Genomic DNA, 144,179 nt, shown 5'->3' on the forward strand with positions numbered 1-144,179 from the left:
ACCGAGCTCGTCACATACAGTGACGTCATCTTTCTTCATTTCCCACTTATCGCACCTGTGATTGTTCTGCAGCTCATTGTTGTTCTTTTTCCTGCAGCATAAATAATGTACATTTCGTTAATGCTGTAGGTGCTTTTCTTAAGTCCTATCAAAAACTGAACATAAAAAAATTATACCATCAAAATAATTCCCTTTAACTTCGTAGCTTTTATGGTGGCTCGTAATAGTTTAGTCAGAATTAGATAGGCCCATCTTTGATATTCTATCGAAGCTAAACTTATTTTGTTTAGGAAAATCTTTTAGTACAAACTTATGCAAGTTTTACAAATAAACATGTCAAGGCCACTGAAACGTCAAAATTTGTTGCCAGGGCAACGTCATAAGAGGTCAAAGATACCCTATTTTGGACCTTTTGAGATAACTAAAAAAACTACTCGGTGGAAGTTCTTGTTTTAAATATATTTTTATCTATCCGACAAAAGAACATTTTCGTAATTTTTTAATAAAATCTGTTTGCAGGATTCGGAGCTACGTTATTTTTCACATATTTAAGGTGGCTCTGAACTCCCTACATACAGAAATTTTAATAGATTGTTCGCTTTTTTGTTTTGTCCATTAGACAAAAATAAATATATGTAAAACAAAAACTTTCACCGTCTAGTTCTAAAGTTTTTTAAAAGCCTCAAACAGTCCAAAATAAGTTATCTTTGACTACTTTGGTAGCTGTTATGTCAATGAATTTTGACGTAACGGTGACTTCAATTTGTTCATTGGTAAAACCTACACAAAGCTTTACTAAAAATTTAACATCAACATTATTGGTGTTTCTGCAATGCAATGCCAAAGAGGGAATGCATATAAGCCATCATAAGCCACCTTCAAAAATGTTTTACGAAAATTAAAGTCACTGTGAAATTCCATTTAAAAGCACCTATCAGAACGATAAAAGGGAAATGCTACCAATATTTGATCGCAGACACAGTGTTTATCGAAGCTGCTAACAGTCACTTTAAAACATAAAGAATTTATGTGTGTCTTGTGGCGAAATATAATTGAAAGTAATTGTTATATCGTTAGTAGCGTATTAATTAGCCACTTTTTATTCTTTCACATGAACGTGCAAATGTTTGCTGCTTGTAAATAGCCTGAGGTAATTAATTTGGTTAACTGCTGTCAGTATGTTTCTGTGTGTTTAATTAACAGTTTACCAAAACCTGGACGTATATGTACCAGTACGATGAAGGCGTTTTCGATCAAACAGACACTCTTATAATTATTGTTGACATAACTTTGTTTAAATTACGCCTACAGGCTCAACTTGAACTTGAGAGAGAATCAGAGGATATGTCAACGGTTAAACAAAACAAAACAAAACAAAACATTTCAGTCGAGGGAACAAGTGCCAGTTGATGGCGACATGACATCTCTCGAGAAGTGACTAAGCCCGCAGGTTTTGGTCTCAGAAGTTGCTTGGCAACTTGACGTATTTTCACGGGCGATTGCTTTCGGAGTACTCGTTAGCGCTCGCGCAAGTTTTTAATTGGATGAAATAGTTCGGAAATTCTTCGAGTGCTTCAACGAAGATTTGCCAAAACTGGCACTTTTTTCCCCGACTGATTTTACTTTGAAACGTGTTAAACTGAATGAATAATAAAAACCTTCTATTTCTTCGTTTCCTCCAAATATAACAAGAAACAGCTACTCCAATGATCACAGCCGTCACACCACTTCCAACAGCTATCATCATGATTACCAACGTAGATAACCTGTTCGCATCCGTGCTGCCAGAGGTATTTGATTGACTGGAACTTTTTGATTCGGTTAAAAAGGTCGGTACCAACGACGACTTGGATGTTTGAAGGGCTTCACATGGTAAGTCCTTCGGAATTTGGAAGAGAGGTTCTAAATTAAAGAGACAATTTTTTTTTCCCTAAAAATCGCCTTTTCTTGACTTAGAAAGGTTTGTCTATAATTCCATGCATACAAAAAGAGTAACAGTACCAATATGACTTTACTATATAACTAGCTGTTATTTGTTGCATGGCCAGATATTACGTTTTCTGCCAAACTTATTCAAAATCGTTGACTTACAGTACGATTTTAAACATTATGACAAATTAGGAAAATTGGCTAAGTAAATTTAATTCCTTAGAACAAGCAGTAGGGTCGTTTACCACGTTGTTTGCTTCCTTACTGGTTTTAGTTTGTCGGAATAAATTTAAAATTTACCCTTAAAAAAATATTGATCGTCAGACTTGTCTTGGCAGCTATAATCATACATTGCTTTGTTTTGATCTTAGTCTGGGGTATGGCATGTACAATTTATTTCCTTACTCATGGTGGTGTTTCGCCGACAGTAGATTTTATTACTTTCGATTCCATATCCAATCCACTTGGCATCTGACGCTATAAAAGGTGCACCAGTGTTATCTTTAACAACGTATGCTATTGGCCACGAGGAGTCGTCATAACTGCGAAGAAACCAGCCCTCGTGGTAAACGTTTGTACATCTCCACCATCCGTCGGTTCTCACGCCATTGCTGGACGATGCCAGTAAGAAAACATCGCGAGCAGAACTTTCTCCTACTTGTACCGCTTGAAGGTGGTGCTGATCCTTGACAAGCGTCAAGCTTTCGACTGCTTCTGCTGTGAAATCTCCATCAAGATAGAGCTTGATAGTTTCGTTTGGGGCGAGGATGGATATCAAAACTATCAAATGAATTTTTTTAGCAAAACTGTTAAATTTCTCTTGTGTAAAGGGCTTTTAAAATACAGCAAAAGTGTAAATAACTAACAATAAATAGTATGCTCCTAGTTGACCCACCCAATCGACCCAATCGGCCGCAGACAGTATGGGAAGCTAGCTGCGCGTGCGTAAGCGCGTTACTTCTGTTTCGCAAACGCGCTCCGGGTCGGGCCGCTTTAAGAACGACCAGCACTAAAATTGCACTTATGCGCTGCTTGAAGAGCAACTGAAGGGGAAAAAGCAAAAACGCGCAGTCAAGGAGTATACCGAGAATACCAATACAAAATACAAGTCTGACTCAGGGGACATAAGAGGGGAGCATAAGCTAAGCGTGCAAAGGAGTTTCTCAAGGGAACTCCTCCTATTTATGGTCTCTGTGGAAAACCCAACAGGTCAGGGCCAGGTTGCATAAAACGACGTAGCTCTTACGGGTATACGTAGGTGTATTCTTAACTTAAGAGAGTTGCATTAAATGACTTTTAAGTGGTCCACTTACGGAGTACACGTAAGCGACTGCACTTACGATTTTCGCAGGTGCGCACGTAAGTGTCGTTTACGAAAACTGAAAATCAAAGATTTTTAATGAGGCTTACCGCTATTACTTTTTCCCTCATCCTTAATAAAGCGGCGTCTACAGATGAATCTCTTTGCCAAATGATTTGCCGGACTAATCCAGTGAACATTTGATGGAATTCCATACACTTGTGTTACACTGTTATTGTCTCTAATGTAAGCATGTGGCCATGCGTCGTCGTTAAAATCAGTTTGCTCCCATCCATTTTCAGGACTGTGGGTCTCTTTGCACTTCCAGCTGCTATCTGTGACCACTCCGTTACTGAAAATGCCGAGGAATCTACCCTTGTTCTTTGGGTTGTTGTTAACGGACACTGCAATAAGTCTCGTTTTGCTAGAAAAAGAAAACCATTTCGAGTCATCCCAGGAATCACGGTCGTGGCCGATAAGACATCCGTTTGCGAAAACAGTGAGGTTGTCGTCACCAGTTAAAATTCCAACAAAACCTGTTGTAAAATAGAAAGCAAAAAAAGCAAGCGCAAACTCACAGGATTGTCTTTGGAAAACAGTTTTGTGTCCAGGACAACGTTGTCTGCGGTAGATCAAAGTAAAGTGCAAAAATTCGAAATGTGTAAGGGTGCTTGATGAAACATTTTAAATGAATCTAAACTTATTAGCCTACAGAGAGCCAAAGTACCCTGAGTATACCCTGAGCATAAATCAAAAGGAATATTTCTTAAGGAGCTCGAAAGGTCCCAACTAGAAAGTCAAGTTAGTGGCTAATGCTTGCAGTTTTTGTTAATGTCATACAAGCATCATAGAATCGGGTGAGATGATGATGATGATGATGATTCAGCCTGGTCGTGTACATATGTAACTAACTTTTTTTATTTACAAAAACGCGTAGGGATGTGCGAGCTGTTACCATCTCAGACTGTCGAGAACATAAATATATAATAAAATTCTCACTAAATGAGTTTAAAGTGCCTATACTGCCCCCTCATTTTCTTAATATAATTAGATTTTTTCCAAGTCAATGCATTTCAAAAAGCCAAATTTAATTTATTTTATTATCATAACCAATTATTGCCTTCGATGTTTCTCAGTTTGTTTCCTACAAGTATTCATATATATTTACCGTTATGACACATGAATGGCCAAGTGTCATCGACCACATCACTGTCGTACAATACTTTACCGGGGTCCTTAAATTTGGACTTCTCTCCTAATATCGATCACTGGTTAGACTAGCTTTTCTACTTTTAAGAAAAAAAATGATTTAATTCTTAATGAGATTAGTCTGAATTGAGCCGCACATCCACAACTATAAATTACTAACATATAGCTAACCGATGTGGCCTTCTCTATTAGCCTTGCGTTTTCGATTTTCTTGGAGATCTCCTCGCCCTACCTGCCATAGTTATTACTATAAATTTGTCAATTCTGAAGTGGCTAATAAATGAATGAATGCATGATGATGATGATGATGAGGAGGAGGGAGGAGGAGGAGGAGGAGGAGGAGGATGATACACACCATAAAGACGAATATTGAGCAGAAAGGCATATTTTCATGAATATAATTGCCTTTACCTTTTTCCTTTACTTTTGTATCTGTTTGGCGTGACATAATAAACTGTGTACACAGCCATAACTGGATACCGAGGAAAACAACGAACATTCTGTTTTCAGTGCCCTAATGCCGTTACCATAAGCTGAAATTAGAAAAGATTAACAAACAGTTTGATTACATCTTTCTGCTTGTCATTTATTAATTCACTGAAGATTTATTGCAATATATGAAAATTATAGGTGAAAAAGTAGTCAATAATACTGACTGCTCTTCAGGGTGAACCGATTTTTAGTTTAGGCGGCATTTGTTAGATTTGCTCTTTGTACTCGTCGAAGGCCTGTCTGTTCGTATCGAACTCTCGAGAAAGTCATTTGTGGCTGTCCAAGTTAAGGTGATCGAGAGAGAATCCGACTCCATAACCCAGCTGACGGAAAGACCAAATAAAGCTTACTTTATAACACCGTCATGTTACTTGTTAGTCACTGAGTGCACATCATAACTTCGCTTTTTAGGGAAGCTGCTATGTTCCGGTGATGACTTTTCCACGAAATAGTTTTTAAAACAACATTCATGAAAAATACGAGTTTTTTTTGAAATGGACAGTCTTACTTCATTACCATATGGGGCCCAGTTTTTCAATGAGTAATACATGGTAAGCAATAAATTGGTCGCTAACAGCCTTTCTAAAAGTATAATAAACTAACATTTGTTTACCTTGATCTGACTTCTTGTTATCTCGCCCTGTTATAAACATCTACGTTCTCAATGCAATACGCTTGAAGGGTCAATATAGACTTGCCACAAGTCGACTCTTTTGAAGTCGCAATGACCTAACTACCGGAAACTGGCTTTGAGAAAGTATAGGGTAAATAATGAATTTATTTTACGACTAAGACAGCTGAGAATGCATAATTACTAAAATTCTGCAGTAAGAATAATTTATTGCTGGTCCAACATTGTGTCAGTATTGGACCGGTATAGCGTCAAAAGCTCTTTCTCGATCATCACGCCACGTGAACTTTCTTAAAAAACCAAGCAACTCTGTATGGACCACGCTGCCCTCTTTCAGTAGCGTCAAGTGCTCTTTCACAATCATCACGGAGCGTTATAAATTTCTTATAAACCAAGCAGCTGTGTACGTACCACGCTGCCTTCTTTCAATACCGCCCTCGCGCTTTCTGTAGGATTGAACCAGCTGCGTTAGGAACACACTTTGCGCATGCTAATATGGAAAACGTTACAACTCGCAACGTAGTTCGAGTCATATCATCTAATTGTATTTTGTTCTTTTAGTATATCCAGTTAGTATCATTATACGTGCTCTTCCGTATGGCCGCAGGGACACTTAATGAGAATTTCCAGCCCAATATGTCAAAAGAGGTATTAAATTAAATACAACGTTAAGTTGATTAGTAAATCTGAGATCAATTCACAGTGAGGATAACATATAATCTATCAATTACAGTAGTAGAAAAGTAGGAAATTCAAATTTTACTGAGTTTTCAATCCTTAATTATACCAAAGTAATTAATCGCAATGATGACTACATCGTGTACGTGATAAGCCGAAAATCAATTAGCGTCAAATAAACTCCTAAATAAGCTATAACATTCTGTTGTTTTACTGCCCGAGGGTCATGACTACCCAAAATTGATTAATATCAATTTTACTTTGTTGTGATTGGTGGACCTGAAATATGGCTTGGAGGAAAATAGGTCTGCAAAAAAAAAAATAATAAAAAGCACATCTTAAAGCACCACTATATACTTTTATCATAATCTCGAGCCTTAAAAATTTAAATTAATCAATCTGCCACAAGTCCCACATGCACGCGAACATCAGTATTGTTTAATTTATCAATATTGTTTTGATAAAGCTTCCTTGAGGTGAAATGCATTGCGTTTCACTCTCGTCGTGTCAACTTAATTCATTTCCCATCATTTTTTTATGTCCTGTTTTCCTAACACAATGTGTGTGTACGCAAATAATCACTTCTATATAAATAGTTATTTTATGTTTTTTTCTTGCTGTTAGAAGAACTTGGGATAGATTAGAGTCATAAAAGCATTAAATTCAATTTGTATGGCCATGACATGCAAGGGACAGTATAACACTGCAAAGCGGCCAAGCAGGCTCAGTTGATTAAGCCACGTAACTTCATTAACATTCATCCATGTACATCTTTTCTATATATGTACAACTACGTCTGGATAGAATCTAGGATTGGGGTAATAGTAATGGAAATTAATGTCGAGGAAACTAACGCTTCACTTAATAAATGTCGCGTAAATTCACGCCGACAAACTTTAATGCGAATTTTTAAAATTTGTGTTTATTCCCTAGAATGAGGTTTATCGCGTTTTTCTATTTTGTCCCTCCTTTTTGTCTCCTTTTTTTTCTCTTTTAAGGCTACTTTTTTGTGTTTGCCCACTTTTTGTCGACTTTTATGTTGACTTTTTTTTGCGTTTTCGGTGAATTTTGGTCGACTCTTGTACTCTCTCCTGATATGCACCTTCTTCGGCTTTTTGAGATGCCAAGCATCGCCAATCGATTCTTGCTGTCCCGCACCTTACTTTTAAGCCAAAAAGGGGTAGATATTAATCTCCCGGTTCTAAGCTTTGCTAGTCTCTTTGTTTGTTTAATCATTAAACTGATCGATGCATACAATCTTGGAGCCAAATTACATACAATGTATTACTCACTTTGTATGAAAAGATTGCTTTGAATTCTCTCATAGTCTTCTTAAGCGAGCTAAAAGAAACGGAGTTTAACACTTTAGTTTCTGAGATGTATTAGGACACGAGCATGTTTGCGTTAGATCTCGTTGAGAATATATAAACATGTTCGCTTCGAATCTTGTTTAAACACATGTATTTTCCAGTTGAAAGTCCTCTTTAGCACGAAGCAAATTCCCAGCGGTGGCATTTGAGTCAGTAGTCTCTGATTCATGTTCCTCGCAGGACGATCCGCTGGATGCTGATACTGCAGACGCTTCATAGTAAGGTTGATATTCGTTAACTTGGTTTATGTCCAAATAAGGATTATCCCTTGTCATCCAGTCCTCCAGATCTTGGCACAACCAGGTGAAGGTTGGCCGCGCATCAGGATTGTCTGCCCAGCAACTCGTCATCAGTTGGTAGCTGCGTTGAAGAAGAAAAGGGAAGTCTATAATAATCTACGCCGCAAATTTACACCCCACCTCCCACTTCATCTTAGAATTCATATCGTCCTACGTTCAGCCGGTGAGCCCATCGGTTTACGTTTAGATTTAGTTCGTTGTGACTCAGGAGGCAGCGTGGCCGAGTGGTTATAGCGCCGGAATTGAAAACCGGTGGTCATGGGTTTAAGTCCTGTTCTGACCACTAGTTGGTGTTGTTCTCGGTAGTCCCGAGTTCAACTCCCCGGCTACGCTTGTAAATACCTTATTATAGGAATATAATGAAGCATTTTAACAACGCGAACAAAATGTACGCGTAATAAAATTAACGCGAATTTAAGAAAAGTTCTGGTCAAATCCTTATAGCAAAAAAAGTTAACATCAATAAAATTAACGCGAATTTTTGAAATTCGCGTTAATAACATGTATCGTTAATTTCCTATAATAAGGTAGCCAACTGGTCTGTCCCCTGCCAGTTGGGAGTCTAACCATGACAGTCCCCTCTTGGACTGTCTACTAAAAGAAACATAACGTCTTAGACATTATAAGCTTGTCCTCGTTTTCGATGAGAGAAAGTCAATCGGATCTGTCTTGTTAAACGTTCGGTAAAAATGTTTCCATCCCCCTTTTTTTTTAAAGGCAAATTCTCAATGCCTCCCTCCTAAGCATTAAGCTTCTTATTTCTCATTTAATACTAAAAGTTTTTGCCTGCAAAAATCTAGACGTAAAATTTCCTAAGTTAGTAACAACCACCCTGACCTAAGACCAAAGAAATGCTACTCACAACTCCTCTGAGCAGGTATCTGGTTTTTCCATTCTGTATCCTCTTTTTAACAGTTTCGTAAGTTCTCTGTTTCTGATACCAGGGTAAGGAATCCCTCCTGAAAAAAGGTTCACTTTTCTTGTTAGCATTTAGTTTTGACTGCCACAAAGGCAGAACTTGAAAAATAAGCCCGGCTGACTTTTTCAGGTTGAGATCTAAAGTTCCTAATGACATCAGAATATTTTCATTGTTTATAGCTTCAGTATACTGGCATTGTAATTAGTAACAAAAAAGAACCACTATTCGTAGGTTTCCATATGTCTTTACCCTCTTGAGTTTTTGGAGTAAAGATGGTGACTAATCAGTTTGGACTAATTTGGTTGCCTGTTTGAAAACTTTAAAAAACGCACCATAACTTTACATAGTAAGGAAGTTCTGAGTTTTATTTGTAAATTCCCGAAGTTAAGCCATGACGTGTTTTCTCAGTTAAAATACCACAGTATGTCATTATGTATCCACCTGTAGTACAACTTTTTCAATTTTTCTTATTGTGGTTAAGTATATATGTTATTGTAGAGCACAGACAGAAATAAATATAAGTAATATGACAAAAATGTAAAGAAGGAACATAAAACTTACCAAGAGTTGCAATCTCCCAGAGGAGGATGCCATATGACCACCTTATTAAATAAAAAAATATTGACATTAGCACGTCCTTTTTACAATTATTTCTGACCTCTGATGTTACTGAAATCTTATGACAAATCACTTTCTTGACTTTGCTGTTATATTACAAGAAAATAATACTACAAAATTAAACCGGTCAGCTTTAAAGAGGTTGATGATCACTAATGACTGTACGTTGTAAAACCAAAACAAAAACCAAACTAAAGTAACACATCTGGCAAATCACGAGCAACGCAGAAAACCAAAAGAATCAATTAGAGTTCGAAGCAAAAACACATGGCCGGTGCCAAGCGTGGGCCATCGTGGGTAAGCGAAGAAACACTGCTATTCCATGTGCACATGCGACTTAGCTGCCAGGGGCATACGTGTAGACTTACAAACAGTAATCCCACAAGAAGAATAACACTAACTACAGGCGATTTAAACAGGGAATTTAAGTCACTTACACGTCACTTTTTGAGGTGAAAACACCGTACTTTATGGCTTCAGGCGACATCCACTTGACGGGAAGCTTATTATGTTTACCGGTGGTGCGATAAACTTCGTCTCCGGATCCCAGTGTTAACGTTTTTCGCGCCAAACCAAAATCAGCGACTTTGACAAGTTTGTTGTCACAGACTAACACATTGCGAGCAGCGAGGTCCCGATGAACGATACCCTTTCCTGATAAGTATTCCTATGAAAGCATGTCAAAACGAAACTAATTTGAGCCTTGAAGCGTTGGTGCTAGCTATTTTTGTTTAATAATCAGTGCTAGCGCTGTGACGTGATGAAGCAAAATGTCGGACCGCCTGGGTGCTTTTTGCCCGCTAACTTGACAGATTATAAATGTTCTCGGAACGTATATCCCCAGGCGTCTAACTGTCTTTTTTTTTATCTGCATTTGAACCACTGACGAAGAACCACAACAATCGAACCACACCTTTCAAACACCTGCCACTCTCTTTTTCGGACAGTTCACTTGGTCCAAAAAAGAGATTAAAAGTCATATAACCTCTAACTCTGTAATATGGGCACCTCCTTAATACAGACGCCATTCCCGGTCCCTTTGAGGTTGGACTGTAGACTCTTTACCTCTTTTGGAGCGTTTTTTTAGGCGTATATTGAAACAAACCGTGAAGGTATTACTCTAGCATTTGCCCTACCCAGAGCTTAAAGAAACGTTTTGCTATTTTCGTGGTCCACAAAACCTGCGCCGTTTTCAGTTTAAAAGGATCTGGTAGCAGGAGAAGAATGCAAACGAAAACTCTCGGGGGGGGGGGGGGGGTAGAAAGAGTAAAACCTCAGGATGGGCACCAAAAGGAGGGTCAGGGATGAAAAGCACAATTGTAGAGTACAGACTCTTGAAGATTAACCCGATCGATAGATTAATAAGTAAATTTTAATTGTATAAAGGGACTGTTTCACGGCTCAATTAAGTTTAGTTTATTCAGCTTGCCAATACTCGATATGAAACTTAATGTTTGCCAAGAAATTACTTCTGTGGATCTAAATGACAAAACCACATATAGCTTCATTGCAACCAAATGTGTCTTTTGAGCGTTATAATTGAAAAATTTAAAGTTACAAACAAACAAGATTAACTTTAAAAACTAAACTGTTCAGCCCAACAATATTTCAAAACCCACATCGCAATCTATTTCAACTTATCGCCTTTGGCCATCCGTACCTACTTTTGTATTTGGTGTGTTATTGAAATGTTCCTTCACTGTTTAAAGAGGTTATATTTTTTATATTTCAATGAATTTGATGGTCATTTCGTATGCCTAAGTTTAGCTGAAATCCGTGACACAGTCCCTTTAAGTTACACTGGGTAAAGGACAAAACTTTTCTCACTCACCATTCCCTGTGCTGTTTGCCAAGAAAAGGACATCATGTCCTTGCTTGTTAAATATTCTTCTTGTTCTTGATCTTGTTGTTGTTCTTCGTCCTTTAAGGATCGACAGCTGTCAATTCGTACGTCAATGCTGCTGTCCGTCTTAGAGAAAGCAACGTTGACTTCACCGATGTCTTTAATAGCATGCTCATACAGCTATAGGAATTATAAGAACATACAAAGTTATTCAGCTGCTTGCAATTGGTAGATACTAATGAAGCAATGTCTTGCCTGGGAGGGTATATAAATTAATTAACGCAATGGGAGCGGGGACGGGGAAAGCGACTGTCATCTTTTTCAAATTAAACCAAGCAGATTATTACTTACACTGTCTGGACTTTTCTGTTGGTTTGATCTTGGTGGGATCGGCGGCGGGCTTTTTCGTAGTTTTTCATATGCGGTGTTCCTGTTGTTTCTTATCTGGAAACAGACCAGAAAAAAACAAGGGCTAGAATTATACACTTAATCATATCAAGCCATGGTCGTCAGATCTCCGAGGTTTCTACTGGAAACCATGATACATACATATATGAAACGACTTCTTTTGGAAACAGGGGGCACCAAAATGTAATAACCCTTTGAATAGGGATGATAACAGTTCCCTAAATACCCAAGGGATGATTTATCTTGCGTTAAAGGCCCAATAACCGTGAATTCACACTAATTTGCATTGTAGTAGTGGTGTATGTTACAACTTTTACCTTTTTTCTCCGTTCTATAAGATAAGAGAGCAAGTCTCCTTTCGAAGCAAACTCCACTACAAGGAAAATGGGAGAAGACTTGATACAACAGCCGATCAAACTCACGATGTTCTTGTGTGAACCAACAGCTTTCATCAGGTTGATTTCGCCTAGGAAATCATTCATCTGATCTTGGATAGCATTTGCTGAAATGTGAGAAAAAAAAAGCATGCTATGACATAGTAGTAGGAGATAATCCTAAGACTACTTAACAAACCCTACATGGAAATTGATCGAAATGTCATTAGTCTGCAGTAGTATTTGGTAGTGGTAGTGGTAGTGGTAGTGGTAGTGGTAGTGGTAGAAGTAGAAGTAGTAGTAGCAGGAGTAGTAGCAGCAGTAGTAGCAGCAGCAGCAGCAGCAGCAGCAGCAGCAGCAGCAGCAGCAGCAGCAGCAGCAGCAGCAGCAGTGGTAGTAGTAGTAGTTACCTTCTAACATCTTCACCGCAACAGTTACCATCCATTTCACCCGCTTTTTTCCTGTTTTTTGAACAGATAGGCTTGGTGTCATGCGTGAAGGCGCTTTCATGATTCCTTTGCACACTAATCCGAAGGCGCCACGACCAAGCTCTTCACAAATAGTGACATCATCGCACTTCATCTCCCATTTATCGCTCTTCTGACTTTTCTTTTGCAACTCATTGGTGCTTTCTTCCCTGCAACAGCAATTTCAAATAAATCAATCTTGGCTGTGATTGGCCTTAATTCTTACAAAATTTACATATACAAATGACACAACATCATGGAATGGGACTTTGAGCCTAATCCTTCACAAAATAGGCACACAATGCCTTTAAGCTATAAAAATAGAAACTCGTTGCCTTAAAGCTATAACACACTTCATAAACGAGACAGTAAGCAAAAACTGAGCCAATACTAGATTACATAAGTACTATTATAGTCAAGATTACCTGAATATTCTATAAATATTAAACATACAACAAACGGAAAGTCGCCTAATACCTAGCACTCAACATTGTTTAAAGCTTACATTCATGCATGTCAAATAAGAACAAATACGTCAAGAACGGCACTGAAATAATAAATCACAAAAACCTTCCATTTCTCCGTTTCCTACAAATGTAACAAGGAACAGCGAGTCCAATGATCAAAGCCGTCACACCACCACTGACAGCTATCACCACGATTACCAACGTAGATAAGCTGTTTGTGTTTATGTTGCTAGGTTCACTAGTACTGGGAAACCTTGAGGGACTGGTAGCATTTTGTGAAGAGTTTGTAGCCGCAGTTGTTGAGATACTCGTTGTATCTAGAGGATATGAAAGACCGGTGCTAAGAAATGTAAACTGAAATGACTATTTTTTTAGTGAAAGAAAGTTATCCGTCTGAAACGTTCTATGTTACTTTACGTATCGCAACAATTTTATAAAGTAAAGTTTGTAAAGTATAAAGAGCACTGACGCGAAAGACACATCTACCTGTACCCAAGGTGGTGTTTCGTCGACAGTAGGTTTTGTTGGTGCCGAATATATACCCGACCCACTCGGCATCTGGTGCTATGAAAGGTGCCTTAGTATAATTGTAAGCAACATTGGCTGTTGGCCACGAAGAGTCGTTAAAACTGGGAAGAAACCAGTCCTTGTGGTAATCAGTTGAACATCTCCACCATTTGTCGCTTGCGACGTCGTTGCTAGAAGAAGCCATAAAAAGAAGTTCAACGTTGGTAGAACTATCGTCCACTTGAACCGCTTGAAGTCTGTGGTGGCCGTTTAAAAGCGTCAAGCTTCCGACTCCTCTTGCTATGAAAAATCCATCAAGATAAAGCCTGATAATGTGGGTTGGTCGAAAGCCAACGATGGATATCAAAGCTATAAAGAGAATCGTTTAAAATAACTGTCAATTACTGTGTTGGAAGTTTATTTTCGATAGAAAACTAACTGTTGTGAAGAATATTATTCTACATGACACGAGCGTGGGACAAAGAAAAAAATCTGAATCCCCGACGGGAATCGACGGATTTTTTCTTTGTCCCACGCTCGTGTCATGTAGAATAATATTCTTCACTATTTATCACCGAGCTTAAAATCTACCATCTTTATTATTTAAAACTAACTGTTGTTTGCACGTTCTTCTTATGAGACCACCAAATTGGAGAAAGCAATTAGATAAACGTTTACCAGAAACCCTTATGTGTTTCTTCTTGTACCTGTTTATGTTATTTGCCAAGGCAGATAGCAGAAACGCAAAAAAAATTCCTACGAAGTGCCTTTTAAGTGCCGCTTATAGTAATGCAAATGTTTTTTAGCCTTGAATAAGAGACGAGGAATCAGACAAAACATTCAATGAACTATGAGATGTTATGAGCGAAGGATAAAGGGAGTAAAGACTCGAGCTCCTTTGAGGGGAAAGAGGGAAGGTGTAGGTGGAGTAGTCAAAACTTACACTGAAGGTGGAAGTCTATCAGAGATACTTACTGCTATTATTAGTTTCCATTTTCTCACTGAAGCGACGTCTACATATGAATGCGTTTGCCAAATGATTTGCTGGACTAATCCAGTGAACATTCCAAGGAATTCCTATCACTTTAGAACCAGTGTTATTATATCTAATGTAAGCGTATGGCCATGAATCGTCGACGAAATTGACTTTCTCCCATCCATTGTCTAGACTTTGTGTCTCTATGCATTTCCAGCTGTTATCCGTGACTACTACGTTACTGAAAACTCCAAGAAAGCCAGTGTATCCCCCTGGAGTGTTGGTAACGTACACAGCAATGACTTTCGTTTCACCGGGGAAGGAAAACCACCTTGCAACTCGCCAGGTGTCGCCGTTTTGCCCTACAAGATCTCCATCCGCGAATACAGTAAGTTTGTCGTCCCCATTTAAAACCCCAACAAAATCTGTTATAAAAGGACGAAAAAGAAAACAGAAACAAAGGCAATTTCACAGAAATTGTAGAAAAATTCACGCCTCTTATAGAAGGTCTGAATACCAACGAAAGTACGGAGTTATAAAAAGTCTCTCGACCAAGCAAAAGAGGGTAGAAATAGCAATGCTTAATGCTATCATTAATGCTAGAGTTTCTGTACAAGCATTGAAATTTATATGCGATTTACCACTCTTTCTTTGGATTGGTCGAGAGACTACTACGTCACCTTCAAAAACTGCGTGCGCTTTTGATAAACTCTCGACTTTTGCGAACTTTAAGACAAAACAAAGGCAGAGCGCTCTTCGTCCCGCACTTAAATTATATTTAGGTGGAGAAGGGGAACAAAGTGCCTGCACTGATTTGAAACATATCGTAGTCAAGAAGCATTCATTAATGGCCAAACTTCGTGACTTTTTCTAACAATATCGGGAAACATTTTAGTGTGTACAAGAGATCCTGATTTTCCAGTTTCTTGAAGATCAATAGTTGGCCCTCCCTTTGAGCATAGTAGTAACTCATTAAATAAAAGTTTGCTCACCATATTGGCAAATTACGATTTTAAGCTTAAAGTCGTGCGGTAATTAATTCCTTATAAATTTACCTTTATTTACATTTGCTTGGTGTAAAAAAGGGAACCACGTACATAGCCATAACATAACGATGAAAAGTGTGAACATTCTGCTTTCAGTGCCTGGATGCCGTTGCTAAAAGCTTAAACTGGAATAGATAAGAAATCAGTTCTGAATAAGAACTTCGTTCACCATTAAATTAAAAATCTTTTTTAGAATAAAACTAACAGACAAAAACGAGATAAAACAACACGTATTTTCAAATCTTCCCTGGCGTTTGCCAGAATATAAAAGGTCAATTACGACTTTTAATCCGTTTTTATCAAGGTTCTCAGCCATCACAAGAGATAAAATCACATAGAGATAAAAGGAGACCATCCATACTGTGGGAAAGGTGGCCAAATGGAGCGCGCCGACTCCGGATCGAGCGAACGGCCCGGGTTCGGCCCGGCCGGGGGCGCGTGGCCGGAAGACACTTTACTCTCACAGTGCCCCTCCACCCAGGTGAAAATGGGACCGGCGAATACTGCGGGGGCCCGCGAGGACGCACCCACCAGGGGGAGCCCCAGCGCAAGCTACGGAAACCGGGAAAGCTCCGGCGGGGCCACTGGCTCGGACACAGATTTACCTTTTTATCCTTTATTTGCCTTAAAAGTTTGGGATTGAGGATAAAACTTTAATATAATCGTGCTTGTTACTTGTTGATCGAGGTAAGCACTTTGAGAAAGCTGATGTATTCGGTTGACAATATTTGTGAAAAGACGTATCTATCAAAACCAAACGCGTAAATTAAATAAGTACCGAAAATAATATTTCAAATGGTAAAAGGAGAAAAGGTTTTGCATGCAAAACATAAGGCACCAAAACAGAAAGTATAATCGTAACTATATAAGCATGTTTATCCTTTTGAATCAGCCTCCAGTAACGACTATCAGCTTCATCAGCTTAAAGCATTATGTTTGTAAAGACAAAAAACGGTAAGTAAATTGACTTCGTTTTACCTGAGTTTGTAAGTTCCTATTTGGCAATTCCTTGCTATATTTCTCGTTGCCTTCAAGTTTGTACATGCATGAGAGACTTGACGAATTTATTGGTCTCCCCATTTTTCAAGAAAGATCTAATAGACAATGAATGTCAATGAATTGACCAATTGTGAACCACAAACGGGGGAAATATTTGACTCTAGGTCGTGACATCAACAAGAGCGTGTTCTGACGTCTTCCTTGCACCATAAACGAACGGCCAAATATATTACCGTCCGCGCATTGATTAATGACTACTTTTTAGCTTTTTATAGAACATGGACGTTTTTACCAATTAACGTAACTTATTTAAGTATCTTAAATTAACGCGAATAAAAGGGAAAATAATGCAAATAGAGAAGTCCTATGTGCGAACTGAGGTTATATTTCCTTGGGATAAAAATTAGGGCGAATATAAATGACAAAAAGAAAACACTTGCGGTGATGAAAACTGAGGAATGACGTTTTAACTAAACAGAACCGAGAACCAGAATATTCTATGTACGAGAAACAAAAATCGTTTTGGCTTTGCTAAAATAACCTTGAAGTAATTGTAAAAGGCCCAATTAAAACTTTATTATTTAACTTTTTTTACTTTTCCCCCTTAAATCGACATCTTTTTACCAGGGTTCGCAAGTTAATATTTTTATTAATAACAATTTCCTCGTTATTTTCACTTTCCATCTTATGTGTTACAAGAATGACACAAACGGATATGAGCATATTTATCTATCTTCCATTGATTACTTTTATAAACGTTTTCCGACTGGCAAGCCTGAACGAAAAAAATATTAGAAGACAAAGTGTCAACGTTTGCATAAAGTGTAGTGAAGAAATCGGACTCTACCGACAAGACGATGTAACGCCAACATCAAGCAAAAATGAACATGATTCTTAAGCAATATTATTCTGCTTATTTCTTGTTTGCTTATTGTTACAAAGAAGTAAGACCCTGTATGACATGAAAAGCTGACAAAATGAAACGGAATAACAAATTTCTATCAGAAACTGTTGGCGGTTCAGCAATTTATACGTTTGCAGAACAACAGAAGCCATTGTGTTAGAACAAGGCACTTATCGTCTATCAAACAAACTTCAAGGTCGCACCGTCATCTGTTCTTATAATTATGACAGAAGACGCAGGATGTAATTGAAGTGTGCCTGACCTACATTTCCCAGCTTACAGTTGATTTGATTTGACACCAAGAAATTATGTTTTTCAAGTCCTATTTCATGTGCTTCCTTTTGGAAAGGCAGTCACTATAATTTATTTTCATCTTCATGATCTATTTAGCAGTTATAATTAATTTTTTCTTGAGTTTTGCTCACCGGTGTGAAATAAACGTTGCTGTGGCCGTGAAAAAGAGAATGACTTTAAATGATCTCCTTGAAGTGAATATTGTAAAAATTTTGATGAGGCCCAGAATTACGTTCTTTGCTACGGTGAGAACGTTTTTAAATAATCTGCAATCTGAATTAACTTTAAAAAAGGGGCAAAAACATGTAATTGCTTTGTCTTGAATCGACGAGATTCTGGTAATTGAGACCATAAAAAGAATATTCGTTCACGAGACTATGTGAAGACTATTTCGTGTATGAGAGAAGTTATTGCCTGATAAGGATAACAGGATACAGGACTGTTTAGCTCTGTCGAGAACTATCACGAAATGTTAAAGTGAATTTTGTTCTCTAAAGTATTCCGGACAAAATGATCTGCTTTATAACAGCGATTTATTACGGCTCTAAAAAAAGCACAACGCGATCGAGTAGTTGTTTTGCTTTGTTTTAAATGCAGTCTTTAAATCCTTTAGTAGAGGTACAAGGGATAATTCACTCCAATTAAGGTAACTATAACTGGCTCGATGCTAGTATCAATTTAACTAGCCTGCATTTCACGCAGTCTTGTCTGGTCGCATCCTCCACGAGAAATTCAGGTTAGCTCGAGACTGGCATCGAGCTTGTGGACAAAAACAAGAAATTCGGAAAGTGACTACAGAAGCGAAGAAAGCCATCAACTGTAAACCTACTGGCTGTCCATTTTGCATAAGGCCATACGTGCATGTTAACTTAAAATTACAAGGTACTTTTCATTCGACCAAAAACGATGACTGACGAAATGAAATAAACGAAGAAGTGTTCTCAAGTCGAATAATTTAGTTCATTTTCTTAATTTTCTGAGTAATTTTCCTTCACGTTGAAGAGGTAAGAGAATCGAAGCTTACTTGAGCAACACCGTTTTAATTTTGCCGGACCTAGAACACTTCTTCATTTGGTCAGTCCATTTCCTCCAAGTCACCATTCCACTTATCATAAGACAATGTCGGGAGCCTCCTGTGTCGAGGTGGTGAAAGCTAAGATGGTAAATTTTAACCTCGTTGAAATGAAAAACGTTATTTCCTTTTTGTATATCAAACCTGGACAGACAGGAACGTTGAGAGATACAACGGTCAGTTTATCTGTCGCTCTTACGTCCAATACATGTAAAAGTTGACTTATTCAGTTGCAGCGCTAGCACGCAATTTTTGGGTTCCTTTATTTTCATATATCCTTATTATTTGTAAAACATAAGCTTGAAGGAACAATCTGGTATAGAAAAATGCTAAGCCGTTTACGAAGGTAAAAGTTCGGGTAAAAACGCCTTTCCTTCCACGCCACCTGCTGTTACTAGAATTTTTATTAAAAAGGTATGTTAAAACTTCTAGGCTTTAAAAGCCAATATCAACATGTGCTTTGCATTGAATTCGCTCGGGGATGTTGGTTGAAGTGGTTGACAAACAGGAGATACAGCTATCTTGAAATTGCAAAAGCACGAGGTAAAAAAAACCCTACATTTCAAAGTACACTTGTAGTGTTGCAAAGTGAGATAACAAGGTCCCTGAACCTGCTTTTGATTTGTCCGTCCAATCACAATAAAGTGCAATTTTCCTCCCGTTAACAATTCTGTCTAGCTGCGACTCCCGGGCAGAAAACAAGAAGCGCGGCACACCTAATCAGACTGAAACTCCTACTTTTCCATTACTTGGATAACAAAGAAAAAGCACTGGTGGTGTAATATTTAGAACAAGTCAAATAACCTTATTAAAAGACCCTTCAGGCACATGTATTATAAGGTTTAGTTTTATCCCAGTGGCTGGCTATTGACAGTATTGCGAGCTGACTAACTACATAGACACCTTTTATCGATTGATAGAAACATCTTGCTCGCTTTTTAATTGCAGTAGTATGATTAAGTCGACAAAAGTACAACGTAACATTCAAGTTTACCAAGTTCCTCTTTGTTTTTATTTGTTAATGTTATGTTTCCATATGCTTTGCCATTTCACATTCGTGCCTATATCTAACAAAAACTAATCACTAAGCTAATATATTATTCAACCTACCAAATATCGTTGGTATGTTTTCATGCAAACGCGTAAAAGGCCCCTGGGGCTATAGGAAAAACTACATTTAGCCCGATCTCAATATGTTTTGTTTCGTATCGGCCAATAATTACCCGATGCATTTCCTGCTTTCTTTAAGAACATAATAAAAAAATGACTGACATCTAAAACTCTCTCGTAATCGTCTTCGGGCACCTTTTAAAATATTACATTTTAGTGCCAGTATACGTTAAACTTTGAACCAGGCTACTGCGTGTTTCGATTCATTTTTGCGAAAATCAAGAACGATGGTATGATAAACAACTTCCCACGAAACTTTGGTAGAAGATTCTCGATATTACAGTATCAGTAGCGAGTTGGATTAGGTCTGAGACGAAGAAATTAATATTTAAGGCTTTTATTAGTTCGTTAATTTATGGTGCCATTAACAACAGCCATTAATTATAAGTGCACCGTCATTGTCAATTACCAAAACAGGAACATCCTAGAATAGCGAGGACATTAACAAATACGTTTAGTTATTTTTTTTAACATCATGTAAGAACGAAGTTGAATATAAGGAAAAAAATATCAAACATCAACTTGCAAATTTAGGTAAAAATATGTCAGTTCAGTTTATTACGGCGTTAGTCGTATTCACAAATTCTTTGTTTTTGCTGGTTATTGAGAACATTTTTGTCAGATAATATTTATTAACACACAGGTGTTATCTTATTTTCTCTGTTTGAAGAATTATTCACACATTTAACTTTTAGAAGCTGCTCAAGAGACAAGTCGTCATCAGAACACAGCAGTGTCCCTAAAGAGTGCGTGACTTGATTTACAAGTAGTGAAAACGGTGTTGCTAAAGTAAGCTTCGATGCTCCTTCACTTCAATTTGAAGGCAAATATGAGCCTGATTTCCAGGCGATCGCTAACTATCGCTTTCTCGAAAACAAAAGTTAAAATGACTCTATAGAGAGATTTGATGCGCCCGGCAAGCTTGTTTAACAGACAAACATAATACAAAAAAAACAAAAGCACTATCGATCGTGAGCGGTAATTTCGAAACCAGCTTTGCTGCAAAGGGTTTTACTGACTTGACGTATTAATTTGTTGACGAACAGACCACCCTGCTTCATTATCTATTCTAGTTGTAAGAAGAAGCATCAGCACCTGAGAGCAGAAAGCAGAATGTTGCCAGTTTTCCTTGGTATCTTATGGCTGTGTCCGCAGTTCACTATGCCAAGCCATGCAAAAGGTAAATGAAAGTTATACTCATGGAAAATCGAAAGTAACTCAGGTATCTGTAAATCAATACCTTGGGTACCATTCCTGTATGGCGTATGACATAGTTTTAAGTTGTTCCAAAGCAGGGCTTGGATTCAAAAGCAGGAGGGCATTTTGCGTGCGCATGCGTCGATATGGGCTAGTGCGCACGACAGAGAAGTTCTGCTATCAATTGTTTACATATTTTTCACAATTTATGGCCTAATTTTCAGCTCAAAATAAAAGGTGTTTTAAGTTTTATTTGCTGTATACGACACTAAGAGTCTTGCTTTATCTTCTGACAACAACAAGCATACTTTGGTGTCGGCGTGCCGTTTATCTGATCGACTTTGGCTATGTGTATTAAACATTGCGCGTGGACAAAATGGCGACCAAATGTCGAGAACCGTAATACCTTGCCCATGTTTTTAATAGCTGGGAGATCTAAACGGACAAAGCGCTACGGCTACTTAGTACTAAAATATAAAACAGCAGTTTTAACTATACGATGTTATAATCAAGTATCCCGGGTTTGAACGAGTGGTCACGATTTTGTTCAGATTTTTCATAAAACTGCAATTTCATCGTTCTCACGATGCAAAAATCTCAAAATCTAACCTTGATCTCCAGCGTCTACCGATGATATATGGAGCCTGAAGTACTTGAACTGTCGTCTAATGCTGCGAAGGTAGCGTTAAAAAATGGTCTGATGTGGTAATTTTTAGCTTTCTTTAACGTACGTTCTCGCAGGTTTATTCTTACAGAGAAACTATCGTTTGTGATTATTTCTTTAAACATAAGCATTGGTAAAAATTACTTCACATTTCGATGTACCACAATTATTCCGTTGAACAAGAAAAGAATTACTGAGATCGGTCTTAATTTTAAAGTGTTATGGTAATTCTTTGCTGGTAGACTATTTGTTTACATTTTACTATGTTAATTAGTACATTTTTGGCTCCTTTATCAAAATCTAGCCTTGATCACTAGTCAAAAAATAGCATGAAACGAACAAGCGATATATATATTTTTCAGAAACGTTCTAATAACTGCTGCATAAAATGTCTTAAGAAATAATTTTTAACTATAAACAATGTTATTTTCAAATTTTCATTCAACGTTTGTTTCTTTAAGATTGATGTTCGTTCCGTTATAACGACCGTTTTACTTCTGTGTCGCCTAAGTGTGATTTAAGACTGCAGTTCTTGTTCCAGGAAACCCTGTTTGCCAGTCGAGGGCAAGTTGGCTTTGCTTTAGAGTCATCAGTGAGATGCATTATCATGTGCAGAACACCCAAACATGTCTTTCCCCTCAGGGAAAACCCTTTTCTTTGGTGGCCATCCCTTTAGGCAAAAAATCTCCCGACAAGCTATAATATTGCTCGCACTCTGCTTGTATTACAGCAATTGATTTGATGTGAATAAATAACGAATAAATGTTTTCCTCTTTTTACGGCCTGTTTGATTTTTGTCGGTAAAGGCTTTTCTACCTGTCCCACATATTTTCCCATTATTTGCAACAACGATCCCGAAGCAGGCCAGAAAATCTGCTTTATACTGAAGAGCCTTGCCTCACACAAAACACTTTTTCTTAGCGAAATTTACGTCTATATTAAATTATGTGACGATAAACAGTACAAAAAACAAAGTTTGAATCTTCCGCGCCATTTTTATTCCCAAGATCACGCGGTCTTTGTACAGCGGCTGCACGCATGCGCCCGCAAAATGCCCTCCTGCTGGATTCAAATAATAGGCAAATTCTTTTTACGTGAGAACCTTCAATACCTATTTCATGCCGAAATTGTTCCAAGTCCGGCGTCAGTGAAAAAGAATGGAATTTGAACACGAGATTGAAAACCTTACAACTTTTCGTTTATTCAGTTATTCCTTGGCAATTTTTTTAAAATACTTCAGTATTTTTTTGCAGATTTTGTTGGCGTTTTAACTGCTATCGAAAACCTCACTGTATATGCAGACGGCTCTCTTGTAGGACACAACGGCGGCGTCTGGCACGCCACAAGATTGTATTCCTTCTCTAGCAAAACAAAAGTCATTGCTGTGTACGTTACTAACGGACCAAGGTATCTCAGTGGATTCCTTGGCGTGTTCAGTAACGGAGTGGTCACGGACAGTAGCTGGAAATGCAAAGAGACGGATAGTCCAGAAGATGGATGGGAGCAAGCAAATTTTACCGACGATGCATGGCCATCCGCTTACATCAGATTCAATAACAGTGGAACAAGAGCGCATGGAATCCCTTTAGATGTTCACTGGATTACTCCAGCAAATAATGTTGCTAGCAAATTCTTCTGTAGACGTCGCTTTAGTACAGAGAAGAAGAATAGTAACAGCAGTAAGTAGCATTAAAAATCTTTCAGATTCAGTTTTTAGCTCCAATTTTACAAATCAATTTCTCCTTCAGCTACTCAACGATGATACTTTTTTCTACATCTTCTCACTCGAATTTAGCTAGATTCCTCAAATGTCATTCTCATTTTAAGTTACGACGTTCAAATAGCGACCTCGCTGACGAAGTTTCTATCCCAAAAATAACTACTTTCTTTTGCTCTTTTAACCTATTTGCTCGGCTTTATAAACTGCGAACCACTCTTTTCTTTCTCTTATTTTCCATTGCACGAGAAGGAAAGCGAAATCAAGCCGCGAAATCAAGCCTGAGCGAGGAATGATTAATAACGGTCGAAAAGAAGGTATTTCTGAGATCTTAAGATAAAAGCTTTACCGGTTCATAGTAAAGGCTGATTCATACACTGTACGCGTCACTTAACTCATGGACCAAAATCTTTAGACTGCAAATTAATCTGTTTTTTTTTTCTAATTTTGAGCGAGACGAACTCGAAATAAGCGGCTAGGGAGAGGCACGACACCCGCGCTTTGTTTGCCAATTTGCGCTTTTGTAGAAGAAATGAAAGCCATGCAAACAAGGTTTTTTTGGAATCAATTCTCTGTTTTTACTTATTGTGAAAATAAGCCATGTATACTTATTTGACAGTAACAGTAAACAACTCCTTTGATAGCTTTGATATCCATCCTCGGCAATGAGGCAACTCTCGAAATCACCCTCTATCTTGATGGAGTTTTCACAACAAAAGCAGTCGGCAGTCTGACACTTGTCAAAGATCAGCACGACCTTCAAGCCGTACAGGTGGAGGACAGTTCTGCTAGCGATGCCCTATTTCTCGCCTCGACCAGCAATGGCATTATCACAGACGAACGGTGGAGATGTACAAACGTTTACCACGATGGCTGGTTTCTTCCCTGTTATGACGATTCATTGTGGCCAAATGCTTTTGTTGTTTACAATAACACTGGTGCTCATTTTATAGCGCCAGATGCCAAGTGGATCGGATATGTAACCATAAGTAATAAAATCTACTGCAGGCGAAACAGCACAAATGGTAAGCAGAATCGAAACGTGTACACACAATACTTTATATCACCAATACGAAGAAGAAGAAGAAGAAGAAGAAGATGATGATGATGATGATGATGATGATGATGATGATGATGATGATGATGATGATGGCAAATTATTTACTTGCCAAGTCAAGTTTGAAGTTTGAATTTTAAGGCTGTGTTTTTGCAGTGGTTCTTCTTATTTAACATTATGTTGAAATGTTACTCTGCTGTTTCTTTAATGTAGAACTTGCCACACCATGCGCAGGCCTTCAAACGTCAGTTTCATATCTGGAATCGCCAACACCAACAGTGGTAATCAGGCCCTCCCAAGCAACCGCGCATGCAACAACAACAACAACAACAACAACAACAACAACAGCACTTCCAGCACCACCACCAGCAGACGCTCCACCACCACCAACAACAACAACAATAACAATAACTACTTCATCTGCGAGAGAATCACAAAATGTTCCTAATCTTTCCAAAGTTCCCAATAACAGTCAGCGCCAGGATTCTAGCAGCACGGATACAAATGGTCTATCTACGTTACTGATCGTGGTGATAGCTGTTAGTGGTGGTGTGACGGCTGTGGTCATTGCACTCGCTGTTCCCTGTTATGTTTGGAGAAAACGGAAAAATGAAAGGTGTTTATTATTTTTAGATATTTTTTAAGTGTACTAATTCTTCATGAACGGGACCCCGGCCTGTTTGCAAGCACACCTACGTGCTTTGTTCTGTGGGTTTAAGTCTGTGAACTTATATTTCTTACATGGACCATGCAACTTCATTCTTTAAACTTGAGCTGGCTTTCTTTTTAATGTTTTACTGCATGTTCAGGGACGTTTGATGTTCTTTTGAGTACTGCATATGTTCAGGTTATGTGGTGTTTGTTTCATATCATTGTATTTAAGGAGTTTTACCGCAAGATATGCATCTATTATGTCATATGCAGATCGTTTTGTTTTTTGTATGGTTGTATTCAGTCACAGCATGGATTGATTCATTAATGAAAATTAATGTTGCAGGGAATATAGCATGAACGATTTAAAAAGGAAACATCAGACGAATGGTCAATGGGAAGTGAAGAGCGATGACGTCACTGTCTGCGAGGAACTCGGTCATGGCGCCTTTGGTAAGGTGTGCAAAGGAATTATGAAAACCCCTTCGTGTGTGTCACATGGTTCGTTTGCTCAACGAAGATTTAAGGTTGAAGCAAAATCGACAATAACTGTAGCGGTGAAAATGCTACAAGGTATGTTAAATCAGTTTGACATGCATGGTATGGGTGCAACTAATTAACTATGTCTTTCATATTAGCTATGTTTTTTCAACATACACTGGCCCGCAAGCCAGCCTGCAAGCTATAAACACAAAATTGGAGGCTTACCAAATGAGGGTGCAAGCGAAGGAGTAATAGGGAATTAGGGGATTGATGTGATACTGAAGCATTAATTTCGTCAGACTGTTTGTCACTCCGTAGGAATCAACAGAGGTAAAATTACTGTACTGTGCTCTTGGGCGAGCCATAAATATCTAACTGGGACCTCACGAAAAATGCGGGATATGGAGGCGGGGAGAGGCTGCAATGGACAAGCATCCCATCCAGGCGGAGTAACCTTACTCCTAGTCACTTTATACTTAGGAATACAAAGTGCGCTTGGGTTGCTACGTCTTAACAGGACTTTTATGCTCTCATATTTCAGAGAATGCCACTCCTGATCAAAAGAAGGCTTTCTTAAATGAGATTACACTAATGAAAGCGGTTGGTCCACACGAGAACATCGTGAGTTTAATTGGCTGTTGTATCAAGTCCTCGCCAAAGTTCCTCATAGTGGAGTTTGCGTCGAAAGGACACTTACTTTCCTACCTGAGGGAACAATGTAAAAAGGTAAAAGTTAAAACATTCAACTGAGTACGACCGTTGTCAAAGGATCTATATAGGGGCGGTGGAATCTCAGCAATCCTTTAAACTTTCAGGCGAATGACTTGTCAGCTGCCAATGAATTTTGCTGACCTCAGATTTGCAAAATTTTTTTTTTTTTTTTTTTTCAGCCATCAGGTAAACCCTTCCTAAACTCGAACCTAGACCCCTATCGTTGAAATAATCGAAGTTTAAGGCTCAAAAGAGTGTATTAATTTGATTGAAATTTGATCCGGCTCGTCGTTGTCTAAAAGCCTGTTGCTAAGCAGTAGAGCCATTTTTGGAATTCTGGTACTCAGCTGTTTAAATTCGAAAAAAAATATGGTTTCGGAAGCACTCGCCCGGGTCGCAACAAGAAATTGTCCGAGACTGGATTATGCTGCGTTGAATTCTAAAACACTCAAGAATCGAAAAACATTTATAAAATGCACGATAAATTTTACAAGACTCCTGATAAACTTGCCTGTCCCAAAGCTCTTATAATTAGTAGAATGTTGTATGTCGAATTGGCTGCGTTGTTTGTTTTCTCGTTCGAGCAAATAGGTAAAATACATGTAAAATACTTTATTTAGAAAATGATTTCATGTACGAATTATTACTTAAATAAAGACTGACACTAATTTCTATATATCTTCAGCAATTCAAAGGCAGCAATACGGCAAACGTACAGACACGAGAAAGCCCGTCTTACCCACCACGATCACAGTTCGTAAGTATCGCAAGTAATGTTTAAGTTGCTAAATCGATTTACCAACTAAAATTCAGCCGTGCTCGTGTACGCTTGTGAAAGCCCGCTGCCGATCCCACGAGGATCAAAACCAGAAAAGAGTAAGTGTGAGACTGTTAGTTATGATCTAATTGGTGTTACGGTAAGTAAACGTCTGTAAGAATTTAGCTCTTTGAATTGATGCATGGCGGTCTCCTCTCTCCTAAGTTAATACTTTGCCTCACAACAATACGACATTGGGCAAATGGGATGTTATCTTAAATGACTTTAGATGTAAAGTTAAAAGCAGGTATACGCTAAAAAGTGGAACTTTTGAACAACTGCACAACAACACGAATGCCTAACGCCTCACTAATAAGTTCACTTCCTGCCTTGCGTGCTTAAATATTTTCATGTTTAATTAATTCTTGTCTATCATTTTCTTGGTAGTATGAGCTTGGTTTTAACGACATTGGCCAGGTTAACGTAGCGTTCTCTAATGAAGATAGCAGCATTGACATAAGAATTAACAGTGCTCGGTTCTTGAAAGGCGAAGAGCAAGGTGAAGATCGAGAAGAAGATTTTTTGACGTCCCAGGACATGATGTCCTTCTCCTGGCAGATAGCAAAGGGGATGGTAAGCGTCATTTGTATCTGTTTTCGTGTAATCGACTGAAGTGTGGGAAAGCCAAGCATCGTTACGCTTACCAATACGATTGCGCCTCTCGCTTGCGATGGCAGCCTCTCGCCTATTCCAACACTCCTAGGCCTCTCGCCGTCACTGCTCGAAAGACTTAAATGTTTATCCTAGGTATCTAGCCTACTTTCCTTGGGAGTCTCATATTTTCGAAACTGCAATCGTCTTTCTTTGGTTAAAACGAATCCTGGAAATATCCCTCTCATTGCAAGTTTCTGTTTTTGTTAGTGCTAAGCGCCTTTTTTAGCTCGGTTGGTTAATTGTTAATGGTTAATGAATTTGGAAATACCCGTATCTCTTTTCAAATAGAGTGATTAACAGTTTTTTTCTGTGTGTGTTAGCAATACTTATCAGGAAAGGGTATTGTTCACCGAAACCTGGCCGCTCGCAATGTCTTAGTGTGTAACAACAAACTTGTCAAAGTCGCAAATTTCGGTGTGGCGCGGAGCACGTTGGGACAGAATGTATATCACGTGACAGGTCAACACAAACTTCCTGTGAAGTGGATGTCACCTGAAGCCATAAATGATGGTGTTTTCACCACAAAAAGTGACGTGTAAGTGCATGAATTATTTTTTTCATTTTTAAATACAATTTTAAACTTGGGACTGAGTAGTTATTGGGGCTGCGTGTTTATACATTAATACTTACAAGGAGCTACAAGGATCCTTGCGCTACATATAGCCTTAGAGAGATGGTCATGACAGTTTTTCTGTTCCGATTAAAAATTCTAAGCTGGATGTTTTCCTTTTGTTAGTCTGTTTGTATAAACTTGATTGGTGTTCAAAAGAATAGTCTTCTTTCGAGTTGACCAAGACGACTTAAAAGAATGAAGACGAATCCATCTGTACCGAGTGCTATTCAATTAAATGCGTAAAAATATGTTAAAAAAGTTGAAAAAGTTGAAACATAAACTAAAACGATTCGTAAAGTTAAATTGTCCATATGCCTACGCATAACTAAGACCAACATGGCTGCTATGACGTCAGTTTATTACGTATTAGGGCCTTGGTGAATACAAAGATTATTTTGTTAAAAGAAAAATTCACTACAATTTTGGTTAACATTTTGTTTTCAGGTGGTCATATGGCGTCGTTCTCTGGGAGATTGCGACTCTTGGTAAGGTTTTACGTTTTCTAGAACAGTTAATAAAAACATCCCTCGCAGACATGTACGTTTGGCTGTGGTTTATTGTAACAGATAAATATGCTTAGTAAACTTGTATAAAGTTTATGAATACTGCTATTAACTACGTTGTTTTTATTATGAATTAGCATAGTTCGACTGGATTAAACGTTCTTGTCTATTAGTTTGAAAATGTGCTTGACTCGCTCGATTGGAGATCAAAGATAAGTTTTTTGGAAAAAAAAAAACTAGCATAGAGATTGGATTAAACTATCCCTCTACTAACATGATTTAACAGCTAAATAGTAACTTTTGCACAGTCAAAGATGAAGGGTAAAAAGTTGGATGGATTTATTTTTCAGGTGGTTTTCCTTACCCTGGCGTCACAAAAAAAGAACTTACCAGACTGCTAAAAAGAGGATATAGAATGGAAAAACCAGATACATGCTCAGAGGAGTTGTGAGTAGAATCAATATACAGGGAGGGGCTGGAGACGAACACTTTTTGTTCGGTGGAAATTTGCGTCATGATTCCACATCTAAACAAACCATTGTACAATAAGGGAGCAGGAGGGCATTTTGCGGGCGCATGCGTGCAGCCGCTGTACAAAGACCGCGTGATCTTGGGAATAAAAATGGCGCGGAAGATTCAAACTTTGTTTTTTGTACTGTTTATCGTCACATAATTTAATATAGACGTAAATTTCGCTAAGAAAAAGTGTTTTGTGTGAGGCAAGGCTCTTCAGTATAAAGCAGATTTTCTGGCCTGCTTCGGGATCGTTGTTGCAAATAATGGGAAAATATGTGGGACAGGTAGAAAAGCCTTTACCGACAAAAATCAAACAGGCCGTAAAAAGAGGAAAACATTTATTCGTTATTTATTCACATCAAATCAATTGCTGTAATACAAGCAGAGTGCGAGCAATATTATAGCTTGTCGGGAGATTTTTTGCCTAAAGGGATGGCCACCAAAGAAAAGGGTTTTCCCTGAGGGGAAAGACATGTTTGGGTGTTCTGCACATGATAATGCATCTCACTGATGACTCTAAAGCAAAGCCAACTTGCCCTCGACTGGCAAACAGGGTTTCCTGGAACAAGAACTGCAGTTCTTTAAATCACACTTAGGCGACACAGAAGTAAAACGGTCGTTATAACGGAACGAACATCAATCTTAAAGAAACAAACGTTGAATGAAAATTTGAAAATAACATTGTTTATAGTTAAAAATTATTTCTTAAGACATTTTATGCAGCAGTTATTAGAACGTTTCTGAAAAATATATATATCGCTTGTTCGTTTCATGCTATTTTTTGACTGGTGATCAAGGCTAGATTTTGATAAAGGAGCCAAAAATGTACTAATTAACATAGTAAAATGTAAACAAATAGTCTACCAGCAAAGAATTACCATAACACTTTAAAATTAAGACCGATCTCAGTAATTCTTTTCTTGTTCAACGGAATAATTGTGGTACATCGAAATGTGAAGTAATTTTTACCAATGCTTATGTTTAAAGAAATAATCACAAATGATAGTTTCTCTGTAAGAATAAACCTGCGAGAACGTACGTTAAAGGAAGCTAAAAATTACCACAATAGACCATTTTTTAACGCTACCTTCGCAGCATTAGACGATAGTTCAAGTACTTCAGGCTCCATATATCATCGGTAGACGCTGGAGATCAAGGTTAGATTTTGAGATTTTTGCATCGTGAGAACGATGAAATTGCAGTTTTATGAAAAATCTGAACAAAATCGTGACCACTCGTTCAAACCCGGGATACTTGATTATAACATCGTATAGTTAAAACTGCTGTTTTATATTTTAGTACTAAGTAGCCGTAGCGCTTTGTCCGTTTAGATCTCCCAGCTATTAAAAACATGGGCAAGGTATTACGGTTCTCGACATTTGGTCGCCATTTTGTCCACGCGCAATGTTTAATACACATAGCCAAAGTCGATCAGATAAACGGCACGCCGACACCAAAGTATGCTTGTTGTTGTCAGAAGATAAAGCAAGACTCTTAGTGTCGTATACAGCAAATAAAACTTAAAACACCTTTTATTTTGAGCTGAAAATTAGGCCATAAATTGTGAAAAATATGTAAACAATTGATAGCAGAACTTCTCTGTCGTGCGCACTAGCCCATATCGACGCATGCGCACGCAAAATGCCCTCCTGCTCAATAAGGGATATCATTCCCCTTTTAGTACAATTCTACTTTCAGGACTGATTATAGTGACTGATTAAGTGTTTTCCGGAGGACACTTCTAAAGAAAAAAAAGATACCTCCGGGTGCGTTTGAAAGAGAATGCAAAAGCAGCCTCCGTAGGAAAGAGGCACTAAAATATATCAGACGTATGTACGTACGTTTTGAAATAACTATTTTAATTTGTCCTTAACATATATAGTTATCAGTTGATGACGCGCTGCTGGGCAGATAGTCCTAACGCTCGGCCAAACTTCACCGAGTTGTGTCAAGACCTGGGGGACTGGATGCAACAAGGCATTCCTCATTTGTTCGTGAGCCAAATGAGCCATCTTGACTCAAACATCACCGCAGACATCGATGACAAGGACGATGGAGTATAAAGATAAAACCAAACTTCAAAGTATAAATAGTATTAGGGCCGAATGAGGTCAAAATAAATAAACAAACTAAAAAATAAATATATTTATTTACCACTCCTAAAATCCCAACTGGCAGGAGGCAGGCCGGTTGACAATTTACAAGCGTAGCCGAGGAGTTGCACTCGGGACTAAAGAAAACAACACCCGCTGGGTTCGTGGTCAGAACGGGATTTAAACCCGCGGCCTCCAGATTTTAAGTCCAGCGCTCTAACCACTTCTGCCACTCTGCCTCCCATGCTTGATCGAGCCTAGATCAATCTGATTATACATTTTTGTGGGTAAAAACAGTAAATCGACCAAAGGAACTTCATATTTTAATTCATTTTAGCGTGTTTTGCTGTTTCAGTACTTGTTGATAATAGTGATAATGTTCCAGGAAGCAGATATACTCCTGAGTAGCTGTATAGAACTGTGTCGGAACAAATTCGTTCTTTGAAAGCGTTTCTTTTAGGAATAGACTACTTGCAGCCTCAGTGAAACTCAATTTTGTCTTTTTCTTACAAAAATACTCGGATCAATTTAGGTTTCTGGGAAACTGCTCACCTACCCCTTCCCAAACCTAACATTAACCCTTACTTATCGCTTTGGGCAAAATGTTAGGTTTGGGGAGGGGTAGGTGAGCAGTTTCCCAGAAACCTAAATTGATCCAAATAGTCTAGATTCCATTCTAGAATATTTCATGGCATTCTTAAGAACATTATAGAATGTTTAAGATCGCTCATTTATCTGCTGTAAATCCATGTCATTTTTTTTACCGCAATGATGTAAAACTTCTAAAAGAAAGTGCCTAATATTTCGAAAAATTGTACATTAAAAGTATATAAGTGAGGAGCTCTGAGCTATACAAGTAGCTGTGTGACGGCAGAAGGAATGCAGTCTATGCAGCTAAGACACGTTCCTATGAACTTAAGTTATGATCTGCTTGAATTGGATAATAAATCTGCTTGTTGCTGGTACTAACGGTTTCATTTATGTCTGCAAACTACCTGGTCCCCTAGTTACGAACCGCGTAACACGTTGTGTATACACTTGGTCGTTTGATAAGGAAAATCTGAATCATCATGTTTATCCCATTGCTAACCATAGGAGTTTTCGAGACAAATCGGATTAGAGCAATATACAACGGCAACGTAATATAACTCTAAACGAAATGTTTAATGAACAGTAGTACAATGGCTCTGAGCGTCCGTTAAAAATCCTTACACATTTCTTTGCCGTTCTTTTCAAAATAACAAAGCGAAATAACCAAATTCTGCGTCGTTTTAGAACGAGATCTACAGCCGGGCAAAGTTTTCAAGTTTCTATTTGGAAACTCAAAAATCTAACGCCATTTCCGGATTTCGCCGCCTCGAACTTTTCCACGAATTTGATGCGAAAATGTGCAAGACTTTTGTAGGAAAACGTTATAAAAATAGCACCGTGAAAGAAAATTTCTACCTTGGAAACTCGGTGGATAACAGTTATCAAATTTCTAATGCATAAGCGGCGTATAAACCTTTACTTTTCAGTAACGGAGTAAGCTTTTGGCTTTAAAGCAGTTAAATCGAAAGATTTTGGAAATTAGAGACGTTTGTAGGGCGCAGTTTGGAGCGGTTTTGGTGGGGACTGCGCACGCGCGCAACATTTGACCGCTGTGTGGGGCTAGAGATTGTTTATATACGTTATTTCCTTTTTGTATATTAAACTTGGACAGACAGAATAGTTGAGAGATATAGCAGTCAGTTTATCTGTCGGTTACGTCCAATAAATGTAAATTACCTTGTTCACTCTTATTTAGTTGCAGCGCTAGCACGAAATTTTTGCGTCCCTTTATTTTACACATAATTTGTCATCGTTATAAAAAATTTTAAGTAACAATCTGGTATGAAGAAAAGGCGAAGTCGTTTACGAAGGGAAAAGTTAAGGAAAAACGCCTTTCCTTTCACCTGCGGTTATGAGATTTTTTTTAAAAGGTATGTTAAAATTTCAAGGCTTTTAAAGCCAATATCAATATTTGCTTTGCATTGAATTCGCTCGGGGATGTTGGTTGAATGGTTAACAAACAGGAGATACAGCCATCTTGAAATTGTAAAAGCACGAGGTAAAAAAACCCTACATTTCAAAGTACACTTGTTGTAGTGTTGCTCAGTTAGTTGGCAGATTAATATCCCCACAGGCATATTTCAGTCCGTCCAATCATAATAAAGTGATCAATTTTCTTCCCGTTAACAATCCTGCCTAGCTGGGACTCCCGGGCAGAAAACAAGAAGTGTGGCACCCCTAATTTAGACTGAATTTGTTACTTTTCCATAATTAATAAAAAAATAACTAGCACTAGTGGTTTAATATTGGAACAAGTCAAATAACTGTTTCAATAAACCCTTCGGGCAGATGTATTTTAAGGTTTAAGTTCAACCCAGTGGCTAGCTATTGACAGTCTTGCGAGCTGATGGACTACAAAGGCACCTTCTATTGATCGATAGAAACCTCTTGTTGGCAATCGTATTGCTAACACAGGGTGAAATAAAGCGTTTCCGTTTCCGTTTTTACAACGGTTACTTAACGGAAACGTGAATTTCCGCAAAAGGAAATTTAAGTAACCGTTGCGGGAAACACGTGTATACGTCACGTTTCCGCAGTTGCGGCGTCGCTTAAACGCATCACTTAAACGCGTGTATCCGTTAAGTTTACGTTTTGCGTAATCTCGTGCAACAGACGCGTTTCCGCAGTTCGTAAGTATGGCGGACACGCAATAATCATGTTTCCGCAGCTCGTAAATTCGGCGGACACGCAATATTCCGCTAGGTTTCCGACATACGGAAAGTGAAAAATAATAAGAACCGTCAAGTTTCCGCAGCTCGTAAATCAGGAGTATATACATAATGACCCAGATGGTTTAGATCAAAATGCTCTTGTCCTAATCTTGGAAGGCCGACAACTACGAAAACTTTATTATTTGTGAAATATTGCGTAAATTAAACGTGGCCGCCAAATAAAGCGAGCTGATTTCCACGTGTTCTTTTCTTTCGGATTGGAGAATTACAAGTATGTATACAAGTAACACTCATTTTAAGTGGTAATTCATTTTATTTCGTAAGTAAGAGAATGTCTAAGTAAATCTACGAACTACAGCATAATCCTTTCTTGAAACAAACGTGTTGCTTGCTGACTATTACATTTGAAAGCATTCAAACTAAGTATTGTTCTTTAAATGCAGCAATGCCTTGTGATTGAACTAAAATTTCCGTTGCTGTCCGTTAAATGTGATTCGTTTGAGGAAACTTAGTTGTCAATCCTCGTCTTTCCTCTCTCTTGCTTTCTTTGACGTTCGTGAATTATTCTTGTCCTGTGGTAATGGATTTGACTTCTTGACGATTATTTCAGGTCTAAAGACAAGATTAAATAGGATTATAAACAGAGATATTTTGCTTAACTCAATAACTCATACTACTTTTTCATTTGATGGGAGGATCTGTTTTGTAACATGGAAATACAGACATGGTTTTAAGGAGGCTAACAACGGTTTCCAGCACTTGTTAGCTCTTGAACTTTGATAGGTCAGTACAACAAAACTTCAACAGTTGCTGCTACAGTAATGATATCAAACCAATGTCCAATCATCGCTGAACAAGTTACGGCAATTTTCTTGACATCACTGGTTACCATAACAACAGTATTACCAGTAAAAACACCCTTTATTTTCCCTTTAAGCGCTTATAACTCAAAAACGAGTCCAGTGACCCCCATTTTTATCACTGAATAATGATCAGCATATTTGGATACAACTTTTTGCAAAGTTAAAAAAATTCTCTGGAGCCGTTTCAGAGCCACCTTAATAATTTAAGGTGGCTCTGAAACGGCTCCAGAGAATTTTTTGTGTTGAAAAAAAAAACTGTGTTTTTAACAGGTTATACATGTACCATTGCTATGGTTACAGTGATGTCAAGAAAAAATCACAATTTATTTTTTGATACAATTTTTGTAGCAGTAACCGATAAATGTGTTGTAGCACTGACCCATCAAATTATGAGAGCTGGAAAGTGCTGAAAGCTGTTGTGAGCCTCCCTAAATTTTTGCGCTGTCTAGGTAATCATTTGACTCTGATAAATAGGTGCTTCGTTTATACATTCCAAGATATTGCTCATCTTAACACGCAAGGAACTGATCATTATTTTGGAGGGGTGTAGGATGGATATGATTGAGTAGGGATTTGATAGATTCACTGAAGACCTTGTAACAATCATAAATACCAAGCTTTCTGACTTACAACCACCCATACCATCCCCTGGAAATTATAAGTGCTGCAAAAGACCACATACCTTTTAACTACACATAAAAATGGCTGGAAGGAAGTTGAACATACAATGTATCTATGGTTGTTATTGAAGGTATATCGGTTTTTGAAACCAAAACACTGCTACAATGTAGGGGTGACTTGATGCAGCATATATATATTATTGGAAGTGTTGTTTTACATGTACCGTCTCAGTTGAAACTCTATACTTTAGGTACGAATACACAGAAACAGGAGTACCCCAGTAACTCGAACTGGGATAACTCGAACAACCCCGCTAACTCGAACTAACTTCCATTTCCCTTGGATTTGACCCCACTTTTCAGTCATTTTTACTCGGTTAACTCGAACTTGGATAACTCGAACCCCCCCCCCCCCCCCTAACTCGAACTAAATTTTGTTTCCCTTAACAAAATTTGGGTCAAATTTACCCTGATAACTCGAATTCTGGTTCTTGCAACTCACCACAGTTGCCCATTGATTAGAGCAGCCAATTTTCCACTTTTATCATAACAATGTATGGTTGTGCAATTTGCACTGTACTGTATACTGAAGTGCTAAAAAATCAGTAAACTGTCAATTATTAACTTGAAAAAATAAATATTCAATCGACCCTGCTGCGACTGCAGTAGGGGATGGGCTGGTAGGGCTACAAAATGTAGCTGCATATGATATGAAAAATGTATTAATTTTACCACTCAAAAGTATAAATTTGTAATTAAACGTGTTTGTTTGACTTGAAGTTGACGAGATTTATAAGCCATACATGTACCACTTTAAAATGGTCTTTGCAGTCCATGAGCAAACATCCTTAAAAATTTTGAATGTTTAGAGACTCCTTGTAGACGATCTTTATCCTGATTATTATAAAGTCTTATGACTTTTACATGTAGGTACCTACCTTAACATTTTCCTTCCAGAAACTCCTCCAGTTTCTTATACTTGAGTAATTTCCTTGACTTCTTCATGCTCACTATACTCCAAAATGGCTCACAGCAATAAAGCATAATAAAGACAAAAAAAAAGTGTCAGACAATTACATGTACAAAATAATATGAAATGATTGTGCCATTTTTCCATTCGGAGATATCTATATTCATATACAATGTTACTTTTATATATGTACTATGGGTGGCCCTATTTGTACAATTGGGCATTGTTTGGATAATGCAAATTCAGTTTCCAGCTCAGTTGCAGATAGCACTGTACACATTGTACAGTACATGAAAGGCTGTCATAATTTGTGACTTTCCTATAAATTACATGTACAGTGTATGTGCATGTACATTGGAACAAGTAAACTTTTCACACACTCAAAAGTAAAGGCACATCCCACTGAAACCATGGGCGGCACACTTGAGTCAATGAATCATGTTCGCAAAAGTAAAAAATCTATCAAAAGCTGTTAATAATTCGAAAACTCAAAAACATATAGTTGTGGAAAACTATCATTGTTCTTTTCCTGTCCTATGACAATTCTGCCTCCCATAAAATGTTGTAATAAAAATCTAATATCATTAAAACAAGTAATTTTTTCACCCACTCAGAAATGGGTAAAAGGCCTTCCCACTGAAACCATGGGCGGCACACTTGAGTCAATGAATCATGCTCGCGAAAGTCAAAAATCTATTAAAAGCTGTAAATAATTCGCAACTCAAAAACATATACATGTAGTTGTGGAAAACTATCATTGATCCTTTCCTGTGCTATGACAATTCTGCCTCCCATAAAATGTTGTAATAAAAATCTAATATCATTAAAACAAGTGATTTTTTCACCCACTCAGAAATGGGTAAAAGGCCTTCCCACTGAAACCATGAGCGGCACACTTGAGTCAATGAATCATGCTCGCGAAAGTCAAAAATCTATTAAAAGCTGTAAATAATTTGCAACTCAAAAACATATAGTTGTGGAAAACTATCATTGATCCTTTCTTGTGCTATGACAATTCTGCCTCTTATAAAATGTTGTATTAAAAATCTAATATCATTGAAACAAGTGATTTTTTCACCCACTCAGAAATGGGTAAAAGGCCTTCCCACTGAAACCATGGGCGGCACACTTGAGTCAATGAATCATGCTCGCGAAAGTTAAAAATCTATTAAAAGCTGTTAATAATTCGCAACTCAAAAACATATAGTTGTGGAAAACTATCATTGATCCTTTCCTGTGCTATGACAATTCTGCCTCCCATAAAATGTTGTAATAAAAATCTAATATCATTAAAACAAGTGATTTTTTCACCCACTCAGAAATGGGTAAAAGGCCTTCCCACTGAAACCATGAGCGGCACACTTGAGTCAATGAATCATGCTCGCGAAAGTCAAAAATCTATTAAAAGCTGTAAATAATTTGCAACTCAAAAACATATAGTTGTGGAAAACTATCATTGATCCTTTCTTGTGCTATGACAATTCTGCCTCTTATAAAATGTTGTATTAAAAATCTAATATCATTGAAACAAGTGATTTTTTCACCCACTCAGAAATGGGTAAAAGGCCTTCCCACTGAAACCATGGGCGGCACACTTGAGTCAATGAATCATGCTCACGAAAGTTAAAAATCTATTAAAAGCTGTTAATAATTCGCAACTCAAAAACATATAGTTGTGGAAAACTATCATTGATCCTTTCTTGTGCTATGACAATTCTGCCTCCCATAAAATGTTGTAATAAAAATCTAATATCATTAAAACAAGTGATTTTTTCACCCACTCAGAAATGGGTAAAAGGCCTTCCCACTGAAACCATGGGCGGCACACTTGAGTCAATGAATCATGCTCGCGAAAGTCAAAAATCTATTAAAAGCTGTAAATAATTTGCAACTCAAAAACATATAGTTGTGGAAAACTATCATTGATCCTTTCCTGTGCTATGGCAATTCTGCCTCTTATAAAATGTTGTATTAAAAATCTAATATCATTGAAACAAGTGATTTTTTCACCCACTCAGAAATGGGTAAAAGGCCTTCCCACTGAAACCATGGGCGGCACACTTGAGTCAATGAATCATGCTCGCGAAAGTTAAAAATCTATTAAAAGCTGTTAATAATTCGCAACTCAAAAACATATAGTTGTGGAAAACTATCATTGATCCTTTCCTGTGCTATGACAATTCTGCCTCCCATAAAATGTAATAAAAATCTAATATCATTAAAACAAGTGATTTTTTCACCCACTCAGAAATGGGTAAAAGGCCTTCCCACTGAAACCATGAGCGGCACACTTGAGTCAATGAATCATGCTCGCGAAAGTCAAAAATCTATTAAAAGCTGTAAATAATTTGCAACTCAAAAACATATAGTTGTGGAAAACTATCATTGATGATCCTTTCTTGTGCTATGACAATTCTGCCTCTTATAAAATGTTGTATTAAAAATCTAATAACATTGAAACAAGTAATTTTTTCACCCACTCAGAAATGGGTAAAAGGCCTTCCCACTGAAACCATGGGCGGCACACTTGAGTCAATGAATCATGCTCACGAAAGTCAAAAATCTATTAAAAGCTGTTAATAATTCGCAACTCAAAAACATATAGTTGTGGAAAACTATCATTGATCCTTTCTTGTACTATGACAATTCTGCCTCTTATAAAATGTTGTATTAAAAATCTAATATCATTGAAACAAGTGATTTTTTCACCCACTCAGAAATGGGTAAAAGGCCTTCCCACTGAAACCATGGGCGGCACACTTGAGTCAATGAATCATGCTCGCGAAAGTTAAAAATCTATTAAAAGCTGTTAATAATTCGCAACTCAAAAACATATAGTTGTGGAAAACTATCATTGTTCCTTTCCTGTGCTATGACAATTCTGCTCTCATAAAATGTTGTGATAAAAATCTAATATCATACCACTGAAACCATGGGCGGCACACTTGAGTCAATGAATCGTGTTCGCGAAAGTCAAACAAGTGTCAAAAGCTGTTAATACTTGTAGTTCGCAACTCAACAACATAAAATTATAGTTGTGGAAAACTACATGTATCATTGTTCCTTTCCTGTGCTGTGACAATTCTGCATCTTTCATTGTAATTAATGCTGTAAAATGTTGTGTCCGCACATCCCACATAACCAGTAGGCAGCCAACTTGTGTTGTCCATTTGGTATGTTTATGACACATGTACAAAGTAAGCTTACAATGTAACAATTTACTGACTTCAAAACATTATGATAAAAACTTAATATCATCGAAACAATCATTAACCAGAAATGTAGCTCACGTGGCCATGAACTTTGGCCATAACATAAATTTAAAGTCTAATTTTAAAACACAAGCACAGAATTATGAAACTTAAGCTTAAATAGCTCATACACCAAAAAGGCAACGCAAATGTAAAGCTTCTATGAAACCCAGGGATGAAACACGAGTCACCCGTGCAAATAGGTTTTTAAAAGCTTACCTTAATAAGAAACTTGGCCTTTACAGCAGTGTTGATCTGAAATCCGGTAGAAGACAACTCCATACAGCTACCTTGGAAACAAAGTGATCTTTACGTGAAGAAAACTGCCCTTTAGGCGACTGAAAATGTCGATTCTTCGTTAGGCGAACTTCGAAACCGACCGCCAAAACTCATCTAAATCAAAGAGAACGCCGGGAATGATCTTTGTTGCGCATGATCGGTTAGTAACCAGTCCCTGACTCGATTGTCACTCGGCCAGTTCAGTGAATCGACATTTGTACGGCGGCCGTCGTACAACAACAACAAAAAGAAATAAATAAACCGAAGAAGTAAACCGAAATCAAAATATTTAAATCGGCAAATTATCGTCAAAGCGTTCAGCTATTGACTTATTTTTCCTCTGGAATGTTTTGAACTTTATTTGACGAAGTAGCAATCGTCCGTGTGAGGTCGTGTGACTGACACTCGTTTTGACACTGGGGTAAATTAAAAGCAGCTCTGGGCCTCTGAACTGTCCTTGATCCCTCTAAGCCGGCTGAGCGAGCTGGCCCTTATGAAAAGAGTATCAACAGGCTTCAGTAACGTTTCAGTCGAGTAAACGTCACGGAAACAGAATCAAAAGGTGTCCGCAAACGGAAACGTTGCGGAAATGTACAATCAGGCAGGAATATTGTGCTGTCGCGTATCCGTTGTATCCGTTCTGCGGAAATGCAACGGAAATGCACACGTTCAAGATTCCGTAGTGTTTCCGCGATACGGAAACGTCTTATTTCACCCTGTGCACAGGGTGAAATAAAGCGTTTCCGTTTCCGTTTTTACAACGGTTACTTAACGGAAACGTGAATTTCCGCAAAAGGAAATTTAAGTAACCGTTGCGGGAAACACGTGTATACGTCACGTTTCCGCAGTTGCGGCGTCGCTTAAACGCATCACTTAAACGCGTGTATCCGTTAAGTTTACGTTTTGCGTAATCTCGTGCAACAGACGCGTTTCCGCAGTTCGTAAGTATGGCGGACACGCAATAATCATGTTTCCGCAGCTCGTAAATTCGGCGGACACGCAATATTCCGCTAGGTTTCCGACATACGGAAAGTGAAAAATAATAAGAACCGTCAAGTTTCCGCAGCTCGTAAATCAGGAGTATATACATAATGACCCAGATGGTTTAGATCAAAATGCTCTTGTCCTAATCTTGGAAGGCCGACAACTACGAAAACTTTATTATTTGTGAAATATTGCGTAAATTAAACGTGGCCGCCAAATAAAGCGAGCTGATTTCCACGTGTTCTTTTCTTTCGGATTGGAGAATTACAAGTATGTATACAAGTAACACTCATTTTAAGTGGTAATTCATTTTATTTCGTAAGTAAGAGAATGTCTAAGTAAATCTACGAACTACAGCATAATCCTTTCTTGAAACAAACGTGTTGCTTGCTGACTATTACATTTGAAAGCATTCAAACTAAGTATTGTTCTTTAAATGCAGCAATGCCTTGTGATTGAACTAAAATTTCCGTTGCTGTCCGTTAAATGTGATTCGTTTGAGGAAACTTAGTTGTCAATCCTCGTCTTTCCTCTCTCTTGCTTTCTTTGACGTTCGTGAATTATTCTTGTCCTGTGGTAATGGATTTGACTTCTTGACGATTATTTCAGGTCTAAAGACAAGATTAAATAGGATTATAAACAGAGATATTTTGCTTAACTCAATAACTCATACTACTTTTTCATTTGATGGGAGGATCTGTTTTGTAACATGGAAATACAGACATGGTTTTAAGGAGGCTAACAACGGTTTCCAGCACTTGTTAGCTCTTGAACTTTGATAGGTCAGTACAACAAAACTTCAACAGTTGCTGCTACAGTAATGATATCAAACCAATGTCCAATCATCGCTGAACAAGTTACGGCAATTTTCTTGACATCACTGGTTACCATAACAACAGTATTACCAGTAAAAACACCCTTTATTTTCCCTTTAAGCGCTTATAACTCAAAAACGAGTCCAGTGACCCCCATTTTTATCACTGAATAATGATCAGCATATTTGGATACAACTTTTTGCAAAGTTAAAAAAATTCTCTGGAGCCGTTTCAGAGCCACCTTAATAATTTAAGGTGGCTCTGAAACGGCTCCAGAGAATTTTTTGTGTTGAAAAAAAAAAACTGTGTTTTTAACAGGTTATACATGTACCATTGCTATGGTTACAGTGATGTCAAGAAAAAATCACAATTTATTTTTTGATACAATTTTTGTAGCAGTAACCGATAAATGTGTTGTAGCACTGACCCATCAAATTATGAGAGCTGGAAAGTGCTGAAAGCTGTTGTGAGCCTCCCTAAATTTTTGCGCTGTCTAGGTAATCATTTGACTCTGATAAATAGGTGCTTCGTTTATACATTCCAAGATATTGCTCATCTTAACACGCAAGGAACTGATCATTATTTTGGAGGGGTGTAGGATGGATATGATTGAGTAGGGATTTGATAGATTCACTGAAGACCTTGTAACAATCATAAATACCAAGCTTTCTGACTTACAACCACCCATACCATCCCCTGGAAATTATAAGTGCTGCAAAAGACCACATACCTTTTAACTACACATAAAAATGGCTGGAAGGAAGTTGAACATACAATGTATCTATGGTTGTTATTGAAGGTATATCGGTTTTTGAAACCAAAACACTGCTACAATGTAGGGGTGACTTGATGCAGCATATATATATTATTGGAAGTGTTGTTTTACATGTACCGTCTCAGTTGAAACTCTATACTTTAGGTACGAATACACAGAAACAGGAGTACCCCAGTAACTCGAACTGGGATAACTCGAACAACCCCGCTAACTCGAACTAACTTCCATTTCCCTTGGATTTGACCCCACTTTTCAGTCATTTTTACTCGGTTAACTCGAACTTGGATAACTCGAACCCCCCCCCCCCCCCCTAACTCGAACTAAATTTTGTTTCCCTTAACAAAATTTGGGTCAAATTTACCCTGATAACTCGAATTCTGGTTCTTGCAACTCACCACAGTTGCCCATTGATTAGAGCAGCCAATTTTCCACTTTTATCATAACAATGTATGGTTGTGCAATTTGCACTGTACTGTATACTGAAGTGCTAAAAAATCAGTAAACTGTCAATTATTAACTTGAAAAAATAAATATTCAATCGACCCTGCTGCGACTGCAGTAGGGGATGGGCTGGTAGGGCTACAAAATGTAGCTGCATATGATATGAAAAATGTATTAATTTTACCACTCAAAAGTATAAATTTGTAATTAAACGTGTTTGTTTGACTTGAAGTTGACGAGATTTATAAGCCATACATGTACCACTTTAAAATGGTCTTTGCAGTCCATGAGCAAACATCCTTAAAAATTTTGAATGTTTAGAGACTCCTTGTAGACGATCTTTATCCTGATTATTATAAAGTCTTATGACTTTTACATGTAGGTACCTACCTTAACATTTTCCTTCCAGAAACTCCTCCAGTTTCTTATACTTGAGTAATTTCCTTGACTTCTTCATGCTCACTATACTCCAAAATGGCTCACAGCAATAAAGCATAATAAAGACAAAAAAAAAGTGTCAGACAATTACATGTACAAAATAATATGAAATGATTGTGCCATTTTTCCATTCGGAGATATCTATATTCATATACAATGTTACTTTTATATATGTACTATGGGTGGCCCTATTTGTACAATTGGGCATTGTTTGGATAATGCAAATTCAGTTTCCAGCTCAGTTGCAGATAGCACTGTACACATTGTACAGTACATGAAAGGCTGTCATAATTTGTGACTTTCCTATAAATTACATGTACAGTGTATGTGCATGTACATTGGAACAAGTAAACTTTTCACACACTCAAAAGTAAAGGCACATCCCACTGAAACCATGGGCGGCACACTTGAGTCAATGAATCATGTTCGCAAAAGTAAAAAATCTATCAAAAGCTGTTAATAATTCGAAAACTCAAAAACATATAGTTGTGGAAAACTATCATTGTTCTTTTCCTGTCCTATGACAATTCTGCCTCCCATAAAATGTTGTAATAAAAATCTAATATCATTAAAACAAGTAATTTTTTCACCCACTCAGAAATGGGTAAAAGGCCTTCCCACTGAAACCATGGGCGGCACACTTGAGTCAATGAATCATGCTCGCGAAAGTCAAAAATCTATTAAAAGCTGTAAATAATTCGCAACTCAAAAACATATACATGTAGTTGTGGAAAACTATCATTGATCCTTTCCTGTGCTATGACAATTCTGCCTCCCATAAAATGTTGTAATAAAAATCTAATATCATTAAAACAAGTGATTTTTTCACCCACTCAGAAATGGGTAAAAGGCCTTCCCACTGAAACCATGAGCGGCACACTTGAGTCAATGAATCATGCTCGCGAAAGTCAAAAATCTATTAAAAGCTGTAAATAATTTGCAACTCAAAAACATATAGTTGTGGAAAACTATCATTGATCCTTTCTTGTGCTATGACAATTCTGCCTCTTATAAAATGTTGTATTAAAAATCTAATATCATTGAAACAAGTGATTTTTTCACCCACTCAGAAATGGGTAAAAGGCCTTCCCACTGAAACCATGGGCGGCACACTTGAGTCAATGAATCATGCTCGCGAAAGTTAAAAATCTATTAAAAGCTGTTAATAATTCGCAACTCAAAAACATATAGTTGTGGAAAACTATCATTGATCCTTTCCTGTGCTATGACAATTCTGCCTCCCATAAAATGTTGTAATAAAAATCTAATATCATTAAAACAAGTGATTTTTTCACCCACTCAGAAATGGGTAAAAGGCCTTCCCACTGAAACCATGAGCGGCACACTTGAGTCAATGAATCATGCTCGCGAAAGTCAAAAATCTATTAAAAGCTGTAAATAATTTGCAACTCAAAAACATATAGTTGTGGAAAACTATCATTGATCCTTTCTTGTGCTATGACAATTCTGCCTCTTATAAAATGTTGTATTAAAAATCTAATATCATTGAAACAAGTGATTTTTTCACCCACTCAGAAATGGGTAAAAGGCCTTCCCACTGAAACCATGGGCGGCACACTTGAGTCAATGAATCATGCTCACGAAAGTTAAAAATCTATTAAAAGCTGTTAATAATTCGCAACTCAAAAACATATAGTTGTGGAAAACTATCATTGATCCTTTCTTGTGCTATGACAATTCTGCCTCCCATAAAATGTTGTAATAAAAATCTAATATCATTAAAACAAGTGATTTTTTCACCCACTCAGAAATGGGTAAAAGGCCTTCCCACTGAAACCATGGGCGGCACACTTGAGTCAATGAATCATGCTCGCGAAAGTCAAAAATCTATTAAAAGCTGTAAATAATTTGCAACTCAAAAACATATAGTTGTGGAAAACTATCATTGATCCTTTCCTGTGCTATGGCAATTCTGCCTCTTATAAAATGTTGTATTAAAAATCTAATATCATTGAAACAAGTGATTTTTTCACCCACTCAGAAATGGGTAAAAGGCCTTCCCACTGAAACCATGGGCGGCACACTTGAGTCAATGAATCATGCTCGCGAAAGTTAAAAATCTATTAAAAGCTGTTAATAATTCGCAACTCAAAAACATATAGTTGTGGAAAACTATCATTGATCCTTTCCTGTGCTATGACAATTCTGCCTCCCATAAAATGTAATAAAAATCTAATATCATTAAAACAAGTGATTTTTTCACCCACTCAGAAATGGGTAAAAGGCCTTCCCACTGAAACCATGAGCGGCACACTTGAGTCAATGAATCATGCTCGCGAAAGTCAAAAATCTATTAAAAGCTGTAAATAATTTGCAACTCAAAAACATATAGTTGTGGAAAACTATCATTGATGATCCTTTCTTGTGCTATGACAATTCTGCCTCTTATAAAATGTTGTATTAAAAATCTAATAACATTGAAACAAGTAATTTTTTCACCCACTCAGAAATGGGTAAAAGGCCTTCCCACTGAAACCATGGGCGGCACACTTGAGTCAATGAATCATGCTCACGAAAGTCAAAAATCTATTAAAAGCTGTTAATAATTCGCAACTCAAAAACATATAGTTGTGGAAAACTATCATTGATCCTTTCTTGTACTATGACAATTCTGCCTCTTATAAAATGTTGTATTAAAAATCTAATATCATTGAAACAAGTGATTTTTTCACCCACTCAGAAATGGGTAAAAGGCCTTCCCACTGAAACCATGGGCGGCACACTTGAGTCAATGAATCATGCTCGCGAAAGTTAAAAATCTATTAAAAGCTGTTAATAATTCGCAACTCAAAAACATATAGTTGTGGAAAACTATCATTGTTCCTTTCCTGTGCTATGACAATTCTGCTCTCATAAAATGTTGTGATAAAAATCTAATATCATACCACTGAAACCATGGGCGGCACACTTGAGTCAATGAATCGTGTTCGCGAAAGTCAAACAAGTGTCAAAAGCTGTTAATACTTGTAGTTCGCAACTCAACAACATAAAATTATAGTTGTGGAAAACTACATGTATCATTGTTCCTTTCCTGTGCTGTGACAATTCTGCATCTTTCATTGTAATTAATGCTGTAAAATGTTGTGTCCGCACATCCCACATAACCAGTAGGCAGCCAACTTGTGTTGTCCATTTGGTATGTTTATGACACATGTACAAAGTAAGCTTACAATGTAACAATTTACTGACTTCAAAACATTATGATAAAAACTTAATATCATCGAAACAATCATTAACCAGAAATGTAGCTCACGTGGCCATGAACTTTGGCCATAACATAAATTTAAAGTCTAATTTTAAAACACAAGCACAGAATTATGAAACTTAAGCTTAAATAGCTCATACACCAAAAAGGCAACGCAAATGTAAAGCTTCTATGAAACCCAGGGATGAAACACGAGTCACCCGTGCAAATAGGTTTTTAAAAGCTTACCTTAATAAGAAACTTGGCCTTTACAGCAGTGTTGATCTGAAATCCGGTAGAAGACAACTCCATACAGCTACCTTGGAAACAAAGTGATCTTTACGTGAAGAAAACTGCCCTTTAGGCGACTGAAAATGTCGATTCTTCGTTAGGCGAACTTCGAAACCGACCGCCAAAACTCATCTAAATCAAAGAGAACGCCGGGAATGATCTTTGTTGCGCATGATCGGTTAGTAACCAGTCCCTGACTCGATTGTCACTCGGCCAGTTCAGTGAATCGACATTTGTACGGCGGCCGTCGTACAACAACAACAAAAAGAAATAAATAAACCGAAGAAGTAAACCGAAATCAAAATATTTAAATCGGCAAATTATCGTCAAAGCGTTCAGCTATTGACTTATTTTTCCTCTGGAATGTTTTGAACTTTATTTGACGAAGTAGCAATCGTCCGTGTGAGGTCGTGTGACTGACACTCGTTTTGACACTGGGGTAAATTAAAAGCAGCTCTGGGCCTCTGAACTGTCCTTGATCCCTCTAAGCCGGCTGAGCGAGCTGGCCCTTATGAAAAGAGTATCAACAGGCTTCAGTAACGTTTCAGTCGAGTAAACGTCACGGAAACAGAATCAAAAGGTGTCCGCAAACGGAAACGTTGCGGAAATGTACAATCAGGCAGGAATATTGTGCTGTCGCGTATCCGTTGTATCCGTTCTGCGGAAATGCAACGGAAATGCACACGTTCAAGATTCCGTAGTGTTTCCGCGATACGGAAACGTCTTATTTCACCCTGTGTAAGTAGTATGTTAAAGTCGACGGCAGCTAATAGTAACATTCAAGTTTACCAAGTTCCTCTTTGTTTTTATGCGTTATTGCTATGTTTCCATATGCTTTGCCGTTTCACATCCGTGCCTATAGCTGCCAAAAAACTAATCATAAAGTCAATATATAATTCAACCAACCAAATATCGTTGGTAACTTTTCATTCAAACACATAAAAAGCCCCTGAGGCTATAGGAAAAATGCATTAGGCCGATCCCAAATTGTTTTGTTTCGTATCGGCCTATATAGTTACCCGATGCATTTCCTACTTCCTTTAATTAAGTACATAAGAAAAAAATATGACTGACATCTAAAACTCTCTTGTAATCTTCTTTAGTGCTGGTATACGTAAAACGTTGAATCAACCAACTGCGTTATGTTTCGACTCATTTATTGCAAAAATGAAGAAGGATGGTATGATAAATAACTTACCACGAACGTTAAGTAGAAGATTCTCTATGTAGTCTCTTAAGTCACTGGCGAGTTGGTTCAGTTCTGAGAAGAAAATTAATATTTAAGGCTCTCATTAGTTCGTTAATTCATGGGGCCATTAACAAGAGCCATTATTGCACCCTCACTGTCAATTAACACAGCAGGAACATACTGCAATAACGAGGACATTGACAAATACGTTAAAAAAAATAAATATAAAGAAAATATAAGAAAAAAAATCAAACATCAACTTGCAAATTTAGGTATAAAAATATGTCAGTTCAGTTTATTACGGCGTTAGTCGTATTCACAAATTCTTTGTTTTTGCTGGTTATTGAGAACATTTTTGTCAGATAATATTTATTAACACACAGGTGTTATCTTGTTTTCTCTGTTTGAAGAATTATTCACACATTTAATTTTTAGAAGCTGCACAAGAGACAAGTCGTCACCAGAACACAGCAGTTTCCCTAAAGAGAGAGCGTGACTTGATTTTTTGTCACCGCGTTGCTCAAGTAAGCTTCGATTCTCCTATCTCTTCAACTTGAAGACAAGTATGAGCCTGATTTCCAGGCGATCGTTAACTATTCGCTTTCTCGAAAACAAGAGTTAAAATGACTCTATAGAGAGATTTGATGCGTACAGCAAGACAAATTCAACAGAAAAACAGTAAGACTAATAACAAAAGTGCTATTGTTCGCGAGCGATAATTTCGAAACCAGCTTTGCTGAAAAGGGTAGTATTACTGAATTGACACATTATCTCTATTGACTTTATTATCTCTTTTAGTATTACGTAGTGACATCGGAACCCGCAGGCAGGAAACAGAATGTTGCCCGTTCTCCTCAGTATCTTATGGCTGTGCCCGCAGCTCACTATGTCAAGTCAAGAGCATAAAAAAGGTGAAGGTTACAGTCATTGAATTGAACTTAACAATGATATCTGTAATTCTGTGGTGCATGACCATTCCCGTATGGCTTATGACATAACTATCAAGCTTAGTTTTGAGTTGTGATTTTTAATTCGCACTTGAAACTTTTCACCATCAGTTCAAAAGCAGAACTTGGGTTCAAAATATTGAAAATGCCCATGCTTGAGAAACTTGAACACACATCTCATGCAAAAATCTTTTCAAAGAACGGCGCCAGTAAAAAAAAGAATGGAATTTTAAAAAAGAAGATTGTCCGAAAGCCTAACAGTTTTGCAAATTGTGTTTGTATTTATTCAGTTTTTTCTTGCAATTGGTTTATTTCTTTAATAACCTTTTTAGCAGAATTTGTTGGCGTTTTAACTGCCGACCAAAACCTCACTATTTATGCAGACGGCTCCCTTGTTGGCCACAACTTCTTATACGCCACAAGATGGTATTCCTTCTCTAGCCAAACAAAAGTCATTGCCGTATCCGTTACCGAAGACCCTGGGTGGCTCAGTGGATTCCTTGGCGTGTTCAGTAACGGAGTGGTCACGGACAGTAGCTGGAAATGCAAAGAGACGGATAGTCCAGAAGATGGGTGGGAGCAAGCCAACTTTACCGACGATACATGGCCATCCGCGTACATTAGATTCAATAACAGCGCAACAGGAGTGTATGGAATCCCATTAGATGTTCACTGGATTAGTCCGGCAAATCATGTGGCCAGCAAATTCTTCTGCAGACGTCGCTTTAGTACGAAGAAAGAGAATAGAAATAGCAGTAAGTAACATTACAAATCTTTTATATTCAGTTTAAAGCTTCAAATTCAGCCTTCACTCGATTTCCCTTCAGAAACTCAACAGTGACATTCATCTTTGCATCGTCTCATTTGCCGGATGATTTTCAATAGCGACCTCTCTGACGAAGGTTCTATCTCGAACATAACTCCTTTCTTTAATTTTGCTCGTTATCCCATTTGTTCCCGTAGATGCTCTTTCTCGGTACGAGACGAAAAGCGATATAATCAAGCCGTGTAAGTGTGGCATATTTAAAACGGTCAAACATAAGATATGTTTTAGCTCTTTTCACGTTACTATGGCAAAGAATTTTACGTGATGTGGATATGACTGTCTTTACAGATAAACGCTTTACTGATTTACAGAAAAGGTTTTTCCTTACACTGCATGTCCCCTTAACTTATGTACCGAAATTTCTAGACCTCTAAATTCTGTGGGGGTTTCTTCTAATTGCGAGCGAGACGAACTCAAAATTAGAGGCTGGGAAGACTTTCAACTTCCGATACTCCCGCTACGCCCACGATACCCGTGCTTCGCTTGCTAATTCGCGTTTTTGTAGAAAAAAAGAAGCCCTTTATACCTGTACCCAGTTTGAATAGTCTTAAGGAAAGCCGTGTGAACAGGTGTTATTCATTCGTTAAGAAAGAGAGGCCATGTGCTGTTTCATAACAGTTACATAAACAATTCCTTTTATAGCATTGATATCGATCCTCGGCTATGAGACGACCCACGAAATAAGCCTCTATCTTGATGGCGTTTTCATAACAAAAGCAGTCGACAGCTTGACGCTTTTTCAAGATCACCACACGCTTCAAGCGGTAGAGGTAGAAGACGATTCTCTTGACGATGTTTTTCTTTTGGCCTCGTCCAGCAATGGCATTATGACAGACGAACGGTGGAGATGTACAAATGTTTACCACGAGGGCTGGTTTCTTCCCTGTTTTGACGACTCCTTCTGGCCAAACGCTTTTGTTCATAGCAATAACACTGGTGTTCCTTATATAGCGCGAGATGCTAAGTGGATCGGATTCAAAACCATCAGTAATAAAATCTACTGCCGGAGAAATACCACTAATGGTAAGCAGATGCGTGTACACACAATACTTCAAATTACCAATACGATCATGGTGATGATGATGATGATGATGATGATGATGATGATGATGATGATGATGATGATGATAATGATGATGATGTATGGTGTTAAATTATTTACTTACCAAGTCAAGTTTGAAGTTTAATTTGTAATGCTGTGTTGCGACTCACAGCCATCCGATCTGTTAGTTTTTAACTTTGAGGAAGTTTGATCGTTTATGTTTTTCTTCAGTGGTTCTTCTTATTTAACATTATGTTGAAATGTTTCTTTGCTGTTTCTAAAAAGTAGAACCTGTCACACCATGCAGAGGCCTTCAAACATTAGTTTCATCTTTGGTAGCAACTGGCTCAACAAAACTGGAATCGCCAGCACCAACAGCGGCAATCAGACCCTCCCAAGCAACCACGCATGCAACAACAATAACACCAAAAACAATAATAACAACCCCAGCACCACCAGCAGACGCACCACCACCACCACCATCAACAACCATAACAACGCCAGCACCATCAGCAGACGTTCCACCACCACCACCAACAACAACAACAACCATAACAATAACTACTTCATCTGCAAGAGAATCACAAAATGTTCGTAATCCTTCCAATGTTCCCAATAACAGTCGACGTCAGGATTTTAGCAGCACGGATACAAATGGGTTATCTACGTTAGTGATCGTGGTGATAGCTGTCAGTGGTGGTGTAACGGCTGTGATCATTGGACTAGCTGTTTCCTGTTATGTTTGGAGAAAACGGAGAAATGAAAGGTTTTTTTTTATTATTTTCAGATATTTTTTTCTAAGTGTATTCATTCTTCATGAACGGGACTCCGGCCTGTGTACAAGCACACCCACGTGCTTTGTTCTATGGGTTTAAGTCTGTGAAATTTATTTCTTATATTCAATTTTGAGTCTGTAAGGACCATGCAACTTCTCTCCTAAATCTTGAGCTTGCTTTGTTTTTAATGTGTTACTGCATTTTCAGAGACGTTTGATGTTCTTTTGAGAACTGCATATGTTCAGGTTATGTGGTGTTTGTTTCATATCGTTGTATTTAATGAGTTTTTACCACAAGATATTTTCGTATGCATCTATTACGTCATTTGCAGATCGTGGTATTTAATGTATGGTTGTATTCAGTCACATCCAGGATTAATCGGTTAATGAAAATTAATGTTGCAGGAAATATAACATGAACGACATAAAAAGGAAAAATCAGACGAATGGTCAATGGGAAGTGAAGAGCGATGACGTCACTGTATGCGAAGAACTCGGTCATGGCGCCTTTGGTAAGGTGTGCAAAGGAATTATGAAAACCCCTTCATGTATGACACATGGTTCGCTTGTTCAACAAAGATTTAAGGTTGAAGCAAAATCGACAATAACTGTTGCGTTGAAAATGCTACAAGGTACGTTGTGACAATTTGATATGTATGGTTTGGGTGAATCTAGTAAGCTATGTTTTTCATTTTAGCTATGTTTTTTCAACATATACTGCCCTGCAAGCCACCCTACAAGCTATAAACACAAAATTGGAGGCTTACTAAAGGAGGGTGCAAGTTAAGGAGCAATAAGGGAAAAGGGGATTAATGTGATAGTGTAGCATTAATTCCGTCAGACTGTTTGCCATTCCGTAGGAATCAACAGAGGTAAAACTACTGTACTGTTCTCTTGGTCGAGTCATAAATATTTAACTCGGTCCTCGCGAACTGTTAAGGTTAATCTAACAAAACGCGGGGTATGGAGGCGGGGAGAGGCTGCGATGGACAAGCATCCCATCCTGGCGGAGTAGAAACACTCCTAGCCACTTTATTCTTTGAAACGCACGTGTTGCTACGTCATCACAAGCCTTTTATCTTTTCATATTTCAGATAATGCCACTCCTGATCAAAAGAAGGATTTCTTAAATGAGATAACACTAATGAAAGCGGTTGGTTCACACGAGAACATCGTGAGTTTGATTGGCTGTTGTATCAAGTCCTCACCAAAGTTCCTCATAGTGGAGTTTGCGTCGAAAGGAGACTTGCTTTCCTATCTGAGAAAACAATGTAAAAAGGTAAAAGTTCAAACATTTAACTGGGTACGACCCAAATAAAAGGATTTATATAGGGGCGGTGGAATCTCGGCAATCCTTTAAACTTTCAGGCGAATGACTTGTCAGCTGCAAATAAATTTTGCTGACCTCAGATTTCCAATTTTTGACCAATTAAAATAATCGAAGCGTAAGGCTCAAAAGACCAATTCTCAGCCATCCGTTAAACCCTACCTAGGCTCGAACTTAGACCCCTATAGTTGAAATAATCGAAGTGTGTGTAAGGCCCAAAACAGTGTATTAATTTGATTGAAATTTGATTTGGTTCGTTGTTGTCTAAAATCCTGTTGCTAAGCAGTAGAAGTGACAATTTTGGAATTCTCGCACTCAGCTGTTTAAATTCGAAAAAATATGGTTTTCGAAGCACTCGCACAAAGAAATTGCCCGCGGCCGGATTATGTTGCGTTGAATTCTATAACACTCGAGAACCGAAACACATTTATAAAATGCATGATTCCTGATACACTTGCCTGTCCCAAAGCTCTTGTAATTAGGAGAATGTTGAATGTCGAAGTGGCTGCTGTATTCTGTCAAATCCGCCAGAACGTAAAAAATGGGTAAAATACTTTATTTAGAAAATGATTTTATGTTCGAATGAATTATTACTTAAATAACGACTGACACTTATTCCCATTCATCTTTAGCAATTCAAAGGCAGCAATAGGGCAAACGTACAAACACGAGAAAACCCGCCTTACCCACCACGATCACAGATCGTAAGTATTGTAAGTGATGTTTAAGTTGCTATTAAAATCGAATCGGAATTGCCAACTAAAATTCAGCCGTGCTCGTGTAGGCTCGTGAAAGCCCGCCGCTGATCCCACGAGGATCAAAACGAGGAAAGTGTAAGTGTGAGAGTGTCTATGATCTAATTGTTACGGTAAGTAATTAAACGTCTCTTAGAATTTAGCACTTTGAATTGATGCATAGCGGTTTCCTCTCTCCTAAGTTAACAATTTTCCTTACAACAATACAAAATTGGGCAAATCGGATAATATTCTAAATGGCTTTGGATGTAAAGTATAAAGTAGGTTTACGCTTAAAAGCGGAACTTTTAAACAACTGGTGTAGAACAACTACACAGCAACACGAACGCCCATCGCCTCACTAATAAGGTCACGTGCTAGGGTGACAGTATATACTTCCTGCCTTGCGTACTTTAATTTTTCATGTTTAATTAATTCTTGTCTATCATATTCTTGGTAGTATGAGCTTGGTTTTAACGACATTGGCCAGGTCGACGTGGCTTTCTCTAATGCGGATAGCAGCATTGACATAAGAATCAACAGTGCTCGGTTCTTGAAAGGCGAAGAGAAAGGTAAAGATCGAGAAGGAGATTTTTTGACGTCCCAGGACATGATGTCCTTCTCCAGGCAGATAGCAAAGGGGATGGTAAGTGTCCTTTGCAACTGTTATAGTGTAATCGACTGAAGTGTGGGAAAGCCAAGCATCCATACTCTTGCCACTACGATTGCGCCCCCAGCCTCTCGCCTATTCCAACACTCCTAGGCCTCTCGCCGTCACTGCTCGAAAGACTTAAATGTTTATCCTAGGTATCTAGCCTATTTTCCTTGGCAGTCTCATATTTTCGAAACTGCAATCGTGTTTCTTTGGTTTCAACGGATCCTGGAAATATCCCTGCCATTGCAAGTTTTTGTTTTTTATTAGTGCTAAGCGCCTTTTTTTTTTTTTTTAGCTCGGTTGGTTAATTGTTAATGGGTAATGAATTTGGAAAAAAAAAACATAAAAATAGAGTTCAAATAGTTTTTTTTCTGTGTCTGTCAGCAATACTTATCAGGAAAGGGTATTGTTCACCGGAACCTCGCCGCTCGCAATGTCTTAGTGTGCAACAACAAACTTGTCAAAGTTGCAAATTTTGGTGTGGCGCGTAGCACGTTGGGACAGAATGTATATCACGTGACAGGTCAACACAAACTTCCTGTGAAGTGGATGTCACCTGAAGCCATAAATGATGGGGCTTTCACCACAAAAAGTGACGTGTAAGTGCATGAATTAATTTTTCCTTTTTTAAATACAAGTTTAAACTTGGAACTGATTAGTTAGTGGGGCTGCGAGTTTATACATTAACACTCACAAGGGTCCTCGCGCTACAAATAACCTTAGAGAGATCGATAGTCATGACAGTTTTTCTGTTCAGATTAATAAATTCTAAGCTGAATGTTTTCCTTTTGTTAGTCTGTTTGTATAAACTTGATTGGTGTTCTTCCTTAAGAAAAGAACACTTTACTTTCGAGTTTAGAATGAAGACGAATCAATCTGTACCGAGTGCTAGTCCGTGTCAATTAAATGTGTAAAAATATGTAAAAATATTCAGAAATAAAGCAGAGTTAAATTGCTCATTATGCCTACTGATAACAAAGACCAACATGGCTGCTATGACGTCAGTTTATAACAGGGCCTTGGTGAATACAAAGATTTTTTTTGTAAATGGAAAAATTCAGTACAATTGTGGTTAACATTTTGTTTTTAGGTGGTCATATGGCGTCGTTCTGTGGGAGATTGCAACTCTTGGTAAGGTTTTACGTTTTCAAGTGCACTTAATAAAAACATCCCTCGCAAACATGTTTGGCTGTGGTTAGTTGTAACAGACAAATATGCTTAGTATACTTGTATAATGTTTATGAATACTGCCATTAACAACGTTGTTTTTATTATAAATTACAATACTTCGGCTTAGTAACACGTTCTTGTCTATTAGTTTGAAAATGTGCTTGTGTAACTCACTGATTTATTCGCTCGATTGGAGATCATAGGTAGTTTTGGGGAAAAAACAAGCATAGAGATAGAGCCTTGGAGAATGATTAAATAGTAACTTTTTCACAGTCAAAGATGAAGGGTAAAAAGTTGGATGGATTTATTTTCAGGTGGTTTCCCTTACCCTGGCGTCACAAAGAAAGAACTTATCAGACTGCTAAAAAGTGGATATAGAATGGAAAAACCAGATACATGCTCAGAGGAGTTGTGAGTAGAATCAATATACAGGGGGTGCTGGGGACGAACACTTTTTATTCGGTGGAAATTTGCGTAATGATTCCACATCTAAACAAACCATTTTACAATAAGGGATATCACTCGCCTTTTAGTACAATTCTACTTTCAGGACTGATTATACAAGAACTCCGGCTATCAAAGTGTTTTCCAGAGAACACCTTTAAAGAAAAAAAGATATCTCCGGGTGCGTTTGGAAGAGAATTTAAAAGCAGCCTCTGTTGGAAAGAGGCACTTATATATGCTAGACTTTAACTGTATCTTTTTTAGTGAATAACTATTTTTTATTTGTCCTTTAACATAGTTATCAGTTGCTGACGCGATGCTGGACAGACAGTCCTAACGCGCGGCCAAACTTCACCGAGCTGCGCCAAGACCTGGAGGACTGGATGCAACAAGGCACTCCTCATTTGCTCATGAGCCAAATGAGGCCTCCTGACTCAAACATCGCCAAAGATCTCGATGACAAAGACATTGGAGTATAAAGTTAAAACCAAACTTTATAGCGTAAATAGTAGTAGGGCCGAAAGAGGTCAATAAATAAATAAACAAATAATATCTTAATTTTCCACTCCTAAAACCCAACTGATAGGAGGCAGATCAGTCGGATCAGTATTACAAGCGTAGCCGAAGAGTTGAACTCGGGACTGCCGAAAATAATATATACGCAGAACGGGTTTTGAACCCACGGCATCCGGATTTTAAGTCCAGCGCTCTAACCACTTCTGCCACTCTGCCTCCCATGCTTGATCGAGCCTAGATCAATCTCATTATACATTTTTATTGGGTTAAAACAGTAAATCGACCAAGGGACTTCATATCTTAATTCATTTTAGCGTGTTGCTGTTTTAGTACTTGTGTGATGATTTTCTGGGAAGCAAATAATTTATACTCCTGTGTAGCTGTATAGAAGTGCGTCGGAAAAAATTTCGTTCTTTGACAGCGTTTCTTTTACGAATAGAATACTTGTTGCCTGAAACTCAAATTCAGTCTTTGTCTTTTTATTTCAAAAATAGTCTAGATTTCCATTTAGATTATTTCATGGCATTCTAAAGAACATTCTAGAACATTTAAGACCGCTTAGTTAATATCGGCTGTTAATTAATTCATGTATTTTTTTTAATGCATTGATATAATGCTTCTAAAAAGGTAGTATTATTGAGGGTTTTGGAATATTGTACATTAAAAGTATATAAGTGAGGAACTCTGAGCTCATTTTATTGAAAATAGAGCATTCAGTGTTAGCAGTGTGTTTTAACTTCTTAAAAGAAGTGTATACTGAACAGCAAAATAAATCTGCTTGTTGCTGGTACAAACGGTTGTGCTCAAACTACCTGATCCTCTAGTTACGAGCCGCGTAACACGTTGTATATATACGCTTGGTCGTTTGATAAGGAAAACTTTATTTATTTATGTTGATCTCATTGCCCCAGGGGGGGGGGGGTACTCCGGCTTGTAAACGACGGGGATGATCGAATGGAGGCAAAACTCAGGACCCAAAAAAATCCCTAAGTCTTCCGACGTTACCCAAAAAAATCCCTGGACCAAAAATAACCCCCCCAAAAAATCCCTTTTCAAATTACCCCTAAATTGCCAGGAGGGGTAATAATATAACACAAAGAAAACCATAAAAAATTGAACGCTCGTATTTGTTTATTCATCATACCATAAATACGCCAAGGCCGCGCCAAGGCACTTTACTTCGTTTTTAATACCCGAAAAATCCCCTATTTAAATCAAGTCACCCAAAAAAATTCTTGCCAAATTTTCCAACCCAAAAATATCCCGGAATCGAAAATTTCAAACCCAAAAAACATCCTTCGATCACCCCCGTCATTTACATCTGGAGTACCCCCCCCCCCCCCCCCCCTGGGCTCATTGCTAACCATAGGAGTTTTCGAGGCAAAATGGATTAAAGCAAAATACAACGGCAACGCAATATACCCCTAAACGAAATGTTCGATAAGCAGTAGTAAAATTTGTCTGCACGTCCGTTATAAATCCTTATTACATTTTTACCGTCCTTTTCAAAATAAGAAAGCGAAATAACAAAATCCTGAGTTAATTTAGAACGGGATATACAGCCGGGAAAATTTTTCAAGTTTCTATTTGGAAACGCAAAAATCTAAAGTCACTTCCAGTTTTTGCCGCCTCGAACTTTTCAAAGAATTTGACGCGAAAGTGTGCAAGACTCTTGTAGGAAAACGTTATAAAAATAGTACTGTGAAAGTAAATTAAGCTGAGAGACTCAGTGGATAACAGTTGTCAAATTTCTAATGCATAATCGTGGTATAAACCTTTACTTTTCAGTGACGGAGTTAACTTTTGGCTTTAAAGAGAAAGATTTCGGAAATTTAAGACGTTTGTTAATGGCGGAGCTGTTTGGAGCAGTTTTGGCGGGTACTGCGCACGCGCGCAACGTTTGACCGCTGTGTGGGGTTAAAGATTGTTTATATACGTGTGAGAAACAAGAAACGATTAAATAACATATGGTCAGCACGATAATTACACAAAAGATTCTTCTTTAGTTCGCGTTTCTATTTAGTAACGAGTTGTGATTAGTATCCGTCCAGAATTAGTTCAAAACATCTTGCCAATCTTCGCACAAACTAAGCTTAGAGGTCTTTTATGTTGATTGTTTGTGGCGCACCTTGTTTTCATCATATTGAACTGATGAACGTGCCTGGTAAGTACATTTCTCACAGATGATGTTTTATATCCGGTTAATAGAGTTTTAGTTTTATACTGTAAACACTGATAAAATTTGTTGACCAATCTTGCTGCAACTAAAAATAAAACACAAATAATCTTTATCGTCGCATTTAATCTTCTACAAGAAGGCGGAGAAACCTGGGATTGTTGTTTAACGCATGAGAGCATGAATAAAGCAAAAACAACGGTTATAATATGTATCGATTTATTTTTACACAAAACCCTTTTACAGAGCGTGGGCGTCCTCAGAGCACTAGTGATAATGAAACTTATTCAGTTTGTCACTGAATTGCCAACTTAATCGAAAAAAGTAATCACCTGCGCAGAAAGTAAACTGTTCAGCCACTACAAAACGCAGGCTTTAACTCATTTAAGTAAGGGGGAAAAATACACTGTATTCTAGGAGTGCCAAGCCATGTATACGCAGCTGGCATTTGGTTTGAACTTTGGCGAATCACGTCTCACAGCCAAACATGTACAGTCAGTTGGAGTAAAAAAAAAAACAAAAGCTTTACAAAAGGTTTTCCTTAATTTTTTTTAGAAAAACGAGTTTATACGATTTTGAGTCAGATTGCCTAGATCGACCAAAAAGCACAGGGTAATGCATCTCTCTGTTAAATGCATTAGTAACAATCACAAAAAGTGGCAGAAAAATTCATTTCCTTGTTTTAGAATGTACACCAAAATGGCTGTTGTGTCATAACAGTCATTTAATCTGTCCCAGTCCTACAATGTATGTCACTCATCATATACATCAAGCCTCTATCACTCTTTCTTAGTTACACCACGCAATCTTCGTTGCTTTTTTATTTTTTTTATACAACTTTGGGCGAATCATGCCAGGAATAAACAAAGTAAAATTCTCGAGGGGAAAATCGAAAATCTATGAAGACGTTCACAAGGAAAAAAGTAAAGTAAAAACGCATTTGATTTCACCTGCTCTTATTTAGAAATTTGTTTAAAGTTTGTACAATTTAACGCTTTTAAAAAGCCAATATCGCAACGCGTACGTGCTTTATTTGCATTGAATTTACACGAAAACGTTTTGTAGCTGTCATACAGGCAGGAAAGCTTGAAAAGGATTCATTTAAAAAAGTACGCTTGTTTAAGTAGCAGAGCAGTTACTATATAAAATATAAACACGATCTCAGAATTTGGTCTTGATATTGGCGGACGTTGAATTTGAAATTACCCACAGCCATTTTTCAAGTCGACCAAATTAAAGTAAAACCTTTCATGAACTCTGAATTGTCATTGCCAGAGAAATAGCAGGTTGATTTATTTAACGAATGCTTTGTTTTAAGCTGATAATTAACTCAGTTACATTATTGTTCTCCAGATATAATTCATTGAAAGATGTTATTTCCGACATGGTAATAAATTGATATTTTTGCAGGTTTTCCGGCTGTTTCAAGCATCATAAAAAAAGGTATTATTCATGGATTTAATTAATTTTCGGAAGCTGTTTACGGTGCAGCGCGCGTTACCGTAACCGCGCAACTAACTTTCAGAAGCTCCTTTAATAGACAAGAAAGAAGTTTCCCAAAAGAACTTACTTTGACTGAATTAACAGGTATGATGTTATTTAATTCAATTATAGTTCATTTTGCCTATGCCATTGGATTTAGTCGAATTAAGACTAACTTTGCGACGATCGGACTGTGACTCTGTAGAGAGATTCAGTGCACACAATAGGGCGAGCTCAAAACACGAATCTGAGAAATGACGCCAAACGTTGGTCATAAACCAAGACTTGACATTTATTTATTATTTTTATGCATTTAAGCGACTGTGTCGCGGCTGGGTCAAGTCCACTTTGTTAAATGTTGCCAAATTTTAGCTACGAAACTTCATGCAAGCAAAGAAATAACTTCTATGGTCTAATGGGAAAACCATAGCTTCGTTGCAAGGAAATATGTCTCCGGGCGTCATAATTAAAAGTTTCAAACAAACGAAACACACTTTGACAAATGTTTTTTTTCATAAACCCATATCGCAATCGTCTTTTAATCCTCCTTAACTTTTGTCTACCCGTACTCTCTTTTGTTTTATTGATTGGAGGGAAATGTTCTTTCACTGTTCTAAATGATTATTTCTATATTTCACTCAATTTGATGGCCATTTTCTCATGACTCAATTTGGTTGAGGCACCCCTTTCCAATTCTCTAGATCCCCTAGTAGATCCTCGTAGGCCTGATCCAAGGCTCTTCAACTTTTGAGCAACTTAAATTTTCATCTTTCGAGCAACATTTTGCAATTTCTAGACCGGAGATTTCCGAAGATTGTCCGGGTGTTGTTCGTAAGGCCATACGAACGTTTCCGAGCATTTTTCGAACTTTTCCGAAGACTAACGAAATTTGCTGAAATTTTAGAGAAAAATTAGAAGATCCTTTAAGTGCCACTGTCAGAGAAAGTGTTCCAGACCTTGGAAGTCGGGGTCAACCGATTTTCCTGAAACTTACTGCAGAAGTTGGCCTTGATGAGATATTCTAAAAGCCATTTGGGTTTGGTTTTCTGACTTTTACTTTCAAAGTTTCAGGGGTGGTCCCATATTGAGCCTTCAAATCATGAAAAATCCTGCTTTTGAAGGAGTAAGTTTGCACTTGTATAAAATCAAACACACAAAACCTTTTGACTAAATACTTGTAGGCTGTGATTCTACTATAAATGCTCTTTCATTTCATATATGTTGATTTGGCATAGAGGGTTCTGACAGTGTGAGGCATAACACGAAATTTGGCCAACTTTTGATGAGAAAACCACTACCCAAAATTGCCAAAATTTAGATGTTCATATTTTTTAACTGCCTAACTAGAAAAAAAGGACACTTATATCAGGAGTTATCCCAATGCATGTAGAACAAAATTCAGTTGAGAAAAATTTGGGCCGTGTAGTGTTTTAGTTCTTTAATGACCCATTTTGAAGCACACCCTGATCTAATTTGCATATTGTCAAAACCAAAAGTTTAACATCCATACTTATTTTATTTATTTTTTAACACTTTAATTTGCCTTGGCGAGGCTTAAAGTTCTTAGGAAAGCTGTTGTTAGCAGTAATAAGACGAGTAAACATAAATTTTGACTGTTAAAATTATCAAAAATTAGAAAATTAACACTGATGAAATCAGTTTGGTTTTCTCAAAAGCATGTTCCTTAAAATATAATGTGCATACAATAAATGGAGTCCGTATAAGGTCTACGTGATAGTTTACTATACTAATACACTTCTTTTAAACATATCCATGCTTAACTTGCCAAAACGTAACTTACCAAAGCGTATTAAACGCTCTTCAAGTAAAGTAAGTTTCCATATTTTTGAAAATCGTGCGGGTACAAACATCCTACGGCGTAATCGTACTTCCTGATGATCGTTACATTCTGCATTTGTTGACAGAATTCCTTTATAGTCCCTTACAATCAAATAACATTTCTGAAGCCGCTCAGTTCTTTGCCATTGCTGTTTCGGCTGCACACTGTCCATCCGCCATTTTGGATGTGGTCGCAAGAGAACTGGGTCGAGAGTCGCCTGACTAAAAACGTGTGGACTCAACCTACGCGTTTTACATTATGAAGTTTTCCTGTTCAGAGGTTTTTTTTCCAACAAAAGTCCTTTGCCTAATTTTAAAGACAGAAATGATCGTGACACTCTTTCATTTTGGTCACATTTTATTAGACCTGGGTGGAACTTGACTGTTAAGCATATGACACGGGCCCCAAAATCAACTAGGTGGCCAACAGTGGCTCAAGATTTTTTTGTTTTTAGATTTATGTTGAATCGTATTCCTGGAACTTCCGCCTGTCATATCGTTAAAATTTCTACTGTTTTTTTTTTCGAGTTTAAAACTGACTTTATACACGTAATGATCATAATGGTGTGCCTCACCAAGCTAAGACAGCTAAATAAATTAACGATCGGCCAGAAGAACTAGTAAAAAAAAGCTAAACGTCTGATTTTAGGGACAGTTTTAACTCTGGAAATTCGCAAAAAGCAGTACTGATTTGAATTTTTATTATATTGAAATGACAATCATGCTCATATAATGATGAAAAACAAGTAACAGCATGTATATTGTATATGGTGTAGATAAGAACCATCAATCGACATCAAAATGTTGTCACAACTCTACAATGATGCACAAGACCAAAAACCAGTCCTAGTTGCAGTTGGCAAGAATAGCCACATTCGTATATATGCATGTCAATGGTGCGCTCACCATTTCCTTCAGCTTAGCAGGCAAAGTGACCTGGCTGGTGAATTACAACAGAAAAACGACAACTCAGGTTAGATTTAGGAAACTACTGCAACCTTTTCTTCCAGACGAGTGCTTACCTTAAACGGAATTAACCTTCAACCATTGTTACCCAAAAAAATCCCTGGACCAAAAATAACCCCCCCAAAAAATCCCTTTTCAAATTACCCTAAATTGCCAGGTGGGGCAATAATATAACACAAAGAAAACCATAAAAAATTGAACGCTCGTATTTGTTTATTCATCATACCATAAATACGCCAAGGCCTCGCCAAGGCACTTTACTTCGTTTTTAATACCCAAAAAATCCCCTATTTAAATCAAGTCACCCAAAAAAATTCTTGCCAAATTTTCCAACCCAAAAAAATTCCGGAATCGAAAATTTCAAACCCAAAAAACATCCTTCGATCACCCCCGTCATTTACATCTGGACATCTGGAGTACCCCCCCCCCCCCCCCCCCCTGGGCTCATTGCTAACCCTAGGAGTTTTCGAGGCAAAATGCATTAAAGCAAAATACAACGGCAACGCAATATACCCCTAAACGAAATGTTCGATAAGCAGTAGTAAAATTTGTCTGCACGTCCGTTATAAATCCTTATTACATTTTTTACCGTCCTTTTCAAAATAAGAAAGCGAAATAACAAAATCCTGAGTTAATTTAGAACGGGATATACAGCCGGGAAAATTTTTCAAGTTTCTATTTGGAAACACAAAAATCTAAAGTCACTTCCAGTTTTTGCCGCCTCGAACTTTTCAAAGAATTTGACGCGAAAGTGTGCAAGACTCTTGTAGGAAAACGTTATAAAAATAGTACTGTGAAAGTAAATTAAGCTGAGAGACTCAGTGGATAACAGTTGTCAAATTTCTAATGCATAATCGGGGTATAAACCTTTACTTTTCAGTGGACGTTGACTTTGAAATTACCCGCAACCATATTCAGTTCAAGTCGACAAAATTAAAGTAAAACCTTTCATGAACTCTGAATTGTCATTGTCAGAGAAATAGCAAGTAGATTTATTTAACGAATGCTTTGTTTTAAGCTGATAATTAACTCAGTTACATTATTGTTCTCCAGATATAATTCATTGAAAGATGTTATTTCCGACATGGTGATAAATTGATATTTTTGCAGGTTTTCCGGCTGTTTCAAGCATCATAAAAAAGGTATTATTCATGGATTTAATTAATTTTCGGAAGCTGTTTACGGTGCAGCGCGCGTTACCGTAACCGCGCAACTAACTTTCAGAAGCTCCTTTAATAGACTAGAAAGAAGTTTCCCAAAAGAACTTACTTTGACTGAATTAACAGGTATGATGTTATTTAATTCAATTATAGTTCATTTTGCCTATGCCATTGGATTTAGTCGAATTAAGACTAACTTTGCGACGATCAGACTGTGACTCTGTAGAGAGATTAAGTGCACACAATAGGGCGAGCTCAAAACACGAATCTGAGAAATGACGCCAAACGTTGGTCATAAACCAAGACTTGACATTTATTTATTATTTTTTATGCATTTAAGAGACTGTGTCGCGGCTGGGTCAAGTCCACTTTGTTAAATGTTGCCAAATTTTAGCTACGAAACTTCATGCAAGCAAATAAATAACTTCTATGGTCTAATGGGAAAACCATAGCTTCGTTGCAAGGAAATATGTCTCCGGGCGTCATAATTAAAAGTTTCAAACAAACGAAACACACTTTGACAAATGTTTTTTTCATAAACCCATATCGCAATCAATTTTTAATCCTCCTTAACTTTTGTCTACCCGTACTCTCTTTTGTTTTATTGATTGGAGGGAAATGTTCTTTCACTGTTCTAAATGATTATTTCTATATTTCACTCAATTTGATGGCCATTTTCTCATGACTCAATTTGGTTGAGGCACCCCTTTCCAATTCTCTAGATCCCCTAGTAGATCCTCGTAGGCCTGATCCAAGGCTCTTCAACTTTTGAGCAACTTAAATTTTCATCTTTCGAGCAACATTTTGCAATTTCTAGACCGGAGATTTCCGAAGATTGTCCGGGTGTTGTTCGTAAGGCCATACGAACGTTTCCGAGCATTTTTCGAACTTTTCCGAAGACTAACGAAATTTGCTGAAGATTTTAGAGAAAAATTAGAAGATCCTTTTTAAAGGATCTTCTTCGAATCATTCAGCATTAAAAAGTCGTCAGGAAACATGAAGTCCTCGGTATCTTCACGATTGTTCTTAATGAAAGAATTTTTTTATAATTCAATAAACTTTGGCCTCAAAATGTTATTTAGATATTTCTGTTGCAGTTAAATTGCATGAAAATGCTTAGAAATCTTACTTTTAAAGGGGAATTGCGCGCTGTAGGATTCAAGTATGCACTATTTTCTTTCATTATATGGTTGGCTCCGCGAGCGGGCAAGATGAGATAAACAACGCGTTGTGATTGGCTACCCGAGCGGGCAATATGGCTTATATCTTGCCAGCTCGGGGGTGTCCGCAATTTTGCCGCAAATTAGTTGTTGTTGACGTCGGTCATTGCGCTGAAATTTTGCGTGAAGAAAAATTGTTTCGTTCTTTAACCTGGTCAATCAACAAAATCGATCTCTTTTTTCGTTTAATCGAATCGCGGCATGCAAAGAAGTTCATGTAGTCGTTGGTGTCTTGACTGGCTTCCTTCAGGTTACTATAAAGAAAGTCATTAAATTCATAATTCAATTTTGCCGCAAATTAGTTGTTGTTGACGTCGGTCATTGCGCTGAAATTTTGCGTGAAGAAAAATTGTTTCGTTCTTTAACCTGGTCAATCAACAAAATCGATCTCTTTTTTCGTTTAATCGAATCGCGGCATGCAAAGAAGCTCATGCAGTCGTTGGTGTCTTGACTGGCTTCCTTCAGGTTACTATAAAGAAAGTCATTCAATTCATAATTCATGACTTTATTTCCCAAATAATAAATCATTCAATGATCAAACTTGTAAGTAAGTGAGGCGGGCTATTGGCCTCGATTTTTTTTTTTTGGCGTGTTAATGGAACCTTGATTTCTTCTCGGCCCATCATAAACACACACACAAAAAAGAACATGGGCAATATCCCGCCGTCTTGACCTCACCCTTGTATTGGTCAATAAGTTAACCCATATATAGACGGACGTCTTGAATTATGATCAATACTGTGGCGTCATATCTGTTTATTAGGGTCAAAATACAAATAACAAGGTAATATTTGGGAAATAAACGACATCACTGATACAAAGAATCTATTTCTTTTATCAAACGAAAATGTTCGAAAATATTCGGAAGCCTTAAAATGTTCGGAAATCATTAGATCATCTGAAAATGTCTTCGGTAATCTTCGGACGACTATTGTTTTTCTATTGTTCTTTAGTTCCGGGGGTGTTTCGTGGTGTTCCGGATTTCTAGAGACTCTAGATACCAGGTTTAAGGTACAAAGTTAAGTTTTTCATTGTCGACAAGCTCAAAACACAAGTCCTGTCACGTGAATGACTTGAATAATAGAAGTCGGAGGTTCATTTTCTAAACAGCAATTACAAACCGTGAGTAGACCAAAGAGGTCTTTCGTATTAATAGGTCCAGTAACTGACGAGATATGATCTAGAAGAATAAACACGTACGAGTTGATGATGCGAGATGAATTTTACAAACACACATGTAATAGCATGTCAAATGGGTTATATTCGGAAACTGCCTAGAATACTTGACTTAAAAACGTAAAAGCCACTTCAGTGCAACCCAAAAAATATTGTTTTGCAACATGCCAATAACAAGTGGACCAAAAATAGACAAGTGTACTATTACTTAAAGCACGTACAACCGAATCGTTTATGTACATGTGTCGCAAAATAGTTTCATTGAAACTATACAGGGTCGGCCAGGGTGTTTAGGTTTACAGTATACAGGGGCATCTTAAATAGGGTATCCAGTTTTATTACGCTAAAATTGAGCCTTTTATGGGTATAAAATATACTGTTTCTCTTTGGGTGTACTGGGTATACCACTTTTAACCACTTGAATGCCACTTACCTCTTCCATACCACTTACCCCCTGGCCGACCCTAAATATAGGGATGTGTACAAAAAAAACCTACTGATCACTTGAACAAAAAAAACAATAACTGAGTATGCACATATTAATCCTCCTAGCTGTTTTTGTTTAATATGTGCTACTTTACCTTTTGTACTTTTTCACGTGGCATAGTAACGTCAATAATAGTTTTATTAGCGTGACTATATTTATCACAGTAATGCAAAAGTTAGCTTTTAAACTGATAACAAAAAAAGAAATGTTGAAACATTGATACAATAAAGTTACAGCAATTTGATTTGATAATATTAAGCGATCACGTAATACAAAACACGAAGAGGTCAACTTCATTAATAGTATATTAACTAAATAATTGGAAAAGTTCATCAATTCTTTGATAGTTTCTGTTGTGGATGTATGTCGAATATTCAATAGGCAGGTGTGAACCATGTACACAGCCACAACACACTAAGGAAGACTGAAAACATTTTGCTTTCAGTGTTTGGTTGTTGTTGTTATTGACTTAAACAATAATAGATAACAACCAATACTGTTTTCCAGATATTATTCACTGAGAAAATATAACTTCCGACATGGTGATAAAGGCTGTTTAAAGTATTATTCATGCAGTTAATTTTTGGAAGCTGTCAGACAGTGCGATACGCGTTCCTGGATATTACTGCCCAGCAAACTATCAGAAGCTCGTTTCATAGACAAGCCATCAACAGAAAAAAGATGTGCTTTGACTGATTAAAACAGGTACGGTTAATCTTAGCTTCATTTCGCCTATGCCATCAAATGTAAGGTCGAATTAAGTCTGACGATCAGAATGTGAATGTTACTAAAAAGAGATTCAGTGCGCACAATATATACGGCGAATTCAATAACACAAAACAGAGAAATCACAAACTAAGACTTGACATTTATATATTTGTTTTATCCATTAACAGGATTGTGTTACGGCTGAATTTAGTCTATTTTTTAAAGGTTTGCAAAAATACACGCTATGAAAATTTGTGATAGCGAATAATTTACTTCTATTTATATACTGACATTGACATTGCTTCATTGCAAGCAATTATGTCTCCAGAGTGTTGTTCTAATTAAAAATTACAAGCAAACGATCTTAGTTTTGACAACTTTTCAGCCTTACAGTTTTTAATAAACCCATGTCCTAATCTGTGTTATATTTACTGTGTTATTGATTGGAGGAAATATTCCTTCAGTGTTTTTAAGTGGTTATTTTTTATATATAACTCATTTATTGGCGTTTTCTCAATATCTTAATGTGGTTTAAATCCGGATCCGTGACACAGTTCCTTTTACGTATTGACGAACATAAAGCTAATCATGTAATCTGCTTTATTATCTATTCTTGTCAGTTTATGGTGGTGACTGGGGACACCAAAACCCAGAACAGGAAAAAAAAAAAGAATGTTGCCAGTTTTTCTAGGTATCTTATGGCTGTGCACAAAGATCACAATGTCAAGTCAAGAAAATACAAAAGGTGAGTTTTTTTGGTAAACGTACATATTTTATCAAAGCTCCTCATAGGGGCGTTTCAGAAACAATAATAAATTAAATTAACGAATTATTAAATTATTTAGTTTTAGTATGTTATATCCTGTTTGTGTAATTATTTAGTTGGTTAGTTATAGTTTGTTTTTTTGATATACTTTTATTTATTATATTTATATTAATTAGTTCCTTTTTTTGCAGATTTTGTTGGCGTTTTAACTGGTGACAATAACCTTACTGTTTATGCAGATGGCCTACTTGTCGGCCACAACGGCGGCATTTGGAACGCTGCAAGGTGGTTTTCCATCTCTGGCAAAACGAAAATCATAGCCGTTTCCGTTTACAACGTACCAGGGTCGTTCGGTGGATTTCTCGGCGTTTTCAGTAATGAAGTGGTCACGGACAGTAGCTGGAAATGCAAAGAGAACGATAATCCAGAAAATGGGTGGGAGCAAACCAATTTCACCGACGATGCTTGGCCACACGCTTCCATGAGACGCAATAACAGCAAAAATAAAGTGTTAGGAATCCCTAGAAATGTTTACTGGATTAGTCCGGCAAATTATTTAGTAAACAGATTCGTCTGCAGACGCCGCTTTAGTATCGAGGAGAGAAATAGAAACAGCAGTAAGTAGCACTGAAGAATTTTTCATTTTTATTTTTGTTCCCAATTCAGGTCAATTCAGCTTGTCTCAATTCAGTTTCCCCGATGCCATCTTATACATTCGCAAAAGCGTGTTTAATTAGTAAGTTTAGTCTAGCAACTAATCCTCTAGGCTGCTTTTAGGTGCATTTTTTCATTAGGATTTCACCTGCCATAGCGACTAGTCTCTGACGAAGATTCACTTCCTAAAAACATGTTTTCATTGTGCGTTAATCATATTTGCTTCCGCTTGCGAGACGCATCTATCTTAGGTTAGATTAACAATGACGTAATATCTTTTTCTCTCATTTATCATAAACCAAGTCATGAACAGGCAAGTAATTTGACGGCAACTTTAAACAATTCTTTTGATAGCTTTAATATCCATTCTCGGAAGGCACCAAACCAACGTTATCAGCTTGTATCTTGATGGAGTTTTAAAAGCAAAAGTTTTCGACGCCTTGACGCTTGTGAAAGGTCAGCACAAACTTCAAGCAGTTCAAGTGGAAGACAGTTTTCAAAACTATGTTTCCTTTCTGTCCTCTTCGAGCAATGGCGTTAAAACGGACGAATGGTGGAGATGTTCAAACGTTTACTACGAGGGTTGGTTTCTTCCTTGTTACAACGACATCTCGTGGCCAAGAGTAACTATTGTTAGCAAGAATACTAAATTTCATTTTATAGCGCCAGATGCCAAGTGGATCACTTATAATAACAAGAGCAAAAAAATCTACTGTCGGCGAAAAACTACTGTGGGTAAGCAAATGTCTCTTTTATGCCTTTTTGACAAGTAAAAGTCAGGTCTGTGGAAGTACGGATTATCTCATTTTCAATCCCTTTTATTTATTTATTGCTTTTCAATGTTGTGTAAACTGAAAAGAAAAACCCGGTCCTCCAATTGCTGCCTATAAATTATTGCCTATATTGCAACATTGTAAAAGAGGGAAGGGGGTCGGATCTTTATTTCATAGTATTCGTAACGAAGTAAGGGGTGTCTCAACTACTTTTGTCTGGGATTTTAGTCAGCCCTCTCTAATGTGCCAACATTCATTTGCCGAAGTAAAAATAATGTGCCTCTAGAAACTCTACTACTATAAGACAATCGGAAGGGGGTAATAAGCAAATAAACCTATGGTCGGTATACTGATTCACATGCATCGATTTCTTTCTGTAACACAAATATTACTTCCACATCGCATCTACCGTATTTACTCGAATAAGCGCCGCCCCCGAATAAGCGCCGCCCTCGAATAAGCGCCGCATTTGGGACAAAAAAGTTAATAAGCGCCGCCCCCGAATAAGCGCCGCAGTCCCGATGCGGTGCTTATTCGAAAAATTCCGTTTTACTAAAAACTGCAAAACAAAAGCAACTCTAAAACAAAATTGGGCATTTCTTTTCATCAAGAGCGATGCTTTGCAGTTCACAGTAATCGTTTTACTGCTCGCCCATTAGTTTTCTATCCAACATTGTTACAATACGTAGCTCTGTAAAGCCAGGACAGCCAGCGCTACTTCTCTCTTCAGCAAGAGGCGAATACTGACAATCAGAAGACGCTAGTTTCGATAACTGCAAAATATTTGATTCTTTGTGGCGTCCAAATTTTAAATAAGCGCCGCCCTCAAATAAGCGCGCCCTCGAATAAGCGCTGCACTTGTGGCGCGAATAATTTAATAAGCGCCGCGGCGCTTATTCGAGTAAATACGGTATTCTATTCGTCTCTCTGATTTTTTTTCACTGTAAAACTACCTTTTTTAGTGTCCATTGTCCGTTTAAGAGTCATGTCCTTCTAAAGGAGGATTTTGCTTCATAAAAACGCCTGATGAACTGAACAACAGGGACCAATTGAAGCTTTCGATCTTACAGGGTTACTCGTTAACAGAGAGTTGAATGTATGCAACAAGTAACAGACACTACCGTATGATCAACTGATAACAAAGTCTTTTTGATACAAATACTAGGTGACATGACAAAAAATCTTTATTAGTAAAAGTATCTTTTTCTTTGATTCAGAACCTGTTTCGAATAATTCGTACGACACATCATGTACCGGCCTTCAAACTTCCGTTCCTCCTTTGGTACCAACTACTTCAACTGGATTGCTAACTGTTTCAAGAAGATTACCAACTTTTTCAACTGGATTGCCAACTGTTTCCAATCGATCAAATGCCCCTAGCAGTAGACGTGAACCTAACAGCACAGCGAGGTTATCTATGTTAGTAATCGTGGTGATAGCTGTCAGTGGTGGTGTGACGGCTGTGATCATTGGACTAGCTGTTCCTTGTTACATTTGGAGGAAACGAAGAAATAGAAGGTTTTTATTATTCGTTCAGTTTAACGCGTTCCAACATGAAACTGGGTTTCTCAAAGCTTGAATTTTCCACAAAAACCGTGATAGATCTTTTGGGTGTATAACTCAAAACCTTGTTATTGAGAATATCAAATGTTCAACTGAGCCTGCCAGGCTCAGTTGAACATTTGATATTCTCAATAACAAGGTTGTCGATTTGGTCAAAAATGCCCTCAATTTACTTGCTGTAAATTTTATTGGTCAATAGTTGGTCAATTTACTTCATGCCACTTGAAACAAAATTTCACTCTTCTTTTAAAAACTCATGATTTATTTTGGAACGAGTTATTTTCAAGTTGTATTCTGATTAAACATGTAACCTACATGCGTTTGTGTAAAGAACAAGGCCTGACACTGGCAGTAATGGCTGCAGTTATGAGTCGATGGGTATTTCGGAACCATACATTTTCTTTGACCTAAGATTGTTTTTTTCTGTCTCAAATCGTTATGTTTGAAGAGCTGTACCAAAAGATAATATTCTCGTATGCACCATAAGGTTTGAGGCAAAAACTTATTTTGAGAAACACTGTGATTAGATCTACCGTTTTTAAAACAAAATCCTTCTACTTGAAATAATCAACACAATTCTCCTGAAAGTTAAAGTCCACTACAATAGTTTTAAATAATGGCTGCGGTCACATCTAGACTGCTAACTATAGTTAAGACGGCGTTATCTATAGTTAGCTAGTTTGGGAATGTGACCGCTTCTCTGTTCATCCTAACTATAGTTAGAAAATTTACGCCTCGCTGATCCAAAACAATGCAGACTAACTATAGTTATACCCAAGAAGGGTTCATGGGTTAGTCTTTATTAGATTGCGACAATTCTTTTCGCAAAGGCAAGATAACATAAATATGCAAAACAAAGCGTGAAGGGAAGGAAAAAAGAAAAACAACAGGCCAAGAAATTACATATCACCAATGTTAGCAAAAATAAAGCTTAAATTCTTCGGCTTGTAGCATCCGTAATTCATTTTATTTTCTTCAACGCTGAGATGCCGTTCAAAAATAGAAAAAAATAGAGGAACAACTAGACAGATCAATAACAAGGGCTGTCCCCCAGTGCTTGTAGACTTTATCTTTCACAACGCTATATGTTTCTTTTCATGCAGCTTATGCATTTCAATAGAATTATCGCCGATCACAGCCGGCATTGATTGATTCAAAATTGATGTTGCAGGGAAAACAACAGCCACAAGCTGCAAGTTAATAATCAAATAAATGATGAATGGGAAGTGAAAAACGAAGACGTCACTGTATGTGAAGAACTCGGTCATGGAGCCTTTGGTAAAGTGTTCAAAGGAATCATGAAAGTCCCTTCCTGTATGACACAAGGTTCATCTGTTCAGAAAACGTCAAAGAAGAAAGCAATATCAATAACTGTAGCAGTGAAAATGCTTCAAGGTTTGTTAGAGTTTTAAAAAATAATTTTTTGTAAGTTCATCTTTGACCTAGTGTCGCTTAAAAATTCATCGCGATTTTGAGTTAAGAATTTTATGACGTTACATGCAATTCAACATATTACAATTTATTTCATAAACGTTACTGTAAATAGGCCATTGATAAATTTTATGCAACTACATCCGGGACCGTAGTAGTGACTCTCTAATAATGCGTATGGGCGAGCTGTTAGGTAGGGTGACCTTGCAACACGTTGGTGCTTATAAGGGATAGCAACACATTGCTAGTCACTTTATTCTATAGAAATCGTCGGAATTATAAGTCCCAGCTGTTATGCTGTTATATCATAGCAAGTTTTTAAACTTTATTTCAGAATATGCCGCTCCTGAACAGAAGAAAGATTTCTTAGATGAGATTAATCTGATGAAAGCGGTTGGTTCACACAAGAACATCGTGAGTTTGATTGGTTGTTGTATCAAGTCCTCTCCAAATTTCCTTATTGTGGAGTTTGCGTCGCAAGGAGACTTGCTCTCTTATCTGAGAGAACAGAGAAAGAAGGTAAAAGTTGCTATCGTTAGCTATAGTAACGTATATACACCAATTCTTAGTCCATGAGGGGTCGTTAAGCGATATACATAATGGAGTATATGCCAATAGTAACAAGTTGATGTAACCGTGTTTGGAGTTTTCGTGCTTTGTTGTGATTGGACAATAATTCGTTACAATAGCTCGGGTTGTGCCAAGAAGTTTCCAAAACTTTCCAGCATTTACTATTGAACATACAAACAGCTGAACTCTAAAAAGCTCAAGAGCCCAAAATACAGATTGGACGTTTCCACACGAACTCATAAACATGCTCAACTTGTCCAGGTCCTTTGAATTGTGGAGAACTATAGAAATGTGGATTTAAAATTTGTCAAAAAAAATTATATTCCGGTTTTTTGATTTTTGTTTCGATAATTTTGCCAGATCTGCCTTTTTATATTAATCATATTTTATTTTTTAATCCAAAGTAAATTGTAAATTACTTAATTAATATTTTACTTTTTAAAATTATCAAGTCTTAGAGAGGCCTTTTTATATTAATCATATTTTATTTTTTAAATTCAAAGTAAATTGTAATTTATTAAATTAATATTTTACTTTTTAACATTGTCAAGCGCCCTTGAACGTATGGACAGGGCGCTATACAAATTATTATTATTATTATTATTATTATTAGTATTATTATTATTATTATTATTATTATCTGCTAGAATCGGAGAACTTGGAAAAAGATACACGAAAGAATTTCCACACTTGCAAACTTATGACAATTTGAAAAAGGACTTCTTGCATTGTTAATTCCGCGACGTCTGATTTTCAGGTAAAAGACACCAACACAGCGTACCTGCACGTACGAGAAAGCCCGCCAAACACACCAAACTCACTGAACTCGAAAAGCGCAGGCACTGTAAGTTATGTTTCACTTAATCTTTAATATTCTGAATAAAACGTTGTCCTTTTTGATGATAACGGTGTAAGCAAGACTTGACTGCCTATCCTTTTCTATAATTTCTTGTTAGTATGAGTTTGGTGTTAGTGACCTTGGCGAAGTTAACGTCGCTTTTTCAAATGCGGACAGCAGCATTGACCTAAGAATTAACAGCGCACAGTCCTTGGAGGATAATGAACAAAATCCAGATCAACAAAATTCTTTTACGTCCCAGGACATGATGTCCTTCTCCTGGCAAATAGCACAGGGAATGGTAAGGGAGAATTTGATTTTAATCCTTTTTAAATCACCCCTACGTCGATCGTAAGAATAAAAAGCCTTCCTCAATACCCTACCATTTCACTTTTTTTTTCTCTAAAGCATAACAGTCCTATGCGGCCAATCTTAAGGGGGATCGAATGTTTCGCCAGTTTTTCGGGCTTGTTTTCTTTAGGAACTTTATTTCCAGAGGTTTTTTTTTCTTTTGTCCGGCCGTTGCAAATTTCTGTGCCATTTGCACGTTTCAGTTCCCTTCCTACAGCCTTTTTTGAAGACAAACGCACTTGTCTTGTGGTGGTCGCCTTCCCTTATGGTCGGTTGGTTAATGATTTCCGAGAAAAAAACCTAACATATACCTATTGCTTCTACAATAGGCACACTTTCAGTAAATAACAATATTTATCGTGTTTTAGAAATATTTATCAGGAAAAGGTATTATCCATCGGGACCTCGCCGCTCGCAATGTGTTAGTCTGTGACGACAAACTCGTCAAAATCGCTGATTTTGGTTTGGCGCGAAATACGCTGGGTGACGACGTTTATCACACAACCGGTCAACACTGTAAACTTCCAGTCAAGTGGATGTCACCCGAAGCCATAAATGACGGTGTTTTTACTGCAAAAAGTGACGTGTAAGCGAATTAACTTGACATTCATTTAGCTGTTGTTGTACCATGCTTGTATAGGCCTTGACTCTCAACATTTTGGGTCAAAACAGTGTTAAAACGTATACTCGAAATGCACCAAGCTAAAACACAACGATGAAGATTGAAGTGAATTGCTGAATATGGAGCAAATTGTAATTAGTTTTAAGAGAATTTTCAAGAGTAAAGAACAAAGTTTGAAAAAGTCTGCGCGACATTTTCAATTTGATAACAAATATTTGGGCTTCCGTAAGTACTCGTAACACCCCTTTTGTAATAGTTTTATACCCCATTGACACCAGCAAAACATGTTTAGTTGAATCAGGTTTAACAAAATAAAAAAATTAACAACAGAAAGCTAAAAGACTGAATTACACAGGGTTTAAGTAAGTTCTAGCTTTTGATTTCATTTTGCTAAATTTAAAGTCGAGAAATATCAGTTAGCACCTTCATTTATTGAAGAAAACAATTTTAAATTGTAGCTGAAGTGCGTTTTACTTCAGGGGCGGATACAGGGGGGGGGGGTGGATAGGGTGGATATCCACCCCCCCCATTTTTCAGTAAAAAAAAAATACGAAATGTCACTTTATTTGAAATAGAAAATAAAGAAAGAAAGAAAAATTAGCTCTCGCTCATGTCTGGTTGCTGTTACGCTACGTTTCGCCGTCTGCCGCCACTTAGGGTTCAGCCCTAATGGTCTGCCATCCACCCCCCCCCCCTTTTAAAATCCCGGATCCGCCCCTGTACTTTAAACGACGATGTTTTAGCGCTGCTGTGAATTACCGGGTGTTAGTGTATGAGTAAAGTAGTTTTAGAAATTTCTGAACCATTTCATTTTGATGTTAAAATATCCTTGGGTCTTTGAAGTCATGCTCGTGATAGTGTCTTTTTTGTTTTTAAGGTGGTCATATGGCGTCGTGCTCTGGGAGATCGCAACCCTTGGTAAGTTTTTTCTTTACGGTGTACTTTTTAAATAATATATATTGCAGATTTCTTAGCTATGATTTATCATAAAGGCCTATCAAAATTTAACGAAAAGTAGATAACCACTTATGTTTGTGTTTGCTATTATATACCTTGCTAAGTACTTTGCTACGAAATCATTATTAGATATATTCAGAGGAATGGAATATAGGATTTAAAAACTCAGTTGTAAGAATTGTCAAAAGTAAAAGGTTGTTTGGTTTTCAGGAGGTGTACCATATCCTGGCGTCAAAAACAGAGAACTAAAGAGACTCCTAAAAAGAGGATATAGAATGGAAAAACCAGATACATGCTCAGAGGAGTTGTGAGTAACAACAATTATTTATAGTGTGCTAAGGCCGATGGTGAGGGCTTTTTATTATCCTTGATAAGGAAAGAAACAAAAAGTAATAGTGTATGGTGTTAATAGAAACTTCCTAATATACCGTAACTGGTATGAGCTTTGGCATCCGTTTTTCCTTCCTAATTTATTTGCAAAATGATGCAACTGAAGCCGCTGAGAAAGGCTCGATAATTTTTTGAGAGAGATAACATGTTGGCGAAGTTTATTGTAGGAACAGGGGAATTCGTTCAAAATTATTGAAGAGAGCTTTTTCTCACTGACTTAACAGTTTGTTTTAAGGCACTGTTTTTCATTTAACACAGTTATCAAATGATGACTCGTTGCTGGGCAGACATTCCTGAAACGCGGCCAACCTTCACGGAGCTGTGTCGTGATTTGGAGGACTGGATGCAAGCATACGCTTATTATTTGGACGTGAACCAACTGGACGAAAATCAACCTTACTACGATACGTCCGTGGTATCAGCGTCCAGCGGATCTTTTAGCGAGGAACATGAGTCAGACAGTCCTGAATCAAACAACACCGCAGGGAATTTGGCTGACCGCGATAACGAGGACGCTAAATTTATATTCTTGGCCGACGTTTAGCCTTCCTATCCACCGATTTGCCTCAGGGATGACTAAGTTAGCGTGCGTTGGATATGAGGTGATAATAACGAAAAAGGCGGGAAGCGCCAAGATGCATGGTTAAACATGGTTATAATCACCTCATATCAAAAGAGCGAATAAAATAATTATCACCTCGGATATTCTGTCTTCTGTGGTGATTCGCGTTAGTTGTTTTTTTATTTATTTATTTTCAGGCATTTTTGTTTCAAATTTTGTGCATCACTAAGTAGAGTACCGTATTTATTCGATTAAGCGCCCTGGGCGCTTATTAAATTTTTGGACCTCGAGGGTGGGCGCTTATTCGAGGTGGGCGCTTAATCGAGGCTGGGCGCTTATTAAATTTTCGCCATTTGTAGCAAGTAGTACGTTTATTTTGCAAGAAAACAATGTATAGTAACTAAACGTGAAGGTGTACGAAAGCTGAATTTAAAAAGTTTATAGAAAGTTTCAGTAAAAAACTTAAAAAACTCGGTCTTCGGGATCGTCTCTAAGGCAATTTTAATCTCAACTTCAACAATAATCAAAATTCCTCTTGGGGGGTGGGCGCTTATTCGAGGCTGGGCGCTTATTAACTTTTCCTACCTACAGGGTGGGCGCTTATTCGAGGTGGGCGCTTATTCGAGGTTGGGCGCTTAATCGAATAAATACGGTATATTGTAAGATTTAGTTGACTGAATTTCCCTCAAAGTCCCCTTTTGCAGTTCTTGTCGGGACGAACAAACGTTTTTTTAAACTGAGCACACGTAACAGAAACAGAAACACAGAAACAGTAGAAAAGCTATAAATTCAACGTGTATTTACAGTTTTTACCTGGTGATGAATAAAACTGCAGCTATTTCAGTTCATGGTTAATGCTTTATTAAGGCACCGTTCTTCGATTCTTTGTTTACCATCAGTATATTTGGAAGTGAAATGGCGGCAAGCAATTTCGTCCTGGATTGATTGATTTCCATTAGGGTTTTTATTATTGAAAATGGAAGAGTAACCAGGATTCATAAATAAGTAAAATGTTTTTAGAAAACGTTCTCTGGCTAAAAATTTGTTAAAATATAAGCTTTCGGCTGCCAAACTGCAGCCTTAAACGAATGATAAAAATGACGCGAATGAATAAATATATAGGGTAAAAATGTGTGAAAAAAATCACAGAATAGAAATGCGTAAAAAGGTGACAAGAAAAATAGTGAAAATTTGATAATAAAAGAGAACTATTTTAAAAGAATAGAATATTGTGGAGGTAATGACCTAGCATTGTTGTCCGCTTCAGTTGTCATGGCAGTGTGCCATGACTCAAGAGTTTTTCGCACGCGATAGTCTCCTTTGTCGATGACTCTTGCATTTTTGAAATCAATTTGATGGTCATTCATCCATGCATGGTTTGCAATGTTCGATCTTTTGTTACAATGTTTGATGTTTTTTTGAGGGTTTTTATTGTTATGAGAATATGGAACTCTGTAGCATAAGCGCATGTTACTGTTTCAACTTGCGTCGATCGGTGATGTTAACGAAATAAATCACACTCAGTTATAGGAGGTTATATTGAGAATTTGGCGAACGAGATCATTTTGTAAAATAAGACTATTTTAAATTAAAAACGCTTTCCTACATGTAAATCACATTCAGAATGCCTTACAAACGTCGGGCAAAATTTAAAATGTTAAGCCGCCTACAAGGCCAGATCAATTCTGGTCTTGGACTTCCTTCGATCGTATGCAAGTTGTTTTTCCTGCCGTAAAACCGAGCGAGGGCGTAGACTTACGATCTATAGTCTAAGAATCAGATTTACTGCATTCTTTTCGTGAAACATAATTTGTACATAGTTCGGTCGGTGGGAGGTGTTTTTGTCTACCATGTATTTACAGATTTTGCCTGGTGATGAATACAACTTCAGCTATGTCAGTTCATGGTTAATGCTTTATTGAGACACCGTTCTTCGATCCTTCGTTCACCATCAGTAGATTTGGAAGTGAAATGGCTGCGAGCAATTATATCCTGAATTGATTGATTTTCACTGGGGTTTTTATTGTTATAAGACACAATAAACATTATGCATTTAGTTGATAATTTGCAGCTTGAACTGCAAAAAAAGCTTCGAGCTGTTGATCTTCGTCGCCGGACTTTCTTGATATTAAAATGCCAAACAGCTTTCATGTCTCAGGCCTCGGCGTTAAATTCCCATCAAAGAAATTTTTTTGTAAGGAAACAATCACTCTACCAGCTGGTTAGGGTTTGCTGGGAATCGCCATTCAGTGTCGCCAAATAATGAACTTTGTCTTGAAAAAAAGTCGGCATGATACTTCTCTATAGTCGAATAACCTTCGATATATGGCCCTTAGCTGTCTAAAGAAACATGCTTGTAACTTTTTTTTGGAGTAAAGCATATTTCAGTTTTCTGGATTTGTTACTGACATTAATTATATTAAAACTGAGGTTAAAAGTGTAGAAATTAATGATTTGTGGTCGAAAGGTCGCTTTTCTCGAACTTATTGCCACAGAGCTTTCTCATGCTGTACCTAAATGTTTTAACAATATCTCAAAATGAAAAACCCCTACATGGGGTGATAATTTTTTCGTTAACTTCTGTCTCACCCAAGTCAAAACACCTGCAATTCCACAGTGGTGAGCAAATAAATAATCAGCCAAAAATTAATCAAAATTATTTTTAAAAAAAGTTATGTAAATTTAACAGTCAACATTTCCAAAGGGAAGTTGCTCTATAACCCAAAAAACTTAAATCAAGACTTTTTGATGTCCAATCAAAACAATTCTTAATTGCGTAATGTAGCTGGGAATTCATTTTCTCCAAAATTAATAGAATTTTTCTGACAATAAGTTACGTAGATTTAACATTCGGCCTTCCCAAAGAGAAACTCTGTACCCAAAATGAGTTAATTCAAGACTTCTTGATGTCCAATCAGATCAATTGTTAATTGCGCAATGTAGCTGGGAATTTGTTGTGTTATAACCTAGGGGACTGGGGAGGAGCACATGGTCTAGCTATCCAACATGGCGTAGTCGACATCGAGTTGTGCGGCCATTTTTCAATCTGCTCGCCGATCGCTATCGATCATAGACGTTAGAAGCTTCATTTCTTCGCTCTAGGGGCGACGTTTGTCTCAACTATAAAGGAAATGCCACCCAAGCCAATTCCAAAACCCTCCGAGGGGGCCAGTGCGAGTCCAACAACAACATCTGGACCAAACCTTCAATTTATTTCTTCTGAAATTGCACGAGTGCCGAAGCTTGATATTGCAACCTCTACTCCAGACGGATTCCAAATTTGGAAGCAGCGATGGAACTCTGCAGTGACAATTACAGCTTTCTCCGATCTTCCTAGAGAAACCCAACAAGCTCTATTTACAAACGTCCTGAGCGATGACACCGTTAAAAGAATGAACATCTTAGGGCTACAAGATGTCAATGCTATCATTGAGTCTTTCCAAACCCAGGTATGTGGAAGTACAAGTATCTTTGTTCATGAATACGAGTTTCACAACAGGTCCCAAGGGACAAATGAGTCTTTTGAAGAGTTTTACATTGATTTACAGTCCCTGTTGAATAAATGCCAGTATGAAGATTGTTGCAAGACTGAAACTAGAATGTCATGTAAAGAGCGTGTTCTTCTTGCAAGATTAGTGGCTGGCATAAGGTCCAATGAGGTTCGTAAGAGTCTTCTGTGTATTAAAGATCTAACCCTCGAGAAAGCTGTTCAACATGTTCAAGTTGATGAAGCCACTTCATTTCAAGCAAACCAATTTTCTTCTCAAATAAACAAAACTGGTGCTTCTGCCTACAGAAAAGGCAAATCAAGCAATAACTCTGACAACAGCAATGCACCTCCTTCTGACATGTCAGAAGACAGCCCTAGGAAATGCAAATTCTGTATGAGGTTCCATGTATTCCGAAAGGAATTATGCCCTGCAAAAGATTCTATTTGCAAAGCCTGCAACACCAAAGGCCACTGGGCCAAATCCCTCATGTGTCCCAATAATTCTAAGACTGGTCCAAAGCGACCCAGCGAGGATAGGAAATCAGATGCTCATGCAGCACAGCCTGGCTCCTCTGGAAATCCTTCTCTTCAATTGATTTCAGCTGATGGAAAGTCTCAAATAAGCCACACTGCATCTGTTAAAACTATCAACCTTTCTGCTATTCCTAGTGTTGGAACTCACTGCTATGCTGACTTTGTTATTGGCAATCACAACTGGATTCAGCAGTGCATGGTTGATCCTGGTGCCAATATAAACTGTGTTGGTTATGACTGGATCACTCGTTTTGAAACTCCTGAATGGAACTATAACCTAGAGTGTGGTTCCGTTAAAGCTGCTGGTGGTCACAACCTTAAAGTTGAAGCACGCGTACTTCTGAAGATTTCCTGGCCCCCAGAAGACCCAGTTCTCTCAGCTAGCCAATGGTTCCACATTATCCACGGTGAGGATGGAGTTGTCCTTGGCACTCCTGCTTGTCGAGCTCTTGGTGTCATAGATGACCAGTGGCCATTGTCTACTTTGGAAGAAAAAGTCAACCCCTCTTCCTCAACTGTAAAAACACTGCAGGCAGACCCTGCCCAGTCTTTACCTGGCAGCACATTACAGGACCAACTACACTCTGACGCCAACAATTTTGAGTCTCTACCTCCGCCTCCAGATGATGACCTGTTGTCTCACTTGAACTGGATGCACCATGCAGCAGATGACGTACAAGTAAATGTGATTGGAACCTCTTCAGAGCCAACCATCGCCGAGAGTTCAGAAGACTCTGATTTTTCATCCCTCTTACACGATTATGAAGACATCTTTGATGAGACTTTTCTTCCTGCCATGTCAGGTGAACCATTTAAGATCAATCTCAAGCCCAATGCTACACCCTATGCTCAGTTAAAGGCAAGAAAAGTTCCAATCCCTTACTTGGAGCAACTGAAGAAACAACTTCAGGAGATGGAGCAACTTGGAGTAATCTCACCATGCGAAGAACCCAGCCCATGGTGTCACCCAATCGTAATAGCCCCGAAGAAGGGCACTGATGAACTCAGAATTTGCATTGATTTCACTCGCTTGAATAAATTTATTCAGCGTGAATATCATCTCAGTAACTCTCCTTTTGAAGCTGTAACCAGCATTCCTCAAGAGGAGCTTGCATACTTCTGCAAGTTTGATGCTCGCCATGGTTACTGGCAAGTTCCACTTCATGCTGAATCACGTCCTCTCACCTGCTTTATTACACCATTTGGTCGATTTGTGTGTAATCGAGCTGCATTTGGAATTAACAGCATCTCTGAATGGTACAACCGCCGCATGGACAAGGTCGTTGCTGGCCTGGAAGGAGTTCGCAAAATCGTTGATGACATTCTGATCTATGCACCAAGTCTGTCTATTCTGAAGATGCGCACCTGTGCCTTCCTTGATCACTGTCGTCAGCATGGTGTCACGCTCAAACAAACAAAGTCGCAGCTTGCCGTTACAGAAGTCGAGTTTGGTGGATTTCGTCTGACGAAAACTGGCATCCAGACCAGTCCTGACCTACTAAAATCTATCAGGGATTTTCCTCGCCCACAAAACCTCACCGATCTCCGCTCATGGTTTGGGTTAGTAAACCAGCTTGGCAATTTCTCCAAGGAACTCACTGCAATTATGGCACCCTTCCGCCCTCTTCTTGCAAAGGATACAGTGTTCCAATGGTTGCCTGAACATGAACATGCCTTCCTGGAAGCGAAATCTCGCCTGAGTTCCACTCCTGTGCTAACATACTTCGCTGTTAACCAACCAACTATTCTTGCTACTGATGCATCTCGTCTCAAGGGACTGGGTTTCGTCCTCCTACAATTGGTAGATGATGTCTGGAAACCAATACAAGCAGGTTCACGCTTCTTGACTCCTGCAGAAAGCCGCTATGCTATGATAGAACTTGAGGCTCTTGCTGCCTGCTGGGCAATGAAGAAATGCAACATGTTTGTTCAGGGTTTACCACACTTCACCCTTCTTACTGACCATCAGCCTCTCATCCCAATACTGAATTCTAAGGGAATTGCAGATGTCGAGAATCCCAGACTCCAGCGACTTATGATGAAGATGCTGCCATATTCGTTCACTGCAGAATGGGTGAAAGGCAAGGATCATTTGGCTGCAGACGCTCTTTCTCGTTTCCCAGTGGATGAGCCATCACTCGATGATGAGCTATGTAACATTCATGCTGAAGCAGCTGTAAAGATCCAATTTGCTGATAAGTCAACTGAAGACCTACAACTTCATGAAGTTTTTCAAGCTCAGCAGACAGACCCTCAGATTTCTCAAGTTACAGAGTACATCAATTGTGGATGGCCTAAATCACTAGAAGAAGTAGCAACAGTTGCAAAACCTTTCTGGCCTATCCGTCACAACCTTTACCTCGTTGCACCAACCACTGGCAGATCTATTCTTGTAATGAATGGACGAACTGTTATTCCATCCTCTCTACAAAAGAAGATGCTTTTGGTTCTGCATGAAGGGCATCAAGGTGTTGATAAAACTCGCCGCCGTGCCCGTGCTTCCATCTATTGGCCTGGCATAGATCGCGAAATCGAAGACATGGTGAAACGATGCCACCAGTGTCTGACACATCTTCCAGTAAATTCTAAAGAACCACTGGAGCAGCCACCAATACCAACAAGACCTTGGGAGAAGCTAGGTGTTGACCTATTTAGCCTCGATGGAAATGAGTACCTCATTACCACCGACTATTTCTCCTTTTTCACTGAAGTGCATGATCTAAAGAAGAACAGTAAGGCGCCATTAGTGATCAAGGAACTGAAGAAGACTTTTTCGCGCTTTGGAACACCTGTGGAAGTAGTCTCTGACGGTGGCTCTCAGTTCACGTGTAAGGCCTTTGAAGATTTCTCACAAGAGTGGGGTTTCCAACACACTGTGTCATCACCTACACATGCGCAGTCAAATGGCAAAGCTGAGGCAGCCGTAAAAAATGTCAAAAAGCTACTCAAGAAGTGTGGATCAATGAATCATGATGAATTTTGGAAAGGTATGTTAGCAATCCGCAACACTCCACTTGCCTGTGGGAAGAGTCCAGCTGAGTTGTTATTTGGCAGAGCACTGCATGACTTTCTTCCTCGAGTCCCAAACCCTAAGGAAGAATTTCTAACTCCCACCACAAGGAAGAAAATCCTACATGCCAAGAGTAAGGAGAAACTCTACTATGATAAACATACCAAAGTACTACCTCCTCTAGAACTAGGATCCCGTGTCGCAATTCGCTCTCGCAATGACACTGACTGGTCCCTTCTTGGGACTGTTATTGAAATTAGACCAAACCGTACCTTTGCTGTCGAAACTGACCGTGGTTCGGTGCTCATCCGCAACAGAAAGTACCTGAAGCTCACAATCTGACAATGTGCCTTTTCTACATGTTTGCGTTCCTTTTTTATTATCTCCTAAAGAGGGAGGGAGATGTTGTACGTTCTCTGATCTCCTCCTGTCGGGGGAGGGAGATGTTGTGTTATAACCTAGGGGACTGGGGAGGAGCACATGGTCTAGCTATCCAACAGAATTTATTTTCTCCGAAACGTATAAAAGTCACACGCTCTTGAAAATTTTTTGGGAAAAAAATTAGATGATGCGCGTGTGGAAAATTCGAAGCAGTAGAGCGTTCTTGAGTCACGATGTCAGTAGCTCATAAAGCTGCAAGAATTTTGAGGTAAGATTGTAAAGAAGGTGAATTTCCGTGCGAGTTTGCGTTTGGGAGACGTAACAGAGCATCCATTTCTACTCAGTCTTGTTTAGCGCATTACTGTGACTCGGTCAGTCAAAAGCCATCCGTGTTCCAGCCCTGGTCGAGTTAGTTTGACCGTGGTCTTGGGCAAGATGCTTTCTTTCCCGCCTTTCTCACTCCCAGAGTCGTTTCATATGGTGGGCAACTGAAGGGTAACTTGCGATGTACTAGCATCCCATACAGGGGGAGAAGCAATTCTACTAATCGTCTCATGCTATTAAAGCCGAAATAAACTTCAAGGACAGACATCACTTTTTAGCAGTGCCATATTCTGGAAAAGGGATATTTCAGTAGGAAATATTTCGAACAAGTCACAATTCGCAAATCACTAAGAAGAGAAAATGTTTAAGTGCGTTTAAGGATACAGTACATACACTGTATTATTGACCTTTTGCACTTACACTCTTTTTTATATAAGAACCTTTTTATATCAATATAATATATATATATATATATATATATATATATATATATATATATATATATATATATATATATATATAATTATATATATCGTAGCTGAAAAAAGGTAAAAGGCTTGTTAAGATCAAAGATTATTTCTTCCTTTCAGTTAGGAATGGATTTACTCCAATGTCACTTTGTTTTTTTTTTTTAATTATAAAAAAATAAGAACATTTTAAGAACATTTTTGGGGTAAAATATTTGATTAAGAAAAGTTAAGAACGATAAGCGTCGGCCAAAAATTGGCCGTTCTTATATATATCATTTGCCATCTGGTAAAGCTGAATATCACGAAATTAAATATCATGTTTTGTACACACGAAATAAGTATACACGGAGGTAATTCAGTGTAAAGTGCCTTTGCATTGAAAGAAGCAACACACAACTTTCGCAAACAAATTATCTGTCAAGATAACAAAATAAGGATCAATTTCGTTTTTCTTAAGCGTATTCTCTAAAGCAAAAATTTGAAAACTACAAGCTTTAATACCCAAGTGCCTCGTATCATTCAATTGCACTGACCCCTTTGCTATGCCTTAAAAATGCATCAATATTTTTTCAATGGTATTATTAAGGAAACATGACAACGGGAAATGTCTTGCTGCAGTTGTGTCCCTAGCTGTGGCTATATCCGTTGAAGATTAACGGATAAACCATCTCTTAGTGGTCTTTTGACCGCCAAAATAATTCAGTAACATTTAGTATATGACCGATATGACCATCTCAATGTACCGCTGACTTAGGGAAAAAAGAAAAATGCATGCACTGATTCCCAAACTCAAATTCTTCACTCACAGTTAAGTTTATTGCAAAGTACTAGAGAGACAATTTCTTTTTACATATTCATATTATCTCACATGATGGATTCATTTGCGTTTTAGTATTAATTATTAATAGCAACCGTTTATTGATTGTATGAAAAAAAACCGTTTAAATTATTTTAATTTTTTGGTGTGCTCGATGATCATCAGTTAAAGTGATTTATCTGTTTTTCTTTACTATGCGCGAATATCATCTCTTACTGATTCGCCTTAAGAATGTTTAGTACTTAAACGCTGAGACAACTTTATCCGGCATTTTGTATATATGTTCCCGGTTCCTTGAAATTTATTTTTCAATATTGTTTCGTTTTGCACAGTGTGCTTTCTAGAACTCTGACAACAACATTAATGTCACGTATTTTTTAAGTCAGTTAGACTTCCATTTGGTTTGTTTCGTGCGTGTATAATCAGGTGGGAAAATATATCGAGGTTATAGGTTTATATATTGTGCATCAAAAGCACTATGGCTTCCTGTTGCTCATTCAGAAAGTCTTATCACGAACAACGGGAAAAATGTAATTTATTAAAGCATCCACAGTTCATCAAAAGTGGTTGATTATTGTTTTACTCTCACCTGTTCATTTCATGCAATGTTTTTATCACTAAAGAATAAGGACTGAACTAGCTTAAAATTTAGATTTATTAGCATAGGTAATCACATGATTTCGAGTGCAATTTGGGATAAATAAGCACGAGTCAATTTTTCAAAGGCTAACAAAATTTGTAGTCTTTGAAAAATTTACGAGTGCTTATTTATTCCAAATTACACGAGAAAAATCATGTGATTACTTATTAACAATATTTATGAAAAAATTGCGAGAAAATAACATGCGCAAATCTCGTACAAAAACAATTGATTCAAATTCGGCAAATATCATCACGCGTTCATTCAAAACAAGGTCAAAGCCCAAACAACGTACAGGTTCCTCAATGTTTTACAAGTTTTTTGGTCGAAAAATATGGCTAAACAGCCAAACGAATTGTCTGAATAAAATATTTTGCTTCGTCATTTCTGCATCGAATTTCTTAAAAACTGCATTTCTCTAACAGTTCAGACGAATGTCCACTTTTGGAAATGTTTTGATCCGTAGATCAAAACAAACAGTTATCAAATCATTGCTCGAATTTGGAGTCACATGATGCGAGGTCTGTTGACATAAAATATTCCTGCTGGCTCTGTCGATCGAAATCTAGAACAGCGAAGTGTACAGAACTCGAATTCGAATAAAAACAGGCTTCGTTCTATTAACTAAGCGGAAATTCACAGCTTACAGAAAGAGGAAAATATGCCATTGACCTCTCTTGAACAGGAATAAGTAAAGCGGAGACGAGCGCTTGCATTTTTAATGTTTTCTGTCGCGCGCAATGTCCACACTATTCATAGTTCATTAGCATCCCCAGTGACGTCATTAGCATTATATAATAAAATGGAATTAATTAGAATTGTCAGTTGTTGCGAACGTTGGCCATGGATAGACTAAGCGCAGTTTTCGAAATGCTGCTCCCGACTAGCGTGGACGACAGGATCCGGCCTCAACTATTTTTAGTTTAGCCATCTGTGACAACTCAAGTTCCTCCAGCTTCTGTCTCTGCTCCGGTTCCTGTATCGTCGGCCGTTTACGCGTTTTACTCTGGTTGTTGTAAGTCTTTCTTCGGCTTCGCAGCCGTCTTTGCTGGATACCAATACAAGTTCTGCCTTGACGTCCCAAGTACCCGCCAAGCCTCTGAAGGAAAGTTTGGAGGTAATTTTTGTACTGCCATATTTTATTCGGCTGAGCGCCGCTGTAGGCTTTTGCTTGGGTGTTTACAGTTCTCGGTTAGGGTTTTTTCACGCCCACTCGTTTGCCTTTGTTTCTAGCCCATGTGGCGCGTTCCCACATTACATGTTATCTTCGGGCTTTTATTTACTGTTGTCTGTTGTTTTTACCGGCGGCAATTTTGTTTTCGTATTTGGGGAGTAATTTTGCTGTTAGCGTGGTCCATTTTTTCTTGGTTTTGCATTAATTACTTCTGTGTTGGGTCCTCAGGGAATTACTCCTGTGTTGGGTCCCCAGGGCCACGTGTTGCACGTTCTGTACAATGGGCGGTGTTTTTTACGACTTTGCAGCATGATTTAATTTTATATTTATATTCTGTTAAATTTTGTTTTTCTTTTGTTTTGCTTGTTTCAGGCAAATCGTTATAGGATCGAGTCGGGTCGAGTAATGATGCTCTAGGCCGCGTAGGATCCAATCTCGGAAGTGGATCTAGAAGGGCCTTGTGAAAATCTAGACCGATGAGGATCCAATCTCGGAATTGGATCGAGTAGGGTCTAGTGATGACGCGTTAGGCCGCGTAGGATCCAATCTCGGAAGTGGATCGAGAAGGGCCTTGTGAAAATCTAGACCGATAAGGATCCCATTTCGGAAGTGGATCGAGTAGGGTCTAGTGATGACGTGTTAGGCCGCGTAGGATCCAATTTCGGAAGTGGATCGAGAAGGGCCTTGTGAAAATCTAGACCGATAAGGATCCCATTTCGGAAGTGGATCGAGTAGGGTCTAGTGATGACGCGTAAGGCCGCGTAGGATCCAATTTCGGAAGTGGATCGAGAAGGGCCTTGTGAAAATCTAGACCGATAAGGATCCCATTTCGGAAGTGGATCGAGTAGGGTCTAGTGATGACGCGTAAGGCCGCGTAGGATCCAATTTCGGAAGTGGATCGAGAAGGGCCTTGTGAAAATCTAGACCGATAAGGATCCCATCTCGGAAGTGGATCGAGTAGGGTCTAGTGATGACGCGTAAGGCCGCGTAGGATCCAATCTCGGAAGTGGATCTAGAAGGGCCTTGTGAAAATCTAGACCGATGAGGATCCAATCTCGGAATTGGATCGAGTAGGGTCTAGTGATGACGCGTTAGGCCGCGTAGGATCCAATTTCGGAAGTGGATCGAGAAGGGCCTTGTGAAAATCTAGACCGATAAGGATCCCATTTCGGAAGTGGATCGAGTAAGGTCTAGTGATGACGTGTTAGGCCGCGTAGGATCCAATTTCGGAAGTGGATCGAGAAGGGCCTTGTGAAAATCTAGACCGATAAGGATCCCATTTCGGAAGTGGATCGAGTAGGGTCTAGTGATGACGCGTAAGGCCGCGTAGGATCCAATTTCGGAAGTGGATCGAGAAGGGCCTTGTGAAAATCTAGACCGATAAGGATCCCATTTCGGAAGTGGATCGAGTAGGGTCTAGTGATGACGCGTTAGGCCGCGTAGGATCCAATTTCGGAAGTGGATCGAGAAGGGCCTTGTGAAAATCTAGACCGATAAGGATCCCATCTCGGAAGTGGATCGAGTAGGGTCTAGTGATGACGCGTAAGGCCGCGTAGGACCCAATCTCGGAAGTGGATCGAGAAGGGCCTTGTGAAAATCTAGACCGATGAGGATCCCATCTCGGAAGTGGATCGAGTAGGGTCTAGTGATGACGCGTAAGGCCGCGTAGGATCCAATCTCGGAAGTGGATCGAGAAGGGCCTTGTGAAAATCTAGACCGATAAGGATCCAATCTCGGAATTGGATCGAGTAGGGTCTAGTGATGACGCGTTAGGCCGAGTAGGATCCAATCTCGGAAGTGGATCGAGAAGGGCCTTGTGAAAATCTAGACCGATAAGGATCCAATCTCGGAAGTGGATCGAGTAGGGTCTAGTGATGACGCGTTAGGCCGCGTAGGATCCAATCTCGGAAGTGGATCGAGGTGGGCCTTGTGAAAATCTAGACTGATAAGGATCCAATCTCGGAAGTGGATCGATCGCGAGACGGGCCTGTTGAACTTTTAAGAGCGATGAGGATCCAATAAATAGAGTTGGATCGAGTAGGGTCCAAAGATGATGTTTTAGGCCACGTAGGTTCAATCGAGAAGGGCCTGGTGAATATTTTAGACCGTTGGAGATCCCGGCATGTTGGACCTGCGGCCAGCTGGCCACATGGGGCGTTGACATACCAACAAGCTTTTGGGTCGCATGTGTGAAGTATGATGATAGCCGTTTGGCGTTTAAATGATTGAATCATCAATAAACTTGTCATTAACCTCTAGTTTCTGTTTGTTTTTTGCCTCGAGGGATTTTGTTCTGCACGGATACGTTTTCCTTGTCGCGACTGACTTTGGTTCTGGGAAATGACACCACAAGCGTATTGTCTTGCATGACTTGCCCTTGAGTTCGCTAAGCGGGCTATGGTTGTCATTTTCCCTGGGCTTAAGTTTGTCTACCACATTTGTTTGCCTCTCGGTTTTCTTCTTTAGATTTCTTCCCGAGTAGTACAGCTTTTAAATATTGTGTGCTACCTTCTTAACTATGTGGGTAACGCTTTAAAGAGACGTAAGCCCAGGGAAAATGACCGGGTAAAGAGACAGTATATTTGAAGTAAACAGGGTCATAACATGGCGTTTCGGGCATTCGCAAATCTTTGCCCTCAAGTATCCCTCAAGTTTTAGGCGGGTGTATTTTATAATCATAATAACCTTCAAGTTCCAAGGCGGACGTATTATACAATCATCTACCTTGTGGAACGTATTATACCTGAGAACAGTGGCGAAGCACTTTTTTCAAGTTCCATCCAGTGTACTGTGTAAGCAGTTTGCTGATATAATAATGAAGCATTTTGTATGGCATTAACTATGGGGTCGAGTTAAGTGGCAGTGTCAAACCCTTGGCTTGTTTTCCATAACAGCTTACTGTGCCAAACATGATAATCTTCAAGTTATATGAAGACGCAATGTCTGTAAAACTCTGTTCAAAGGCAAACCTATTTTGGGGGAAACAATTGTCTTAGTTCCCCGAACAGAACAAATTTTCTGAAATAGTGAAATCGGGATATGATCGTATTTTGATATCCAATGATTCACAGCCATTTTTTCTCAACTAATATGCATGCTCAATAGACGGGCTGGTACTTGATCGCGATCAAACCTGTTGTTTACTCTAAAACTGTTAATTTTATTCATCTATTAGAAGATGGGGTGTACCAGTCCCCTGATGTGACATTTGTGGTTAAAGCATTGTTTACAGTCGCCAAACAACCCTTTCAGCGCTGTATATATAGTCCGCGAAGCATTTATCACCTTGTTATATGCTCTGATATCACCTTGTGATATAACACTTAAGTGTTAAGTGATAAACCTTTTCATTGGGTTAGTTAGGATACAGGCAGTCTGACGTTCTTGATAATAACACAAAGGAGAATCTCGCTTGCCGCGCAATTTGAGTTTATTTTAACTGGGGTCAACTATTTATCACAAATTTATGGGAATTTTTTGCTTGCCATTTTCAAGCGTTTATTCTTAGAACTGGGAAAAGTCTGGCGCCGTTGGCCAGGTCCTTGATTGAGAAGTAAATTTGTCAATAACTTTTGGCTAGAAAAAATAAATAAATAAATAAATAACTGGGAGGGTATTTGTATTATCTCTTGGCTCTTTTCTCGCCACAGAGTCGGCAGTTGTAAACGCCTACAATCAGGCATTATTGTCATATGATGATATTTTAAACGCCCATGCTCTCCGAAGTTTCCATGTTTTACCATATACGTCATGTACCATGTATACGTCTCAGCATACAATGATAGTTTTTGGTATATAGCATAAAAGCCTTTACATTTCTCTTATGCTGGCCGGTAATAATGTGAGGGTTGAAAAGACAATTACTGGTACTAAAAGTTTTGTGGATGTAACTCTTTTCCTGTTTACGTTTGGCTTTAGACCGAAATATGTTTGTTCTCCCTTTTTGGGCTGTTCGTGTCGGAGAGCAGTTACTATTATAGTGATTCTCACTCTATTCGGCAACAATTTTTCTAAATCGCAAAACTGTTGTTTTTACTATCGATGTGGTTACGAACGGTCGGCAAGAAACACCTCATTCCAAGGCAAGGAAGTCTTTAGACTCCTGGTAGGTATGGAGTTGGATATTAAGTCACTCTTGAATCAAAATAAGATCGCGAACGCACAGTTCTCCTGCAAGCAACGCCGGTTAAAACATAACAACAGTTCCATCTACGGATGTTGTCAACTGACGTGTATGTTAAGTTGCGTTTGCCAGTTACAAATCCGAATAAAGGTGATTTCACGATCCTAGATTTACGAAAGAGTGGACCGGTTCTGCGATTAGCCTCAATTTTACTTACTAACTGTAATGGTACTCTCAGTGATATCGTATTAACAGGTTACAATAATCTGACAGCTTAACGGAGCTAAGTTTTATTCAGCGGCTGTGCGAGAATGGTTTCCGTTTTGGCCGGGAGTGCTTCCTCATTGAAGCAGAGCCCTGATTGCTAACAAAGGTAGCAGCGCTAGTAAGAGACTTTAAGAAGGCTTTAGTCACCAATACCACTTACATTTTGGTTTAAATTTAACAGTTTACTCATTTTGTTGCGGGCAAGTGGGCCGGGAACCCTCCTACCTCTCGGAAAAGAAGATCGCGTAAACAATCGCGGACAATGTTTTGGAATATTACGGGACTGTTTACTTTTCGTGTCAAAATAAACCTAGCTTAACGCCCCATCGATTATGGGAACTGTAGCATTTCAACATTATGTGACGTTAGTTTTAAATTCTCGCCGACTCCGTGTCAGCTCAGGCCAGTTACAGTTTGTCTTTTACCCCGCAGCAACTTCTTGGAAATTTTAAAAACGGCGGGTGATTTAACATATCATTCGTGTAACTTTAGAATCTGTTATGACCCATGTTGGTTGGGGGAACGTAAATCGCGTGGACACCGCTTACATTGTATTACGTCGATTCAAGTGCTGGGGTCGGGTGGTATAAGCGTTATCCTGACTTGCTTTGTTTGGACCTCAGCGTCGTTTTAATAAACCGGATATTATAGCCTATTATTACCCTAGAGAAAACTTACGTAGTTTTGTAATTTGGCTATTTTCGTGTGAAAACAAGTAGTGTTATTAATAAGTCACAGCAAGAATAATGATGCTTCGAATTCAGAAATGGGGTTGAGGGTTGGTATGGGATAAGAAATGAAAGAAGGCATTGGATCGGGTATGGGATGAGGTATGGGATAAGGTATGGGATTTGGTATAGGATTAGGAATGGGTACGTGTAAGGAATAATTAGGAAGGGAATGGTTGATAAAGGCACAATCTGTGGAGAGGCGCAGTCAGGGGTCACTACCCAATACTTAATGCTAATGAGTGAGCAGGGATGATAATGTACTATTCATAGTTCATTAGCATTATATAATAAAATGGAATTAATTAGAATTGTCAGTTGTTGCGAACGTTGGCCAAAGATAGTAAGTAAGTGGAGGCCTTATGTTATGCACGTAAGTCAGTAAAGGTAGTAAGTAAATTAATACTAGGGATAGATGATTTAAGAAGTATTGTTACCGTATCTTAACCTTTATGTTTTGTTTTGTTTTTCTCTTTGTGTGTACTGAAATGAATAATAATAAATAAAAACATAAAAAACGAGGGATAGATGGTGCGCCCACCCACCACTCCCCCTGCTGCTCTTAGTTCTTTCGGCATACCCTCTCGAGCTTTGCTCGTCAGGGGTCACTACCCAATACTTAATGCTAATGAGTGAGCAGGGATGATAATGTACTATGCACTTGGTTTTGGTAAATTAAAAGAACTGAGCTATGAACTTCGCTTTTAAAATAAGATACTCTCGCAGTTTACGCCACATCATGCAAGGATTGAAGCATCCTGGGCCTAACTTTATTCACGGCTTGCAGAAAGAAAAAAATATGCCGTTTATCTCTCTTGACCGAGAGTGAGTAAAGCGGAAACGAACGTTTTCCGTCGCGCGCTATGTACATATCAGTGACACACTAAGCACTTGGTTTGGTAAATTAACAGGAGCTATGAACTCCGATTTTCAGATAAGATACTCTCACAATTATCCCGGGCATTAGCTTGGCGGCGTCTCGAATTCAAAAATTAAATGCGATGTCGCAAACTGACATGAAAACATTTACAGTTGTTATCGTGCCAGAACTCGGTCTAACAAATTGATAGTCGAAGGTTTGCATAAGCCGTTAAACTTATTACTTGTTTTCTACGAATTAAACGAAAAATTAAATAGCTTCCTAGAAGCTACATGAATATTTGGCGCAACTGAGTCAAAAAAATAGAACACGCGTCGAAGGAAGCGACACATTACAGTGGCATTGCATTGCTGCAAATCAAACAGCCTGGCTTGGCAACACAATAAAAATATTAGAAAAGAAAAATCCTTCGCGCAGCTCATAATCTGCTGGTCTTGTAGTGAAAACATAAAGTGAGCTGTACTGAGTTTTATCTTGCAATAAAAATGAGTCACAACAAACCTTTCTAACATATATTTCATCAACAAATAGGCGTCAAAAGGTGTCAAACTCTGCTTCGCAAAATAGCTGGCCAGGAAATCAATTAGACCGATGACCTCAACTCGAAGGCTAGCTCAATCATTTGTAAACTTCATGGCATTTTGAGCTTCTTATAAACATAACAACAAGACCGTCAGAACTCCTAGCTGATTAGAATTAAGTTGACTACACTGAAATGCAGGAACATACATTGACTGAAGTCTTCTTCGCCTTCCCTGGCATGGCGCAAACACGCAGCTCGCCAGGGTTCTCATTCCTTTCACTGCCTCGTCCCCAGTCGATCGTTGGGAGAAATGTTAGTTAATCATTGAGGAAAGCGAGGGCGAAGGGATACACGGGAAGGAAAGACATTATTACATTAATTTTTCCCCTTCCCATCACCCACCGCTCGCGCTTCGCGCTCGCTCCTATTCCCCCTACTCGCGCTCGCTCAAAATCCCTGCCTCTCTCCAAAACCCGCGCGGCCTTGGAAAAGCCTGTGGAGGAGGCAGTTCCTTTCATGTTTTTCTAACTCTAGGTTATCAAGAAATTGAATCTTATCGAGAAAATAATTTCCTTCGCTTCAGGCGAGTCCGTGCTTGGTTTTCTTTTGCCAGATACCCTTCCTTTTAATACATTTCAATGTGCTTTTGCGCTTTTCAGCCGCGCATCGACCTTCGGTCCAAAGAAACCAGAAAGAAAACAAAGCTCCAGCTGAAAGCTCGCATCCTGTTGTCCTTGTTGACCTTGTTGTGTCTTTAAACACGTCCAGTAGATAATCTGTGGCGATCCCGGGTATATTTAAGATGTTCTTTGACGTCCGATTATCCATCAAAGCGACTGAAGCGAACGAAAAGAAGCCCAAACAGATTAGTTGTAAGCAGTCTCACTTTGCGTAGACGATGGCTTCCAGCAAAAATCGCGGCCCATCCACCCAAATTGCGGCCCATCGCTCAGATTTCGCTCAGAGCAACTAGAATAACTATAGAACATCCCTGAATTTTTTCAAGGCACAAAAATTTTTTTTTTACAAGAGATATACTGGATTAAAGCTGAAGAAACGACCCGAAAGACAACCAAAACAAACATACGCATCGAAAATAAATTCTAACCTCCGCGCACAATCCGCCGTGATTTTACACAATTGTCACGCATAACGCTTCTTCAATGCTTTCTTTGTGATGTGTTACCATCTGGCAGGAAACGCACCACGGGAAAACTTGAAAAAAGGCAAATATAAAATTCTAGTGGAGTCCACTCGGGAAGAATTGACAACCGCCATGTTGTTACGTCACGCTATTGTTTTCCACATTTCCAAAAGTGGACATTCTTGGAGTGTCTAAGCCAATCAGATTCGAGAAATTTTTTGATGTATATTATTAACCTAATGTTACTTGTTAAGATCGTTTTGCGGTTAAAATGGTTTTTCCCTTTTCAGACATTAATTTGTTTGCAACCATTGACAATTTAGCTGAATTCCATTGGATCGCTAGTTTCGCTTGCTATATCCGCTTTGTGATCGAAATAATGAATCTGTGGAGAGGTTATTTATTAAACAAAATAAATGCGCACCGCACCTGAAAGATCAAACTAAACTTTAAAAAACGGGCTCATCCTTGATGTAAAAACCTGTGTAAAAACTCACCGGAATCCTTCAAACAATGTAGAGCAGGAAAACATAGAAAAACAAAATAAATATTTTGCAAGATTTAACACTGGATTAAGCCAACTACGCCAATGACCCCCAATGGTAATTTCGAAAACTTTGCAGGAAAGAATTATCGACTCCCTTTTGCCTTTACAGTTGTTGTGGTTAGCAGAAACATATGATCAGAAGACTTGATCTATTTTTGTTTCAGCTAATACAATCGGCCTCCAGGAACAAAAAACAGAATGTTCCCAACCTTCCTTGGTGTAATATGGCTTTGTATACGGTTCACCATGCCCAGCCAAACGAATAGTACCAAAGGTAATAAAAAAGTTACTAAAGTTAAATATGTCTTAACATTGTTGCATGGGTGCAAGATATAACTTTTCAGTCACTTACTTTTAAGTTATGAGAATTGATTGCATGCATCAAGATTTGCCACTTTTGAGAATCGGTAAAAAGTGCAGTTTTCAACTTTCCCCAAGATACCAAATAACTATACCGTGCCCAGATTTTCCAAGGCCAACGTCAGTGAGAGTGGAATTATTTATTAATATTTATTTTAATTTATTCATTCATTCGTTCATTCATCAGCCATTCCTTTATTTATTCATTTATTTGCAGATTTTGTTGGCGTTTTAACTGGTGACGATAAACTAACTGTATTCGCTGACGGAGAACTTGTTGGTAGAAACGGTGGCTACTGGAGTGCTGCAAAATGGTTTTCCTTCTCTAGCAAAACGAAAATCATTGCCGTGTCCGTTACCAACATTCCAGGTGGAAACAGTGGCTTTCTTGGAATTTTCAGTAACGGAGTGGTCACGGATGACAGTTGGAAATGTAAAGAGACCCAAACTCCAGAAAATGGGTGGCAGGGAGCCAATTACAGCGACGATACATGGCGAAATGCTTACATTAGATATAGCAACACTGGTCCTTTTCGAGTATACGGAATTCCTCCATATATTCGCTGGATTAGCCCGGCAAATATCTCAGCAAACAAATTCATTTGTAGACGTCGATTTAATGGGATGGAAAGAGTTAGCAATAGTAGTAGGTATCATTTTTTTGCTTTTTTTTTTGTAACACTTATTAGCCTCCCTTTTTTATCAATGACTTTTATACCTGCACTGTCTCAATCTGAAAGCGCAAATGATTTCCAAGCCTTATTGTAGGATAAATTAGGGTTTCATCAACAACCACTGATGATTTAATTTTTAAATAGAGGTGTTCAAACTGTCGGAAGACAAAATGAATGCAAGGATACATAACGTACTGGCTCCACGACCTTAACTTTCAAGTTTCCTAATTTTTAGATTACGGACGTTAAGCAATTGAGCTTCCTCTGCCCTCTCATTGCCCATAGGAGTAACCCTTGTGTACAAGAGAACAAATCAAGATAATTTGTTTATTTTTTACAGCTTTCGTATCCTTCCTCGGCAGTAAAACAACCTACATTTTCAGCCTCTATCTTGATGGAGTTTTCATGGCAAGAACACTCGGCAGCTTGACGCGGCGTGTCAAAGGTCAACACCAACTTCAAGCAGTGCAGGTGGAAGACAGTTCAGCTGACTATCTTTCTTTTCTGGCATCGTCTAGCAATGGCATTAGAACTACTAAGAATTGGAGATGTACAAACGTTTTCCACGATGACTGGTTCCTTCCAAGTTATGACGACTCTTCCTGGCCAAGAGTTTTTGTCTCTGGTGATAATAATAATTGTCTTTTCATAGCACCAGATGCCAAGTGGATCGGATATGCACTGATCAGTATTAAAATGTACTGTCGGCAAAATACCAATTCTGGTAAGATGGAACCCGAAATAAAAAAGGCCTAGAACGAGTTAATCCGCGTGTTTCTGAAGCAGTGCATGAGGTTTAATACAAGATGCACAGACTTCGTTGATTTTTTAAGAAATTAAAATGTCCCGAGATAGGACACCTTCCATGGGCGTTATTACGGTTCTCGTAATATCAAATGGCCGAAAGATTAGGTCCACATGCAGTGAACACAATGTAGCAAACAGGCAGGCCTCTCAGGAAATTATTCCGCCAAAAACCTAAGCTTCGGTAGCACTGTCATCGTTCCTTCATGATAAAAAAATACGACACTTGTACAACCTTTCATCAACATCAATTTCTGTTCTCTTTATTTAGATCCAGCTCTCCGTATTCCCTACAACACACCAAGTGCAGGTAATGAGACACCCTTTACTTCTTCGGTACCACAGGTGACTTCTTTTCCTACCAACTCGATCGATTCGACAAAAATTGCAACGACGCCCTCATCAGCGACCAAGCACATGACAAGAACTGCTTCTATACCTGTATCGAGAAATGCTTCAAGTCAATCAAAAGCTTCCGGTACTCTTGATCCTAGCAGCATTGACTCGAACAGGTTATCTACATTAATGATTGTGGTAATAGCTGTGAGTGGTGGTGTAGCGGCAATGGTCATTGGATTAGCTGTTCCTTGCTATATTTGGAGGAAACGCAGAAATAGAAGGTATTTTTAATTTCATAAAGAATTTTTATATTTAGACGACATAATTAAATGAACACATATTCCCATTTCCAAACTAGCGTACTTAAGCAATTTTTGTATTGAAGCGAACTACTTTTTCCTTTCTATTAATTCTAATTTTGGGAAATGATTTGCACTAACGAATCTCGTAAAAAGTGTTTTTTATGAGGGTGCTCTCATTTAGGGACGTGAATTCTAACCTTATGCCATATATGTATCCTGAATTTAGCTCAATGTAGCATGGCTTGTCTTTAATGCTTGGCAAGGAATCGTTAACCTGCTCTCCTGTAAAAAGCTGCAGACTTGCTAAAATAATTCACATTAACGCTGTAAAATTAATCTTGCGATGAGCTACCCGATAATAACTTTACCCCGCCCCAACAAACATCAGAGGGAAAACCATTTCCGAGTTGCTTTTCACCTCTGTTTCACAAAGGGCCCTGGTGTTCTACATGTCATTTGGAAAAGGGTTAATTTGCAAGACAATGAACTAACAACTCAAACATATTTTCATATAAAAGGTTGAGCACCAATAATTCAAAAAAAAAAGGGATGAGAGGTATCTCGGAATTGGCCAATTGCTTTTTGCGCCTAAATATTTACAGGCAAAATACCTTTTAGTTCATCTCCTCTGAAACTGTGCTATAAATGCTCAAAGTGGGAATTCGACTTATTACAGAGAGAACTGATTCAACGAAAGTTGTTGTTGCAGGGAAAATAACACCAAGGCGTTACAAAAGAAACACCAGGCGACTGATAAATGGGAAATGAAGAGCGGTGACGTCACAGTATGCGAAGAACTTGGTCATGGCGCCTTTGGTAAAGTGTTGAAGGGAATTATGAAAGCCCCTTGCTGGATACCACAGGGTTCATCTGTTCAGCAAACATCAAAGAAGACAGCGAAATCGTCAATAACTGTAGCGGTGAAAATGCTTCAAGGTGTGTTAGAAACTGCTGTGTGTGATACGAGTAAACTGATTCCACTATTTTGCTTGCAGCTTTGAATTGTTTGAATTTCTTTTTGTTTCACATACACGACCTTACAAGCTAACTTTAAGCTTTAAACACAAGCAATTCTTAAATAGTTACTTTACATTTGCCTCAAACGAATCACTCCGCATCGAACGGACCGGCTTCGAAAGTTGGCGGGGTTCATTCTGCTGTGTCTTGGGCACGACACTTTACTCTGACCCACAGTGCCACTGAAATTGGTATCGACATCATGTTTTTTGGCGTCCTGGAAAAATGCCGGGAGTTCGTTTGCGTTTGTGATGGACTGGCGTCCGATCCAGGACAAATATCAGTGCTCTTAGTCGTTTTATACCATAGAAACCAGGATGGCTGCTATATGGTTTCGTAAGCTTTTTTATAATTGTTAATACTTTTTATACAGAAAATGCCACCCCCGATCAAAAGAATGATTTCTTAGATGAGATTAATCTGATGAAAGCGGTTGGTTCACACAAGAACATCGTGAGTTTTATTGGCTGTTGCATCAAGTCCTCTCCAAATTTCCTCGTGGTGGAGTTTGCTTCCAAAGGAGACTTGCTTTCTTATTTGAAGGAGCGACGAAAAAAGGTAAAAGTTATAATACACAGTAGAGTTTTAATTTTAATGGAAATTGACATTATTCCCGATGGCGTCACAGGCTGACGTGACGATTTCGCTTAATTTTAAAACGCCCGAGAACACAACAACAGTAATAAACAGAATTCGAAATGACTTTCTTGGCAGAAAAGAATACAGTTTCTAATTGCATGCATGCAGGTTCTTCCATTCGATAGCGGGAGAGACAATTTACCACTGTTTTTTCAGTGTTTATTTTGTCCCATTTTCCATAATCTGAGATTAAGAAACAAGCTTACAAGTTAACAGGAGATTAAAAACCGTTCACATGTTTATAAATATATGATTACCTTATAAAATTTATCTCAAGATTTTGGTTTCCAGGTAAAAGACACCAAAACGGCGTATGTGCAGGTTCGAGAGAGCCCACCGCCGATATCAACACGATCAAACCAGGAACGTCCAGACAGTGTAAGTAGTGTTCACGTGACATTACTGGCCTTAAAAGTGCCATTTTAAATGAAGTTATTTATAATTATTTTAGCTTAGTAACTCTATTTTAGACAAATCACGAGAATGTTACTGTCACAAGTAAGTAACCTGCTTGGTATTACCGCAAACATGACCATGAGTACAGGGCTCACGTTCATAGAAATTCACTTATGGGTGCATGTAGGATGCACTTACTTCTGCTGCCAAATGAATTCTTACTTGTAAATTCCGTGTTTAAAATTTCTCTATCTTTCTTTCGCAGCATGTCCTTGGTATTAACGATATTGGCAAAGTGAATGTTGCTTTCTCGAACAGAGATAGCAGAATAGACATAAGAATTAATAGCGCGCAGTTCCTGAAGGACGAACAAGAAGAAGAACAGAACTCTTTGACGTCCCAGGACATGATGTCCATCTCCTGGCAAATAGCGCAAGGAATGGTAAGTGACATTTCCAAGTTACAACAAAGACTGGAACTTTTTGTTCTTTTCCCAGTCCTCTTTGAAGCCAGACGAATTATTTATGGTAGAACGTAAATGAAAAAAACCTCCTTCTCCTCTTTCGTTCAAATGTTTGATTTGAAAATGGTAATAGTTTTTATATAGCGCTTCACACTTATAGCTACGAGACGAGATCGGACATCAGAGATCAGAAAAATCCTAACGGTCTTTAAATTTAACTCCAATCAGATATTTCCTCCAAATGGCAAGTATCCATAATATTATTAACGATATTTCGTGTGTTAGGAATACATATCAGGAAAGGGTATTGTCCACCGGGACCTCGCCGCTCGCAATGTCTTAGTCTGTGACAACAAACTTGTCAAAGTTGCTGATTTTGGTTTGGCGCGACGCACGCTGGGAGAGAATGTATATCACGTGACAGGTCAACACAATAAATTTCCGGTGAAATGGATGTCACCTGAAGCCATAAATGATGGAATTTCCACGGCAAAAAGTGACGTGTAAGTTACGTTTTTTTTTCCATTTATTTATACTTTATCCTAAAGCTCCACTTTCAAAGTGCAGACCTTTAGTTTCTCTCATTAAAAAATGGCAAACTACAAAGTACAAGAACGAAACACACACAAAAAAAACGTGTAATTATGTTATTTATCATTTATTATGTTGTTTCTGGTGACCAGCGGAGAAGTGCTGAAGAGTTAAAGAAACAGCGCTTAAAGTTATAGATAGTTGATAGTCTCACTAATGCTATTGAGTATTTTACTTCTTCAATTTATTTATTGAGTGGTCTTTGTTAACCCAAAACTGGACTTCAAAACCAACATTGCCGCCTGACGCCTCTCTAAAACATTTACACAAATAAAATGAAGAAAGAGAAAGTCACGACTTATTTAAGGACACGAGTTAGTAAATTCATTATAAACGTTTTGTGTTTAGGTGGTCATATGGCATCGTACTCTGGGAAATTGCGACTCTTGGTAAGGTTTTTTTCTACTGCACTTTGTTTATAAGTCATATTACAGATAAGCACGATCAGCAGATTTGTGTATAAGTTGCACCACAGCTAGATTCTGAACCATAAGTAAATATAGCCGCATCTGGTTGTATTTTGTCGGCGCCTGAAACACAATATTGTTCGTTAATTTGTCAAATTAAATTGACTAATATAAATCAGTCTATTCCGACTGAAATGAAGAGTTCAGGGTTGCTTGTTTAGAAAATAGTGTGGAGATTCAGTTAAACCAAGAAACCGTTAAAAAAATTAACATTTCTGCTAATTTTAGGCATTGAACATTGAACATTTAATTTTTTATGTTAAGCGTTATGTATTCTTGAAGGCGATAAACAAAATAATGATAATTTTTTTGTTTCCTTTTCGCCTTTCTTCTAATTTTTCCTTGAAAGGCGAATACATTGTAAATCATCATCATCGTCGTCATCATCATCATCATCATCTTCATTATCATCATCATCAACATCATTAATTTAGAGGCTTTCATACGTAAACTGTCTTTGGCATAATTTTCGTAATATTAAAGATGAAGAATTACAAAATGAAGGTTTTTTTAGGAGGTTTCCCCTACCCTGGCATCAAAAACACAGAACTTACGAGACTGTTGAGAAGAGGATATAGGATGGAAAAACCAGATACATGCTCAGAGGAGTTGTGAGTAACATCAATATACATGATGGAAGAGGAATGGCTATTTGTATCGCGACTTTAAACTTCCTTTAATATAGGTTCTACATCTCTTTCAAACAAAGAGCTACCAGGGAGAAATTCATAATGAAGGGGGTAATCGTGCGTGCTACAAGATAACGCAGAAGAAATCTTTGCACAATGAAGAGAAACTTTACCGCAGCCTTAGTTAAACGATGAAACATTTTACCTAAAATCTTGTTGAATGACCAACTAAATGATCAGATGTAGACATAAAAATGTTAGACAATGGGGCGACTAAAATTTCAGGCCCCTTCATTCAATACATAATATGATAATTGATCATGTATAGCCGGGACTTTAAGGGAAATATCTAGATATAAACAGGAAGGGTGCTCTGTTTGGGGTGTGGATAACTGCATCAGAATATCTTAGGGCCTGGTTACATGGCGAATTTTAGCCCGGTTTGGCGGGCTGGAATTTTGTTGCGATAACATGGCGAATTTCAACCTGGGTTGAACACTTTTAAGACTGAAAATTTATCTTATTTTCTTTCGTTAAAACAATAACTGCGCATCCGTAAGCTCACCTTTCAGCCCGGGCTGAAATTTGAATACGATAACATGAGATTTTTCAGCCCGTTTGCCCGGGCTGAAATTTCTAGCCCGGTTTCAAAAACCGGGCTGCAAGTTTCAGCCCGTTATCAAACTTTCTTCATGTTATCACAAACGTCTTTTTAAGAAGATTTCTTCAGGAGGTTGAGCTGAAATCTCAGCCCGGAAAACGGGGCTTAAATTCGCCAAGTAATCAGGCCCTTAGTTTAGGCTTATGTTAGACATAAAGAGTACGTTTAAGATGAAATTTTACATTTGCCTTTCAACACAGCTATCAGTTGATGACGCGTTGCTGGGCAGACAATCCTGATGCGCGGCCAACTTTCACCGAGCTGTGTCAAGTTCTGGAGGACTGGATGCAAAGGGACACTCCTTATTTAGACATGGACCAGGTGGATGAAGATCAACTCTACTATGATGCGTCTGCAGCAGCACAGTCCAGCGGATCTTTAGAGAGTCCTGACTCAAACACTATCGCAGACAATTTGGCTTTCGATCATAAGGACGATCAATTTCAAAGTTCAAGCCTTTGAACTAATGTTAAAATCAAAAACGTAGATGCTTGCGTGCAATAAAATATAGTTATGCGTTTTTGCTTTTTAAAAAGACAGTTAACGAGTACAAATGATAAGTGGAATGGTTGGTGACTTGGATGAAGTGAAATAAATAAACACCCGTTCTTAAGACAATTTATACTCAGAAAATAAGACGTCTGAGATCCCTCAACGGGAGTCGAACCCATGACCTTCCAGATACCGGTTTGACACTGTAACCACTGAGCTATGGGAAACAAGGTGGTGATCGAAGTCGTAAACTAGGTTCTGATGTGCAACCCATGTCCTGCCAAAGCTGCAGGGCTCACTATGTCAAAATGATCAATGTGAATAAATGACCCGTACATTACCTTCTACAGTGTTCCTCTTTAACACGTTGCTGATAAATACCTGTTGTTCAGTGAAGTTTTAGAAAGCAGTTACACATCTGTTGTTCGTACAGCGACCATATCAGTAACATTGCATATTTGTCAGAGTTCCTTTGATTTGGTAAACTTAAAGCGTCTTAGCCTTTAAAAGCACATCAGTTCCAGAGTCCCATTAACAATATCTAACGAATTTTGGGTAAATTAAAGCTTAAATATGAAACCTTCAGAAAGTTAAGCAAGCAATAGTTATTGTTATAAAATCAAAGATTAATATATTCTCTTATTCGACTGCCTTTTCTCGGCTGTCGATCAGGTCTTTGCTGATGCTTTGTTTAAACCAGTACGTAATACATTATCTTTTTTTCTGGCGGTAAGACAAGCGAGAGATTGAGGGACTTATCTAGTCTAGGAATCAGATTTGATATATTCTTAGTGTGTAGCATGATTGTTTTAAAGTTTGGTCGGTGGGCCGGCAGTGTCAAACATGTGCCTACCCTGTATTTACCGTTTTTGTCTGGTTATGAATTAAATTTCAGGTGTTTCTGTTAATGCTACATGCTTTATTGAGTAATCATTGTTCTTCGTTTGTCATCAGTAGTTTTGGAAGCAAAATGGCTAAGAGCAGTGTTATCTTGGAGGGATGAGACTCCTTGGGTTTTTATTGTTATTGGACACCGTGATAGCATTATGCCTTTAGTTTATAATTACCAGCTTGCACTATAGGGTAAGATGCTAAACTTTTAATTATGACGCATATGACGTCGTAACCTGCCGCCATTTTGACATTTGTTGTTCTCTCATGACATCAGAAAAAGTATATAGCCTAAGATTATACAAATTTGTTCATCAACAGTAGAGAGATGCTTAAAAAAAAATAAAAAAAACACTAGATCTGCCAATTTATCGAAGAAATGATGATGATTATAACTAGGACCCCAGAGAGAGGATTAGGCTCTCAGTGTCCTGGAGATTTAGACCCCAAAGAAAGAATGAGGACCTCCCTAATGTTGTTTTTGTAATTTTAATTCATTACTTTTAATTGTTGCCGATCACCTAACCTGTGTTATCCGATTGGCAACTCGAGCACTTCATCCCCGGAACCTTTTCTCCTTGCTGTCTTGTTTTATATCATGGGTTGGGAGCATTAACGAGAATTAGTTAAATCTATGTTAAGTGTGAAATTCATAAGGTAGAGTTTTAAAAAATGACTTTTCACCCTTCGAAGATTGCTCGAAAGATCGCTTCCCTTGAACTTATTAGGATTTTCCACATGCAGAGCTTTTCTGCGTTGCACCAATTAATGTTCTTACAATATCAGAAAATGAGAAACCCTCCATGGAGGGCCAATTTGTTTTCGTTAATTTCTTCTCTCCCAAGTCAAACCACCTGTTATTCCACACCGGATGGCAAATTATACTACTAAATGAGCAGATAAAATTAATGAGTACGATGGATATATATAAAAACGTTCTGAACCTTAAAAAGTTAAAATACGGTACGAGCTTGCGGGTGCCTGACTGAAGTCTTCAAAGCGTGAAAAGGCCGACTGATTAAATTTTATTAGTCGGCCTCGGCAAAGAGAAGCTATAATATACCTATAATTTTAGGACTTAAATCGCGGCTTCCTGATGTCCATTTGTTTATTCTGCAATGTATAGGGAAGATATTTGTTTACAAACATTGTTTTTGTTAATGTCCACCAATTTGAACAAAAGAACTATTTGTTTCACCAGCCAATAGTTTTCTGGTTGGCACATTAATAACAATAGGTGACGTCAACAATATCTTTGCTAAAAAAACAGATAGTGGATATTTTTACATGGTATATTTGGAGGAACATTGTTGGCAAATCACTAAGATGAGATAATTGTTGCGTGCGATTTCGAACGGATACAGACTGTGCTATTTACCTTTTTGCACTTGTTCGCCTTTGAATATCAATTAAATATTCTGTCTTCCTCACACAAAAGACGAATTAACTGAGGTAAGTCAACAAAACGTGCTTTAGTGTCAAGGCAAGCAAAACAGAACTTTGTTAGGCTAAAAAAGTAGGAGCCAATTTCGTATTTAAAGCTGTATAGCTATGCTCAAAAGTTAAAGAACTAAAAGTTGAAAACTACAAGATAAACACCCAGATGCCTCTTATCAATTATTCACACTGGGCTAATTGTAGCGTAGTTAGAGGTAATAACACATCCAGCAGTTTTTCAATTAAATTTCAAGCATACATTATTTTGCTAGGTGGAAATATGTCGTGTCCCTGGCTGTGGCTATTTACGTTGAAGATTAAAGCTAAAATAGGTATCGTTCAAACATCTCACTGGTCTTGTGACGACTAATATATAGTTAATCGGCATAATTTCCTGATTACTTCGTGTAAATAAATTCGACATCAAAAACAAGTCGGCATTCTGCAAAGGTAAGGGACGAGCTTTTGTAAAGTATTCTTATAATAACTGATGAATTCCGTAGTCTAGGTGAAACGTTTTTTAGGGGGTTCGTTTTAGTGTTTATTATAAATAACAACTATTTATTATGTTTGGAAAAATCGCTTTAATTTTTTTCAGGTCGTTTATCAATTTCAAAGATTTTTTTTCCATAACTATACGTGGATGTCCTTTATTAACTTATTTGCTTGATAAATGGAGAGTACGTAAACGCTGAGAAAATTATATTTGGCATTCAGTCTTATGGTTGGTTAGCTTGGAAATTTGCAATTTTATTGCCTCGCTTTGCACAGCGTTCCTTCCTTGGCATTTTTGAAGTCAGTTAAACTTCCATTTAGTTGTTTTGTGTATCATCGTTCATATCAGGAAAAGCTTCGTATAAGTCTAACCGAGGTTCACTATATATTCTTGTTAAGATGCCAGATGTCGGTTCCCTGTTGACCACTTAGGTCTAATTACAAACATCGTCCAAATGTAATTTGTTAAACCACCCACAGTTCATCGAAGGTTGTTAAATATATTCTTTTTTCCGCAGCTATTCATACCATGTTTGTAAAAAAAAAAATTAAAGATTCAGATTTAACGGATGTTGTTTTACTTTCACAAATTACCTGAATCTCTTTGCGACTACTTGTACAACCTGATTTCCACTGAGGTCTCCAGCTACGAATTATTAATAAAGGAAAAACTTAAAATTACTGGGTCAACTTCGGTTTAAGGCACGTTAAACACACCAGTGACGTAAAACAAAGAAAGAAAAGGGAAACAAGCACCTTAAAACTATTAGCCGTGTTTAGCAGCCTCGTCAGAATTAATATTAGTATAAATAAGGAGCCGGTATAAATTTAAAAGAATGGTTGGGCAAGGAGACCTTCGAGAAACCACCACGCTTATAGGGGAGGCCACCTCGGTTATCAATATGTTTGTAATTGAGCTGCGGCTTGACAAATTCTAACTCATTAAAACAAAATTGAATTATCTTTTTCTTAAACCATTTTGAACCTTGTAAAAGTGTTGTAAACCACTTACGATGTGTTCATACGACAGTGATGTGGTCGATTGCAATTGGCTATTCTTGTGTTATTACTTGTGCCATCACTATTTAGAACTGGAAAATAATTTTTTTTTATCTAGAAAAAAGAAAAACATCACAAGTGTTTATAACGAGCTAAGCTGTTGTTGCAATAAAATTCTTCAGTTCCGTTTTTTTTTTTGGTGAACAGAAATACATAATCAAATTCTTGCTTTAGCTAATACAATCTGCATCCGAGCACCAGAAGCAGAATGTTACCAACCTTCCCTGGTGTGTTATGGCTATGTTTATGGCTAAAACATCACAAAAAGTTAATAAAATATAAAATTAGAGATTAAGGTGCTGAAAAAGCCTGAGAATCATATTCATTATTTATCTGACGTTGATTGTAGATTTTCTTTTCCTGTTAACGCATTGATGTTTTCGCGACTATTAAAAATTTCACTGATTTCCAGGCGATCGCTAGCTATTCGCTTTATAAATGTCGGAATCTTTGGGGAGGTTATATTATTAGCAAATGCACGCAGAACGACAAATGCAAAAGGCAAAAGTTAAAATTACGGGCTTATCTTCGGTGTCTAAACCTGTAAAACTCACCACTGACAAAAAAAAAGAACAAAAACCTGAAAACAATGTAACGCGGAAAAACACAACCTGCAAAACAAAATTAAATTAAAATATATTAAACGTTTCTTCACCACGTCTTAAACTTCGCCAGTGAGTACCATTTCCTTTGCCAGAAAGACTTATTTACTTTTTTTGGCCTTTACAGTGGTTGCAATAAACCCTGTTAATTTTTTGGGCTAACAGATACACATAATTAAAAGACTTTATCTATTCTTGTTGTAGCGAAAGAAATCGGCAGCCGGGCATCAATTACAGAATGTTCCCAACCGGCTTCCTTTGTGTGTTATGGCTATGTATACTGTTCACTATGTCCAGCCAAACAAATGATGCAAAAGGTAAATAACGTTTCTAACCGCCATAAGGTATAGCTAATCATGTTCAGCCACCTAGTTTGAGTATCAGTAAACAAATGCAAGCAAACAAATAATTGGCCAATAATGCATATGTGTAAGGAACACGATGACGCACACTTTTCCTCACATACCAGATAACTATCTCGTGCCCAGATTCTCCTAGGTCAGTCGTCAATAAGGGTGGAATATGGGCTCTAAGTAAAGTCGCAAAAGCACTGGCCTTCATTTTTATTTATTTGTTTGTGTATTTATTTATTTATTTATTTATTTATTTATTTATTTATTGCGTTCGACGTTAGGAGAACACAACCTAAACTTAACCCGCAAGAGGCCTGGGTCAAACATTTAGGGGCAGAAAACTTAATTATGTGGTTGGGTCAAGTACCGGATACGAAAATACGTCACAGACTCGTCCAGCACGGTGCACGCTTGGCCGACAATGGCCTCGATCTCATGCAAAACAAAATGGCGGCATAATGCGATTGCAGGAGCATTTTGTGCTTGAAAAAATGGCTAAAGCGTGTGTACGAGTTAAAATGATGCCGAAATTGGCATGGAAAAATTACAGGGTTATCCGGCCAGGGAGGTAGAGCTTAAGATCAGCCACCGAACGTCGCGTACCAAATGAAAATCGGGAAAGTGGATTCGTAGCTTTGTAAGATAACTTGAAACAAGCGTGTTTTAATTTAATACGGTTACAATTGAAATTACAAATTGCAACCTTTCCATCCAAAAGTTGTGTGATAAGCTTTCTCTCTCGCTCATCCTCCTTGCTGCGAGTGAGGGTCTCTTTCAAGAACCTGGCTCTTTATTTTGTGCCCAGAAAAAAAAAATTACAATAGAGATAAAAAAAATGCAATATAAAAAAATAACGATGGAAAACAGTCACAGTCACTTAGAATTAGCTAAGGTTAATCGAGCTAAGTGGCTGGGACAAGCGGGAAAAAATGTTTCAATAATGAAAGTTACAGAGTATAAAAAAATAGGACACGATTTCCCTTACCGAGTGAAAATCCTCCAATTTCTGATTAAAAGTAAAGGTAAAGTCTGTGTCCGAGCCATGAGGCTCATACAGCTGGAGCTTATCCCGGTTTCCGTAGCATTAAGCGACTAGGAGTATTGCTACTTCCCCCTGGATGGGATGCTAGTCCATCGCAGGGTTACCCCCCAGAAGTAAATTTGCTGGTACCCATTTGTACACCTGGGTGGAGAGAGGCACTGTGAGAGTAAAGTGTCTTGCCAAAGAACACAACGCAGCGCCCCGGCCAGGCCTCGAACCCGGGCCGTTCGACTCGGAGTCGAGCGCGCTTACCATTAGGCCACTGCGCCTTTCTGATTACTTCTTGTATATTTATTTATTTCAGTATTTATTTATTTATTTATTTATTTGTTCATTCATTCATTTTGCTTATCTTTTGTTACAGTGTTTGTTGGCGTTTTAACTGGTGACGACAATCTTACTGTATTCGCAGACGGAGTTCATGTTGGTGAAAACGCCCAGTGGTATCTCGCAAAATGGTTTTCTTTCTCTTGCAAAACAAAACTCATTGCCGTTTCCGTTACCAACATTCAAGGCGGAAAGGGTGGTTTTCTTGGCATTTTCAGTAACGGAGTTGTGACGGATGCCAGTTGGAAATGCAAAGAGACCGATAGGCCAGAAAATGGATGGGAGCAAGCCAATTTCACCGACGACGCATGGCCATATGCTTACATGAGAAACAATAACAGTGTGACAAAGTTGTGGGGAATCCCTACATATGTTCGCTGGATTAGTCCGGCAAATCATTACGCAACCAGATTCATCTGTAGACGTCGCTTTAGTATAGAAGAAAGAAAAAGAAACAGAAGTAAGTAACGATTAAAGAGGCATTCATGTTGGTTTTTCACCACACTTCATCCTCAGTTTCCTTTTAATATGCATTATGAAATGTAATTAATAATTCTTTCTACAGCATTGATATCAATCATAATCAATTTCAGCCTCTATCTTGATGGAGTTTTCGCAGCAAAAGCGCTCGGCAGTTTGACACTTATAAAAGATCAACACGAACTTCAAGCCGTGCAGGTGGACGACGACTCTGTCAGCGATGTTACCTTCATTGCCTCTTCCAGCAACGGGCTTAGAACTAATAAACTATGGAGATGTACAAACGTTTACCACGATGGCTGGTTCCTCCGCGTATACGATGACTCTTCTTGGCCAAAGGCCTATGTTTCTGGCGGTTTCTGGTGGCTATCCTTTTATAGCACTAGATGCCAAATGGATCGAATATTCAGTGACGACCAGTAATAAGATATACTGTCGGCAAAGCATCAATGCGGGTAAGATTGACTGAAGTGATAAGAAAACAATTCAAACCAAGTTAAACGAGGTAACTTACATCCACTATTTCCAAAGCAGTTTGTAATGGCACAGGGCCAACGATAAGGTAGTAGAATATATAGAAAGTGCCAGTGATACAATAATATTAGCAAAAAATGCAATCTATGTCTCCACGAAAAGTTTATTATTATCTGTAAAAAAGATCTTTGTAGCTTAAACAAGCGCAACGAATTAGCGAGTTCATGCCCCCATAGAAATAGATTTGTCCTCAAGAACTTTAAAGTAACGTAATCTACGCAATTGCTACTTAGCAACCATATTTTGTATATTTTGTATCTTGTAATTAACCGCCAGTACTCAAATTAACGATCATTGGAAATAAATTGCCTGAAGAGTGTGGTCATCAATTGACCATACGAAACAGAGCTGTTGCAATAAATCGATGAAATACTATTGAAGCCTGGAACCTTTTTAACCCTATTCAGACCGGGGGGGGGGGGCTTTTGAGTCCCGCGCTGACTTTGAACTTTTATAACTTTTTAAAGATTCAACCAAACACTGCCAAACTCTCTGAGTTATCCTAACATTTATCTGGCAACAAATTGGTAGGGTTGAATGTTGTGTCAGGATCTTGACATCACCATGGCAACGGCATTTTGACAGGCATGTTTTCCCATGTTTTTGCGTGTTTCTGTTACGGGTTTAAAGCACATTTTCATTCATTTTGAGTACTTTGCAATGTTTTTGGGTGGTTTTCTGGCATTTTGGAAAAAATTTGAAATCCAAGATGGCGGATCCAAGATGGCGGCTGTTTTGACATCATGATGTAATTGTCACGTGATGTGACGTCACCATCCCACGTGACGTATACCAAAAGAAAGAGTTTTGGACGTACAATACATCCTATAAGTTTCATGGTTATTGCTTAAATATTCTTGAAGTTACATAGGGGGGGGGGGGGGGCTTCCGGGGCCCGGTCTGAATAGGGTTAAATAATTTAGTACCGCTCCTAAAAAAGTTGCGCGCTCTCCGAAAATCGTTCCACACAATAAACTTAAAGCTTGAATATATACACATGGACAATCTTTTACCAAGAAAAAAATTATATTTCTTTAATTCAGATCCCGTCCCTCTTAATCCCAACTGCACACCAAGTGCAGGCCCAGAGACAGCATTTACTTCTTTGGTACCACAAGTGACAGTTTTTTCTACAAACTCGATCGATTCTTCAACAATAGCAATGAAGCCCTCATCAGCGACCACGCACACAACAAAAACTGCTTCTATAGCTCCATCAAAAAATGTTTCCAATGCACCAAGAGCTTCCCGGAAGACTGATCCTGACGGCATGGATGCGAACAGGTTGTCTACGTTAGTGATCGTGGTGATAGCTGTTAGCGGTGGTGTGACGGCTGTGATCATTGGAGTTGCTGTTTCTTGTTGCATTTGGAAGAAACGGAGACAAAAAAGGTTTTCTTAAAGTATTTTCCTGTTTAGGAGGCATTATAACCAGTGACGTAGTGTTGCTAATTTACCGACGTTTGACATTATTTAATTACGTTTCTTTCTACCAAGCAAAACTAAATTATAATTTATCGTGTTATAGGGTTCATTATCGCGAGAGAGGTTTTTCCTATCTGAAGTTTGTTGTTATAAGAGAGAGAGAGGTACTTTCGGGTAGTTTATTGCAGGATTTAGCAGGGACTGTATAATCAGTACTGTACTGAGATAAATACCAGGACAGCAGATTTTTTATACGAATCCTACAAGACAAGCTATTGTTATATATAAATTAAGGTTAAATAAGAGCGGTCAAGCAAAACACTGTTTTGAAATTAATTATCCCAAATCATTAACTGAAATAATAAATAAAAAGAAAGATAGCTCGCTGAAATGTAAACATTTCTAAAAATACAGGAAATATGAGTACTATTCATAGCCACGTACATGTGCTGCCTTACTCTCGATCTTTTGAGAGTAAAAGCCCCCTAGCTGTATACTTGAGCTCGTTTCGTATTTTATGAACTTGTCTTATTTGGTTTGAAACCCCTATCATTGTGTCAAAAAGCCTTGGTATACTACCTTGCATATGGAAATAAGTTTGGTATTTAAAATAAGCGAGCAAGTAGTATGTACTTATTAACTGAGTGGGAGGGCCGGACGGGAAAATATTTGGCTCGAGGTCAGGACGTACGTCCTGACCGAGAGCCAAATATTTTCCACCTCCGGCCCGACTTAACTCAGTCAATAAGCATTTTATCATATGACCACTGAATGTTTTTGTTTTTCTTTCGTGGATACAGATCATACTGACGCGGCGGCCCGTTTCGCGCGCATTTTGAAAAGCCAATGGTAGCTCGTAATTTGTTTGGGAAGCCAGTAAAGTGCATTTGAACTGCGATGTGCGTAAACGTTTTTGAACTTCTGTTAAAATTGTCAACCAAATCTCCGAGTTTTAGCTCCATTCGAAGAAGATTTAAATCCGACTAAATTCCGCGTACATGATTGCAGTTAGTAGAAATTTCAAAGGAAACGTTTATGAAATTTATTAATTCTTTGCTTTTACTTGAAGCCGAAGGGATACAATCTTAACTATCGTTTATCTGAATTCAAAGCTCTGAAATTAACTGGTTCCAATTCCGGCATCTCGCGGCAGTAGCGGGGCCGTACGCTTTTCCAGTAGGGCCGTTCGGCTTTTTCCGGCCCTGCTAGAGCGAGGCGTACGGCCCTCATACGGGACTTTTTTCATATGGTTTTCCAAGGAAATTGCGCGCGGGTCCGTACGGGTCATATGATAAAACGCATTTCTACCAAGACTTACCAGAAGTGAGAGGTGTCACGGATATGTCATTTTGTTTTATGTTTGCAGGCAAAATTTCTCACTGTTCCTTTCACACCGAAATATAAATGCTTTAATTAAGATTCTGACCAATCACTCAAATGATTGATTTTATAAAAATTGATGTTTCAGAGAAAATGACATTAAAGCGTTACAACAGAGAAAACAGGGGAGTGATAAATGGGAAATAAAGAGTGATGACGTCACTGTATGTGAAGAGCTTGGTCATGGTGCCTTTGGTAAAGTTTTCAAAGGAATCATGAACACCCCTTCGTATACGAAACATGGTTCATCTGTTCAGAAAACATCAAAGAAGAAGGCAAAATCATCAATAACTGTAGCGGTTAAAATGCTTGAAGGTGTGTTAGAGTTTGATGTGCGTATAATATGGGTAAACTGATTCTAATAATTATACTACTTACAGCTTTAAATTATTTGAACTATTTCAATTAACTTTTGCTTAACATGCACGACCTCCAAACTAACTATTTTAATGAACTTTTTATTGTAATTTTAGATACCTTTTTAATTGAAATTGTAATTACCTTTTAACTAGAATTATATTTATATAGATTTCTATTTATTCATATCATAATCACAATTTTGTACATATACACTTTTTACCTTTTAACCGTCTTTTATTTGTAATTTTTAGACCTTTTTTATTTCACGAGAGCGTTTTAACGAGCTACGGCTCCTGAGCTCTTCGTGGTTAAATAAACTATGTCTATGTCTATGTCTATGTCTAACTATTAAGCCGAATTTACACGGGCAATGTTTATGTGACAATTTAATGTGACAAATATATCTGATCGTGTAGATGATACAATTATTATTTGTCAGCAGTCCAAAGTTTTAGTACGCCAGTAATGACCTTGGACAGCAGAGATACGCATAGAGATACGCGTGCCCATGCCAGTGCCCAGTGGGCGTTTGCCAATGGGAGATTTGAAACTACATAGGACGACGCGATATTTGCCACATTTTATGTGACGAGTCGTCTACACGACGTATGTTGCAACTTTCATTTTTCACATAAAAGTTGTCGCATAAAAATTGCTCGTGTAAACTAGGCTTAATTAAGCTTTACAAATACAAAATCATGTTAAGTTACTTCATTTTTGCCTAAAACGAAATAGTATTTTTGTAGCACTGTTTATATTATAGGACTTACTTATTTCAGACTTCGTCTCCATGAATTCCCGGGGTATCCAATCGAACAAAATCGAACCAAAAATCAATCGAACCCAATCGAACACCAATCGTTCGATTGGGTTCGGTAATCGAACAAAATCGAATATCTCTTTTGCTGTGAGTTCGATTTTCGAACCAATCGAACCAATCGAACATAATCGAACACAATCGAACTCAATCGGGTTCGATTTTGTTCGGATCAAGTTCGGAAACTTTCTCTTGATAAGTAAATCACGCAGGACTAATCAAAATCAACTTTTGTTGAATGAAATAAATATAAAAAAAGTCCAAATATCGAACTGAATGTCAATGTTTAGCAAAATAAATTTGGTAGAAGAGAACAAAACGACGTTAAAATAACTGAAATGCACTATTGTTTACATTTCTATATTAGAAGGAAGCCCGGGGAAGGAAGGATATGGATTCTGCCCTGCTTTTCACCGTTACACTCAAACAGAAGTTGCACCATTTCATTCACTGCAACACAGGCAGTTGTGTTCGATATGTGAAGAACACACATTTGGCAAAATTTCTCCCAACCACGTGGCAGACTGGTGTGCCCGTGGCTATTGTGCAGACAATCGTCCTTTCCCGAGGTACGGCGAATCGCCTAAAAAGGATTAGGGGAACGGTGCACCGTACAATATGAACGCAGTTTGAACAAACAGGAGTTCGGTAATCGAACGTTCGATTGAGTTCGATTGTTGGTTGTTCGGTAATCGAACGTTCGATTGAGTTCGATTGTTGGTTGTTCGGTAATCGAACGTTCGATTGAGTTCGATTGTTCACTGTTCGGTAATCGAACGTTCGATTGAGTTCGATTGACTAAATTTTATTGTGAGTTCGATTATGTTCGATTACCGAACCCAATCGAACGATTGGTGTTCGATTACCGAACGTTCGATTGCATACCCCGGGTGAATTGAAGGGATCCAGTCCTCTGACACAATAAGAATAAAGGCACAAAGTGCATAAAAGCAAATCAACGGGGATTTTATTTAAATAAGTAGGAGTTCACCTAAAGAGAATTTATACCTTCACGGCAACTCTTAAGACCTTGGATAAATCAGCTGCAAGCTAAGATGGCATTCACACGGCCTCTATCTGTTGACTAGCTGCTGTCTATGATTCAAAAAAGGTAAATTTGGCAAGTAGTAATTCTTTTAGACTGCTGATCGTTTGGTCCGAGTTCGAGTCTGGGATCATTCTGCTGTCTTTTTGGCAAGACATTTCACTCTGACACACAGTGCCACTCTCCACCCAGACAAATAAATGAGTATTGACAACATGTGTTGGGCTTGAAAAAAATTCGAGAGTTTTCTTGCAATGAACAAGCGATCTCTCTCGGAGCAGTAGCAGGCTGCTATGTCATTGCAAGTTTTTCCATAATCTTTATTTTTTTATACAGAGAATGCCACTCCTGATCAAAGGCAGGATTTCTTAGAAGAGATTAATCTGATGAAAGCGGTTGGTTCACACAAGAACATCGTGAGTCTAATTGGCTGTTGTATCAAGTCCTCGCCAAATTTCCTCGTCGTGGAGTTTGCATCACAAGGAGACTTACTTTCATATCTGAGAGAACTAAGAAAAAAGGTAAAATTGTAGCATACACTGGGTTTGAGGACGGTATTTTTAAATTCCCAATTGATCGCTGAAATTTGATGGAATGGGCCGTTGTTAAAGAATTACGGTCCTAAGCCAAAGGCAACAGACTTCTTTGATAAATAGTTTTTCGACTATCAAGTTGTAGCCGAACAGCTTAATTTTAAAACGCCCGAGAACGCAACAATAGTGACAGAACCTAACTGCACTCGCCAATTGCAGGCTATTCAATTTACCAAACACTGCGTCTTTCCTGTGTTAGTTTTGTTCCATCTTACATAATCTAACTTAGAGGGTTACAAGAGACAAGAAGATACAGACAGTTCACATGTATGCAAATGTGTGATCACGATTACCTAATTGAACTCTAGCTCTTGGTTTCCAGGTACAAGACACCAAAACGGAGTATGTGCAGGTACGAGAACGTCCGCCGCAGACCTCAACAAGATCAAACCTAGAACGTCCAGACAGTGTAAGTAGTGTCTTACTTGGCGTTATTGGCCCTAAAAATCCTGCCTTAAATGTCACTATTCATAATAAGCTTGGTAGCGCTATGTTAGTCAAAGCATGAGTAGGCTACTGTCACAACAAGAAAAAAAAAAACTAATACCCTACTTTGTGTTACGGCAAACGTAACGCAGAGTACAGGGCTCACGCTCATTGAAATTATCTTATGGGTGCCTGTGGAAAATAGCCCTTACTCCTGCTGCTGGATGAATTATAATTTGTATTTTTTAATTTGTCTATTACTCCTTCGACAGCAAGACCTTGGTATAAACGATATTGGCAAGGTGAACGTCGCTTTCTCGAACAGAGACAGCAGCATTGACATAAGAATCAACAGCACGCAGTTCTTAAATGATGAACAAGAAGAACAACAGGATTCTTTGTCGTCCCAGGACGTGATGTCCATCTCCTGGCAAATAGCGCAAGGGATGGTAAGTGATTTTTCCATTTTTAAACGAAATACTAGAAATTTCTTCTTCTTCTTCTTCTTCTTCTTCTTCTTCTTCTTCTTCTTCTTCTTCCATTCCCCTTTAAAAGAACCTGCATTCTTTATGGTTAAACATGTAACTTGCAAGTCTCCTTTCCTCGTTTGATCCATTGTTTGATTTTAGAAAAAATGCTAACACCATTCATACATACATACATACATACATGATTTATTTGATAAAGCAGGTTACAAATTAATTGGCAAGACGTTAAGTCCTGATGTGGACCTGCACTATCTAAAATAATAAATTACAATAAGATCCTATATAATACATGATCCAAAATTTATTTACAATATCTGAATAAATAATGATAGGTAAAATAGATGAATTAATAACAATATACAGTAAAAAGATAAATAAATGAATAAATTAAAAATATATGAAGTCCAGAGATTTGTTAGAAACGCAGCAGGACGCTTTAGTGAAACTGATAGATTTTAAGAGACTCTTATTTGCCTTAAGTTTTTTCTTGAAAGAATCAAGGTTAGAGCAAGACTTGATGTCATCGGGAAGGAGATTCCAAGATAGTGCAGCACGATGTTTAAAAGAAGATCTTCCCACTTCTGTTCTTGGTCTATCAACCTCAACATTTAAGGATTTTCTAAAGTTTTAAGTAGACTCGGGTTTCACTAGTAAGTCCTTTAGAGGATCGATGCTATTTCCATGGTAAATATTGTGCGTAATAACTAGAAGTCTCTTAATGTAAAATGAAACAATTGGGTTCCAATATGGAGCGTTCCTGATGTAATCACTATGGATGTAATGCGATAGACTATTAATAATTCTTGTTGCTCTCAAATGAATTCGGTCTATATCATCTAACAAAGCTGGAGAACAAGATCCCCAGACTGCAATACCATATAGGACACTGGGGATGATTGTTTTATAATAAATAGTTTCCAAGACTGGTTTTGGTAGGAACTTTATCCGTTTTAAGACTGCGACTTTGTTACTGAAGGACTTACAAACGTTCCCGATGTGTTCATACCATGATAGCTTGTTGTCGATTGTTAACCCAAGACATTTGGATGATTGTTTGTACTCAATAGTGCTACTGCCGTAAGTCAAACGTCGCAGGGGACCAATAAAGCTCTGTCTTGAAATTATCAGGGCTTCCGTCTTCGATTCGTGGGCTATTAATCTGTTAGACTGACACCAGGTGTATACCTGGTCTAAAATGGATTGCAGTGTCAGGATGATATTGTCGATGTCCTTGCCAATTGTGTAAATTGTGGTATCATCAGCAAACATGAATACATTACCACTTGTTATCGATTCAGGAAGGTCGTTTACGAAGATTGAAAATAATTTGGGCCCTAATATTGAGCCTTGGGGGACTCCAAACGTAATGGTTTTGGGCTTGGACAAACTGCTTACGTGCAGACATATAATCATCAAGCCAGGAAAGCAGGTCACCTGATACACCAATGGCTTTTAGCTTTTCTTGTAGGATAGTATGGTTCACAGTGTCAAAAGCTTTCCGAAAATCGATAAAAAGGACACCCACTTTCTGGCCCTTGTCCAGTGCATTTCTCCAAGTCTCTGTTAAATGAAGTAAAAGGCTCTCAGTTGAATAATTTTTTCGAAATCCCCATTGGTTGTTGCATAATAAACCTTGTGTATCCATATGGTTGTTTAAGGTGTCGCTCACAATATCTTCCAAGATTTTTCCTGGGATACTGAGAAGGGAGATAGGTCTGTAGTTGTTTGCGTCTGTTGGTGATCCTTTCTTAAATATGGGATTGACACGTGATAATTTCCAGCTGGAGGGGAAAGATGCATCTCTCACACTTTTCGTAAAAATCGGTAATAGACTGTGGATGACAGAGTCGCCAATTATAGAGAGGTCCCTTGGAGAAACATGGTCAGGACCGGTAGCCTTCTTGGGGTTAGCAGCCTTTATCAGTTTGTTTTTTACCAGTTCCCAGTTCAAGTAAGTATAGTCTCTGGTAGGTGTAATTCTAGTGATAAAGGTGTTTAGGGATGAGAGGTCCAAAGGATCGAGTTGCTTAGTGAGGTCTTCACTGACATTCACAAAGAAGTCATTGAAATACTCAGCCTTCTTTAGGTCATGGGTTAATATCACCCCGTCGTGGTTGCGATCGCAGATTGGACCGATGCTTTTGACTTTGTGTTTTCTTAAAACTTGGTTAGTCAATTTCCAAAATTCATTAGGGATGGTAGCTTCTTGAAATAAATTATGCCAGTAAGCAGCTTCAGCACTCTTTAATAGCTTTTTCACCTCTAGTCTCTTCTGCTTGTAGAGACTCCATAATTCAGGATTACCTGTTGACTTTGCCTTTATTAAGAGTTTGTATCTCTTGTTCATTTCTTTTCTAATGGAGGTGTCAATCCATGGAAGAGATTTAACTCTTATCCGAACATCTCGTGGGGGTAGGTGGTGAAGTAGGATTTCATCGTATAAGTATTGCCAAGCATCCACGCTGTCATCAATATCATCGAATAATCCAGTTATATGCCATGGGGCCTGATCGAAGTCGCTCCTAAATTGCTTAGTGTCTAACGATTTATAGTTCTTGGTTGAGATAACTTTGGGTTTTGGATTACTCCTTGCAACTTTAAAGACAGCGAATATTAGGTGGTGATCGGAGATGCCCAAGTCGATGGAACCAGAGGTTTGGATTTTAGAAGGTTGACTTGTTATCACGAGGTCGATAAGCGACTTTGAGGTGGCAGTAATACGGGTTGGACTGTTTATGATGTTTTTTAAACCATAACTACATAGGATCCTTCGTAAGCGTTTTCCATATTCGGACTCGGCGTTGCTGGGTTTGTGCAGCATATCACAGTTGAGGTCACCAACTAGGATTATATTTTTCCTCTTTAGCCAGATATTAGCAATCAAGTCCCTAAAAGGTTAAAATGGGAAAATGGGACTCCAATCAAATTCCTGGAAATGAAGGCAAGCATTCACAATATTATTAACAATGTTTATGTGTTAGGAATACTTATCAGGAAAAGGCATTGTCCACCGGGACCTCGCTGCTCGCAATGTGTTAGTGTGTGACAACAAGCTGGTCAAAGTCGCTGATTTTGGTTTGGCGCGCAGCACGCTGGGTGAGAATGTGTATCACGTGACAGGTCAACACAATAAACTTCCGGTGAAATGGATGTCACCTGAAGCAATAAATGATGGGATTTCCACGGCAAAAAGTGACGTGTAAGTTAATTTTTGCTTCGTTTATTATACACCATCCCAAAGCTCCACTTTAAAAGTGAAAAATCTGTTGTTGTTTTTTTTCCATCAAAAAATGGCAAGCGACAAAAATCGATAAAAAATACCAAATTAAAATACAGTAGAGCCGAATGTCAATCCCTTGCATCAATAACGTGTCATTATGTTATTATGCCATTTATTATGTCGTTTCTGATGATAAGCTGAGAAGTACTGAAGAGTAAAAGAAACAGCGATAGTTGATAGTCTCACTGAGGCTATTGAATACTCACTTCGCAATGTCTTTGGTAGCACGAAACTGGAATTCAAAACAATGGGTCTTTGGTAGCACGAAACTGGATTTCAAAACCAGCATTGCCCTTTAACACAACCACAAGGAAATAACAGAAATGTCACGACTTCTATTAGCACTAGATTTGGAAGGTACAGTGGAACCCCGATATGTACGATCCTCAACATAACGATATTCCCGGTATAAATGAACATTCTATGTCCCGGCAAAAGTTACAGTAAAATGTTTGTGACAGAACCTCGATACAACGGTCTTCGATATAACAATATTTCCGATATAACGATGCAAATTTAGCGGGCCGAAAGTAAACTCTTTCCCGATATAGCGATGTTATTAGTTCAAAGCACAATATTGATTTTAATACAATAACATAACAGTAATTGAGTAATCTCTAACGTTTTTGACAACAGCTTTATACGATGACATACGGAAATGATACTGTACCAGTCTGAGTCTCTTTATTCCGTTAAAAGTATTGTTAGGTTTACCCCGATATGACGATATTTTCGGTTATTTTACGGCCATATCGTTATATCGGGAGTCTCGATAAAACGATTCCTTGATATAACGATATAATTTTACTGCCCCCTTGTTATATCGTTATATTGGGGTTCCACTGTATTAGTACAAAGGTTTTATTATAAACATTTTGTGTTTAGGTGGTCATATGGCATCGTACTCTGGGAAATTGCGACTCTTGGTAAGGTTGTTCTTTTTCTAGTTCAATTTCTCAACTTGTATAGGTAATCACATGATTTAGAGTGCAATTTGGGATAAATTAGCACGAGTAAATTTTACAAAGGCTAACCAAATTGCACGAGCCCGTAGAGCGAGCGCATTTTGTAGTCTTTAAAAAAATTTACGAGTCCTAATTTATCCCAAGTTGTACGAAAATATCATTTGATTACTTTTTAATAATACACATACAAAAATTTCACTTGAAGTGGATGACAAACAAAACGTGTTCAGTGGCTTACCTTTCCGCTTCGTTCTTAAACATAACGGAGTTGCCGGGCTTACCGCTAGGGAATTTTAAACCTCTCTGTCATGCATTATCAGGTGCTTTTTGTCCTTATTCAGTTGTTTTAGTTTGGGCTGAAATGTCCAACTTCAATTCGCGCTTGTAATATTTCTTCTTTACAAGCCGTCGCGTAAGGAAAAACACGATTGATAGCCTTCAGTAGTTTCGTAAAGCCTCTCTAGCGATCTTGTGCTGTACAAACGTCCAATTCCTAGTACTTTGGTTTATATACTTATAACTTTCGTTAAATCGGTCAAACTTTTCATGAATCGTTATGTTTTTGCTCCATTTTTGCACTCTCAAACACTCAGATCGGTCGCAATTTTGTTTTGGCGCGCCTTCTGACTTTCCTGTCAATCAATTTAATTTCAACTTTCTGCACTCAATTTCAACTTTTTGCACTAAACTTCAACTTTCTGCACTGTTTGGGATTAATACCCGATTCCCTCTATAGCGCGCGCCTGCAGGGAATCACGGTAGTTGTATTCATCAAACCTCGCGCGAGATACACGCTGCTGGGTTCCGCGCGTGGTTTAATGAATACAACTACCGTGATTCCCTGCAGGCGCGCGCTATAGAGGGAATCGGGTATTGACGTGCTCTCAGCCAATGAGCATGCAGAAATTTTTGTATGTATATTATTAGTCATGTTACAGACAAATATGGTCAGCAGATTTGTGTATAAGTTGCACCACAGGTGGATTCCGAACCATGAATAGATAAAGCCGCCTCTGGTTGTACTTTGTTTGCGCTTGAAACACGTTATTGTTTGTTTGTTTGTCAAATTAGATATACTTATATAAATCTATCCCGTCTGCAATTAAGAGTTAAGGGTGCTTGTTTAAAAAATTGAATGAAGATGTAATTATAGTAAGGAGCCGTTTAAAAACATTTCTGCTAATTTTATCCATGATACATTTCACATTTACGTCTTTTTAATGTAAGCCTTTATTTATTTTAAGGGAGAAAAACAAAAAAGGGATAATCTCTTTTATTTCTCATTTTTGTCTTTCTTGTAATTTTTCCTTATAAAGGTGAATAAACGGTTATTATTGTTATCATTATCATCGTCGTCATCATGGTCTTCATCATTTACATCATCACCACCGAACCATCATTGTTATCATCATCATTGATTTGAGGAAAACGATTCAAATGAAACTGTTTTGCATAGTTTAAGTATGGTTTTAGGTAAAGAATAAACGAAGTTATTTTTCAGGAGGTTTTCCTTACCCTGGCATCAAGAACGCAGAACTTATGAGGCTGTTAAGAAGAGGATATAGGATGGAAAAACCAGATACATGCTCAGAGGAGTTGTGAGTAACATAAATATGCATATGGAAAGGGGCTGAGAATTTGTGTCGTGACTTCAAAGCTCTTTTATTTTTTGGCCGTCTTCATCTCTTTCCTCCAGAAAGCTACCAGGGGGAAATTTAAAAGGAAGGCGAATATCTTTGTGCATGCTTTAAGACACAACAACACAAAAGAAGTCATTGCATAATGAAGAGGAACTTAAAAAAAACCCTTGTTAAACAAAGAAAATTTTCATTCGACATATTGTGTGAATGACCGGCTAAACGATCTGACATTGTTCATCACCACATGTACAATGACTGATAAAAATGTTTGACGAAAAAGCGACTAAAATTTCAGGCCCCTTCATTCAATACAATACAGGATAATCAATCATTTAGCGGGGACTTTGAGGAAATATCTAGATATAGACAGGTGCTAGGGTGGTCTGTTTAGGTTTATTTAAGACATAAAGAGTACGTTTTAAGATGACATTTCCAATTCCCCCTCATCACAGCTATAAGTTGATGACGCGCTGCTGGGCAGATAATCCTGATGCGCGACCAACTTTCACCGAGCTGTGTCAAGATCTGGAGGACTGGATGCAAAGAGACACTCCTTATTTAGACATGGGCCAGGTGGATGAAGATCAACCCTACTATGATGCGTCTGCAGCAGCAGAGTCCAGCGGATCTTCAGAGAGTCCTGACTCAAACACCAACGCAGACAATTTGGCTTACGATCACAAGGACGTTCAATTCCAAAATTCAAGCTTGTAAACAAAGTTCAAAGCAAAAGCATTAGATGCTTGCTTTCTTGCTTGCTTACCAATGATAAACAGTATACTAAATGAGTATAAGTGATAAGTAGAATAGTGACTTAGTAACGAAGTAAACGAAGAAGCGTTTAAGTCAGTTTACTCAAACAATAAAATTTCTGAGGCCCCCAACGGGTGTCGACCTATGAATCTCCAGGTACCGGTTGAACACCCTAACTACTAAGCTATGGGAGATTCGCGATGTGCGATGTTGCAAACTAGGTTCTTAAGTTTGACACATCCTGTCACAGCTGCAAGGCTCAGTGTGACAAAATGATAAATGTGAATATGATAAGTAGGACATTGACTAGTTGACGAGTAGCTGATCGTATCAACCTATAATTCAGTATGCCCCCATTTACACGTTGCTGTTTTAGTATCTGTTGATCGGTGGTAAAGTTTAAAGCCTGGTTCTCATATGATCGTCGCTTCAAAACGTTTGCTTGCTCCATTCACCTCAGACTTTGCAAACGACAGAAGCGACGGAGACGGTCTGGGCGATCATATGAGAACCAGCCTTTAGGAAACAGTTTCACTTCTCGTTACAAAGTTGTTCGTACATCGGCTCAGTATATAAGTAGCATCGCATATTAGACGGAGTTAGTTTAATTTGGTTAACTATAGAGCGTTTTGCACTTTAAAAACGAAACTATCAATCGAAGGTAATGATTTTTTGTCGCTGACTTTCTCAAATGAAATTAAATTAAGTGTAAACATGTGTGGTTATAACTTATATGCTTGTGAAACCAAAAATTGTAAGCAGTCTTTAGCCTTCTCTAAGTGCTGAGTTATACGACAGAACATATCATTCATGTTCTAACTTGAAAGAGAAAAAAAATTCAATGAACTCTCCTCGAGACTTCACGGTATGAATCGAGCGCAGAGAGGTCCGTACAGGTCCGATATTCATCTAGCCCTTATTCAGGTGATCTTTCTCCCATAAAACTGAAATGGCTTCTCGTTTTATCTTCTGCATCAATTACAAAGGCAACGTTACGTCACTATCGTTAGGTGCTGTTTGATTTAGACCGTGACGAGAGTAAACGATCAGAAGGAAGAGTGATCAGGTTAACCATCGTTTGAAGTCAAGGAGAGCTGTAATATCAATTTTAAATCTCTGGGTGGTGAAAATGCAGTACACTTTCTTGACTTTACAATACCAGAAACTGTCATGTCGCAGGCTTCTAACAAGCAATATATTATATTATTCTGCAACCGTTTCCCCAGGGCACTTTTCCCCCGAAGATTTCCAAAGATTTTCAAAACAATGTCTGAAAGTCGAACGAATGTTTCTGAACATTTTCCGAATTTTTCCGATGATTTCCAAAGATTTCCGAGAAAGATTCGAAGATGTTTCGACTAAATATCGATTAACTTTGGCTCATTCAGTTTTTATTAATTTCTGTCTCTGCCATGTCAAACACCTGTTATTCCACACTTATGATGGATCAAATAAATGATCAGCTAAAAAAATATAATCATTACGATAAATGTATAAAAAACGTTGTCTGGCAAAAAAAAGTTGGAATACCGTCCGAGCTTTCTGCTGCCTGACTGCATTCTTCAAAGGGTAAATAGTGAAGGCCGACTGATTAAAATTAATCCGTCGGCATTGTCTGAGAGAAACTCTTTCATGGCCCAATGGCCTAATAGGATTCAAGTGACGGGGATGATCAAAGGGTGTTTTGGGGGTCGATTCCCAACTCTTCTGGGTAGGAAAATTTGGAGTATTTTTTGGGGTGGCTTGATTTAGGTAGGGATTTTTGGGGTAACTGAAAACAAACTTAAAGATTCATTATAGTACAAAGCAAGGTGTTTTTTTGTGTTATATCATTGGCCCTTGCTGGAAATTTCCCCTAGTATTACATTACGCATTCTTACTGAGCAGAATTTTACGGCTAATTAGCGCTCGCGCACAAACAAAATGGCCGCTTTTTTTACGCGGCTTGGCTCATCACGAGAGAGATAAATCATCGTTTCCTCGTAAACGAGTACGGTGACCTATCATGATCATTTTTTTCGCTTATTTTGGGAGTAGCGATTTAATTATTTCTATAAAATGAATACAGATCAATTTCTATGGCAGAATAATACTTTATCACCGAAAACGTGTACTTTGTCAGTACTCGCAAAGGAACAATTAAGGAGTTGTATGGTAAATACAAGGTCTTCCTGCTCCTAAACGAATACGGTGACCCCCCTTTTTAAGTCAAAATTTAACTTTCCTTAAGGTAAACATCCAACTGGCAAAATTTGGTTGGAAATCTATAAGCAGTTCCATTTCACGTGAATTACTAGTTAAGGGTCAGAAATTCAGCAAGGGTTTTTTGAGGGGTTAACTTTTGGTCCAGAGTTTTTTTTTTTTTTTTTTTTTTTTTGGGGGGGGGGGGTCCTAGGGATTTTTCTGTTCCTATTCGATCAAACCCGTCACTGGAAATCCAGAGTACGCCCTGGAAATAAAGGATATTACAAGATATATTTGGAAGAACACAGATGGCAAATTACTAAGATAGGATAATCGCTGTGCGATTGCAAAGGAGAAAAACACTGGCTACTGATATGACCTTTCGCACTTGATTGCCATCTGGTAAAACTGAATATTTATTAAATACTCTGTTTTCCTCACAAAAAAAGAAGAATTAACAGAGGTAATTCACTGAAACATGTTTTTGCGTCCGCAAGCAAAATAGAACACTTGGAAAAACTATCTGTGAGGTTGAAAAATGCGAGTCAGTTTTGTATTTGAAGCTCTATGCTCGCAAGTTATAAAACCAAAAATTGAAAACTACAAGCTTAAACGCTCAGCTGCCTCCTATATTACTCATTCATGGTAGGGTAGTTAGCAGTAATAATACATCAAGTGTTTTCTCAATAGTATCAGATTTTAAGCATACATTATTTGTTAAGAGGAAATTTGTCATATTCCTAACTGTGGCTATTGTTGTTTATTGTTGCTTTGTCTTTTGACGGCCAACATATAGTTTATCGTCATAATTTCCATCACACGTCCGTCGTATAGCTAAGTTAAGGAAACAAAAAAGACAATTCTATATTCTGCAAAGGTAAGGGATCATGTGAGTTTTTTTTTAACTTTCCTATTATGGCACATACTAGTTTCAATTGCATTCACTAAATCTAGGTGAAATGTTTTAAAGGGTTTTCTTTTAGTGTTAATTGTGGAGGCCTGGCAAAACGAGAAAGCATGTTCCCAGAAACACTTGTAGCGCGCAAGCTTCCCTAATGTTTCCCTGGTTCTGCCATACGGGAAACATTGTTTGGGGCGTCCATTTTTGTTTACAAGAAGCCAAACTTGTTTCTGCTACACGGCATAACATCCCGTGTTTCCTTTCGTTATTGAAACGTGGCAAGACGAGGAAACAATAATGGAAATATGTTTCCTCGTTTTGTTGGGCCTTTAATAACAACTATTCATTTTCTTTTTGAAAAACCGTTTTACTTTTTTTGTACGGTCGTTCGACAAAATTATATATTTTGCATGGTATTCAGTCTTAGGGTTGGTAAGCTTGGGAATTTGCTATTCTATTGCCTCGTTAAGCACATCGTTCTTTACTAGCCATTTTTGAAGTCAGGTAAGCTTCGATTTAGTTTTTTCGAGCATCATCGTTCATGTGAAAACAAATCGCACATTTAGTTAAATCGAGGTTATATCTGTTGATGGAAATTTAGATAAAGTTGTGTAACACAATAGATGTAATACATTCAAAAGTTTGGTTCAAAATGTGCGCTAGCGAGTGTCAGGAACACCAGCCGAATCGAGGTTATATACATGTTATATGCTATTATATTCTATATGTTATAGTTTTATCTGCCTTTAAAGGCCTAACGGTTACCTGTTGATCATTCAGATGGTATAATTACAAACATCGCTCAAATGTAATTTATTAAACCGCCCACAGTTCATCGAAAGTTTTTAATTTAATTCTTTGTTTCGCAGCTGTTCATTCCATGCAGGTTCTTTGTTGGTAAAAAATAAATGTGAATAGAAGACTGAACTAGCTTGAGAATCAGAGTTTTAATCTACCCGATGTTGTTTTACATCTTTTTGTGGTTAAAACAGTTCGCATCACTTTCACACATACATTAATTAACCTTCGGACGTACAAGCAAATTCATACCCCACGGTCATAGAAGCTGGGAGGGGGAGAGGAATAGAAAAAGTGTAATTATGCAGCGCGTTACAAGAATTTGGAACGAATCTTCGCAACCTACGTATATCGCAGGATATCTGTTATGTAAGGATGAAAGATAACGTTAGCACTTTAACCATATATGGGCAGCGCGCGCATTTGTTGAATAATAACGCAGGATATTTTACATAATATTGTAATATTCAAGAAATGCGCGCACTGCCCATATATGGTCAAAATTTTAACGTTATCTGTCATCCGTACACAACAGATATCCTGCGATATACGTAGGTTGCGAAGATTCGTCCCAAATCTTGTAAAGCGCTGCATAATTACAGTTTTTTTATAAGGCAGAATGTGCTTCGTTGACAAATTGTTGAATAATAAAACAATTATCCTGCTCAATCTTGTGGAATATTGTCTGATTTTAGCCTGACTCGGCATACGGCCTCGTCGGCTCAGTGTCAGCTTAGTATCAGGCAATATACACCATTTTAATAAGTCGAGACGCCATTTTAAATATTTAACTTTCCGCGAATGACGTCGTTAATGAAATATTCATTTGTGCCTCGACGTATTAAAATAAAGTGTCTATCATTGTAATAGGCCGAGGTGTCATTTTGAATATCTTATTAATGACGTGATTAGCGGAAAAATAAAAATTCAAAATGGCCCCTTGACTTATTAAAATGGTGTATTCTGCACGATTTCGAAGGATAATTGTTATTTATCTGTTATGTACGGATGACAGATATATATAACGTTAGCACTTTGACCATATATGGGCAGCGCGCGCATGTATTGAATAATGACTTGCAGTACTTAGGTTTTGCTGGGAATCTTCCTTTAGTTTTGTCAAATGATTTGCTTTACTTTAGAGAAGGAATGACACGTTTATTACGTCGAAAAAACTTTGATGTCTCGCATTTCTCTCTTTCCTATAAAGAAACATGCTTGCAACTTTGATTCGGCTGTTTCAAAAATTAATTATATGGTGGGTGTGACGGTCAAACGGTAAAAATCAATTACTTTTTACCCTTCGAAGAAAAAAGGTAGATTTTCTTGATATTATTACCACAGAGCTTTAATGCACTGAAACGATATAGTAAGTAAGTAAGTAAGTAAGTAAGTAAAGTCTTTATTTAACGAGGGTAGCACTAAAATAGCATAAAAACACTAAAAAACCAGTGGCCCTCAATAATTATTTACAATAAAATATAAAAATACACAGAACAATACGAATATTAAAACTATGGATAAACTATGAAATATTACGAATAAAAATACAAGAAATACGAGATAAACTATTAAAAAGGTAAAAAGAGTAAAAGTGTAACTAAATTACAGAATAAAATGATTTAAAAGCTGCTGTTCTTTAAAAATGCTCTTCCAAAGAGAGTTCCTAAAAGCTTTAATTTTTAAAAGCTTTAATTTTTAAAAGCTTAATTTTTAATTTTTGATGTTGTTTGAATATAAAAAAAAAATGAAAAAACCTCCAGGGCAGGGGTGGTGGTAATTGTTTTTATTAATTTCTGTCTCTGCCATGTCAAAACACCTGTTATTCCACACTTGTGATCGATCAAAAAAATAATCAGCCAAAAAAAATAATCATTTCGATAAATATATAGAACAAAAGCGCTCTCTGGCTCAAAAAGTTGGAATACCGTCCGAGCTTTCTGCTGCCTGACTGCATTCTTCAAAGGGCAACTAGTGAAGGCCGACTGATTAAAATTAACACGCTTGGCAATTATGCGCCCTGACAGGCCACGCAAAACTACTCTTTTTTTTGTCCGTTTAAGCTCAAACTTGGCAACATAGTAGAAATCAGAATTCCAAATGTTCGTATGGTTTTTGTTTGTCGATTTTAAGGATTTTGGCGGGAAAATGACGTCATAAGTACCACTTCAAAATTTTAATTTGACGTTTTGACACTTCTAATGCCTGATTTTGAAAGAACGTGTCGAGACAAATTCAACTGCGAGAAAAGTATTGTAAAAGGTCACTTGGTTCAATTAAATATTCTGTCTTCCTCACACAAAAGACGAATTACCTGAGGGGGTAAGTCATCGAAACGTGCTTGAGCGTCAAAGCAAGCAAAACAGAACTCTCTGTTAGGCTAAAAATGTAGGAGCCACTGAGCTAATTGTAGCGTAACAATACATCAAGTAGTTTCTCAATTAAATTTCAAGCATACATTATTTGCTTAGAGGAAATATGTGATGTCCCTGGCTGTGGCTATTTACGTTGAAGATTGATGCTAAATATAACATAATCGTTCAAACATCCCACTGGTCTTGTGACGACTAATATATAGTTAATCGGCATAATTTCCTGATTACTTCGTGTTACTAAATTTGATATAAAAATTGAAAAAAAAGTCGGCATTCTGTAAAGGTAAGGGATGAGTTTTTCTAACATATTGCTTTAATAACGAAGTCAGTAATCTAGTTGAAAAGTTTTGAAGGGGTTTCGCTTTAGTGTTAATTATTAATAACAACTATGTATTTTGTTTAAAAAAGCTGCTCTTATTTTTTGTGAGGTCGTTTATTCATTTTTACGATTTGCCTCTTCCATGCCTATACATGGATGTCCTTTACTAACTTATTTGCTTGATACATGGTCGGTACGTAACGCTCAGAAAATTCTGTTAAGCATTCAGTCTTATGTTTGGCGAGCTTGGGCATTTGCTACTTTATTGCCTCGCTTTGCACAGCGTTCCTTACTAGGCATTTCTGAAGTCAGTTAAACTTCCATTTACTGAGTAGTTTTTTCGTGTATCATCGTTCATATTACGAAAGACTTCGTAAAAGTTAAATCCAGGTTATATATTCTTGTTAAGATGCCAGATGTCGGTTGTCTGTTGATCTCTCAGAAGGGCTTAATACAAACATCGCCAAAATGCAATTTGTTAAACCACCCGCAGTTCATGGAAGGTTGTTTTAATTAAAATTAATTTTTTCTTCGTAGCTATTCGTACTACACTGTTTGTTGGTAAAAAAAAAAAAAGAGATTAGACTGAACTAGCCTGGGAATCAAATTCATTCAGATTTACCGGGTGTTGTTTTACTTTCAGAAATTAATTGAATCTCTTTACGACTACTGGAACGGCCTGATTTCCTAATTGCACTGAAAACAACGATAAATGAATCTGTAGAGATGTTCAGCACATGTGCATAATATCGCAAATTTTTAAATGAATGAGAAAACTTAAAAGTTGCTGGGTCAACTTTGGTTTAAAACCTGTTAAACACACCAGTGATGTAGCCACATCAGAATTAATATATAATTCTATCATTAATATTAAAATTAAAAGAATGGTCGGGCGAAGAGACCTTCGAGAATCCATCAGGCTTATAGGGGAGGCCACCTCGGTTATCAATATGTTTGTAATTAAGTTGCGGCTTGAAAATGAATCATCTTTTTCTTAAAAGTTAAGAAGCCAGTGATCGATATTGGGTAAACGATGTGGTCAATAACAATTGGCTGTTCTTGTGTTATTACTTGTGTCATCATTATTTAGAGCTGGGAAACAATTTTTTGAGAACAAAGAAAACATCACAAGTTTTTAAAACGAGTTAAGCATAATTTACGCCAGCGAACACCAATGATTTTGAAAACCTTGCTGAAAAAAAATTACGGACTTTCTTGTGTTTTTAGTATTGTTTCAATACAACTTTTCAATTACGTTCTAATTTTTGGTGAACAGAAACACATAATCAAAAGACCAATTATCTATTCTTGTTTTAACTAATAAAATCGGTATCAGGGCACCAGAAACAGAATGTTCCCAACCTTCCTTGGTGTGTTATGGCTATGTATATGGCTCACTATAATTATCCAGTCAACTGACAAACATCGCAAAAGGTTAATAAAATTAAGGTTACGAACAAAAGGGACCTCAAAGTACCCCTTTTCGGGGCCTTTCCTTTTTAGGACGAACAAACATTTTTTTTTTTAACTGAGCACATGTCATTAGCAAAGATTAAGTCCATGGGCAAGCGTCGGTATCGGTTAGAGAGGGATGCACAGGACAGGAGTAGGGATGCACAGGACAGGAGGCCGTGTCGATCGGTGATGTTTAAATGTTAAAGAAATTTGGCGAACGAGTTCATTTTGTAAAATAAGACTATTTTGAACTAGACACGCTTCCCTACATGTAAATCACATTCAGAATGCCTAACAAATGTCGGGAAAAAATTAAAATGTTAAGCTGCCTACAAGGCCAGATCTAGATCAATTCAGGTCTTGGACTTCCTTCAATTAATTCGGCCGTCTGCAAATTGATTTTTCTGGCGTAAACGCGAGCGAGAGCGTACGATCTATAGTCTAAGAATCGGATTTCCTGCATTCTGTTTCGTGAACATAATTTTTACATAGTTCGGTCGGTGGGAGGTGTTTTTGTCTGCCATGTGTTTTAAAAGATTTTGCCTGGTGATGAATAAAACTTGGGCTACTTTGGTTAGCTTTTGAAAAATTTACTCGTGATGATTTATCCCAAATTGCACTCGAAATCATGTGATTACCTACACAAATTGAGATTGAAATTAACCACGTACTACTAAAAGACTACCCCCAAGACCGAGTTTTCTTATATTTTTTTCAGAAACTTTCAATGAACAGTTAAAATACAGCTTTGGTTGATCTCCACTTTTTTTATTATATATTGTTTTCTTGCAAAATAAACACCCAGCCTCGAATAAGCGCCCACCTCGAATAAGCAAACACTCTCAAGGTCCAAAAATCAAATAAGCGCCCAGGGCGCTAAATCGAATAAAAAACGGTTTCTTCGTCGACTTCCTTGATATTAAAATACCAAACAGCTTTCATGTCGCAGGCCTCGGCGTTAAAATCCCATCGAAGAAAAAATAAAATGTAAGGAAATAATCAGTCTACCAGCTTGTTGGGTTCTGCTGGGAATCGCCACTCATTCAGTGTCGCCAAATAATGAACTTTACCTTGAAAAAAAAAGTCGGCATGATACTTTTCTAGAGTTGAACAGCCTTCGATATCTGGCTTTTAGCTGCCTAAAGAAACATGCTTATAACTTTGTTTGTAATAAAGCTTATTTCAGTTATCTGGATTTGCTCAGTGACATTAATTATATTCAGTTTGAGGTTCAAAGTGTAAAAGTTAATAATTTTTCACCCATCGAAGATTTGTGGTCTAAAGGTCGCTTTTTTCGAACTTACTACCACAGAGCTTTCTCATGCTGAAGCAAAATCTTTTAAAAATATCCCAAAATAAAAAAACCCTACATGGGGTGATAATTTTTCCCTTAACGCCTGTCTCTATGAAGTCAAAACACCTTTAATTCCACAGCGGTTAGCAAATAAATAATCAGCTAGAAATTAATCAGAACTACTATTCTAACAATAAGTTATGTAAATTTAACAGCAGGCCTTTCCAAAGGTAAAGTCTATACCCAAAAGGACTTAATTCATGATATCTTGATTTCCAATCAGATCTAGTGTTTATTGCGTAATGTAGCTGGAAATTAATTTTGTTTAAAATTAATCAGAATTTTTCTAACAATAAGTAGCGTAGATTTAACAGTCAGCCTCCCTAAAGAGAAACTCTATACCGAAAAGGACTTCTTGATGTCCAATCAGATCACTTGTTAATTGCGCAATGTAGCTGGGAAATTACTTTTTCGAAATGTATAAAAGTCACACGAACGAAAAAAAAACCTGTCTCATAAAAACAGTCTCTTGAGAATTTTTTGGTAAGAAATGAGATGATGCGCGTGTGAAAAATTCGGAGCAGTAGAGCTTTCTTGAGTCACGATGTCAGTAGGTCATAAAGCTGCGAGAATTTTGAGGTAAGATTGTAAAGAAGGTGAATTTCCGTGCGAGTTTGCGTTTGGGAGTCGTAACAGAGCATCCATTTCTACCGAGTCTTGTTTCGCGCATTGCTTTGACTCAGTCAAAAGCCATCCGTTTTCCAGCCCTGATCAAGGTTCTTTTGCCATGGTCTTGGGCAAGATGCTTTCTTTCAATTCTCTCTCACCCCCAGAGTCGATTCATGTGATGGGTACCGGAGAACTGTTAGGGCAACTTGACCAAGAGCTGAAGGGCAACCTGTGATCATGATAAGCAATCATTTTAGTCGTTTCATGCTATAAAAGCCGAAATAAGCTTCAAGCGCAGACATAACCTTTAGCAGTGCGATATTCTGAAAAAAAGGATTTTTTGGTAAGGGATATTTGGAACAACAAACTTCGCAAATCACGAAGAAGAGAGAATTTTTGCGTGCGTTTGAGGATACATCATTATATTATTGACCTTTTTTATTTAAATAACAATTATTTTATGAGAACATCGAGGCTGAAAAAGGTCCTAAGGCTGACATTTGGTTAAGAACGAATTTTATTTTTTTCCTATTTTATGCGAGTGTAAAATATATATGTTCTAATTAAATTAATAAAGCTTTATTCAAATCCTGACCTGTAACAAACGCTGCAATCAATCATAGGGGACGGAACACGTTCGTATCGGTTAGGAATGAATTAACTGCAATACTATTCTGTTTCTAAAATTTAAAAAATAAGACCATTTTGAGAACATTTTAGGCTCAAATCTTCGAAAAATGTAAGAACGTTCTTGTATATCAAAAGAGTGTATTCGCCATCTGATAAAACTGAATACCATGCAATTAAATACTTGATTTCCAAACACAAAACAAGTGTAAATATGGGTAATTCAGCGTAAAGTGTCTTTGTGTTAAAAGAAGCGACACACAACTTTCGCAAACAAAATATCTGTCAGGATAAAAATAAGTGTTTTAAACGTATTCTCGAAAGTAAAAATTGAAAACTACAAGTGCTAATACCCAATGCAACTTCCTCTTATCACTCAACTGCACTAAGCCCGATGCTATGCCTTAACAATCCATCAAGGTTTTTTTAATGGTATTTTTTAGGGAAAACGACAGGGGGAAATGTGTTGTGTCCCTATCGTCCATCTTTTATTGGTCTTTTGACTGGCAAAATGATTCAGTAACATTTAGTATATGACCGATATGACCATCACCATGCACCGCTGTCTTAGGGAAACAAGAAAAATGCATACACTGATTCCCAAACTCAAATTCTTCAGTCACAGTTAAGTTTATTGCAAAGTATTAAAGAGAAGATTTCTTTTTACATATTCCTATTATCTCACATGACTTATCTTAATTGGATTCAGTTGCGTTTTAGTGTTAATTATTAATAACAACCATTCATTGATTTTATAGAAAAACGTTTTAATTTTTTTAAGTTTTGGTGTGCTCGATGATCAGTTTAAGTCATTTATCTTTTTTTTATGCACGAATATTATCTCTTACTGCTTCGCCCAATGAATGTTTAGTACTAAAACGCTGAGAAAATTTCATCCGGCATTTGTATGTCCTTCTTTCTTGAAATTTATTTTTCAATATTGTTTCGCTTTGCACAGCGTTGCTTTCTAGCTGACTCTGACAACAACATTAATGTCGATACACGTATTTTTAAAGTCAGTTAAACTTCCATTTGGTTTGTTTCGTGTATGAAACAAATATGTTTTAGAAGTAATATCGAGGTTATAGTTTTATATATTTTGCATCAAAAGCACAATGGCTTCCTGTTGCTCGTTCAGAAAGTCTTGTCAAGAATCAACGGGCAAAATGTAATTTATTGAAGCACCCACAGTTCATCAAAGTGAAAGGTGGTTGATTAATTTTTTTACTCTCAGCTGTTCATGCCATGTAAGGTCTTTATCACTAAAGAATAAGGACTGAACTAGCCTGAGAATCAGATTTATTATTAACCTAATGTTGGTTTTTCCCATACAGACATTAACTTGTTTGCAACTATTGACAAATTGCCTATATTCCAGGCGATCGCTAGCTATATCCGCTTTGTTAATGAATCTGTGGAGAGGTTATATATTGAGCAAATGTGAACCCGTACCTGAAAGATCAAACTTAAAATAACGGGCTCATCCTTAATGTAAAAACCTATGTAAAAACTCACCACTGACGCAAAAAAATCCTTAGAAAAATTTAAAAACCTCATTAATAATTCATAAAGAAAATACAAAAGAAATTAATGTTTAATGAGTGTCTTTATATCTGATAAAGACACGGCTAAACTTTACGTCCAATTTTCTAGGCCAAAATAACCCCAAATCTAAATATTAGTGCATGAATAATGTTGATCTACATCAGACGATTTTTAAGCCGTTATATAAATTCGCAGTTCGTGTTTTATCAAGTCTAAAACACTCGGCTGCGCCTCGTGTTTAAACTTGATAAAACACTACAGTAACTGCTCATTTATTAAACATTACGTAAAGCAAGAAAACATAGAAAAACAAAGAAATATTTTGCACGACTTTACACTGGATTAAGCCAACAACGCCAGTGATCACCGATGGTAATTTCGAGACATTTGTAGGAAGAATTATCGACTCCCTTTTGCCTTTATTTACGGTTGTTGCAATAAAACCCCTTTAATGTTATGGTTAACAGAAACACATGATCATAAGATTAAATCTATTTTTGTTTTAGCTAATAAAATCGACCTCCAGGCACACGTACAGGAAAGAGAATGTTCTCAACCTTCTTTGGTGTGTTATGGCTATGTACACCGTTAACCATGTCCAGCCAAACAAATAAATCCAAAGGTAAATGAAGTTACTAAAGTTACCTTTCTTGAACATAAAGGACGAAGGATAACCCGAATAAGTTCATTGGGTCCAACAATTCAGACAACAAATGAGGATCTTGATAAATAGATTGTTATATTTCGGTATAAGCTATACCATCATCAGACTAATAAAATTAACATACAAGCTAGATCTTAAATACTGTGAGTGAGGAGACGGAAACAATAAGTTTACTCAGGAGAATAGATAGAGTTCTCTGCTGGATTTTAGTCCATTGTTCAGGGAAGGTGCTAGGCGTTTGATATAATAAGCCTCTTTGTATAGAAGAAGATTCCAGTTGTGATCACAGTCTAATACCGTTGTATTATCACGGACAACATGGGTGAAATATTCTTTGTCATTACTGATAGAAAGTGGCAATCTCAGTGTTTAAATTATCCGGTAAATTACACAACTCGCAAATGAAAAGTAAATGACACAATCGACATCATTCTAGAACTTTTCCACAAGTTTGACAAGAACATCCGCTTTACTTATGATCTCTTTGAAAATACCACTCCGCACTTTCTTGATATCAACATTTTAACCAACGGCATCGGAATCTACCGTAAGGACACCTTTACAGGCCAATACACGAACTTTGATAGTTTTGTTCCATGGCGCCAGAAAATTTCTTGTATTAAAGCCCTAGTCAACCGCATCCACAGTATCTGTTCGCCTAATATGCTTAAATCTGAACTAAAACGGCTCAAAACGATCATATCTTGGAACAATTTCCCCTCGCGCATTGCAAACGCGCTAATTCGACGGTTCTCTTACGATGCCCTGAATAAGATCCGTACAGCAGCGAACAAAGACAAGAAAGACTCTATAACCATCTGGCTTTCTGTCCCGTACATCGGAGACAAAACATCCCAACTCTTAAGATCCTTCAAAAGAAAGCTTCGCAGATGTCTTACAAACTCTAACATCGAGATAAAAGTACGCGAGAAAACAACGAAACTATGTTTCTATACGAACAATAAAGATCGAGTTCCACTTCTGAATAAATCACATATTGTTTACAAATTTAAATGCCCTGGCTGCCAATCAGCGTACAACGGCAAAACGGACAGAACTCTTTTCGTCCAAACACATGAACACGCAATCTCTGACAAAGAGAGCGCAATTTACAAACACCTACGAACGTGTAACCATTTACTTTTCATTCGTGATTTGTGTAATTTACCGGATAATTTAAACACTGAAATTGCCCCACCTTCTATCAGTTATGACAAAGAATATTTCACCCATGTTGTCCGTGAAAATACAACGGAATTAGACTGTGATCACAACTGGAATCTTCTCCTATACAAAGAGGCTTATTATATCAAACGCCTATCACCTTCCCTGAACAATGGACTAAAATCCAGCAGAGAACTCTATCTATTATCCTGAGTAAACTTACTGTTTCCGTTTCCTCACTCACAGTATTTAAGATCTAGCTTGTATGTTAATTTTATTAGTCTGATGATGGTATAGCTTATATCGAAATATAACAATCTATTTATCAAGATCCTCATTTGTTGTCTGAATTGTTGGACACAATGAACTTATTCGGGTCATCCTTCGTCTTTTATGTCCTGAAACTGTCATCGGGTACTGGGTTTTACCTTTCTTGCATGGGTGTAAGATATAACTTCTCAAGTAACTTAGTTTTGAGTTATGAAAATTGATTTTATGCCATACATTTAAGGTTTTACCACTTTTGAGAATCAGTACAAAGTGCAGTTTTCTAAAAAACAACTTTCCCCAAGATACCAAATAACTATACCGTGCTCAGAGTTTCCAAGGCCAACGTCATACATCATTTATTTTAATTTATTCATTCATTCGTTCATTCATCATCCAATTATTCATTCACAATTTTTTTTTTTTTTGCAGATTTTGTTGGCGTTTTAACTGGTGACGACAAACTAACTGTGTTCGCTGACGGAGAACTTGTTGGTAAAAACGGTGGCTACTGGAGTGCTGCAAAATGGTTTTCCTTTTCTAGAAAAACGAAAATCATTGCCGTGTCCGTTACCAACATTCCAGATGGAATCAGTGGCTTTCTTGGCATTTTCAGTAACGGAGTGGTCACGGATACCAGTTGGAAATGTAAAGAGACCCAAACTCCAAAAAATGGATGGCAGCAAGCCAACTTCAGCGACGATGCATGGCCAAACGGTTACATAAGACTTGATAACAATGGTTCGGTTAGAGTGAATGGAATTCCAAGAAATGTTCACTGGATTAGTCCGGCAAATGTGTTTGCAAACAGATTCATTTGTAGACGTCGCTTCAATGCGATGGAAAGAGTTAGTAACACTAGTAGGTATCGATTTTGCTTTTTTGCAGCAATTTAGTCAATCATACCAATCACTTCGTATCTTCATAAAATGGCTTCTATTACCAGGACCTTATTTTGATAAGGTTTCCATCAACGGCACTGGTAATTTAATTTTTAAATAGAGGTAATGAAACTGTCGGGCCATAAACTGCATGGACTAACACATGACAAGTGCCGGAGCCCGTCCATGACTCACATAACAAATTGCTCTGTTTGTAAACTAGGGTAGTCCTTCATTATTTGTCTTCAATATCAAATGGTCAACTAAGCGTCCTCTGTGCTCTCCCTGTTCATGAAAATATACCTTGTGTGCAAAGAAAAAATTAGAACTATTTTTTTTAAATCTTTCTACAGCTCTCATATCCATCCACAGCAGTAACCCAACCAACCTTATCCGGCTCTATCTTGATGGAGTTTTCACCGCAAAAGCCTCCGGCAGCCTGACGGTTGTCAAAGATCAGTACAGATTTCAAGCCGTGCTGGTGGAAGACGGCTCTGTTAGCGACGTTAAATTTCTGGCCTCATCCAGCAACGGCGTTAGAACTAATAAATGGTGGAGATACACAAACGTTTACCACGATGGCTGGTTTCTTCCCTCGTATAACGACTCTCCCTGGCCAACGGCTTATGTTTATCACGGGAATAATTACTTTAATTTCATAGAACCAGATGCCAAGTGGATTGGATATGCACTGACCATTAGTAATAAAATATACTGTCGGCAAAACACCAATACGGGTAAGATTGGCTCCAGAAATAAGAAAGAAAAATAGTTTCATACAAGTTAGAACGAGTTGTTAAAAAGGATAACTTCCGAGGGCGATATAGCAGTCCTCGTAATGTAAAAGGGCTAATACTAGTAGTAATCAGAGATTAGGGGAGTGCGTTCGACGTATCTGTAAGGTAAGGTAAGCAGGCAGTGGCAAAAAACCGACATGGTCGGCCTACTAGTAGTATGCCTTATGTCAAAGTTAGTTTCCATGCTTATACCTCACTAAACGCGAGGAGGATAAGTGTGAGAAAGATTGTGCGACGAGCCAAAATGAATGAAATATTATTTACACAAAAAAAATTATTTATTTCACTTGACCTGTTAACGTTTGGCACTAACGAGATTTAAACTTCCACAAACTTCGAATTGTGAAAATAGTTCTACTTTGATTTAAAATTCCACAAAGTACTTAAAAATACAGACAATTCACACAGTAACCACTACACGCATATTACATTCACACAACGATTTCCTCGTCAAAACGTCTAGTGTTTCTAGGAAGAACGGTATATCACATATTCAAAGAAGTGATAAAACAATTTCGATCCGTATTATACCCACTCTCGATGCATTCAATTCTAACAATTTGTAGTTTTGTGCAACATATAATTGGAGGAAAATACGCTGGTTTACCTACGAACGAACTCCGTACGAAACTACGCATCGACTTACTCGATTTCCACTCTTTTTACGACGTTCGGTGGCTGAAGACAACTCTGCTACCTTGGATGATAACCTTCTAATGTCCATGACATTTTTGCCAAAATTACAATTTTGAAAACACGTTTTTAACCCTTTTTTCAAGCAAAATAATGTTTCTAAGCTCCGTTTGGGACGCCATCTTGTTTTGCATAAAATCGAGGCCATCTGTGGCTACCAGTTTCCCGGCCGAGCTTTGCCCCTGCAAAAATCATTAGGGGCGGCCAATTTGGAGTCCATACACCTGCGCGCGCATTACGGCTCGATTCATTCCGCATAACAGTGCACAGGCCTACCAACTCAAAAGACACAGGACGCAAAACAGAATTAGGCTTGCGCTCTCCTGCGTCGAACGCAAAAATTGGCGGGGAGCTGGTGAGGTCACTCACAATGAAACACTGAAACTATTTTGTCAAATTGTCTTTTTTACATTGTGTTACGATCTTACTCTAGTCAAAAATTGCTTAGCCAAAGATTTTGAACAAGATTTTCTCCAAAGAGCACACTTTGCAACTAACAGGCTGGTCCATAATGCAATAATTCTGCTAAAGACAATTTAGCTGTGGTAGTACTTTCATCGTCTCTATAATAAAAAACATATATATAAAATATAGACGCATGGTTAGCCTTTCACGAAGATCAATTTCTATTTCCTAAATTCAGATCCTGTCTTTCGTATTCCCAACGACACACCAAGTACAGGCCTCGAGACACCCCTTACGTCTTTGGCGCCACAAGTGACAGTTTTTCCTGCCAACTCGATCGATTCCACAACATTAGCAATGAAACCTTCATCAGCGACCACGTACACAACAAGAACTGCTGCACCAAAAATTAGTTCCATTACATTGGGAGGTTCGGGTGCTACGTATACTGACCCAAGCAGTATGGATACAAAAAGACTATCTACGTTGGTGATCGTGGTAATAGCTGTTAGTAGTGGTGTGATTGCTGTGATCATTGGAGTAGCTGTTCCTTGTTGCATTTGGAGAAAAAGGAGAAAAATAAGGTTTCCAGCGAACTATCTTTCCTTTTATCTGTAATTTCGGTAAATTATTTGCGTAAATAATTTTTTGCAAAACTGGAGAATTTCGATGTTGTAACAGTGTTTTGATTGGGTGCTCTACTTTAACCTACTACCACATGTATCCTGAATTTAGCTCAATCTAGACACAACTTGTACATGTCTTACACGCTTGTTATGGAACCATCTACTATCCTGGTTATAAGCTCAGTGTATACAGACTGTCCTTAACTACAGTGAAACCTCGATATAACGAAGGGCCAAGGGACTGGCAAAACGTGTTCGCTATATCGAGGTTCTTTTACATATATTTTGCTATTACCGGGACGAAAAAAATCGTTCGTTATATCGAGGAATTCGTTATATAGAGGTTCGTTAAATCGAGGTTCCACTGTAATCATACCAACCCTGTTAAACCTGCAATAAATAAACTACCCGAAAATGCCTCTCGCCTTTCCTAACAAACCTCAAACTTTTTGCCAGCTAGCTATAACGCTCAGCAGAAACTTTAGTGCGTTTTTTATTTTAAATTTAATAACGTAGTGTAATTTAATACATGTAATGCCTAACTTACGATCTATTCTGGAGTTAAGATTATTAATTGTTCGAAGAACGAATAACGCTTTCCAGCAAATAAGTCATTATCCTTCAGTGAATAAATATTGACAAAACAAACTACGCTATCCACTGCTGGATAGTAATTGATCCAACGAAAAGCATTATGCACTCAACAACTGTGCCCTGGCTTGGTCTGCATCATCTTCGAGACATTGAACCGAAAACTAAAAGTCATTTTCATTGAAAAGTTTGAGGACTTTGATTAATAACAGTAAAAGTGAGTCCGCTATGCGAACATGTGTGGACTTTCATTTGAATAAAAGTTGACATTATGAATTAATCAATGAGTTACTGTAGCAGTCAACAACTTCAAGTTTCGAATCGAGTAATTCGAGATACAAGGCGAAAAAACAAAGAACTTGTCAATCAATTTATTATTTACAAGACTGTTGGAAGAACAAAGTGTACTATTACTTGTCTTATGTACTACGCTTCAAGAAACAAACGTTACCATTGCCGCTTGGGATGTCACGCAATGTGAAGGAGCGTGGTGTGACCCTTTGTCGCGTCGTTCACGACAAATGCCTTTTTTCATGCAAATAAAAACCTAGAATCCTACAAGAACAGCAGTTATTAGACCAAAAGCCTTTCCTTACCGCTAGCAAGATAGGATACTATTTTCATTAAAAAAAGAAATGTTGCGTGGAGCACGTGAACTGTCTCGCATCGCTTGTTTACACAACCCTTACTTTTTGTGTAAAGCTTGTGTAAACAACTCATCGAAAAACTTATTTTCTTTCAATGAGTTATTTTTTAACCTTTTTGGAATAAGAACTTTTCAATAAGCTTTCACAAATAATTTCTTAGTAGCTTGCGTAGAAAGGCGGAGAAATATATTTTTCTGTTTACGAAATATTCACTTGAAGTCGGTGTTTTGAGAGGCGGCGAAGGACGTTATTTGAACCGACAATTAAATTATTTTGTCGCACGGTTTGGATATCTGCATATTCTACGGTTCGATGTTATTTTTATTCTTTTCATGACAATG

General features: G+C 38.0%; 8 protein-coding genes and 2 long non-coding RNA genes across 20 annotated transcripts in view; 6 read left to right on the forward strand and 4 right to left on the reverse strand.

The window, feature by feature from the left end:
* Positions 1–4,947, reverse strand: part of LOC144646410 (uncharacterized) — a 22,086-nt gene extending 17,139 nt beyond the window's left edge. The window contains exons 1-5 of one of the 2 annotated variants that reach the window (XM_078505990.1): positions 4,850–4,947; positions 3,340–3,765; positions 2,335–2,709; positions 1,659–1,902; positions 1–91 (exon numbers count right to left, since the gene is read on the reverse strand). The exon at positions 1–91 is cut by the window's left edge and continues 100 nt beyond it. In XM_078505990.1, the coding sequence (XP_078362116.1) occupies positions 1–91; positions 1,659–1,902; positions 2,335–2,709; positions 3,340–3,765; positions 4,850–4,937 (1,224 nt within the window). In that variant the 5' untranslated portion in view covers positions 4,938–4,947. The remainder of the gene's footprint in view (positions 92–1,658; positions 1,903–2,334; positions 2,710–3,339; positions 3,766–4,849) is intronic. The other variant, XM_078505991.1, reaches the window with a different exon arrangement.
* A 2,499-nt stretch (positions 4,948–7,446) lies between these two features.
* Positions 7,447–16,560, reverse strand: LOC144646409 (uncharacterized). Its single transcript, XM_078505989.1, has 13 exons — positions 16,512–16,560; positions 15,543–15,658; positions 14,487–14,912; positions 13,497–13,880; positions 13,108–13,321; positions 12,481–12,707; positions 12,014–12,198; positions 11,640–11,732; positions 11,277–11,468; positions 9,883–10,112; positions 9,389–9,429; positions 8,771–8,867; positions 7,447–7,969 (listed from the first exon to the last, which is right to left on the reverse strand). Exons 2-13 carry the CDS (start codon positions 15,616–15,618, stop codon positions 7,690–7,692), a joined length of 2,445 nt encoding a protein of 814 aa, XP_078362115.1. The 5' UTR covers positions 15,619–15,658; positions 16,512–16,560; the 3' UTR covers positions 7,447–7,689.
* A 3,789-nt stretch (positions 16,561–20,349) lies between these two features.
* Positions 20,350–57,748, forward strand: LOC144646406 (uncharacterized). 6 transcript variants are annotated; one of them, XM_078505984.1, is made up of 15 exons: positions 20,353–20,506; positions 20,668–20,761; positions 21,046–21,152; positions 23,087–23,512; positions 24,195–24,575; positions 24,821–25,223; positions 25,605–25,831; positions 26,283–26,467; positions 27,138–27,209; positions 27,657–27,842; positions 28,244–28,458; positions 28,981–29,021; positions 29,390–29,486; positions 31,438–31,638; positions 48,967–49,055. In XM_078505984.1, exons 3-14 carry the CDS (start codon positions 21,086–21,088, stop codon positions 31,616–31,618), a joined length of 2,481 nt encoding a protein of 826 aa, XP_078362110.1. In that variant the 5' UTR covers positions 20,353–20,506; positions 20,668–20,761; positions 21,046–21,085; the 3' UTR covers positions 31,619–31,638; positions 48,967–49,055. The 6 variants fall into 6 exon arrangements, 5 of the variants coding, with proteins under 5 accessions (XP_078362110.1, XP_078362108.1, XP_078362111.1 ...); XR_013569404.1 differs by lacking the exons at positions 29,390–29,486; positions 31,438–31,638; positions 48,967–49,055 and adding exons at positions 56,322–56,632; positions 56,750–56,866 and having other exon boundaries at positions 20,350–20,506; XM_078505982.1 differs by lacking the exon at positions 48,967–49,055 and having other exon boundaries at positions 31,438–32,575.
* On the reverse strand, positions 34,704–38,460 carry LOC144646377 (uncharacterized). The gene is made up of 2 exons (XR_013569400.1): positions 36,832–38,460; positions 34,704–35,022 (listed from the first exon to the last, which is right to left on the reverse strand). It is a non-coding gene; the product is annotated as an uncharacterized LOC144646377 (long non-coding RNA).
* Positions 41,670–47,284, reverse strand: LOC144646378 (uncharacterized). The gene is made up of 2 exons (XR_013569401.1): positions 43,799–47,284; positions 41,670–41,988 (listed from the first exon to the last, which is right to left on the reverse strand). It is a non-coding gene; the product is annotated as an uncharacterized LOC144646378 (long non-coding RNA).
* LOC144645828 (uncharacterized) lies at positions 48,510–53,958 on the forward strand. The gene is made up of 6 exons (XM_078505365.1): positions 48,510–48,522; positions 49,811–50,233; positions 50,947–51,327; positions 51,632–52,112; positions 52,527–52,753; positions 53,216–53,958. The coding sequence occupies exons 1-6, from the start codon at positions 48,510–48,512 to the stop codon at positions 53,437–53,439; spliced, it is 1,749 nt and encodes a 582-aa protein (XP_078361491.1). The 3' UTR covers positions 53,440–53,958.
* Positions 57,749–59,003: 1,255 nt separating the features above from the next.
* LOC144646404 (uncharacterized) lies at positions 59,004–78,501 on the forward strand. 5 transcript variants are annotated; one of them, XM_078505977.1, is made up of 15 exons: positions 59,004–59,131; positions 60,554–60,730; positions 67,981–68,178; positions 68,802–68,926; positions 69,139–69,564; positions 69,956–70,336; positions 71,592–71,892; positions 73,109–73,332; positions 73,703–73,887; positions 74,696–74,782; positions 74,895–75,077; positions 75,496–75,713; positions 76,627–76,667; positions 76,917–77,013; positions 77,355–78,501. In XM_078505977.1, the coding sequence occupies exons 4-15, from the start codon at positions 68,854–68,856 to the stop codon at positions 77,638–77,640; spliced, it is 2,502 nt and encodes an 833-aa protein (XP_078362103.1). In that variant the 5' UTR covers positions 59,004–59,131; positions 60,554–60,730; positions 67,981–68,178; positions 68,802–68,853; the 3' UTR covers positions 77,641–78,501. The 5 variants fall into 5 exon arrangements, with proteins under 5 accessions (XP_078362103.1, XP_078362104.1, XP_078362102.1 ...); XM_078505978.1 differs by lacking the exons at positions 59,004–59,131; positions 60,554–60,730 and adding exons at positions 64,634–64,716; positions 66,764–66,821; XM_078505976.1 differs by lacking the exons at positions 59,004–59,131; positions 60,554–60,730 and adding an exon at positions 64,634–64,716 and having other exon boundaries at positions 66,764–68,178.
* A 9,576-nt stretch (positions 78,502–88,077) lies between these two features.
* On the forward strand, positions 88,078–105,789 carry LOC144646402 (uncharacterized). The gene is made up of 13 exons (XM_078505974.1): positions 88,078–88,441; positions 96,875–96,984; positions 97,288–97,716; positions 98,085–98,468; positions 98,820–99,168; positions 99,899–100,125; positions 100,580–100,764; positions 101,137–101,223; positions 101,507–101,683; positions 101,990–102,207; positions 102,644–102,684; positions 103,277–103,373; positions 104,253–105,789. The coding sequence occupies exons 2-13, from the start codon at positions 96,909–96,911 to the stop codon at positions 104,512–104,514; spliced, it is 2,532 nt and encodes an 843-aa protein (XP_078362100.1). The 5' UTR covers positions 88,078–88,441; positions 96,875–96,908; the 3' UTR covers positions 104,515–105,789.
* A 29,018-nt stretch (positions 105,790–134,807) lies between these two features.
* On the forward strand, positions 134,808–140,851 carry LOC144647491 (uncharacterized). The gene is made up of 4 exons (XM_078507293.1): positions 134,808–134,901; positions 137,610–137,725; positions 139,631–140,059; positions 140,433–140,851. Exons 2-4 carry the CDS (start codon positions 137,650–137,652, stop codon positions 140,849–140,851), a joined length of 924 nt encoding a protein of 307 aa, XP_078363419.1. The 5' UTR covers positions 134,808–134,901; positions 137,610–137,649.
* A 1,616-nt stretch (positions 140,852–142,467) lies between these two features.
* LOC144647492 (fibroblast growth factor receptor 2-like) overlaps positions 142,468–144,179 on the forward strand; it is a 7,009-nt gene continuing 5,297 nt past the window's right edge. The window contains exon 1 of the mRNA XM_078507294.1: positions 142,468–142,558. The gene's annotated coding sequence lies outside the window, so the exon portion shown is untranslated. The remainder of the gene's footprint in view (positions 142,559–144,179) is intronic.

This window comes from Oculina patagonica, chromosome 3, assembly GCF_052425735.1.
Source record: "Oculina patagonica isolate OP01 chromosome 3, crgOcupat, whole genome shotgun sequence".
Taxonomy (NCBI): domain Eukaryota; kingdom Metazoa; phylum Cnidaria; class Anthozoa; order Scleractinia; family Oculinidae; genus Oculina; species Oculina patagonica.

What these genes read in the sequence shown, in the direction of transcription:
- LOC144646409 (XM_078505989.1), bottom strand. Translation starts at nt 15,618, where the DNA reads ATGTTCACACTTTTCATCGTTATGTTATGGCTATGTACGTGGTTCCCT. An exon ending in TTATAGAACGGAGAAAAAAG is followed by an intron (nt 11,733 to 12,013) that starts GTAAAAGTTGTA and finishes GTCTGTTTCCAG; the next exon opens with ATAAGAAACAACAGGAACAC. An exon ending in GATACCTGCTCAGAGGAGTT is followed by an intron (nt 7,970 to 8,770) that starts GTGAGTAGCATT and finishes TCTTCAACGCAG; the next exon opens with CTACCAACTGATGACGAGTT.
- LOC144646406 (XM_078505984.1), top strand. Translation starts at nt 21,086, where the DNA reads ATGTTGCCAGTTTTCCTTGGTATCTTATGGCTGTGTCCGCAGTTCACT. An exon ending in CAGGCGAAACAGCACAAATG is followed by an intron (nt 24,576 to 24,820) that starts GTAAGCAGAATC and finishes TCTTTAATGTAG; the next exon opens with AACTTGCCACACCATGCGCA. An exon ending in GATACATGCTCAGAGGAGTT is followed by an intron (nt 29,487 to 31,437) that starts GTGAGTAGAATC and finishes TAACATATATAG; the next exon opens with TTATCAGTTGATGACGCGCT.
- LOC144645828 (XM_078505365.1), top strand. An exon ending in GAAAGAGAATAGAAATAGCA is followed by an intron (nt 50,234 to 50,946) that starts GTAAGTAACATT and finishes TTCCTTTTATAG; the next exon opens with CATTGATATCGATCCTCGGC. An exon ending in TGCGTTGAAAATGCTACAAG is followed by an intron (nt 52,754 to 53,215) that starts GTACGTTGTGAC and finishes TTCATATTTCAG; the next exon opens with ATAATGCCACTCCTGATCAA.
- LOC144646404 (XM_078505977.1), top strand. Translation starts at nt 68,854, where the DNA reads ATGTTGCCAGTTTTTCTAGGTATCTTATGGCTGTGCACAAAGATCACA. An exon ending in ACTCGAAAAGCGCAGGCACT is followed by an intron (nt 74,783 to 74,894) that starts GTAAGTTATGTT and finishes ATTTCTTGTTAG; the next exon opens with TATGAGTTTGGTGTTAGTGA. An exon ending in TTTACTGCAAAAAGTGACGT is followed by an intron (nt 75,714 to 76,626) that starts GTAAGCGAATTA and finishes TTTGTTTTTAAG; the next exon opens with GTGGTCATATGGCGTCGTGC.
- LOC144646402 (XM_078505974.1), top strand. Translation starts at nt 96,909, where the DNA reads ATGTTCCCAACCTTCCTTGGTGTAATATGGCTTTGTATACGGTTCACC. An exon ending in AGGAAACGCAGAAATAGAAG is followed by an intron (nt 99,169 to 99,898) that starts GTATTTTTAATT and finishes TTGTTGTTGCAG; the next exon opens with GGAAAATAACACCAAGGCGT. An exon ending in CTGGGAAATTGCGACTCTTG is followed by an intron (nt 102,685 to 103,276) that starts GTAAGGTTTTTT and finishes AGGTTTTTTTAG; the next exon opens with GAGGTTTCCCCTACCCTGGC.
- LOC144647491 (XM_078507293.1), top strand. Translation starts at nt 137,650, where the DNA reads ATGTTCTCAACCTTCTTTGGTGTGTTATGGCTATGTACACCGTTAACC. An exon ending in CCAAACAAATAAATCCAAAG is followed by an intron (nt 137,726 to 139,630) that starts GTAAATGAAGTT and finishes TTTTTTTTGCAG; the next exon opens with ATTTTGTTGGCGTTTTAACT. An exon ending in GGAAAGAGTTAGTAACACTA is followed by an intron (nt 140,060 to 140,432) that starts GTAGGTATCGAT and finishes ATCTTTCTACAG; the next exon opens with CTCTCATATCCATCCACAGC.